Source organism: Apodemus sylvaticus, chromosome 14, assembly GCF_947179515.1.
Source record: "Apodemus sylvaticus chromosome 14, mApoSyl1.1, whole genome shotgun sequence".
Lineage (NCBI taxonomy): Eukaryota > Metazoa > Chordata > Mammalia > Rodentia > Muridae > Apodemus > Apodemus sylvaticus.
In genome coordinates, this window is record NC_067485.1 from 40613874 (window position 1) to 40758052 (window position 144179).

Genomic DNA, 144179 nt, shown 5'->3' on the forward strand with positions numbered 1-144179 from the left:
CATTGTGAGTTTTTTTATTAATAAATAAATAAATTTATTTATTTATTTTTACACTCCATATTTTATTCCCCTCCACACACCCTAGTCCACCTTCTTACTGTTCTACATCCTATACCTCCTCCAAACCCCCTGTCTCCATGTGGATGTCCCCACCCCCCACATCCTCCTGACCTCTAAACTCCCAGGGGCCTCCAGTCTCTTGAATGTTAGGTGAATCATCTCTGAGTTTTTAATGGTAAGATATTTCATGAAATAGAAACTTGATTGCGCTTCCATTTTACCATACTTTATTCTTAAAATAAGTTTCTACTCAGCTCTCTGCTCTTCCCTGTTCCAAAGACAGCCACATCTTCTTGTGCAGTGCCAGCCTCTTCCTATAGACAAAACGGTGAAGGTTGGTGTGAATGGATTTGGCCATATTGCATGCCTGCTTACCAGGGCTGCCTTCAGCTCTGCATCTGGCAAAGTGGAGATTGTTGCCATCAACAACCCTTTCATTGATCTCAACTACATGGTCTACATGTTCCAGTATGACTCTACCCATGGCAAATTCAACGGCACAGTCAAGGCTGAGAATGAGAAACTTGTCATCAATGGGAAACCCATGACCATCTTCCAGAAGAAAGATCCTGAAAACATCAAATGGGGTGATGCTGGTGCTGAGTATGTTGTGGAGTCTACTGTAGTCTTCACCACCATGGAGAAGTCTGGGGCCAAAAGGGTCATCATCTCCATCCCTTCTGCTGATGCCCCAACGTTTGTGATGGGTGTGAAGCATGAGAAATATGACAACTCACTCAAGATTAACAGCCATGCATCCTGTACCACAAACTGCTTAGTTCCCCTGGTCAAGGTCATTCATGAAAACTTTGGCATCTTGGAAAGGATCATGCCCACTGTCCATGCTATCACTGCCACTCAGAAGATTGTGGATGGCCCCTCTGGGAAGCTGTGGCGTGATGGTCATGGGTCTGCCTAAAACATCATTCACTGGTGCTACCAAGACCGTGAGCAAGGTCATTCCAGAGCTGAACAGGAAGCTCACTGGCATGGCCTTCTGTGTTCCTACCCACAGTGTATCCATTGTGGATCTGATGAGCAGCCTGGGGAAACCTGCATATTATGACGGCATAAAAAATGTGGTGAAGCAGGCATCTGAAGGCCCACTAATGGGCATCCTGGGCTACATTGAGGACCAGGTTGTCTCCTGTGATTTCAACAGCAACTCTCACTCTTCCACCTTTATTGCTGGGGCTGGCATTGCTCTCAATGACAACTTTGTAATGCTCATTTCCTGGTATGACAATGAATATGACTTCAGCAACAGGGTCGTGGACCTCATGTCCTCCATGACCCCCAAGGAGTAAGAAGCCCTGGACCACTCACCCCAGCAAGCACACTGAGAGCAAGAGAGAGTCCCTCAATTGCTGAGGAGATCCTTTCCCAACCTGACCCTCAATACTGAGCATCTCCCTCATAATTTCCATCCCAGATCCCCATAATAACAGGAGGAGCCTAGTGATCCCTCCCTACTGTCTTGAATACCATTAATAAGGTTCACTGAACCCCACCCAAAATATTTTTACTCAAATTTTACATCATTTATGCATTGTTTGACATCTGCTATCTTTTCAGAATAAAGTCAACTTGCTTATTCATGATTTCTGCTGGGTAAGCCCCTATTTTCTTATTTAAATATGTTATTTTTATTACCAATAATTCACACAGGCTCTGAGGATGATGAACAAAGTACCAATCTCTAAATTGTAACTGCATTGAATCAGAGACCCTAGTAATTTCAGTTACACAAATGATATAGGGTTGATTGAACACTTAATTTTTTCAGGATGAAAAAAAAGACTGAATACCCTTTTAAACTTTTGCTTTTCATATATCTTTTCTTCCAAGTTTCTTTCATAAATTCATTACATTAATATATTAGTTACTTTTCTTGTATCTGTAACCAAGTATTGCACAAGAAGCAATTTAAGAAGAAAGGTTTGGATTCAGTTTGAGCAAACAATGTTTTTTGTAGGGCAATTCTGACAAAGCAAGAGTATAAAGCAAGTGACTGTTAGTGTCAAGGCAGAGAGAGAGAGAGAGAGAGAGAGAGAGAGAGAGAGAGAGAGAGAGAGAGAGAGAGATCTCATATCTCAGTAGCAGGATCATTCTATAGACCTTAAGGCTCACTCCCCATTGACACTGTTTATTTAGTCAGGACTCACTTCTCAGAGGTTGCATAGCTCTCAAAAGAGCTGCTAAGCATATGAACATTTGGCAGAGAGTTCACATGCAAACTTCTTCATTTTATCTTTCTGAGAATTTTTGTACTTTTGTATTTTTGGTTTCACTACGCTTTCTCACATGGTATTACTACCCTCACTAACTCACTAGCTATATCTGCTTCTTTACCTTTTGTTGCCAATGTCTGTCAATCCCCCATTAATGCTGACAGATTCACAGGTTAGATCATAATTTGGACATACAATACAGGCTAGCCAAATTCTTGTGAATTTTCAGTAGTCTTTAGTACTGGTGATGTGTTCATAGTCATTTATTTTACTCAGCATGACATTTTTATTTTTATATTTTTGTCTTATTGAAAAATCAGAAGGTCCCAAGTATAAATTCTCTACCTATTATTTTTTTTAATATTCTTGGAAATAAATTCAGTTCTTCTATCTAGTCTTTTATGTTTTCCCTTTCAGACATCAAACTATTTGTGTCAGTTACAAATACTCAATTAATTTATTTTTAAAATATATTCATTTATGTCTAAAACATTTGCATATATAACTGAGGGTATTTCATATGAAATTAAAGATCATTAAAAATAAATGAAAATTAAAAATATTAACTCATTCCTCAGCTACCTTACATTATCTCCTTTCAATGGCATCTCAACCAAGAATTGGAGAAACTAATCCAGAGTTTAAAGAGAAGGGTGGATGTGGTTAATGATCCTGCAACATGAATGAAAAATATTGGAGAACTAAGAACAATAGGAGAAGATCTAAAGGAATCAGGAGGTCTTTGCATTGCTTGGGCCACTAAAGTGAAGTTTGAAGATACCCAGAATAAATGTCCTGTTTAAGTCAAGAGGAAAGATGTGCTTGGGTTTGCAAGTTTTCTGTCCCTTTGACAAAATGCTGAGGGAAAAAAATCAACTTAAAAATAAAAAGGTTCATTTGTGCTTACAATCTGAGAAGTTTCAGTATGAAGTTGGCTGGCTCTGTTGCTATGAGGGCTGAGGTAAGGCAGAAACATCATGGTAGAAGGACATGAAGGAAGAAAGGTATTCATATCATAGGAGCCAAGAGAGGGTGAAAAGGAGAGAGGATGGACAAGGAGGTGGTTAAGATGTGCCCTTCAATATTGTGTTTCCAGTGATCAACTTCAATTAACCAGGAATTACTGTCTGCTAGTCCACACATTGGACAACTCATCAATGACTTGTTCTATATTTGATTGTAGCTCCCTCAGGATCCAGGCATCTACTTATTACAATAGCACCACCAGCTACGAAACAAGACTGACTTCATATTCAAACAAGAACAATGATCATGACTAAAATATCAGTGAATGAATGATAGTGACAGGAAAGCCCACAAATAATCCTAAAATGAATGTATAAGTCTGCAGTCTGTTCCTAGCTTCCTTTGGATAAAGATGTAGAACCCTCAGCTCCTGGATGCTCCCATGCTTCTGCCTTGATGACAATGGACTGAACCTCTGAACCTGTAAGCCAGCCCCAATTAAATGTTGTCTTTTGTAACTTGCATTGGTCATGATGTCTGTTCACAGCAGAAAAACCCTAAGACAGGTTCTCAACGGTTAAGGAATTGGCTGCTTATAACAGAGGAACTGAGTTTCATTCACAGTACCTATGTAGTGCTTTACAAGCCTGTAACTCCAGCAGCACTTTCACTTCTGAGCCCAGAGATGAGATCTCCACCTTCTCTCTGAAGGGGAACAGCTAGGACCACACAGGACATAAGATCAGTGGAGCAGCTGGGACAGAAGTCTTCCTGCCACCATTTGCACCAGGGAGCCAGGAAACCCCACAGCCTTCTGTGCATAGCCTGTCAAGAGAGAAAGATCTTCCAGCAGTGCTTTCACTTCTGAGCTCAGAGGAATAAGGACACAGGCTTAGAGGCCCACAGGAGGAATAAACTTGAGCTAGAGACAACAATACTAACTAGCACCAGAGATAACCAGATGGCAAAGGGCAAGCACAAGAACTCTACCCACAGAAATGAAGACCACATGACAACATCAGAACCTAGTTCTCCCACCACAGCAAGTTCTCGATACCCCAACACACTAGAAAAGCAAGAATCAGATTTAAAATTTTATCTCATGATGCTGATAGAGAGCTTCAATAAAGACTTAAAATAACTTCCTTGAAGAAATACAGGAGAATATTGGTCAACAAGCAAAATCACTTAAACAGGAAACACAAAAATCCCTTAAAGAAATACAGGAGCTCATGGGTCAACAGGCAGAAGCCCTTGAAGAAGAAACACAAAAATCCATTAAAGAATTACAGAAAAACACAAACAATCAAGTGAAGGAAATGACCAAAACCATCCAGGATCTAAAAGTGGAAGTAAAAACAATAAAAAAAAAATCACAAAGTGAGTCGTCTCTGGAGATAGAAAACCTTGGAAAGAATTCAGGATTCATAGATGCAAGCATGAACAACAGAATACAAGAGATAAAAGAAAGAACCTCAGGTGTGAAGATATCATAGAAAACATTGGCTCAACAGTCAAAGAAAATGCAAAATGCATAAAGTCAGTAACCCAAAACATCCAGGAACTCCAGGACCCAATGAGGAGACCAAACCTAAGGATTATAGGTATAGACAAAAGTGAAGATTTTCAACTTAAAGGGCCAGTAAATAAATATCTTCAAAAAATTTATAGAAGAAAACTTCCCTAACTTAGAGAAAGAGATGCCCAGGAACATACCAGAAGCCTTCAGAACTCCAAACAGACTGGACCAGAATAGAAAGTCCTCCAGGCACATAATAATCAAAACACCAAATTCACTAAACAAAGAAAGAATATTAAAAGCAGTAAGGGAAAAAGGGTAAGTAACTTATAAAGGCAGACCAATCAGAATTACACCAGACTTCTCACCAGAGATGATGAAAGCTAGAAGATCCTGGGCAGACCTCATACAGACTCTAAGAGAAGACAAATGCCAGGGTACTATACCCAGCAAAACTATCAGTCATCATAGATGGATAAAGCAAGTATTCCATGATAAAACCAAATTTACACAATATCTGTCCAGAAATCCAGCCCTACAAAGGATAATTGATGGAAAATGCCAACACAAGGAGGAAAGCTACACCCTAGAAAAAGCAAGAAAGTAATCTTCTTCCAACAAACCCAAAAGAAGATACCCACACAAAAATAAAAATAACATCAAAAATAACAGGACGAAACAATCACTATTCCTTAATATCTCTTAACAACAATAGACTCAACTCCCCAATAAAAAGACATAGTCTAACAGAAATATTCCTCATGCAAATCTTCAATTTTATTAGAAAATGTTTGCAATTCCCCTTTTAATTAATTTAGTAATTTTTTATGTCTACCATTTTTTTCTGAATTATTTTTCATGATAATCTTCAATTCTATTATGTCTTTCTATACATTACCTCTATTTTATCAGAAATGTTTTCAATGTAAATCCGATTTTATCACAAATATTTCTAATTCTCCCTTCAATTAATTTAGAAAGAGTTTTTATATCTACCATTGCTTATGTAAAAATTTCCATTAAATAGTCAACTTTAACATGTTTGTTTATATATTTCTTGAATTTTATCAGAAATGCTTTCCATGTAAATCTTTAATTTTATCTGAAAATGTTTATAATTTCACCTTTAATCAACTTAGAATTATCTTTATGCCTATCATTTTATAGTATAATTTCCATGATATTCTTTAATTTTAACATGTTTTACTATATATTTCTTGAATTTGATCAGAAATATTTTCCATATAAATATTCAAGTTTATCAGAAAATGTTTATAATTCTTTAATCAACTTAGGAATACTTTTATGCCTACCATTATTATATCTATATAAAATTTTCCATGATAATCTTCAATTCTAACATATTTTTCTACAGTTTTATCAGAAATATTTTCCATGTTATCTTCAAGTCTGTCATAAAAGATTTCTATTTCATATTTCAATTAATTTAGCAATGTTTTTCATGTGTACCACTTTACTCTTGAATTTTCCATGAAAATTGTCAATTTTAATATGTTTTTCTATATATCTCTTCTATTTTATCTAAAGTATTTTCCACGTAAATTTTAATTTTATCATAAAGTGTTTTTACTTCCCTTTTCATAAAACCAAAGAAAAGAAAAATGTATAAACCTGTGGAGAGCAGGATTTTTTTATATTCTTTGTTTTTACTTATTAAATTATTTTGTATATTTTCATTTCAAAAATTGCCCCTCTTCCTGATCCCTCTCCTTGAATTCCTCACCCCACCCCCCTCTGAGAGAGCGCTCCACCCTGCCCACCACTCCCACCTCACACAGACCAGCATCACTCTTTCCTGTGGCATGAAGTTTCTACAGGTTCAAACACATCCTCTCACACTGAGGCCATACAAGGCAGTCACTGCTATACATGTGTCCCAGGTCGTGAACCAGCCCACTTATGCTCCTTGGTTTTTAGCTTAGCCTCTGGGATCTCAAAGGGATTCGTGTCAGTTGACATTGTTGTTTTTCCTGTGGGGTTGCAATGCTCTTCAGATCCTTCATTCCTTCCCTTAACTCTTCCATATCAGACCTGACCTCAATTGAATGATTGGCTGTAAGTATCTGCATTTCTCTCAGGCAGTTGCAGGTAGAGTCTTTGAGAGGACAGTCATTCCAGACTCCTGTCTGCATGCAAAATATGGCCTCAGTAATAGTGTCAGGATTTGGTGTTCACACAAGGGAAGAGTTCCAAATTCCCCAGTCACTGAGTGGCTTTACTTTCTGTCTCTGCTCCATTTTTGTCCCTGCATTTCCTTTAAACAGGAACAATTCTGGGTTAAAATTTTTGAAGATGGATGGGTGATCCCCTACCTCAACTGGGGGTTATGGCTATCTAATGGAGGTGTTCTCTTCAGGTTCCATCTCCCCACTACCAGGCATTTTGGCTAAGGACATCCTCATTAAGTCCTAATAGCCTCTCAATCCCAGCTCTCTGGCCCATAGCACCAACTGCTACATATTTCCATTCATTTTCCAGGCCCTGTGAGCATCTCGCCTGTCTCTTCCCATGCCTGATCCTGCCCTCCATTTCCCCTTCCCCTCCTCTCTGTCACCCAGTTTCCTCCCTCTGTCTCCCATGGTTATTTTGTTCTCCTTCTAAGTGGGTTTCAGGTATTCACATTTGAGCCTTCCTTCTTGTTAAGCTTCCTATGGTCTGTGAATTGTATGATGGGTATTCTGAAAGTTTTGGCTAATATCCACTTTTCAGTGAGTATATATCATGCATGTCCTTTTGGGTTACCACACTCAGGATATTTTCTACTTCAAGCCACTTGCCTGCAAAATTCATGATGTGTAGCTGGCCAGCAGCTACTAACAGCAGGTTCTCTGGAAGGAGAGATGGGATAGGAGGAACAGGGTGGCAAGAGAAAACACATGGAGACAGGCATGACTTCTTGCACAGGTCTCAACTTTTAATGCATCTCTCCAAAGATAAAAAGTCAGGTCAAGCCCCTTGCCTGAAGGCTGGAAACTAGTTCTGCTTGTTCTGCAGGAGACTGGTGGTCAGGTTGCTGGCTGCTATTCTTTGAGAACAATAGGCTGGAGGAGGTCACAATGATGTCCTTGCTTTTAATAGCTAAATAGTATTTCATTGTGTAAATGAATCATATTTTCTGTATCCATTCTTCAGTTGAGGGACATCTGGGTTGTTTTGAGTTTCTGGCTCTTACAAATAAGGTTGCTATACCATAGTTGAGCATGAGTTTTTGGAATATGGTGGGACATATTCCCAGGAGTGTACATCTGGGTCTAGAGTAGAACTAGTTCCAATTTTCTGAGGAACCTCCAGATTGATTTCCAAATTGGTTGTGCCAGTTTTCCCAATCTGTTGATTGCTGTTTTGTTCTATTGGTAGTGTCCTTTGCCTTATAGAAGATTTTTCAGTTTTGTGGGATACCATTTGTCAATTGTTGATCTTATAACCTGAGCGTTGGTGATCTGTTCATGAAATTTTTGCCTGTGCCAATGTGTTCAAGTCTCTTTCAAACTTTCTCTTCAATTAGATTCAGTATATCTGGTTTTATGTGGAGGTCCTTGATCTCCTTGAACTTGAGCTTTGTATAAGGAGAAAAATATGGATTAATTTCACTCTTCTACATGCAAACTGCCAGTTAGACTAATACCAAATTTTTGAAGATGTTTCTTTTTTCCACTGTATGGTTTTAGCATCATTGTTAAAGATCAAGTGTCCAGAGGTGTGTGGGATTATTTCTGGGTCTTAAATTCTATTTCATTGGTCAACATTTCTGTCTCTGTAGCAATATCATGCAACTTTTCTTTATTATATTGCTCTGTAGGACAACTTGAGCACAGGCATGGTGATTCTCCCACAAGTTCTTTTATTGTTGAGAATTGTTTTCACCAGCCTGAACATTTTGTTTTTCTACAGGCAATTGAGAATTGTTCTTTCCATATCTGGGAAGAATTGTGTTAGATTCCCCATTTGTTAGATTCCCATTTTGCATGAATCTGTAGATTGCTTTTGGTAGGATGGACATTTTTACTATGTCCTTCCTACCAATCCATGAACATGGAAGATCTTTCCATTTTCTGAGTTCTTCTTTCATTTCTTTCTTAAAAGTTCTCATCATACAGATCTTTCATTTGTTTTGCTAATGATTCACAAAGATATTTTATACTGTTTATGACTATTGTGAAGGATGCTATTTCCCTATTTTCTTTCAAAATCTTTTATATACTGGAAGGCTACTGAATTGTTTGAGTTTATTTTATATTTAGCCACTTTGCTGAACTGGTTTATGATCTGTAGGAGTTCTCTGGTAGAATTTTGGGGCTTACTTATATATACTATTTTATCATCTATAAATAGTGATACCTTGACTTCTTCCTTTCCAATTTGTATCATTTTGACCTCTTTTTCATGTCTAATTGATCTAGCCAGAACTTGATCAGAGTATGATATTGAATATATATGGGGAGAGTGGACATCCTTTTCTAGTCCCTGATTTTAGTGAGACTGCTTCAAGAATCTCTCCGTTTAATTTGATATTAACTGCCGGTTTGCTGTATGTTGCTTTTATTATGTTTATATATGGGCCTAAATTCCTGAGCTCTCCAATAATTTCAGCATGAAGGAGTGTTGTATTTTGTCAAATGCTTTTTTAATATCTAATGAGAGGATCATGTGTTTTTCCCCTTTGAGTTTGTTTATATAGTGGATTATTTTAATGAATTTCATATATTGAACCAACCTTGCAACCCTTGAATGAAGCCTACTTATCTAGGTGAATGATCATTTTGATGTGTTCTTGTATTCTGCTTCCTAGAAATTTATTGAGTATTTTTGCATCAATATTCATAAGTTAATTTGGTCTGAAGTTCTGTTTGTATCTTGGGTCTTTATGTGGTTTGGGTATCAGAGTACTTGTGGCTTAATAGAAAAAATTAGGTAGGGTTCCTTCTATTTCTGTTTTATGGAATAATTTGAAGGGTGTTGGCTTGAATGTGATTTATCCTTCATGGGATTGTATGTGTGGATACTTGATCTTCAGCTTCTGGAGCTTGGAGATATTTTTGAAGATTGTAGAACTTCAGAAGATGGAAACTCACAGAAGAATTTGAGTATTAGGGATGGGATTTGGGTATGATAGACGGTTCTACTTCCTGTCTGATCTCTGCCTCTTAAATCCAGATACAATGTAACCAACTATCTCATACTCCTGATGCCGTACCTTCTTCACCATGATGAATTTTATTTCTTCATAAACTACAAACCAAAATAAGCCCTTCCTTTCTTTGAATTGCATCTATAAAATATTTTGCCACCTAACAGAAAATGTAGCTGTTATAGTAATACGGTTCAGAATATTTCAAAGGCACATAGACGTCTGTATTGGGGCTTGGGGTAATACTGAGCCATGCTGTTAAGCCAAAAGAGGATTCTGCCACCATGGAAAAGAACCTGTAGTACAAGTGATTAGAGAATTACAAATACAGAAAATGAAGAAAATAATAAACTTAGGCAGGAGAGTTGACTCAACAGTCAATAGCCTGTGCTCTTACAGAGGAACAAGGTATGGTTCCCAGCATTCATATAGTGGCTCACAGGTCTCTATAACTCCAGTTCCAGAGAATTTGACTCCATCTTTTGTTCGCCACAAGCACTATAGACATGTGGTATACATACCTACAGGTTAACATGCAGAAAAATACACTACATATAAATATGAAAAAGATAACTGAGCTGAGTAACAGTAAATTAAATTGTTCACAAACATAAATTTTGTTGTAATACTTGCTATTTATTTTAGAAAAGCTGTCTGCATATTGGGGAATTACCTAGTTCTGAATGATAATGTACTTTGTCGATTTCATTGTCTGATTTCATTGTCTTTTGTCGGGAGCCATCTTCAGAATTCAGTGCCAAGAACTCTCCATACCAGGAGCCATCCCCACCTGGCTCTCAATGCCAGGAGACTTCGATACCAGGAGTCATTCTCACTTAGATCTCCATGCCAGGAACTGTTCCTACATAAATCTCAAAACCCCCTCCCTTTGAAATTCATCTGTAGATGCCAAGAACTGTTCCTACATAAATCTCAAAACCCCTCCCTTTGAAGTCCATCTGTAGGTACATTACTATAGCAACCCCTTTCCACTTCACCGCTTCATGACCCCCCTTTTATCATGCCAACATTCCAATAGCAATAACTAGCTTTACCAGAAATTATGAGAAACTGTTTCTTAGAAATGATGCCAACCCCCTGAGATTGTTCCCCCCTTTACCCCTCCCAAACCTTGTATGCTTCCCTTTATATTGACTTGTCTGGAAAATAAAGTTTGACAGCTTGATCAGAACTAGACAGGCTGTCCGGCCTCTCTCTCTTGTGTCTTGTCGCCCCATCGCCTTTCCTCTAGGTGGCTTAAAGGAACCCTGTTGATTGTCCTGCGGGTCGGGACACTTTGGCGCCCAACAGTGTGGTACCTGTGGAGCTATCTAGAGAAAGGAGGTCGTGGATCAAGGAGGAGGGCCCTCCGCGTTCGGCTCCTGGAGAGGAGCAGCTCCTTGGGAGAACTGGATTTGGTCGAAGCACGGTTGACCCGCCGGCGCGCTCGGCCAGGGGAAAATCTCCACGACAACTTCGTCTCTTGGAAGGTGAGACCCCATGGGGCAAGCTTTTACTTAACAATCCCTGCTCATTTCAGGGATTCAGGAATCTCGCAAGACACGGGGCTGGGTTAAGAAAAGGAGATCGGACAAATTGTCCCTGGTTCCCAGAGAAAGGAACCATAGGTAAGAAAACATGGGCTAGAGTACGAGATTACTATGCAACTTTTGGTCAAGAAAAGGAAAAAAAAGTTCCGGTTACTGCCTTTAACTACTGGTCTCTGATTAATGACATTATTCAGAATTCTTCCTGCTTCCAGGATCTACTTCTCTGAAAAAGCTCTCGTCCGGACACTTTCTCTGTGCTCTCTTATCCCTCGCGCCTCTGATAAATATGGAGGAGGGACATTTAAAATGGTTTCTGTCTATGTCTGCTCTTTTCCCTAATTTCTCAAAAAGACCAAAAGCCTATCTTTCTTTACAAACTCTGAAATCTAGTCATAGTCCAGGTGCTGACACTATCTCCCGGGGAGGAAGACAACTTGGAAGAGAAGCTGCCAGCAGGAGAGCCTCTGAAAAAATTTCTTCTCTCCACCAAATGGTAGCCACAAGGAGCAAGTAGCCCTCTTAAAGGAGCTACGAGACTCAGAGGGACAAATGGTCACTCTAACTTCAAGATTTATTTCAAAGACAAATAGCTAGAAAAAGCCAGAGCCAAAACAAGCCCCTTGACTTTAAAATTTTAGAAAAATTAAGGTCTGCAGTCACAGCCTATGGGCGGACTGCTCCCTTCACTCTGGCACGGAGGACTGGCTCACACCTGAGGAATTTATCCAGCTTGCCTGAGCTGAGTTCTCTGGGGGAGAATTTATTCTTTGGAAGTCAGAAGCAGCTAAAACTGCCAGAGAAATCGAAAGTAAAAACTACTCACGGGGCAGAATGTAAGTCCTAGACTGTAAAGAAATTCCTGGGGTCTCCTCCCCTCCTACCTCTTGCCACATGGTCATGGCCAGTCTGTACTTATCTACACACTCTCTCTGCCTTTCTCTGTCTCCACTACCCCATTAACTCTCATCCTCCATCCTGAATAAACTTTATTCTATACCATGTCTGTGTGTTTGCCTAGGCACCGCCCTTCTCTACCCTGAGGTATATCACATTCTCTAAACCTCTTTCTCTTTTTATGAACGCAATAGGGGTTACAAAAGCAGGGCCACTGTGTCTCCCCGCCCTTCTCTGGCAGAATTCCCAGAAGAAAAAGAAGATAAGGAGTTAACTCTTAAACAAGAGAAAAAGCAGGTTTTAGAAAAGCAGTTTTTCCATGTGCAGGATGTGGTATCAAAAAAAATGGTTAAAAACTATTTCAAAACTCTCCTGGAAAAAAAAAATAGGAGACATCCTATTTCCTCTCTGAATCCTACTAGAGATATCCTTAGTTCTGGTTAAGATATTTGGATCTCTTTGGGACATCAAGTTCCATCTTTGTCTGTTGTCTGTCTTTGGTGCACCAAAACCTGTCCATATGTGTGTCAATTTGTTTGTCTATTGTTTTGATTGGCTGAATGATTGTTGTGTTTATGTTATATGTTGAAAAGAAAAAAAATGGTAAAAAAAAAAAATGCGTTATCTACTGGTAGTCCTGCCAGTCTGCAATTTACACAGAGGAAGATGATTAAAGGTGCCTCACATTCTTAACTACGAGTTAAACACAGCTGGAGAAAAAGCTACTTCTTAAGGGGCCAGCAGCCTCAACCTCAATGGTTAATTCTCCTAGAAAAATTTCTACCATGGTGATGACTGGGTTCAAAGTGCTTTATTCCCCTGAAATTACACCTGGAAAAAAAAAATGTTTGGTTTAAATTAATGAGATTTGTGTAATTGCTTCATCTTTATTTCTAATTGGTCTTAAAGGTATAAATGTTTTACATGTCTTGACTATAGAGTATTGGCTCATAAGTTATTGGACATGATTTAAAAAAAAAAAATATAATGATGGTAACAAAAGGTAAGTTTAAAACTGATAATTTAGGGTTAAAGCTATCTTAAGCAACACGAGGCATGACAGAAGCCAAGAAAAACAGGCCTCTAAGATATTTCTAAATTGACATAATGTTTTATGTGATTCTTATCCTAGAACTCAGACTTATAAAAAATAAAATTTAAAATAATGTCTCTTCAATAAGTTACACTGTCATACACTCAAACACACAAGCTGATAGACAAACTTTGCAATATGAAAGTAATGTGTTTGCCATTATTTTTAAGGAGAAAAGATTGCGTAAAACTGGGTTTTGCTTTCAAAAAATTGTAGTTATGCTTTGATATTACAGGTTCTTTTGTTATTTGACCTTCATACAATGGGGTCTGGTTACAGGCTCCTTGCAAGACTGATGGGTGTAGGTCTAGCCTTATCTTACAGGCCTCACCTAGAGAGTTCTGTCCAAAAGAACATTTTTAACAGATTCATATAGATGTGGTTCAAAATAAAGTTCAAACTTACATCTGTGAAAGGTTAAACATAAGCTAACTTAAAAAAAAAACAATAAAAAAATAATTTCATTAGAAAGTTCTTCCTCAAGAAATGGCTTGCTCTTAACAATGGACTTTTAAATTTTTTAAGTAAATAATTTTAAAAAATGTTAAGATAAATTATTTGGCTAAGACACTGCTTTAAGTTTGTCATAAGAGGATTTAAGCCTCTGATGTTCTCAAGGTAAATGCAAAATAAATATTGACAGACATAACTTGGAGAAAGCTACCGTAAGTATTTGTTAACAATTTATGATATATGTTTACTTCCATTCCTTGACAAAGAGAACATTAATGTAAAATCTCTCCAAATAAGGTTTTGACATCCTCCAATGAAGATTTGTTGTAATAATAAAGTGTTACAAAATAAAATCATAGAAATATTTCTTAAAAAGAATGTTTTAAGAGCATGATGAAATGTTTGTTCCTTATTTTAAACAGCAATCAAATTAATTATTAGTGATAGTTAATGTATGACATGGCAAGCCTTTTTTGACAAAATTAATAATTGTTATTCAAAAGATAAATTATTAAAAAATTTGCCTCCATACATGTTTTTATATTTTTATAGATTTATACATACATCCTATAGAAATGCATCTACTGTGGGAGTAAAGCTCATATAATTAAATCACATGTTTATTCTTTTGAGTGTCCCCTTGTTTCAGCACAGATAATTGAATTGGGTGCTGTAGCTCCTCCTTTTAAAATGTTAAAAATTAAACTTTTAATTTTTATATTAATAATATATATATGGCTCATGCCTTACAATTGCTTAAAATTGTTTCTTCTTTAATGCTACCAATGCTTAACTTTTACAATTATCTATACAAATACAATTCAAAAGAATTCATTAAAAATATGCATATGATTATTAACAGCTTCTCAAGCTTTCTAGTTATAAATGTTTTAACAGAAGAAACAACAGCAACAACAACAACAAATAAAATTAGTCATTACATGTTATTTTTCTATATTGGATGTTCCAAATCAGATTAAGACAAATATTAAACTGATTATTATAGCCAGTTACTTGAGATGTTTTAACAATTTGATGTTGGTCATATTACTGAGATTCCTCATAATTCTCAAAGACAAGATATTATGAAACAGGCCCATAGAACTTTAAAACAATATTTTTATAAACAAAAGAGGGGAAAAATCACATCTCTATATACCAGGGAACTCTCTGAGTGTAGAGAGAGGGCATGTTTGTGTTTTTTCTGCAGGATGCCGAAGGAACTTGCTAGCTGCCAAAGTATGCTAATGCTGAGACAAAGAATGATGCTGATTATAATCATTGAAAATGGCCACAGTCCTCAACACCTTTGGATGCCTCTTGCTAGTGCTGACACCACGGACATCTACGGACTCAACATCCCTCTTTGCATGGCAAATTTATTTAGCTAAAAATTGGACAAATTATAAACAGATTAAAGGGGAGATATTGGCTACTGCTGATTGCCCCCCTTTAGGGTGTCAAAAGGCCATATATTTAAATTTTACAGATTTCAAGTGCAGACCAAATAGAACGTGGCCTGCCATTTATTTTAAGACATCTTCAAGATTTACTTTGGTTGTTTGGGGCCTTTGGGAGAGCCTCTGGACTTCTCCTGTGGGATTACATCTAAGTAAAACACAATGTTACACCCTCAGCTAGTTTTCTAACAGATGATGAGTCCACAAGGCTTCTAATCCTCCTACAAAGGGATGGTACACACTTTTACAAATTAAGTTTACCACCCATGCAAAATCTCCCAATCCACATTGGCAAATAGGCTATGAATGGGATCTTCGCCTCTATGTACTTGGGTTTGATGCAGGTATTATTTTCTCCATTAAGCTCCTTAAAGAGCCTTTATATCATGCTCAGCCAGTACCAATGGGACCTAATTCTGTGTTGGTACCTCATCCTGTTCCTCCTAAAGGAATTGATCAGGACAGCACCCGTGCTCCTTCTATTAAAGACACTTCCCTACCTTCTGTATTTCCCCTCCGACCACCAGCTAACCCATCAGCTACTACACTGCCTGTACAGCCAGCTCCCACTAAAAATCTTGTACTTTCTTTAGTTAATCAGACTTTTCTCACCTTAAATGAAACTTCCCCTGAACTTGTTGAAGATTGCTGGCTATGCTACCATTCCCAACCACCCTTTTATGAAGGAATTGCTGTTCTTGGTGATCCCCCCCATGCTGACGATCCACGACGCTGCCGTTGGCAAAAGGGTGCTTGGCCAGGTCTTTCATTAACCCAGATATCTGGCCTGGGACTTTGTGTGATCCCTAGTGGAACAAATGTCCCCTCACTTTATGCTCACTTGTGCAATGAAACCTATTTTCCCCCTCCTGGCAATTATTTTATTCTCCCCCCAGAGGGAACTTGGTGGGTGTGCCTTGATGGCCTTACACCTTGCCTCTCTGCCTCAGTTTTTCAAAATCGAAAGAAAGGGGAGAAACCTGAGTTTTGCATTCTTATTAAGATGTTCCCTCGTTTAGTTTATTATCGCTCTGAAGAATTTTTTCACTTGTGGGATCAATCCACATCTACTGGAGGCTCCACTTCTTTGAGCCGCCCTCGCAGAGAACCTATCTCTGCTGTTACTCTCTCTGTCCTACTTGGCCTTGGAGCTGAGGGAGCAGGGACCGGTATTTCTTCCCTTGTTCTTTCCAACTCTAGGTACACGGAGCTAAGTGCTACCATCGATCAAGACATCCAATGCCTTCAACAGAAGATTATTGATCTCTCCAACTCCATTGACTCCCTAGATGAGATTGTCCTCCAAAATAGAAGACTTGATCTCCTGTTCCTCCAACAGGGTGGACTTTGTGCAGCTTTAAAAGAAGAGTGTTGTTTTTATGTTAGTAAGACAGGAGTTGTAAAAGACAGCATGAAAATGGTCAGACAAGGCCTAGAAAAACGTAAGAGAGGAAGATGGCATGAAAATTGGTTTTCCACCTCTCCATGGCTCACCACACTTTTACCCAGTGTCCTAGGACCCTTTGTAGGTCTGTTATTGTTATTTTCTTTTGGACCATGGGCTTTTAAACGCCTTACAGCCCTAATTAAGAAGCGGATAGATGACCTGGCAGCCAAACCTATTCAGGTACATTACCATCGTTTGGCTATGGAGGACTGAGAGATGGCTACCTAAACCCCCCAGGGCAAAACGGCCCAAACAGCACACTCTAGTGCCTTAACAGAAAGAGCATCCTTGCCACAGCCATTCCAGCCGGGACTCCAGAAGGAGCCCCACAAGCTAAAGGCATCAATAACAATTAAACTTGCTGGGCAGTTAGCCAATGACGGGCAACTTCCCAGGGCCACTCCCACCTAAGACAGGTATCTCTGGAGGCTGGCAGGGATGACCAAACGGGAACGGGATGTTGGATGACCGGGTCGATTCCTAAGACAGGCGCTGTCCCATTATTTTGATGCCTTATCTGCTTGCCATCAATGGCTGTCTGACCTCTGCTCTCTATACAAAGAAGGGGGAATTGTCGGGAGCCATCTTCAGAATTCAGTGCCAAGAACTCTCCATACCAGGAGCCATCCCCACCTGGCTCTCAATGCCAGGAGACTTCGATACCAGGAGTCATTCTCACTTAGATCTCCATGCCAGGAACTGTTCCTACATAAATCTCAAAACCCCCTCCCTTTGAAATTCATCTGTAGATGCCAAGAACTGTTCCTACATAAATCTCAAAACCCCTCCCTTTGAAGTCCATCTGTAGGTACATTACTATAGCAACCCCTTTCCACTTCACCGCTTCATGACCCCCCTTTTATCATGCCAACATTCCAATAGCAATAACTAGCTTTACCAGAAATTATGAGAAACTGTTTCTTAGAAATGATGCCAACCCCCTGAGATTGTTCCCCCCTTTACCCCTCCCAAACCTTGTATGCTTCCCTTTATATTGACTTGTCTGGAAAATAAAGTTTGACAGCTTGATCAGAACTAGACAGGCTGTCCGGCCTCTCTCTCTTGTGTCTTGTCGCCCCATCGCCTTTCCTCTAGGTGGCTTAAAGGAACCCTGTTGATTGTCCTGCGGGTCGGGACAGTCTTTGGTGACAGATTGTGGGTGTGGCTTTCACATCCACTGCCATTTCCCTTTACTTTAATGTAAGTGTTTAAGAGAGAACACAGAGATCTTCTGGCCCACCTGCTCATTGAATGTGACAAAAATAATTGTCAATTTAAGTTTCACAATCAATGAAACTAGCCATGTTTACCACTGATTGCAATCCAAATATTTCCCAAATCAACTCTTTCTGCATTGGGTTGTACTCAATGTTCTATCCATAACAATCGAAAGTTATGGCTGCTAGCCAAAGCATCCCAGAATGATAGTCACCCTATCTCTCCACTGCTAAGCCTAGGAGATATATAGTTCTGTTTAAAATACAGCCATCCATGACCTTATTTCATCCAGTTCCTGTTGTACTTACTGATAGAAAATAAAATTATGCCAATTTTGTTTCTGGCTTAAAATGCTTTTGCAGACTTCTTAAGTTTAGCTGTAAATAATCTCACTTCCTTTAGTATGGCATGTTTTATAAGTTCTTGGCTGCAGACATAGATCAAGCTTTCACCATAGATAATGAAAAATGAGCAAAGGGGCAGTTTTATAAAGTTAAGAAGATATGGTATATAAACAAAAGACTTTGCTTTGCTAACTTAGATATAGAACTACAAAAGTGGAATGAAGTTTCAGGATTGTAGCAGCCAAGTTGCTTCTATTTTTCATGCAAAGAGTTTGCCTCAGATAGATCCACTGAGAGCATCAGGCTTTTAGTAAAGTATCATATATTTATTTTCATCTGAAACTTATGTTCATGCAGTTGTTATGTATCTTATGATGGAGAGTCTTCCAAAGAGGGAAAGTAGGTTTTTTTTTTTGTGTCAGCTGTAATAAACTCAAAGCAGGTAAGGCAGCCTTGAAGCCTGAAATCCCATTTGCTTACATTAGGTTGACTTTCTCATATATCTTTCAGCACGAAAAACAGACTGTATATCCATTTGGTGATGGAGAAGTGGAACATTTTTCCAGTGTATGATCACATGGGAACTTCCACCAGATTCTTTTAATATGCTTTTCCTCCTGTTTTATTCCTGCTGTGATTTTGGAAGACTGTAGTCTTCTCCTGCTAAAATGATTAATCCTTTAAGTGAATGAGATCACTTACTGAAATAAAAATTTAGCCAAGCCATATTCTCATACTGTGATCTCATACAGGCTCAGCTTCATAAGAGGCCCCTTGAGAGATGTTCCAAAATTGGTCATCCAATTGTATGCAGTCTCAGCACAGAAAGGAAACATGTCTGACAATATCTAGTAGTTTTTTTTTTTTTTTTTAAGGTTAGGAGGCAGATGCCAAAAACAATATAAACCCACATGTGCCTTAATATAGGATGCTATCATCTTCCAAAATAATCTGTCTCTGTTGTCCATGTAAAACTTACAGGGCATGAAATAAACACCAGAAAACTTATGTAATCCTCACGTTCTTTATCAAGAGAGATGTAAGATGCTTAGACTGGACTCTGGTTCTGTGCCAGGACTTATGGGGCATCTGGGGAAAGTGACTTCCTCTCAGCTTCATTTGGCCTGGGAGCCTTTGGATTGTTGTTCATCTGACATTCATGAATTTTAGTTGCCCAATCAGAAAATCCTACTAGGAACAGTACTACTGAGCATGACTTCAATTAGAACTGGTTCCAAAATAATCTTTACAATAAGCGATAAAATAATTATGTTTGGCTTTTCTGCAGAGTCACTGTAGAGACCCTGCTCACTGTTTTTGTTCTTTTCAGTGGTCCTCTCTTCTTTCCTTGTCAGTTTTAATTTTCATTCATTTCTCTCTCTACAATTTTCCTGTGTTCTCACTCTCCCATTGTACAAATCCCTTCCCCTGAAAAACAACATACTTCTTAAAATAATTTGAAATTCTTTCTTTGAGTATGCATGCCCATGTGCTATGTGTGTGTGGATGCACATGTGTGTGCATTTCTAGGAAGAACAGAGGACAATGTGAGCTGTCATTCTTATGTTGTCTACGTGTTCTTCTTGAGACAGGGTCTCACTTCACTCTAGGCATCACTGAGTGAGCTGGGCTGGCTTGCCACCAAGTTCCTTAAATTGTCACCTTCTCATAAACTAGGATACAAGCATGCATTCCACACCCATTTTTTAATTTTATAGGTGACCTGAAGGTATAACTTAAGTCCTGGTACTTGCAAATAAGCAATTTATGTCTCTGGGAAAAGATAAAATGCATAAATCTTAAATGTGAAATTTAATTAAAGCTGTTTTTTAAAAGGCCCTGGTTATTACTGTCTTGTGATACAATATCCCTAGCACTTACAAAAATTACTCAGTGTCCTCTTGTTACCAACTTTCCCTACTGTAGGCAAGCACTGATTTTATTTTATTGGCAGAGGTTAGGTTTGTTTACTTTCAAAGTTCTTGAAGAATAGTGCTAAACAGAAATGGAAATGTAGCTTAGTGGTAGAACAATTGCATAGTAAGTATACACAAAGTCCTACAATAAGTCTCCATTACAGCAGTAAACAGTACTACATACACTGTACATATATTTCCAGTTCCGTTTAATTAATTCAATGTCTTTCAGATTCTCTCGTGCCCTTATATGCATTGGCTTTCAACATATAAACAATGTAGGTAGTATTACAACGTATATCTAACATGTAATGTATGGATTTTCTCTCTTCTTTTTTTTAATATTTGAATTGATTCTAGGGTGTTTTTGTTGTTTTTTTGGAGGGGGTTGTTTTTTGTTTTTTGCTTTTTTTTAAAGACAAAAGGAGCTATGTACAAAGTCCTATACACTTCTTTGAGATATATGTTTTCATTCCTTTTGGAAAAAGAGGAAAAAAATAATTGGTAAGTTTAACTTTATTAAGGAAAAAGAAAAGACCTGCCAAAAATGCCTTCCAAAACTGCTGCCTTATTGGACAATGTCCCTAGAAATGTGTGACAGTTCTGATTTTTATCACATCCTGAATATTATCACCATATTTAATCTTGGTATCATAGTGCTGTCAAATTCTTGTAACTTTGCTAATAATTAATGATACTGACAACTTTTATATATTCCCTCGGACAGTTATAGCCTTTTTATGTATGAAAGAATGGTTTTGTTCATGTTTTAGAAGAGAGGTTGAAATTGCTTTCTCATTGACTTCTTGGAGTTCATTTATAACCTGCATACAAATCCCTTGTTTGGAGACATACATTTCAAATGTTCTGTCTCGTTTTAAGGACAATAATAACTTTTCATGATATCATTTAATAAATAAACATTTTTCAACAATGTAATTCTTTTTATATTTACTTTATAAATTTTTATATTTACTTTAAGATGATCTTGCCTACTTGAGGGTTATTGACTGATCAGCAAATACAATTATATTAAAAATACAAACACTTATTTCTATGTTGTCTATGGCTGCATGGTAATGGATGCTACTGAGTTTAATACTCTATCGTATCTTTTTTCCTTATTTGTTTTGTTCTTTTCCCTTTCTGTTTCCAATATCCCTTGTTCTTGAGTCAATAATATCACTCAGCTCTTCTTTGCTATTTTATTAGCTATCAGCTTTGTTGGCTTCATCTTTGTGTCTGCTATAAGCTTCAGAATATGTGTCCCTTCAGTGGTTCTAAAGCACCCTAATGCTATAACCCTTGATTTAATGCAGTTTGTCTGTTTGTGGTGATCCTGAACCACAAAACTATTTCATTGCTAGTTCATAACTGTGATTTTGTTGCTGTTATGAACTGGAATATAAATTCCTAATATACAAAATATCTCATATGTGATCCCCACAAAAGGGTTGTTTGACTACCAAAAGTATCATGGCCCACCAAATTAGACACTCCTCACCCAAAGGAAAGATGTAAAATAGTCAATAACAACGTGAAAATGATCCAAGTGGTGGTGGTGCACGCCTGTAATCCCAGCACTCTGGAAGGTAGAGGCAGGCGGATTTCTGAGTTCGAGGCCAGCCTGCTCTACAGAGAGAGTTCCAGGACAGCCAGGGCTATGCAGAGAAACCCTATCTAAAAAAAACAAAAACAAAAACAAACAAACAAAAAACAAACAAACAAACAAAAACAAATCCAAAAAGCTGAAAAAAAAACCATGAAAATGTACAATAGCACCTGTCACTTGGAAAATACAAATGAAAATCACAATAAGAAGGTGGTATATGTTTCTCAGGATGAGTAAACTCAAATACATAAGGAATGGTAAAGCAATTTAAACAAATGTACTGTGTGTAGTTTTTAGGAACACAAAGACACACAGTTACTTCGGAAAACACTCTGATAGCTTCTATTGAGTTATCAATAATTAGACCATAGCTTAGCATACATGTGTGTAGCTAACTAAAGGTAAGGATAGCAGTGAAATGGTGGTCTAGGAGCACAGATTTCTTTGAGGGTGATGGAAACTATGCATGTTTTAATTGTGGTTCTGGTTACTTGATTAATACTTTGATCAAATTCATTGAATTGTATCCTTTATAATAAATGGATTTTATTATATGCATAATGCCGACTTCAAAATATAGTTTTAATATTGTAGACTAGGTGAACTAAGGTACTGATAGAGTCGCAAAACAAGCATACTAACAATAAAGACAGAAGACTATCTGAAAATGAGACTTGATCTGCACTTGCTTCTCCAGGATCAGCCTCAGTGCAGTCATGTGGATTTAACAGGATGTGGGTAAAATGGGTACAGGAGTAAGTGTTGGAGGTTTGCATGTGTCTGCGGTATGGAGGCCTGCAGATGAAATATCAGAAATATCAGGGAATCCATGAAGAGATTCAAAGCTACAGTTGGCCTAGAAGAGACATTAACATTGGGTCACCACATGCCTGGTCAGAGAGTTGTACTTTCATTATTACTGTGGAACTTCTTGTTTAATGTGTTAATCTACCACCCAGTATTAACATATGTGAGCAACTTAACACAGGAGAGGGTGGGGTGCAGATTTTTGACTATGTAAAAGTATTTAATAATGTTTTCAGGAGGCATGCATTTGCAGTTCTCATAGTCTGAGATCATATTATAGATATAGATATATAGATATAGACTATTTATAAATAGACCATATTTATAAAATGTCTGGTAATGGTCAGTGTTTTCAGTAAATACTATCAAATTGCAAACAAATGACTTATGATTGCACACTAGGTCAGCTGCACATTTGAACCCCTAGCATTTGTCATTGATGTACAAGACCCGTGTAATAAAAAGCTAGATGAAATTGGGAAATAGAGGATGTCGGAATTAACTTTAAATCATGTCTGAAAAGCTATTGGCTATTAAAATCTACTTGGAAAGGGGAATCAGCTTTCTTTAACCCTTATGGCCCCAGAATATTAATCACAAAATGGACTCGCTGTGTTTTTATTAAAAAAAAAAAAGTTGGTGGATAAGAAGAGGAGACGGATGTGAGAAGGGAGTATGGTAATAAACAGGATCGAAATGCAATGTATGAAATTCTGAAGGAATTGAAAGAGGGGGAGAAAATACTTTCATTATATAGATTGCATCAAGATCAATTCATATTCCAGAAAGCTGAGACAGGAAGAACGTGAATGAGTTTGCCTTTGAATTTGCAGGTCATGCTAGAGGTGAGGTGAAAGTCTCCAGTTTTTCAAACCTTAGAATAGTTAGTGCTTATCTTAATTTACCAAAAATATGGATGTTCAATCACAAAAGCACTGTAGTGATCTGAAGTGTTTCGTTGTTGCAGATGTACTTTACAGCACTCTGCAGCATACTAGCTAGTTTGGTACAGTTTATATCATAGTATTAAAGGAGGATTATGAAAAGAAATCTGCTTCCAACAGGGACACTGAAAGCAAAGTAAAACGTGGCTGACTCTTTCTCCCTATATTTTATGAAGTGCATTGTGGTCTAACTCAATCCTACAGTCACAAAGTGACAACTGGTCAGATAACTAATTTTTCTCCTCACTCTGAACCCTCTGTTAGGGTTTAGTGAGGCACTTCTACCACACTAAATCTACCTACATTCTTTTTTATTACAGGCCATGGACTGTGACAGAATTATAATATGAAAGTCACTGGAACTGGCTCTCTGAAATGTCTGAGATAGATTTTTTAAGTAGCTATTAAAATAAAATTATATATTCTTTTTAGCTTAGAGCAAATATAAGAGTCAGGTAACATTGCTCTTAATATAACCTTATTCTCCAAGTTGATGCAGTCAACTTAAGAACTTTAAGCAATCAACATTATAAAGGGAGAGAGAGGAAAGACTATGGATCCAAACATATTATACACTACACAGACACAGATAAAGTCCTTGAAAATATAGTATAGAAACCTGTGCTCTGGGCCAGGGTCAAAAATGTTAGGAAATTACTATCTGATAGTAACCTTCACATACATGCTGTACCATGCCCCACCATTTCCTGAACTTAGCAATTAAAATCCCAAACTCACCACTGAATTGTAACAGATTCAGGACAATCTCCCATACAAACAGTAGTGTAAAGATACTACAGTTGTCGAGGGTAATAGTTTATGAATTACTAGAGCTATTTCTCAGCAAAACATTAAGATGATTATCCAATCGCTATGCTAACACACAAATATCTTTACCACAAAAAAACAGAAAAACAGAAAAAAGTGTTTTAGGACCTGTATATGAGAAGTTGTAGGTCGTAATGCATGTTGTGATGATATAGCTGATCTCCAAGCTCTTCAAGACCTCCCTCCGTTCGTGCAGCTCCAGTCCCCTCACTGGGACTGTTAGAATAGTGATTCTATTCTGATCTCATGATTTAAGTCAGAACAACTCTCTATTATCTTTCCCATATTCCTTATTTATTTATTTTTAATTTTTGCTTCCTAATGAAATTCATTTGTCCGCTTTGTCCTGGAAGCTTCAAATTCTGGTAAAGAGTAGGTGATCAAAGTATATTTGTTGAATGCATGAGCAATGGACTGACAGACAGGGCTGGCAGATGCATGGGGCACAGGTTAAGATACACAGATGAATTATTGCTTAGTTGACTGTGTTTTCTCCCTCAGAAATAGAAAACATGGAAGTATATTAATCCTTCAATCATGAACATTTGGCATGTGTCATATTCTGTATTGTTGGTAAAGCATGTTTAGAAAAATGAATTTTTTTCAAGAAAGATTTCAATTTGCACACTTGCGGAGTTTAGCACTGAGAGATAAGGCAGTAGACCTAATTTTTCTGGCGGTGGATTATTTTCTAAAAGGATGAAACAAAGACTTGGGCTGCTGCAGTCTGACAGTCCCAGCGGCAAGTCTATGAAATTTGCAGACATATTTGCCTTCCTTTCCACTCTAACTATGGCAGGTAAGTTAATCACAACCAGAGACTTTGATCTTAGTGTAAGTACTTTAAATTATACTGTCTCAAAATTGAGCTCAATCTTCTTCTCATTCACCTTCAAAATTATTCAACCCAATTCTTTTGGTATAAGGAAATTAAACTATTGTCCAATCTAAAAAAAAAAAAAGTTAAATAAAACATACATCTCGTGCTGTTATCATATGGAAAAAAAGCAGGAGAAGACTTACAGGGAAGTAATGATTTCTGAAAAAGAAAAATCAGCCAAGCAAACAAACAAAAACAATATCCTGAAAGCCCTGAAATATCCTTTGCCAAATGGTAAACACATCTATTTGTCTATTCTGACAAAATCATTAGAAGCACCATTTTTATTCTCAAAACAATTCTCCTTTGAACAGTAACTTAGAAATTGCCCCACTTATGATGTATAAATAATTGTTGCTCTTTAAATTCAGATACTTCAAAATATAACTAATGACAAAAGTATATTCCTTCAGGCTAATTATGGTTTTGTTATTTTTCAATATTTCCTGGAAAAAATTACTGTTCTGAAAATTCAAGTTAAAAACCCAGTCTCTCCCTTATATATTTCATAACAAGCTTTACCTATCAACATGACATAAACTTAGAGTCACATGGGAAGACTGAACCTCAGCTGAAGAATTGCCCAAACCAAATTTGCATTTGGCCAAGTCTGTGGCTGATACTATCCCTTGGCAGATAGTTGAATGTAGACTGGAAACAAACCAGAAATGTTACTCATTCCTCCTTTCTGTCTTTGGTCTCAAATTTCTGAACTGCTGGAGTTCTTTCCTTGACTTCTCTCAAAGATGACTTTTGACCTAAGAGTTCTACATAAAGTAAACACATTCCTTCCTGAATTTTCTTTGGTCATAGTGTTGATCACAGCAAAAGAAAGCAAAATAGAACTGATATGGTTTCTCCATAGGTAACCTAAGCTGGCCTCAAATTCATTTTCCAGATGAGAAAACTGGGGCTTAGAGGCAAACTTTCAGAAAAAAAAAAATGGAATTGAAGTTTTAGTCTTGTCTGGCATTGAGATTGAAGAACATCAAACCCCTTTCTGCAATGCTGCCTGCCACTAAAACAAATTTCATGACTTATACAATGTAGTCACAGTCTTATAGTTTAGAAGTCTGAAGTCAGACCTGAATTTTGCTTGTTCTAAGAAGATAGTGGCAGGACTGGATCCTCCTAGACTCCTGGACCAAGAGAAGTAGGGTGTTACTGAAATGATCATGACCATGTTGGCTAAGTTTGAAACTGCCATAGAAAAACCACTGAATTCTCAGGCTTAAATACCTGTTCTGTGGGAGCTTAAAAGAATACACACAGTAATGTGAGCAAAATACTGAGAAATTCAAACAATGAGAGCATGACTTGTGAAGCTTCCAGGGAAGGTTGAGAATCTTCCAGAGACTATTCCAAATTAAAAAAAAAAATCTGTGGAAGTATATCCATTTTTGATTCCCTGGGAATGTGGATGTTGGTCAGCTGAGGCTGAAAATTCAGCTGCCATTCATAAGAGATAAGCATCATTAAAGCAAAATATTTCTAGGAAATATTTTATTAGGATCAGGATACAGATGCTATCTATGGTCAGGGTAGCCAAGGCTACATCTCAAGTTTCAGTCACACTTGGCAATATGTTAAGAGTCTTTTACGTGGTGCTGGATTTTAAAGCATGGGCAATGTAAGAATGTCAGAATTCATAGAGAACAACTGAAGTCTGGCTCCCTGTGGCAGACAAGGAAAGGCCAGTGGTGAAGCTATAGAAGTAGAGACCTCAAGATATTAGAGATGCCAGAACTGTGGAACATCAGCCAAGGACAGCAGCAAACATGAAGTAGAGCTGGAATTTTTCTCCAAGATGTGTGTTCTCCCAGATGGCAGAACGAGAGAACTTGGAGAGCCTTTGGACCCCAGAAGATCATGACTAAGTCCCATGTGTCAGATATTTGTGCTGTAAGATTTGGACCAACACAGGTAGGAGTTGCTTTTAATTAAGTGTGATTTTTTATTTTCTTTGGTTTTGTTTATTTGGTTTATTGAATAAGAGAACATGTAACTTATTTTTGATTTCACAGGAATCCACAGTTAAGAGACTTTGAAGTTGGGCGGCAGCAGCGGCGGCGGCGGCGGCAGTGCAGCAGTGGCTGGTCCAGCTGAAGGGCCATCAGCAGTGGAACCAAGGCGACACAGGGTCCAGTTAGGCCCTGCGCCCACGACCACTGACCTTCGCTGACCAGCCGGGCGGCAAGCAGCTGCAGTCGTGCGGCGCCTTTCCTGCACAGAAGCCACTTCAGAACTCGGCCTCCCACCAGTCAGGAGAGGTGCATCCATCTTTGGTTCGGACTCCAGGGATCGGACAGACTGAGGTACACAAACATAATCCGAGGCCAACACTGCGGTGGTCTGAGCCCGACGGGCGTTGGGCTACACCCAGGCCCTGGGCTGGTCGGGGGGCCATCGGGGTGCCAACCCAGCCAGGAGGATTTTGCCCAGGCCTCCGCGCGCGCCGCCATTTTGCCTGCAGGACGACAGAGAGCTCTGGCGGGCAGACCTGTAACAGGCATAGCCTGAGGCTAACAAAGCGGGGGGTCTAGGCCCCAAAAGGCACAGGACTGACCCCAAGAACTGGGCGGCTTGGTGGGCCATCTGTGAGTCAACCCGCCCAGGAGGTTGTTAGCACAGCAGACTCTCCCGGCGCTTTCAGGGAGCGCGGGCGCGCACGCCCGCCTTCCTGGTCACCTGGCGGACCCAATTAACAGTCATAGCCCTCAACATAATCCACACATGAAATGAGGTACAAGAAGAAAGGAGGAGTGGCCCCTGGTTCTGGAAAGACTCAGTGAAACAGTATTCGGCAAAACCAGAACGGGGAAGTGGGAACGGGTGTGTGGGAGGACAGGGGAAGAGAAGGGGGCTTACGGGACTTTCGGGCAGTGGGGGGGCTAGAAAAGGGAAATCATTTGAAATGTAAATAAATTATATCGAATAAAAAAAAAAAACAGTCATAGACCTAGGGGAACTTTGCTCGGACCTTGGCATCCCAGGCTATTGCCTGGACTCAGGGCCTGGGCAGCCAGGCTAACCTTGTGTGTGCCAGCCCGGTTGGCGGATCGGCTGCCCAGCAGAGTGAGTGGAACACAGGGGAGGTCACAGCAGCATACACCGTAGGCACTCCCTGGGGATGCACACGGGCTCCATCTGGTCCACAGACATAATCTGGGGCAAGGCCTCAGGTGGAAGCCCTCAGCTCTACTCTCTCTGCATCCGGATCCAGATCAGCCTGGGCGGCAGCACCACATCTCCAAGTCCTGCAAGAGGCTAGCTGGGCTTCCGGGCGGCCAGCTGGGAGAAGTCAGTGTGCTCCCGTGAGTCCAGCGGGCTCCAGCGGGAGCCTTCGGGTGCCTGCTTTGGGATCTGAACAGCCTGGGCAGCAGCACTCTGTCTACAAGCAGTGCAGGAGGTAAGCTGTGCACCAGAGGCCAACTGGGAAGGGGCAGCTTGCACTGGTGAGTCCAGCACTGACAAGACAAACTAACACCAGTGAGAATTAGATGGCAAAAGGCAAACGCAGGAACATCACTAACAGAAATCAAGGCAATATGGCAACATCTGAACCCAATTCTCCTCTACCAACATGTCCTGGATACCCTATCACACCAGTAAAACAAGATTTGGATTTAAAATCACTGGTCATGATGCTGGTACAGGAACACATGAAGGACATACTTAAAGAAATTCAGGAGAAAATGGATCAAAAGTTAGAAGCCCTTGCAAGGGAAACACAAAAATCGTTGAAAGAAATCCAGGAGAATACAAAAGCCAACAAGGAGGAAATGCAAAAAACACTTAAAGAAATACAGGAGAACTTTGGTCAACAGGCTGAGGTCATGAAAGACGAAACACAAAAATCTCTTAAAGAAATACAGGAGAACTTTGGTCAACAGGCTGAGGTCATGAAAGAGGAAACACAAAAATCTCTTAAAGAATTACAGGAAATCACAAACAAGCAAGTGAAGGAGCTAAGCAAAACCATCCAGGATCTAAAATCAGAAGTAGAAACAACTAAGAAAACTCAAAGGGAGACAACTTTGGAGATAGAAAGCCTTGGGAAGAAATCAGGGGACAGAGATGCAAATATCAACAACAGAATACAAGAGATTGAAGAAAGAATCTCAGATGCTGAAGATTCCATAGAAACCATGGACTCAACAGTTAAAGAAAATGCAAAATGCAAAAAGCTTGTAACCCAAAATATCGAGGAAATCCAGGACACAATGAGAAGACCAAACGTAAGGATTATAGGCATAGATGAGAGTGAAGATTTACAACTTAAAGGGCCAGCAAATATCTTCAATAAAATTATGGAAGAAAACTTCCCTAACCTAAAGAGAGAGATGCCCATGAATATACAAGAAGCCTACAGAACTCCAAACAGACTGGACCAGAACAGAAATACTTCCCGTCACATAATAATCAAAACACCAAATGTTCTAAACAAAGAAAGAATACTAAAGGCAGTAAGAGAAAAAGGCCAAGTAACATATAAAGGAAGACCTATCAGAATCACAGCAGACTTCTCACCTGAGACTATGAAGGCTAGAAGGTCCTGGGCAGATCTCATGCAGACTCTAAGAGAACACAAATGCCAACCAAAACTACTATATCCAGCAAAACACTCAATCACCATAGATGGAGAAACTAAGATATTTCATGACAAAACCAAGTTTACCCAATATCTATCCACAAACCCAGCCCCAAAAAGGATAATAGGAGGACAACACCAATACAAGGAGGGAAACTTCACCCTGGAAAAAGCAAGATAGTAACCTTTCATCAAACCCAAAAGAAGTTAAGCATTCAAATTTAAAAAATAACGTCAAAAATGATAGGAAGTAACAATCACTATTCCTTAATATCTCTTAACATCAATGGACTTAATGCCCCAATAAAAAGACACAGACTAACTGAATGGATATGTAAACAGGACCCTACATTTTGCTGCTTACAGGAAACACACCTCAGGGTCAAAGACAAACACTAACTTAGAGTAAAAGGCTGGAAGACAATTTTACAAGCAAATGGTCTCAGGAAACAAGTTGGAGTAGCCATTTTAATATCAGATAAAATTGACTTTCAACCCAAAGTCATCAAAAGAGACCCTGAGGGACACTTCTTGCTGGTCAAAGGAAAAATACAAAAAGAAAACTGTCAATCCTGAACATCTATGCCCCAAATGCAAGGGCACCCTCTTTCGTAAAAGAAACTTTATTAAAACTAAAAGCACACATTGCACCTAACACAATAATTGTGGGTGACTTCAACACTGCACTTTCCTCAATGGACCGATCAGGAAAACAGAAACTAAACAGGGACACAATGAAACTAATTGAAGCTTTGGACCAATTAGATTTAACAGATATATATAGAACATTCTATCCTAAAACAAAAGAATATACCTTTTTCTCAGCACCTCATGGTACCTTCTCCAAAATCGACCATATAATTGGTCACAAGACAGACCTCAACAAATATGAGAAGATAGAACTAATTCCATGCCTCCTATCTGATCACTATGGAGTAAAAGTGGTCTTCAATAGCAACAGAAACAACAGAAAACCCACATACACGTGGAAACTGAACAATACTCTACTCAGTGATACCTTGGTCAAGGAAGAAATAAAGAAAGAAATTAAAGACTTTTTAGAACACAATGAAAATGAAAACACAACATACCCAAATCTATGGGACACAATGAAAGCAGTGCTAAGAGGAAAACTCATAGCCCTGAGTGCCTCCAAAAAGAAAATGGAGAGAGCATACATTACCAGCTTAATGACACACCTGAAAGCCCTAGAACAAAAAGAAGCTATTTCGCCCAGGAGGAGTAGAAGGCAGGAAATCATCAAACTCAGGGCCGAAATCAATCAAGTAGAAACAAAGAGAACCATACAAAAAATCAACAAAACCAGGAGCTGGTTCTTTGAGAAAATCAACAAGATAGATAAACCCTTAGCCAGACTGACCAAAGGGCACAGAGAAAGTATCCAAATTAACAAACTTAGAAATGAAAAGGGAGATATAACAACGGAAACTGAGGAAATCCAAAAAATCATCAGATCCTACTACAAGAGCCTATACTCAACACAACTGGAGAATCTGGAGGAAATGGACAATTTCCTTGACAGATACCAAATACCAAAATTAAATCAGGACCAACTAGACCATCTAAACAGTCCCATAATGCCTAAAGAAATAGAAGGAGTCATAGAAAGTCTTTCAACCAAAAAAAGCACAGGACCAGATGGCTTCAGTGCAGAATTCTACCAGACCTTCAAAGAAGAGTTAACACCAATACTCTTCAAACTATTCCACAAAATAGAAACAGAAGGAACACTACCCAATTCCTTCTACGAAGCCACAATTACGCTGATACCAAAGCCACAAAAAGATCCAACAAAGAAAGAGAACTTCAGACCAATTTCCCTTATGAACATCGATGCAAAAATACTCAATAAAATTCTTGCCAACCGAATCCAAGAACACATCAAAATGATCATCCACCATGATCAAGTAGGCTTTATCCCGGGAATGCAGGGTTGGTTCAATATACGGAAATCCATCCATACAATCCACTACATAAACAAACTCAAAGAACAAAACCACATGGTCATTTCATTGGATGCTGAAAAAGCATTTGACAAAATTCAGCATCCTTTCATGCTTAAAGTCTTGGAGAGAACAGGAATTCAAGGCCCATACCTAAACATAGTAAAAGCAATATACAGCAAACCGGTAGCCAGCATCAAACTAAATGGAGAGAAACTTGAAGCAATCCTACTGAAATCAGGGACCAGACAAGGCTGCCCCCTTTCTCCTTATCTTTTCAATATTGTACTTGAGGTACTAGCTCGGGCAATTCGACAACATAAGGAGGTCAAAGGGATACAAATTGGAAAGGAAGAAGTCAAACTATCATTATTTGCAGACGACATGATCGTCTACCTAAGTGACCTAAAGAACTCCACTAGAGAGCTCCTCCAGCTGATAAACAACTTCAGCAAAGTGGCAGGTTATAAAATCAACTCAAGCAAATCAGTGGACTTCCTATACTCAAAGGATAAGCAGGCTGAGAAAGAAATTAGGGAAATGACCCCCTTCACAATAGCCACAAACAGTATAAAGTATCTTGGGGTGACTCTTACCAAACATGTGAAAGATCTGTATGACAAGAACTTTAAGACTCTGAAGAAGGAAATGGAAGAAGACCTCAAAAAATGGGAAAACCTCCCATGTTCATGGATCGGTAGAATCAATATAGTTAAAATGGCCATTTTGCCTAAAGCACTATACAGATTCAATGCAATACCCATCAAAATCCCAACTCAATTATTCACAGAGTTAGAAAGAGCAATTATCAAATTCATCTGGAACAACAAAAAACCCAGGATAGCTAAAACTATTCTCATCAACAAAAGAAATTCTGGGGGAATCAGTATCCCTGACCTCAAGCAATACTACAGAGCTATAGTGTTAAAAACTGCATGGTATTGGTACAGTGACAGGCAGGATGATCAATGGAACAGGATTGAAGATCCAGAAATGAAGCCACACACCTATGGCCACTTGATCCTCGACAAAGAGGCTGAAAACATCCAATGGAAAAAAGATAGCCTTTTCAACCAATGGTGCTGGTTCAACTGGAGGTCAGCATGCAGAAGAATGCAAATTGATCCATCCTTGTCTCCTTGTACTAAGCTCAAATCCAAATGGATCAAGGACCTCCACATAAAGCCAGACACTCTGAAGCTAATAGAAAAGAAACTGGGGAAGACCCTTGAGGACATCGGTACAGGGAGAAAGTTTCTGAACAGAACACCAATAGCGTATGCTCTAAGAGCAAGAATTGACAAATGGGACCTCATAAAATTGCAAAGTTTCTGTAAGGCAAAGGACATCATCAAGAGGACAAATCGGCAACCAACAAATTGGGAAAAGACCTTCACCAATCCTACATCAGATAGAGGGCTAATATCCAATATATATAAAGAACTCAAGAAGTTAGACTCCAGAAAACCAAACAACCCTATTAAAAATGGGGTACAGAGTTAAACAAAGAATTCTCACCTGAAGAACTTCGGATGGCGGAGAAGCATCTTAAAAAATGCTCAACTTCATTAGTCATTAGGGAAATGCAAATCAAAACAACCCTAAGATTTCATCTTACACCAGTCAGAATGGCTAAGATTAAAAATTCAGGAGACAGCAGGTGTTGGAGAGGGTGTGGAGAAAGAGGAACACTCCTCCACTGCTGGTGGGGTTGCAAATTGGTACAACCACTCTGGAAATCAGTCTGGCGGTTCCTCCGAAAACTGGGCACCTTACTTCCAGAAGATCCTGCTATACCACTCCTGGGCATATACCCAGAAGACTCCCCACCATGTAATAAGGATACATGTTCTACTATGTTCATAGCAGCCCTATTTATAATTGCCAGATGGTGGAAAGAACACAGGTATCCCTCAACAGAAGAGTGGATGCAAAAAATGTGGTATATCTACACAATGGAGTACTATTCAGCCATTAGAAACAATGAATTCATGAAATTCTTAGGCAAATGGATGGAGCTAGAGAATATCATACTAAGTGAGGTAACCCAGACTCAAAAGGTGAATCATGGTATGCACTCACTAATAAGTGGATATTAACCTAGAAACCTGGAATACCCAAAACATAATCCACACATCAAATGAGGTACAAGAAGAAAGGAGGGGTGGCCCCTGGTTCTGGAAAGACTCAGTGAAACAGTATCCGGCAAAACCAAAACGGGGAAGTGGGAAGGGGTGGGTGGGAGGACAGGGGAAGAGAAGGGGGCTTACGGGACTTTCGGGGAGTGGGGGGGCTAGAAAAGGGAAATCATTTGAAATGTAAATAAATTATATCGAAGAAAAAAAAAGAGACTTTGAAGTTTTAAAGAATTTTGTTTGGAAAGAGCAATCAAATTTACTGTTTATTGAATGCCTGCTATGTGCTAAATATTTTTGCGGGCACTTGGGACACAGAGAATAAAACAAAGAACCTTGCACCTATGAAACATACAGTCTATCATATATTACCATTTCACTATGTACTTCTTCTGACTTTTGCAAGTCACTGTATATCTCTCTCCTATGGACACTGTGCCTTATCTACTGTGGATGTTCAGCAGGAGGATGCCCTGACCCACCACCTAGATAGCAGAGAAGTCCAGAGATTGGCTTTTAGTAATAGCATGTTGTAATAAGTTTTATACATAATATATATTGTATTATTCCAAATGCCATATATAATTGTGATTTGGTACATATTGTAGCCTAGAACAACCAGGAAATTATACAAATAAATATTCTAACGAACATACAAGTAAATAAGATGTAGTGTACTGTCTGTTAGGACAGCAACAGCATATTCCAAATGAATCTGCTTTCTAAGATCCATGAAATTATGAGCATATTTTGCATCTTTGCACAATCAAACAAGTTAGTGAACTTGCTCTGGCTAGAGAAGCTAGATTCTGGATCCTTCTTAGTGCTATTAAAGCACTGGGAGTCTAAGGAGGCACTGTGACTATTCCTGGAGCAAACAGGAATTAATTTACAGGCATATTCTCACACTGTGCTCATAGGCTCAGTGGCCTCTCTAAGGGAAAGATGCTTGTTCTTCTGCACTGAAACGGAAGCCCTGAGAAAACACTTAGAACTCTGCAGCATCTGCTCCAGTATGTGTGGGGAAAATAAATAATGCCAAGCACAGAAGATGAAGTCTGTAAGAATGAGAGATTGACTATGAGGAGCTATATGTGCCTATAGCACACAAACTGGATATATAATTCTGGGTCAAGAGCAAAGAAGAGGCTCCAGTCTTTATTTCCTCAGAACAATGATTTTAAGATAGTGATGTAAATTTCCTCAAGAACAGTGTGACATTATTGTGTTTCAATGAATAAAAGAACTGTTCCCTTAAAAACAATTATCAAATACACTGAGAAGACAGGAGATCAATTGAGATAATCTAGCTGCTGCAGCTTGGTGGCATCCTTGGTGGCCAGGACCTTGACTTTCTCTGCCATCTCCTTTGCTTTCTTTTTGGCCTCTTTTGCTGTATCAACAAGTGTTTTCCTCACCTTGTAGCCTGGCCTTAGGGGTATGTAAATCCCTTCATTGTTTTGGTCACATTGCTTTTAAACTGGGCAAGACCAAATTCCTTGACAGCTCTAGAGGCCAAAGAAGTTAGAGAGATGAGATGTAGGCTTCCTTACAAATTTTGGCCCAGCTGTTATTGTCAGAGTTCACGCAGTAAACACAAAACACATCTTACATGTTTACTCTACTTCTTCCACCATCATCAGACAAGTGTGGTTGATGGTCTGAGTGAAGATGGTCATGGTCTGATTCTGTGGGTTCACGATAGAATCCTCCTAGGTTGTACACTGAATAAGCAACTTTGGCAGGAAATGTGTGCTCTGCCCAGCATGGCTTCTGTTGGTATTGGTCCGGAGTCTCTGGGACAGAAGCTTCCGGTTACTAGTCACCTCCTGATTCACTTAACATTGGTTAAAACATATTTGCTATAATAAACCTGGTAACATTGCCAGAAGGCAGCAAACACTTAGCCCCAGAAAGTTCTGTCTCAGGAAATACTTCATTATCTTCCTGACCTGGGTAGGGTCAACACCCATGCAGCAGCAGGGTGAAGAGCCTGGGGGTTGCAGGAACATGGCTAGGTGCCCACCCACTGGGCTCCCAACTCAATCACCACCGTGCTCAGGTGCTGCTGTGAGAGGCTAATGGACAAAATACGGTTGTTTGGTTTTGCTGTTTGATTGCCTTTTGTTTTTGTTTGTGTTGGTTTTCCTTATGCTAGTGTAGCAATACTCACAATTCAGAGAACCAAGCTCAGATGGTAGCTTATACCTATAATCCCTGCCAGAAGAAAAGCAGATTTAAGGTCATCCTTGTATACATGATGAGATATGGTGTAGCCTGAACCATGTGAGACTGCCCCCAAAACTAAATTTTACCCTGAAACTTAAAGACCAGGGAACTTCTAACGTTTGGAATATTTCATTATGATGCTCATATGAACTTATTGGGACAAACAAGGAAGGTATCAGTATAGTTTCAAGTGATGTCCCCTTGACAAAAGGTAGGATACCATAGCTTTACTGGTCAAATTGCAAACAAAAATAAAAGCACATGGGAAGACAGACTTCCATTTGATCATCTCACCCAATGTCTATCTGTGAGGATGGTTTTTTTAAATTACTAATTAATATAGGAACATACTGTGTATCAAACTAGTGTGGGTAGTAACATAGATAGGCAGGTGGGCCTGAGCTGTTTAGGAAATGTATCTGGATGATGATGAGAGCAAGCCAGGAAGTGGTATTCCTTGTTCTTCCTCCATTGGTTTCTGCTTCAAGCTCTAGCCTTGAGTCCCTGCCATGGCTTCCCTTGCTGATAGACTGCAAATCAGAAGTTAAAATAATTCCTTTCCTCTCAGAATTGACTTTGGTCATGGCAGTTTTCATAGCAATAGAAGAATGAAGAACAACAGATCAATGATGATTATAAATGAGATATTAAAAATTATTTGTCCTATGGGACATTAGAAAGAAACTGATAATGGTACATTTCCAGGAAAGCAAATGAAAATGCTAAACAATAATCATAAATCAAGTGGCACTGTCAGAACATAATCAGTCACAAAACAGTTCCAAGACATTTTCCTTTAGTTCTCTATATTGTTTATTATTTTTTACCTTTGTCTTGATGGTCTCATGTATTTCAGGCTACTATTTAGCTGTATATGACCTTGAGCCTGCTTCCTTTAAGACAGAATTGCAGACCTAAGCAACAAAACCCAGCACAATTCTCTATGTTGTGGATCCTCAGTCAACACACAAGCCTACAGCCTGGTTTCTGAAGGATTTATTTTCATTTTCCTTATTTTTCATTATTATATTTCATTCATTATAGAATAAGTCTCTACAATGTAAGTGGAATTTTATGCTAAAGTATTTGAATAGAAACATAGTAAATCCCTTGACCCAGAAATATTTAAGCAAGCTCATTCTCAAGAAACATATTTCATGTCTGTAATATCTCAGGGCGAATCTAAGATACATTTCTGCAGGGAATTCTACTCTTTTCCACCCATGATTTTAACTTTAAAATTTAGAAAAACAAATTAAGTCAGAAAGTCATAAGTAATGAGCCTGTAATGCCTGGATATGTGCTTTACAATTCCAATGAACACTTAGGTATATTTAGCATACAAGATGGCTTTATGCATATTTGTGTACACTAGTTTGTCATTTGTGAAAAAAAGGTGAATTGGTGAGTTAAGGTTGCTATGACCATACTTATCAGGTCAAATGCAAAAAGAAGTTCATTATTTACACCCAGTGGATTACCCTCACTATTCACACTCAGTATTTGTACGTAGTCTTTACACTCAGTATTTACATTTAGTATCCACACTCAGTATTCACACTTAGTATTCACACTCAGTATTTGTACTTATTATCCACACTTGGTATTTGTTTTCTGGTGGCCTTCTGTATTCTGATCTCAGCACTCCGTTAAACTACTTTTGAGATGCTGGGATATTGTTTACCCTCTGTAAAATAAGTGTTTACATTTCTATCTATGTAAATAGTAACAATATATACAGATCCAATGCGTCTTTCACAAAACTAGGAGAATAACATAAGAAAACAGGTGCATACTATCACTCCCATATCCACTTGAAGTCCATGTAGATGATGCTTTATTTAAGGAAACAGGGAGTTGCAGGTCACAAAACCTTCCCAATTTAATGACAACAATCCTGGCTTCCCATTTGTTTTATTTTGGGCACATAATTGCACCAATTTAATGCTTAACTCTGTACAGAACATTTTGTTAAATTCACTTGTAAGGAAGGCAAGGCAAAACATCTCACATATAAATCAACTTTAGCACTTCAAAGCAAGATGTCTATTTTAAAAAGTTATCTTGAAATATAAAATAACCAGTGATGTTTTCCGTTCTTCTATGTATGATTTGCACATCTATACACATCTGAACAAGATGTTAGGGAAGACAAAGCAAAGTTTTAAATAATTAGTGGAAACAGAAACAAAAAATAAGAAACAGCAGACTGAATAAAACTTTTACAGAAGAGGCTACCTGAATGGAAAGAGAGAGACAATATAAGTAATGAAGGACAACAAATACAAGTATATATATATGACAGAGTTAAGGAGAAATCCATTGTGTGCATGCTTATCTAAAAATTAATTTTTAAAAATAGGAAAGGAAATTGTTATTGATTACTGAAGAAATCCACTGAATAGATTGAAGTCAGCTGAAGGACTCTGAGATAAGACCTTCTGCTGTGCCATGTAATCCAGCAGAAAAATCAAACAGCAATTGGTTTCTAGCAACATGCTCTAAGAAACTGGTTCTATAATAGTGGTTAAAAAGCATGGTTCAAAATCCTAAGAAAACCCATCACAAATTGTCACGATTGGCTTCTTTATTACCTTAGACAATTATAATTACCTTAGATAATCATTTCTCATATACAAGAAGTGATCTTGCATATGATTTGTAAACATTTCAGATAAGGCTAGTTGGGGAACCAAACATGAAGTGATAAATAAAATACTCAACCTTGTTTCTCTAGCAAATTTTATTCTCAAAAATATATTCGTTTTTACTTCTTATTTTCAAAAACATTTTTTGTAATTTTCCCATTAATTATAATACATCTAAATGGGTTTTTATAAGGCATGTTAAGTGTGGGATGAAGATAATTTAAATTTAGGACTAAGGAATGATGAGTAGAGTAATTTATTAATGAAGTGATATGTTTTCATTTTCTGAACTGAGAAAGATTCTGAGCCTATTGCTAAATTGAGAATTTGTTTATCAATTTTGACTATATTTTTTTAGATGAAGTCTTATTATATAGTTCAGGATACCTCAACTTTTCAAGAGAATACTCCTGTCTCAAAAAGTATCACTCTCAGAATGTAAGTGCATGTTCCCTCTAGTACTCTCTTAGTGTTTTGCCTTTGCAAATTAGTTACGACAGTCATCTCTTTTAAGTTAGACATACAAATAAAATGAATATTTATCTAACAGAAAAAAATAAACTAAGAAAAGAGTAAGCCCCAAGTGTAAGACATTATAAACTATGAAAGAATGACTAGTAATCAAAGTTCTTGGCTTTCTCCTTATGCAAATATTCTTGAAAAACATGAATATGTAAATGAAGATCCTTATTTATGTCATGAAGCAAAGACACACGATATAATGATTATCATTCTTTGTATATATTTAGCTATAGCAAGACCAATATGCAAGCAAAATGAATCTCAATCAGGAATGGTACTCTTACCATTCACAATAAAAGCGGGCAAGCAATATTTATGGGCATGAGTGAATAAGGGAGCCTTGTCACAACAGACAGAGAGATTTCTATCTAGGAGAATGCTTTGAATATAACAAAAACTCTATAGGCAATGAACAAAACAAAACAAACTAAAAATGCTATACTGGCATTATTTAAGATAATGTTTTGTTTTGTTTACATTTTCACACCTTGAGAAATATAGAACTATCAAAGAGTTACTGAAGAGGTTTGGTAAGCTATTCTGAAAGACTTTTTTTACTGAACGCAAAACTGACTAAATCTGTCTCATTTTCAAGAAGCTACTATACCCAAATATGTTTGGAATTAGCTAGGGAACCTCCTTTTTCCTTAAAAAATGATTAAAAAAAAAACCATTATGTCTACTAAGAAGCATTGATTCAAAAGTATCAGTCACAAAATTCACATAAAACATGCTCATGTGTGGTCTTTTCAAACACTGTAGCAGTATTGAAATAAAAATAACCTAAAATATTCATGTAAAAGTGATTTACTCGAAGTTTGGGAAATTTCCATTGATATTTGGTGTTTATAGGGTCATTTAATTAGAGAGTATGTCTCTACTGTCTAGTGTGTGAAAGTTTAAATGAAAACCATTCACTATGAACCCTGGTACTAGAAGACTTGGTCCCCAAGTGTTGATTGTACTCTTGAGCAGACACATACAACTTCCAGTTTCCTCTCTTCTTCTTGAATGCATTTAAAAATCAGAGAACTTGGCTTTTTTACATGTACTCAAGCCATATTGTCTCTGTCCCTGGCTTCCATGTTCCCATCATGATAAACTCTTACACCTCTGACACCAAAAACCAAAATAGGCTGCCTTAAGTCACTTTGGTTATATTATTTTATCACAACAACCTAAAGTAACTAATCCAGATGTTGGTACAGGAAAGGGATGCTTCTGTGACAACCTGGCCATATTAGTTTTTATGAGGAAAATTGAAATAGTTGAAACGTTATACTGGAGAAGTGGTTAAGTGCTATGAGCAGAGCTTGAGGCACTGGAGTAGAAATGGAGTCGGAATGACATTAGTGCTGAGAGCCATGCAGACTGGGAGCCTGTCTCAAGAGCTTCACAAAGGAAAATAATATTTTAAATAACTGACTTAAAGCTGTTTTGTGTGACATTTTTGGTCAAAAGACCCATTTGCTTTCTTCCCATATCCCAAGAACTTGACTGAGTCTAAATTAAAAAGTAATGGAATACTTTTTTTTTGTCAAAGGAAATTCAATAATGTTGAATGTAGCATGGTTGTTACTGGTAATTATTTTGCAGGTGCTTAATGAAAAAAAAGCAAGTGGGTAGGAAAAAATACAAAATGTAGAAGTTGGAGAGAAAAATGAACACTATGTAGCTTAATATCACATCCAAAGCATGGAGTGGAAGAAAGGCTATCCTAAGAATGCAGGATTCTACTGTGTGACAGTCTGAAAATGAAACCTGATTTGTGTTGGAGACCCGAAAATGTTCTAGCAGCTATAGCTGTGAAGCATCTTCAAAAGAGAGCTGCGCATAAGAAGTAGATCCTGCCCAGAAGAGACATGCTTATTGAAGGCAGCAAAGCTGAGGGGGCATAGCCATCTGCGTTCTTCAATACCAGACACAGAGATTTGGTGTTTCTCTGCTGGGATCAGGTTGTGCTTTGGTCTGGTATTTCCTCACTGTGCTCCACTTCTTTCTTTTGGAATAATAACATGTATTCTCTGCCAATATATATGGGGAGTGTGTAATTTCATTTTTTATTTTAAAAGGAGATACAAATAAGATTTGCCTTGGAGTCTCAAATGAGACATTGAAAGACAATGAAACTTGACATTTAACTCAATACATTTTTCCTTATAGCATAGCCATGAGCTCATGGATCCCAGTGTGTATAATGTAGAGGTTTACATGCAGAATGTGTCCTTCCCCTCAGGTATTTGAATGTTTGTTCCCTAGATGGTGGTGCTATTTAGGGAGGGATAGGATGAGTGGCCTTGCTGGAGGAAGTATGTCACTGGAGGGGAAATCTGAGAGCTTAGTCTCATCCTAAGACTTGTTTGCTTCGAGTCCTTTGTACTCGAAGTTGTGGGGCAAGCTCCTGATTCTTCCACCATGCCTGCTGTTTGTTCCCATGCCCCCATTCTGTGGTGGATCTCTAACCCCCTGCTATGAAAAGCCAAAATTAACCATTCCAATAAATTGCTTTTGGCTGTAGTAATTTCTCCCAACAATAGAAAAACAACCAACACAAGTAAGGTCTTTACCTAGCTTTTATCTTACATTGCTCTTTTTTATTTTCTCCAACTAGCTCCTTCCTTAACCAAGTATCTAAGGTCTTCTGAGATAGCAACAAAGTTCATAGTGCATTTAGAAAATATAACTAAATTTTCAATAACACCTATGATGTTCTATGGAAATTTGGAGGTAAAAAGACTCCAAATGTGTGAGTAGCCAGATTTCCAATTATCATAACAAATGCTTGAGATATACAGGAAAACCATTATTTATTTTTCTCTCATCTCTGGAATTTTCCACTATGAACTCTTTGCTTATTTAGACTATGATGCATCTTGATAGGAAGCACACAGTAAAATAAAACTACTCACATTGTGACAAGGGAATAAAAAGAGAGAAGAAGGCTGCTTGGGTTGCACACTTCTGGGAGCCCCTGTTAACATCCAAGAATTAATGCTTTCCTGGTCACTTGGTACTTTCCTTTTGTGTATTTGACTTGAAGCCTGATGCTAAATATGAACATGTCATAAGATAAGTAAATTCCAGTTCTAAAACATAATTATTGGTTTAATGATCTATTTCAAAATAGATAAGAAATATAATTATAAATTCCACCAATTTGAAGTTCTATTAGAAAAATGCAGGGTGTTGATACCTACACAGTTTTATCAGAAAGCATGTGTAAAAATTATAGAATATGACATAAAGCCTTAACTGACTACAGAATATTATTCCATGGAAATATTCACAGACATATGATTTTACCTATTTAGATATTCTTGGAACTATATGTCTATAAAAGAATTGTTATCTTCATAACTCTATATGTAAATGCTCATTCTGTTTATCATTTTTGATTACACTAGTAACATCATCAATACTTTAGAAATTGTGATTGGTAAAAGAATAGCATAAAAAGGACCCCAAAGTAAGGTCCAACTTATTTCACATCTTAGAATTATATTTTAACAAATATTAATAGCAATAACTATATTTTTAAAAATTCTTTGTTTCTTCCCTGATCCAGTGATCATTGAGTAGAGAGTTGGTCAGTTTCTATGAGTTTGTAGACTCTCTGTTGTTTCTGTTGTTGAAGTCCACCTTTAATCCATGGTGATCTGATAAGATACAAGGTGTTAATTCAATTGTTTTGTTTCTGTTGAGGTATGCATTGTAACTGACCATATAGTCAATTTTGGAGAAGGTTCCATGAGTTGATGAGAAGAAGGTATATTCTTTTGTGCTTGGGTGAAATTGTGGTAGTCTAACTGGAGGTATATTTTAGGCCCATTTGTTTCATAACTTCCATTTGTTTCACTGTTTCTTAGTTTAGTTTTGGTCTCAATGAACAGTGTCTTGAAGTCTCCCACTATTTTTTATTGAATATTTTATTTATTTACATTTCAAATATTATATCCTTTCCTGATTTCCCCTCCACAACCTCCCATCTCATCCTCCTCCCCCTGCTTCTGTGAGGGTGCTCCCCTACCCACACACTTACTCATACCTCACAGTCCTGACATTCCTTCACATTGGGGAATCAAGCCTTCACAGGACCAAGGGCCTCTCTTCCCATTGATGCCAGATAATGACATCCTCTGCTATATATACAGCTGGAGCCATGGGTCCTTCCATGTGAACCCTTTGGTTGGTAGTTTAGTCCCTGGGAGCTCTGTGGGGTCTGGTTAGTTGATATTGTTGTTCTTCCTATGGGGTTTTAAACCCCTTCAGTTCCTTCAGTCCTTTCTCTAGTTCATCCACTGGGGGGGGTGTCCCAGGAAGTCTTCCAATATTAATATGTTGGGTTCAACATATGATTTAAGCTTTAGTAATGTTTCTTTTATAAATGAGAGTGTCCTTGCATTTGAGATATTTATGTTTAGAATTGAGAGGTCATTTTGGAAGATATTTTTTATTTGATGAGTATGAACTGTCCTTTCTCATGTCTTTTGATTGATTCTGGTTGAAAGTCTATTTTAGTTGATATTAGAATGGCTGTTTCAGCTTGCTTCTTAGCGCCCTTTACTCTGAGGTAATGTCTATTTTGGCATTTCAACACTATTTTTTTACAGATCTTGAAAGATCAATTTTCAGCTTCATGTGGAAAAAAAATACAGGGTAGCTCAAACAACCTTGTACAATAAAAGAATTTCTTGAGCTATCACCATCCCTGATTTCAAGCTATACTACAGAGAAATAATGATAAAACACACGTGGTATTGGCATAAAAAACAAACAGGTAGATCAATGAACTAGACTAAAAGAGTTGTAAATAAACCTACCCACCTATGGACACATGATATTTGACAAAGAAGTCAAAACTATACAATGGAAAAATGAAAGCATCTTCAAAAATTGTGGTAGTCTAACTGGATGTCTGCATGTAAAAGAATGAAAATAAGACCATTTATCACCCTACACAAGGAAGGATGTGTGAATCTCACTCCAAAAGGGAAACAAAATAATTATTACATGAGATAGAGATAGGGAACTGTGTAAAAGAGGGAAGGGCTGAAGAGATGAAACAGGGTTATCAGGTAAGGAGGGAGGGTGGGAGAAGTTTGGGTGTGTGAATCGAAACCAATGGGGAACCTCTCTGGAACCAGCTGGAGGCCTGGGACTTGGAAGATTATGGGGCATCTATATAGGTGACTCTAGCTGAGATTCCTACTAGCAGCGGATATAGAGATTGAAGTAGCTATCTCCTGAAGCCAGATAGTGCTTCCAGAGGAGGAAGACTTACATCAATCCACCCTCAAAACTTGCAACCCCAAATTTTCCCTGTCTACAAGATACACCAGGATAAAGATGGAACAGAGACTGAGGTAACAGCCAACCAATGATTTCTCCAACTTGAGCTCCATCCCATGTGAGAGAACTAACCTCTGACACTAATGATGATACAATATTAAGCTTGCACAGGAGCCTAGAAAAATTGTCTCCTGAGAGACATTCAGTACCAGATGGAAACAGTTGTAGCGAACCACAGTTAAATATCAGATAGTGGGGGGAATCTTGTGGAAGAGTGGAAAATATAAGTGAGAGAACTTGGGGAAGGACTCAAGAACACCACAAGAAGATCTACACAATCAACTAACCTGAGCACATGGAGGCTCACAGAGACTGAGCCTTTAACCAAAGATAATGCAGGGATGGACCTAGGTCCCCTACAGATTTTTAGCAGACATACACCTTAGTCTTTATATGTGTCTCCTAACAATCAGAGATAGAGTGGTGGCTGTCTCTGACTCTGTTGCTAGCCATTGGATCCCCTTCCCCTACCTGAATTATCTGTCTGGAACTCAATGAGAAAGGATGTGCCTAGTCCTGCTGGGACTAGATTTTCAAGAATAGAGTGGTACCCAAGGGAAACTTCCCCTTCTCCTTAGATAAAAGGAATGGGATAATGGGGCAGGAACTTTTAAGAGCAGAATTGAGAGGGGAGGTGAGAGGGGGCTATGAGCCAGATGTAAATTGTATTTTAAAATTATTGAAAAAATTCTTCTAATGTGAAGTGTATTATAAAGCTATTGTATATTTCAGATTTTTACTTTGACTCTCAAAAATTAAACAACAAAGCATAGATGCATGAGAAAACAGACATGCTATACTGGCTAGTGTTCATGATGTTTTTACTTAGGAATCTTGAGACGGAATCGCAATGTGGTTTGGAGTTTTAAATGATAATTGTATGAGAGATAAAAAAATAACAAAATGTCTTTGACATTCCTGTTTATATTTGTTTCTCTATTTTCATTTTAATTTATCACAATGAGTCCAGTATACATGGATAAGCTATTCCTCTAGTACAAGATAACCACAGAATTATGAACTTGTTTAATTAAGAGAAAACAAGAAGGATCCATTTTATATTCAGCCTGTTTTAAAGGGCTAAGAGAATCTCTTTTACTAGTCTTCCTTTCTATCAATATTTTGTATCTGTAGAAGATGGGAAATTATATATATATAATATATAATATTATATATATTATATATATAGTTACATTGCAAATGGTATATTTAATTGTTTTACTATATCTTATCTCTGTTTTTTTAAACCTGTTTTTGCACTAAAACATAAAAGAAAGAAAATAATTGGCTGATGTAGACTGGCTGATGTAGACATTGTAACCCTAGAAAAGAAAATGTGATTACCTGAAGAAAATAGGAAGTAAAACTAGCAAACCACTCTGTGTGCACTGATGGTACTGAGTGAGCCAGCTACTTAGACTTGTGCCTGGAGAGCTGGTCACATGAAGCCACATGACTAAGAGCTATGTTAATCATCAACCAAAATGTTCCTTCCTAAAGACACATTTTTGTGGTTACTTGGTTGTTCATTGTTTTTTGAGGTTTCACACCTTAACTCACCTTGATTTCTAGTAAATTGTCTATTAATATATTTTGTTGATTTGATATGTTTCTTTCCAGAATTTTTTCAACACTTAGAATTGTCTCAAATATTTGAATATAGTATTCAAGCAAATCATCACTAATAATAGCCAGTAATATATAGGAGTCAAGGAGAGGCAACTGGAAGAACTACTGACCTTTATTCTGATGGAACTACCTCACTTCATTCTTGTAAAATGTTTGGTAGCAGTAAGACCATAAAAAAGTGTAGTGATTTCAAATAGTGCATGCTTGACCTTAGACTCTGAATATGTGTACATTATAGCACATTATAAAGTGTGGTCCCAAAACAGCCTGGTAATGCATAAAAAATTTAAGCATTTCTATTGTTCTTCAAAGGATTAATGTGTTTTTAAAATTCCATACAACCTGAAGGAATTTTGTGGGACCTAAAAGAATAAATATAACTGAGTAGAGACCTATGAAGGCCCATTTTGCACTGAGGGTAAGATTCTTGTGATTATCGGGTATATCACTTTTACAAGTATATTTTCAGTTACTTGTATTTTGTAGCTTTATCTCTAAAATTTATTGAAGTAAATTATTATTTTAATAGCTCTGCAAAGAGAGAAATAAAGTAGAGTTTTATGACTGAAAAGCAATTTTTTCCTTAACAGCTTTTTATCCATAAGAAAATAATGTTTCTATAACTCATGAATAAAATTGGATACTCTTGGGTTAATATATAGAAGATCTACATGTACAGATACAAAATTAAAAAAAACCATTGTCTGGGTTTTCCTCAGGGTGGATTGGATGCTGTCTTCATACTCACATTCTATCTAGAATGTGCTAAAGATTAATTGATGTTTTAAATCAGAGTAGTTAAAATCATGAGATATTGGATTGCAAGAGAGATGGACTCAGTATTATAAAATGAAAATGTATTGCTTGGCCACTTATAGTAGGACATCAGCTGGGCATCATTTTTTCTGATAATTACTACAATGGTTGGCTTGTGAAATACAGCTTCAGTACCTAAGAAAGAAATACAAACTTTGTGGTGAATTAATTCTCCTTAAAACAGTATTCCTTAATATTAATAAGGAATTGTCTTAAGTCCATTAGTTTAATTTACTAGTTGATTAATAGAAACTTAGAAAATTCTCATATCTAACTTCAACTTTGAGTACTGAATGCAATTTTTTTTTATTTTTTAAAAATTTTATTCGATATATTTTTTATTTACATTTCAAATGATTTCCTCTTTCTGGTCCCCCACTCCCCGAAAGTCACATAAGCCCCCTTCCCTCCCTCTGTTCTCCCACCCATCCTTTCCCACTTCCCCGTTCTGGTTTTGCCCCATACTGTTACACTGAGTCTTTCCAGAACTAGGGGCCATGGTGGGGAGTCTTCTGGGTATATGCCCAGGAGTGGTATAGCAGGATCTTCTGGAAGTGAGGTGCCCAGTTTTCGGAGGAACCGCCAGACTGATTTCCAGAGTGGTTGTACCAATTTGCAACCCCACCAGCAGTGGAGGAGTGTTCCTCTTTCTCCACACCCTCTCCAACACCTGCTGTTTCCTGAATTTTTAATCTTAGCCATTCTGACTGGTGTAAGATGAAATCTTAGGGTTGTTTTGATTTGCATTTCCCTGATGACTAGTGAAGTTGCGCATTTTTTAAGATGTTTCTCTGCCATCTGAAGTTCTTCGGGTAAGAATTCTTTGTTTAACTCTGTACCCCATTTTTGATAGGGTTATTTGGTTTTCTAGGGTTTAACTTCTTGAGTTCTTTGTATATATTAGCTATTAGCCCTCTATCTGATGTAGGGTTGGTGAAGATGTTTTCCCAATTTGTTGGTTGCTGATTTGTCCTTTTGATGGTGTCCTTTGCTAAACTTTGTAATTTTATGAGGTACCATTTGTCAATTCTTAATCTTAGAGCATAAGCTATTGGTATTATGTTCAGGAACTTTCCCCCTGTACCGATGTCCTCAAGGGTCTTCCCCAGTTTCTTTTCTATTAGCTTCAGAGTGTCTGGCTTTATGTGGAGGTCCTTGATCCATTTGGAGTTGAGCTTAGTACAAGGAGGCAAGGTTGGATCAATTCGCATTCTTCTGCATGCTGACCTCCAGTTGAACCAGCACCATTTGTTGAAAAGGCTATTTTTTTCCATTGGATGTTTTCAGCCCCTTTGTTGAGGATCAAGTGGCCATATGTGTGTGGGTTCATTTCTGGATCTTCAATCCTGTTCCATTTATCTGCCTGCCTATCACTGTACCAATAATATGCAGTTTTTAACACTATTGCTCGGTAATATTGCTTGAGGTCAGGGATACTGATTCCCCCAGAATTTCTTTTGTTGTTGAGAATAGTTTTAGCTATCCTGGGTTTTTTGTTATTCCAGATGAATTTGAGAATTGCTCTTTCTAACTATGAAGAATTGAGTTGGGATTTTGATGGGTATTGCTTTGAATCTGTAGATTGCTTTTGGCAAAATGGCCATTTTAACTATATTAATCCTGCCGATCCATGAGCATGGGAGGTTTTTCCATTTTTTGAGGTCTTCCTCTATTTCCTTCTTCAGAGTCTTGAAGTTCTTGTCATACAGATCTTTTACATGTTTGGTAAGAGTCACTCCAAGGTACTTTATACTGCTTGTGGCTGTTGTGAAGGGGGTCATTTCCCTAATTTCTTTCTCAGTCTGCTTATCCTTTGAGTATGGGAAGGCTACTGATTTGCTTGAGTTGATTTTATAACCTGCCACTTTGCTGAAGTTGTTTATCAGCTGTAGGAGTTCTCTAGTGGAGTTTTTTGGGTCACTTAAGTAGACTATCATATCATCTGCAAATAATGATAATTTGACTTCTCCCTTTCCAATTTGTATCCCTTTGACCTCCTTATGTTGTCTAATTGCCTGAGCTAGTACCTCAAGTAATGCAATTATTAGAATGAGTCATTAGTATTCCATGCCTTTATTTATGAAAAATTAATTTCTGTGATAGACAGATTCAAAGTCACTTTCTGTACACAGCCATACAAATTAATAAATTGTGCTGGCTACATTAGTTTCAGTTACATAAACTTGCCACATAGCAAGCAAATAGCCTGAAGCTACTTAAAATCCTGATTTGTTTCTATTATATTCTGGTCATTCATCTTGTACATATTAGTATTAGCATGTGTCGTTTCAGATTAGCTTTTATGTGAAGTCACAAACTGATCTTGAGGAAAAGGAAAAAGTGTCCAGTGATAATTTTTAGACTTTGTTTGGGAAGTGTGTTTTTGTGAACTAAAATAGTATATCATAAGCAGAACTATCTATGAAGCTCACTTTCCCTTCTTTCTGTATGTCTGTATGTCTTCAGTAAAGATCATGAAGTAAATCATATAGGTAAATATGCTGCTATATGACAGAAAAAATGGAGATATGAAAAGGATTAAAAATAAAAATAATTTAAAAGACTCCCTTGAAAATAAGTCCTAGGCTGAATATTGAAAGTGACAGAATACTCTATGCAATGAATAATATTTTAAATGAGCTATGTTTATGCCTGGAAGAATTCAGCATAGACTCAAAGAAGCTCTAGAAGGTCTTAGGCAAATAAACTTCAGAGAAATTATGTGATTAAGGAGACACAGAATACAAGCCCCAACTCAAACAGGAAAAGAAACAAAATTCAGCAAGTGGCTTGAAAATTAATTAAAATAAGATAATGTTTAAAATGGTCCTAATTACAAATGAGGGGATGCTATGCAAATAGGAATTTAAGACAGTACACTAGAAATAATTTAAGCTAAAAAAAAATCCTTAATCTAATGAGAAATACTATATGCACTGGAGATTGTTGTGCTAGCTGGAAGACCTTTAGTAAGTATACTAATTTATTTCATCAAACTTTGTATACTGAGGGCTATAGAAAATTTCATTCTTTGGAATAAACTATGTGAGGATACCATATTGATGCTTAAGTTATTACTCTTTAATGACTAGGCTACAGATTCATGACAAGTCAATAATCTAACCTTAAATGTAAGTCTCTCATTGTCAGTGAAGCTAATTGATTCACTTGTTAGCTATAGTCTTCTGTGCCATTCAGAAAGGATGCCTGTGTGTAATTTTCTCTCACAACTACTAGAGGCAGGAGAACACTGCAGAGTGGCTCCTGAAGCAACTTACAAACAATTTATGCACTGACTGTTCATTTATCAGTGACTATTACCTCCCAAATGTTGGGTAAGTAGTTAGCATGCAAGAACAAAAACATACAAAAATATTGGAATTAAACAATGAAAGATAAACTACAATGTAGAAAAATATTCCCTATCTTGATGTTTAATATAGCATACAGTTTGTGTTTTCTCATCAGTGTGATGAAATGCTTGAAAGATAGCTTGTTAGAAGAAAAGTTTGTTTGGGCTCATGATTTCAGAAGATTCTATTAGTCATGTTAAGGAATGCATCATCAGTTGAGGGAATAGTGTAGACTTTGTTATGCTGACAGCTCTGTACCTGGTGGAAAACAGGAAACAAAGAAGTAGATTGGAAGGGTAGGTTGGTACCACCTTCAGAGCTCTGTAGTTAGTGATGGACATTCTTCAGTCAAGTATGACTTCCCAAAGGTTCCTCAGTCTGACAAATCATGCAAAAAAAAAAAAAAAAAAAAAAAAAACAAACTAGGGACAAAGAATTAGAATGTGAGCCTATGGCAGGCACTTCAGAATCAGAATATAACATATATCTATCAAAACAAAAGTGATGCTTAACTAGATTGGAAATTGTCCTAAAATGGTAATATAAGTTACTTAATAGATTTCAGACATGTACACACACACACACACACACACACACACACACACATTATCTATGATATTAAGATATACATGTGTGTGTGTGCAGGCACATGCATGTGTGTGTGTTTGTGTGTGCGCGCGCATGTGCGTGCACATGCATGTGTGTTCTAAACAGGTCAAGCTACATACTTCTAGTGGTCCTGGAATTGACTATGTAGACAAAGTTGCCCTCTAATTAAATGAGGTCTGCCTGGTTCTGCCTCTCCAGTGCTGGGATTAAAGGTGTGCAATAGTATTCCCTGCTCAGTCAGTTATTTAGATAGGAAGATTAAGATACAAAAAGTGCATTAGAATTTAGCTCTAGCTTGGATCAAATTCAACATGGTATTTTAGTGCTTCAAATTTCATTTAAGAAGTTATTTTAATAAAGTCTTACTATTTTTCATTGAAAATGAAGGCATTATTCTAAGTTCTAGTTGAACATGCTATTTCAGTCAACCTTTAGACAGCTTTATATCATCTATAAGACTTCTACCAAGGAGATCCTGTGATGAGATGACTGTGGTAAATGGAGTTAATTAATAAAAGGAAAGACTGCTATGACCTTAAAATTGCTTCCAAGGTCAAATAGCCAAGGAAAGGCCCATTATCAGACTACTAAAGTTTGCAAAGTGTAAGTCTTCATATAAAAGCCTTCTACTTTAGCCAATATCTCACAGTCTGCCCATAGACTTCACCTCAGGCTATTTATGCTGCATTTCTAATTCCAGTCTGAAATGGTGGGGCTGGTTCTACTGATGGTAAGAAAGACAAGTACTCAGTTTTCATGTACTGTGTAGTATCATCATACAGAATTTCAGGCTAAAGATTAGCTCCTGATTATTTTCCACTATCCATTCCAAACCTCCTTAGTTGTTATATAAGTTACCTTCGTATTCCATTATGTTCATAGATATAATGGCATATCACTAACTTAGGTTGTTCATCTTAGTAGAATTCTAGCATTCAATAACAATGATTTGAATTATCAATAAATAGTGAGAAAAGCTGATAAGCATCAGAGTTGATAACCAATATTAAGTCTCTGAGTTGTGTTTAATTTTTGTAAACATTTTTCTCATTTGTTGACTATTTACACTGTATAACTTACCTTTTGAAAAGTGATACTCATTGTTAATTTTTTCAATGACTTAATAGAAACCTAAATAGCTTTCAGTGCTACTAATATTGTAGTTTCACTTGCTGAATGTGAAGTGATCAAATGTGGCCATCTAGTTCTACTCAAATGTCAGCTGTATCTAAGAGGATACACATAGGAAAATATTACAAGTATAGATGGAGTTCAAATGTGATACATATTGTGACAACACTTTAAAAGTTGGAAGTATATTCTCATAAAGAATACCACATGAAATCTGGGTGTAGAGAAAGTCACCTGCAGTCCAAGACTTTGCCTGGTGGAGGTAAGAGGATTAGAAAGTCAAGATTATCCTGAGCAGCATGGCCTCCCTGAGACCCTGCCTCAGTAAAACCGAAAGCACAACCAAGGAGATGGCACAGTGAGTATAATAAATGTTGTAATCCCTCAAGGACCTGAATTGATTTCTGAAACTTACATAAAAGTAGGCAACTTTATCTGTAATCCCAACCACTCCTAAGGTAGAGACAGGAGAGAAGCTTCTGGAAACTCTTGGTCTAGCTAGCCTGGAAGATGAAACACATGGCAGCAGAAACAGCAAGAGGGACCTCACCTTAACATGGTGGAAATCAAGTAGGGATACCAAAAGGTTGTTCTTTGACTTGCTTATATGCTCTGTAGCTAACATGTTCCTGTACAGTCATACACATTCATTCCTACATGCAAAGAAAATAAACTGAAGAGTGAGAATGCTCAGAAAAACAGGAAGATGAGAGAAAAAGTATACTCATAGTCATAACATCTATTTAGGATGAAAATAGTTGTCTTTGTGTGTTTCTCCTGTTGTGTGATTTCCCAAGCTCTTTTTTGGGGTACTGAGTGTCATCTCTTACTAGTTCTGTCCTAGAAAGCATGTGCTATGGACATAGTTCACTCCACAAAATATTCCAATGAAGAATTTAAATAAATTGTTATTTCCAGTCAATAAAAATGCATTATAATTGAAGATAATTTTATGGTTCAGATAACCTAGCATGTCTTCCCTAAAATCTGAAAATGTAGCTCTGTGTGTAAAATCTAAACAAATAACTAGTTGTATAAAGCCCCAATGTCTCTTTCCAGTCTACGATAAGATTATATGATGTACACCCTTTGATTTTCCTTCTTCTCCCTGTCTACTCTCCACATTGCTGACTGCGGCCCTATATTTGAATCTTATTAATTCCCTGCTTCTTTGTTAACTTTAATTATATAGCCATCAATCTCAGAACCCATAAAAAAGGGAAATTTGAAAACATTCTGGATTTGTATTGTATTATTGAATGCACTGTAGAATTTTTTTTTCATGTAGCCAAAGGAAGACAGCTCCAAATGAACTTCTCACAAGGGAAAAAATAGGTGACTGTTTTAGAGCGGGAAAGGAATTGACAGATATGTAATTATTTCAGGGTCTACATTTTGCTTTTTCTTCTTCTTTGTAGTCTTCCTTCTCTCTTGGGTCTTCAGCATATTCCCTAGTGTCCCATAAAATGACTCCCGTTAATGTTCCTTTATTTCTTGATCAAGACACAGGGTATGTTTTTTTTCACCAGATAAAACCTTGAGCTTCAGAACATAACAAATTCAAATCTTCAGAAAACCCAGGGATTTGCTCCATAGCAAGATAATACATGATGACGACTCATTAAACTCATCAGACAAGTAGACACAAGTTGAAAGACTATATATATATATATAATTCTAGAAACAACTGGCACTGCTCTTGGGAGCCTAATAACATCTGTAAAGATCATGATTCCAACAAAGGTAAAAACAAGATGGCAAAAGTAATACACCAAAGCCATTTTACAAAATGAAAAGGAGAAGATAAGTACAGAATTCACATAGAGAATGTGATGAATGCCAGCCTCCTGTCTCTATGTACAACAGCTGTGTTTATAGTTGGAGGTTACCTAGAAGTGCAGGAGAAGTCCAAGACATTATATACTACTCTATGTTTTAAGGCCATGAATATAAATATATTTTCATGTGTGTGTGTGTGTAATATTATGATTATATATAATCATAATACTATTTTATGTATACCTCTAGAAATATAACACAGTATATAAATCACATTATACAATGCCATCATTTTGGGAACATTTTATAAAAATGGAAAAATGGTAGAATAGGGCATGAACTAGGGATATCACCACCTTTACATAAAAATTTCCACCTGGTTTTCCTCTTTGACATTTTACACATTTTCTATAATCAGGCCTGACACAAGTCAAGATGGATTATGTCTATAAGTTCCACCTGGCTAACTATTGGATGATATTTAGTGATGCAGTGGTTAGATTAAGGGGAAATACCTCATTAGGAGGATATATAAAATAGCAGAGCTTGACATATTATCTAATTCTCTATAATCACCGAAACTATGACAATTTTATCGAAAGTAAAATAGAGATGACCTGATTCTCTCAGAATATGGATTTCAGCAAGATCGGTTACTATTGGATTTCACATAATTTAAGAAACAGACTTCCCTTCATAGAAATCTATTTTATCAAATCTCATTTTGAAAAACTGCTAAGGTAACACATTTTTATACATTTATTTGTATTCTTAAAGGTTTATTTGATTCATTTGTAAATTATATTTACCTGTGTGTCTGCATTATACATTTGCATATGCAAGTGTGATTTCACCTGCCTGTGATATCTAGAAGAAAGGTTTGGATTCTGTAAAGTTACTAATAGCTCTGAACCTCCAAATGTGAACTGGGAAGCAAACTCCGATCCTTTGAATGAACAATATATACTCAAAATTGCAGTGCCATCTCCTTAGCCTCCTTAGTTATTTTTAATGTATGTAAACTGAACATCAAAATTAAGTATTGATTGATTCTTATTACTCATATAATCTTGTATTTCTTTCACAGGATGTACAGAAATATTAGTACATATGAAATAACATCTTATGTCACATGGAAAGAGGATGAATATAAAATGCAAAATGTTAGTGTGATAACTAAGAAATTATATGAATCTTTTCCTTTCAAATGACAAATTAGAGGTGGATAACATTCCATGAATATGAGCAGCACCTTGGTCTAAATACTTGGAAAATTAAAAAAGAAAACAAGGAATCTGCATTACAAACACTGTTTGTTGTATATGTAACAGTAGTTGCTGTTATCATTTTTGTGTACAAGCTCCAATATTTGAATATGAATATGAATTTTTACTAGTGACTAGACATGAGAATTGTAGGCTTAAGCCTCAGGCTGAGGTTATACAGCTGTCTTTGGTTAGGTCTTTCATGCTTTAGAACTAAGAGCTACCAGTTTCCCAGGTTCTCATTCCTATAGGCATCTATGTTGAGACTACCCAGCCTCTGGTCACAACTAGGTGTGATGTCTAAAATTCGTTGATCCTATTCTTCTGTCAGCCTTGTTCAACAATACATTAGACAACAGCTCTCTTTCTTCCCATGCTTTTATTTATCTTAAACTCTTAGAATTTGAGAAAGTCTTTATCATCTGAAATAAAGAGCATTCTGTTTCTCTAAAAAAATTTCTTGGAATGATCAACTAATAAGAAAACAACAGCAACAGCAACAATGGATTTCATAGACTCAGTTCTGAAAGTTTCAAATTATAACCAGGTTGGTCTCATTATTTTTGAGTTGGTGGTGGGGATGATATGGTAAAGTAAAGCTGCTCACTTCCTCACTTGAAGAGGAAGGAGAAATAGGGATGAGAAAGCTCCCACAACCCCATCAAATACAGGCCCTAGGTACACAAAAACAGCCTTTGAATTTTACATTCTAAAGGTGTGACAACCTCCTGCTTCAACCCATGGACCTCTAAGGAACACTTTCGAATCAAAAATTTGCTGAATCTAATCTTACCCTCCTCTTTTTATCATTATTATTATTTTTAAAACATTCTCATACTGTATGTATCTGTAGTTGTGTGTTTCCGCCTCACCACTGGAGCATCAGGATGCTGATTGGGGAGGCAAAATATAGAGATGCTAGGTTACATTTCTTTCTTCCATTGAGATACTAGGCTCATGTGACACCCACATGATCCTCACGGGAGATAAAACATAGCCTAAGTAAGGGGTCCCAGACCATGTTTCTCTTGTTTATCTTGGTGCAGAATGGCAGAGGGTGGGTCCTTAAGGAAGGAAACAGTCTTTGCTTGTCCTGTTTATTCATGGTGCAAAAGGATGCATTTGACTTACACTGGATCAGATAATAAATACCTTGTGCAGGAGGAGAATGCCCAAGAAGGAAAACTTATTGGCTAAACCCTCTATCTAGACACCATATTAGCATGGAGAGCTCTGGGTTTCTATGTTACATGACCAGTTGTCATGGACCTCTTAGTGATGTTTCATGCTCATGTGCTGCATGACAGCAACCTTGTCAGGAGTAGATTTAAGCACCTACCATTCTCAATTATGAGAATTGCTGGGTTCCTTAATCTGCTCAACCTTACCAGTTTTTCTGTCTGGTGACATGGTTTCACTTGCTCCACATGTATCATAGACTTTGATCCTATCTAAACCTCTTCCAAATCCTAAATACCTTCCTTGCTCCTCATCAGTCTTTCCTTGATGCCATAATATTCCCTCTGCCTAGCATCTGGGAGTCCTGTTCACCTCGTTGTGCTGCTTCTCTACTGGCTCAGCTTCATTGACAAGAAGACCTAGTATACTTCACCCTAGTGATTTCACTCTATCAAGGGTGAAATGTATGTGATCTCTTGGAAAACCAGAATTGACCACTTACATCGGAAGTGTTCTTCATTGGACACTGTCTTTGACTTTAATTAATTAATAAGTTATCAGTGAAAATTTTTATGAAGAAAAGAAAGTGAATAGCAATACCACCACATACACACACTGCAGTAGCCTAAATGTGATATTCTCTGTTGTGGGAAATTGAATTCTTGGTCCTTGGTTGATAGAACTCTTTTGATAGGTTTAGAGATATATTTGGCCTTGCTGAAGGAAGTATATCACTGGGGGCATATTTGATGTCTCAAAGTCATTCACCATTCACACATGGCTCTCTCTGACTTGTGGTTTCTGTATAAGATGTAAGTTCTCATTTTAATGTTCTAGTCTATAGGTCTGCCTGCTTTGCCATAGGGATGGTGATGATACCAAGTAAGACCATATTTCTCTAAATCTATCTCATGATGTCTTTGTGACTTTTTATTGATAAGTTGAATTTAACATCTCTAAATCTATCGCATGATGTCTTTGTGGCTTTTTATTGATAAGTTGAATTTAACATCATTCAACCACAATCCCACTCATTTCTCCATTCCTTTGTATCTGCGCTTCACCTTTGCAACAGCCCTCCTTAAAATAAAGATAGAATGTTAGAAAAGATCTTGTCATGGAAGTTGTAGTGTGTCATACAGTATATACATTTGTCCACACATCTTTTCTTGCAAATGTTCTTTGCAATCTGCCATTGTTCTCTTTTGAGCTCTCTGGCTTCTCCTACATTATCTGTACTGGATCCTCACAGAAACTCCTCTCGAGATCCTGCTGTTGCTCTAAGTCATAGATCCTGCATCTTTGGATCTGTAGTGCCATCCCCTTCACACATTCTTGGGAGTTCACAGATGAGGTAGATGTTGCGGTGGGCCAACTCACAATGCTGGACCTTGACCAGGGTAGTAGCCGAGTTGGTCAGATAAGAAGCTCTTTCACACCTACATGGCAAGCTCCCCATTCCTGCATTGGCTAGTTCCTTCATTTCTTCAGCTGGTCAAGTGGTAGGGCCAGCTTTCCCATTCTCAGGCTGTCCTGGCAGCTTACCTGCACTCCCCACCCTAACTGTACCTGTGCTGTCTAGGCAAGGTTCAAGTTCTGTACAGCCCTTGAATATCAACATGGTCCCGTGTGGCAGGATAGACCAGGAATGTTCATATTGTCCTTGGTAGTAATATGAGCCACAGGCATCACCACAGAATCCTACTGCTGCATGATCACTGACTCAGACATGGCACTGTCCAGAACGTCATCATGACCTCAGGTGGCAGTGTACTCTGTTTACATCAGACATTTCTTCTCTGCCCTCATGTCTTCAGTTCTGACTTTTTAATAATCATCAAATCATTCTGCTTCTTTTTCTATTCCACCTCCCCACTACATCTTGCACATCATAATGGCTTACACTGCAAGTGGACCAAGTATCTGGCAGGCCTCTAGGTATCTTCTGCTTGCCCCTTCATGTGCTGTAGAGGCCAACTGGCTTCTGAGTGTCTTCAACTCACCTGTTCATTGTGGTGAGAGGTTGGCTTTTTAGCTCTTGGTGGTGTTTTATAACAGCAATATAAAGCAATCTAATGCTTGCACACACATGCACACACACATGCACACACACATGCACACACACACACACACACAGAGAGAGAGAGAGAGAGAGAGAGAGAGAGAGAGAGAGAGAGAGAGAGAGAGAGACTCTTCATGAAAAGATAGATAACTAATCTACATTGAGCAGACATTATAAAGCATCCTCTCCAATACTTGCTTTAACAGTTCTTCTGGATGTTCACATCAGAGTGAACTCAATAATGCTTAGAGAACAGGAGTCATACATAATCCTGAATTAAGAACTGCTTTCCTGAAATTTTATGTGAATCAAGGTTGATGTTCACATTACACTTGTGATTCATTTAAATGGAGATTAACACTAAACTTGGGTGGGGTGTATCTTAACTAATTTGCACATGATTTTTATATGGATCTTAAAATTGTCATAGTTAAGAAAATCATCATGAAGTATTTATAAAACATCTTTGGGAAAGTGCTAATTGGAATTTATTTCAACAAGGAGGCTCACCTATATGAATGATGGGATGTAAAAAAAATGTTTTGTTTCCTACAGCTTTAGGATAAATGGTAATAAATTAAACTGAATGTACCTATAGTTAAGGTTTGCCTTTGGTAAGCTCTTAAAATCAAGTGTAAAATAATGCTAAGTTTACATATGGGGAGAGATAAGCTTATTCTTATCCATTTTTTGAAAAGATAAATCATCATAAATAAATTGGTTTTACTTAGTTCTGCTTATTAATGTTCTGTACATAGCAACATTAAATAAAAACTGCTCTTACAAAAATAGAAAAACAGAAGCATCCAGAAGAAACTTCAGCAATCACAAGTGTCCTGAAGGATGAGTACACCAATATTGTTCCTGCAAAATTCAGAAATACAGACAAGAACAGTTCAGGGACCCTTTTCAGTGTAAGCCTTTTCCTTCTGAATTGGCTTACCAAGTGGATTGTGTTTTCTTTTGTCTTTTCTCCACCTGCCTGGAACTTCTGCTGTGCTGCTGTTTGGTGTGAAATATACCACATAAATTCATGTGCGTGAATACGTGGTCTCAACTAGTGCTGCTTTGGAAAGGTTGGAAACGTTTAGGAAGTAAAGTGTAAACAGAGAAAGTTTACCATTAAAGGGAAATGTTGGAGTTTCTACTCCTGCCCTGGCTCCATATTTCCGTGATGGAATGAGGACTATAAGACTGTCCCAACAATATATCCTCCTGGTCCTAAGTTGATTTAGCCATATATTTTCTCACAGTGATGTAGAAAATAATTAATACAGCCTTTTCCCTGCATCTCAGGCCAACTTCCTGGTAGCTGGCTACATTCCTATTCTATAAGGACATCATAAACTGACAGCTGTGAGTTCTTGCTATAAACAGAGAAATTATTTTTGTAGTTTCATTTGCTCTTTTCTGAAATATGCTTATTTCTTGGCTGGCATTTGTGCTCTCTTAGAGTCTGCATGAGCTCCGCCCAGGATCTTCTAGCTTTCATGGTCTCTGGTGAGAAATCTGGTGTAATTCGGATAGGTCTTCCTTTATATGTTACTTGCCCTTTTACTCTTACTGCCCTAAGTATTCTTTCTTTGTTTAGTACATTTGGGGTTTTGATTATTATGTGACAGGAGGTATTTCTGTTCTGGTTCAGTCTGTTTGAAGTTCTGTAGGCTTCTTGTATATTCATGGGCATCTCTCTCTTTAGGTTAGGAAAGTTTTCTTCCATAATTTTGTTGAAGATATTTGCTGGCCCTTTAAGTTGTAAATCTTCACTCTCATCAATACCTATGATCCTTAGATTTGGCTTTCTCATTGTGTCCTGGATTTCCTGAATATTTTGGGTTACAAGCTTTTTGCATTTTGCATTTTCTTTAACTGTTGAGTCCATGGTTTCTATGGTATCTTTAGCATCTGAGATTCTTTCTTCTATCTCTTGTATTCTGTTGTTGATATTTGCATCTATGGTCCCTGATTTCTTCCCAAGGTTTTCTATCTCCAAAGTTGTCTCCCTTTGTGCTTTCTTATTTGTTTCTACTTCTGTTTTTAGATCCTGAAAATTTTTGCTCAGTTATGTCATTTGCTTGTTTGTGTTTTCCTCTAATTCTTTAAGCGATTTTTGTGTTTCCTCTTTTATGATTTCTGCCTGTTGATCAAGGTTCTCCTGTATTTCTTTAAGTGATTTTTGCATTTCCTCCTTATTGGCTTTTGTATTCTCCTGAATTTCTTTCAATGATTTTTGTGTTTCCCTTGTAAGGGCTTCTAATTTTTGATCCATTTTCTCCTGAATTTCTTTAAGTATGTCCTTCATGTGTTCCTGTACTAGCATCATGACCAGTGATTTTAAATCCAAATCTTGTTTTTCTGGTGTGTTGGGGTATCCAGGACTTGCTAAGGTTGGAGAATTGGGTTCAAATGCTGCCATAATGCCTTGGTTTCTGTTAGTAACGTTCCTATGTTTGCCTTTAGCCATCTGGTTCTCCCAGGAGTTAGATGGTCTTATTGTCACTGGCTGGTGCTTCAACCTACTGTGGATCTTTAAGGTTATTTCTGCAAGACTGGATGACTGGGTTTCTTCTAGCACAGATTACTGATATGCTGGCTTCCTCTTGCCTCAAGCAATGCTATAGTTAGGTTGTCAAGGTCAACCAGGTGTTCTCTGTCTGCTCTATTATGGAGGGAAGAAGTTGTGGTGGGGGTCACTCCCTCTGTTGATTCTCACATAGGACACAGGTCCTACGATGGACTGGCCTGCAGATGAACCGCCTATGTGCTCAGTTCCTGAGTACAGGCAGACCCCTGGTGGTTTGCACCACCAGAAATCTAAAGCTCAGGGTGATACAGTACCTAGAGATCCTTTTGTGTCCCTGCAGACAGCGAGTTTGGCCGCGGGGCTTCTCTCCTTCTACAGCTTCCTGGGCTGGACACAGGCCCTGAGCCCGGCGGGCTGGCAGACAAAAGCCGCCTAGGTGCTCAGTTCCTGAGTGCAGGCAGACCCCTTGCAGTTTGCACCACCAGAAATCTAAGGCTCAGGGTCTTACAATACCTAGAGATCCTTTTGTGTTCCTGCAGACAGCAAATATGGCTGCGGAGCTTCTCTCCTTCCACAGTTTCCCCATGCTTATTTCTCAAATGCCACTTTAGTGTTGTCATTATCACTTTAATTTTAATTCAAATATATATATATATATATATATATATATATATATATATATATATATATATATCACTTTTCCCTTCCCTTTCCTCCCTCCAAATCTATACCCCTCTCTCACTCACATTGTTAGCCCTTTTACTTTGATTCTTATTGTCATACACACACCTACACACACACACACATACACACACACATACATGCTGAGTCCATTTTTGTAAATTTTGTATATATGACTCCAGGATTCATCACTTTCTATTATATAACCAATTAGTGGATGAATCCATTGAAAAGGCTAATGTTTTCATCTATCATCTATCTATCTATCTATCTATCTATCGATCGTCTATCTATCTATCTATCTATCTATCTATCTATCTATCTATCGATCTATCTATCTATCATCTATTCCTCAGCAGCCATTAGGTTTTTGTAGTAGGAATGGGACTCTTGTCAGATATTTCTTTTCTCATCTATATATCCATTAATATTGTCACTGGTTAGGTTATTTCGGCAGCCCCGATGTTGGGTATCCTGGTATCACCCTGTATCATGGTTAAAGATTTCCCTGTCATTTCTACAAAGCACAATATCACAGCAAACTTTTCTACCTTGTATATATAATATTTACACTCCATCTCCATGCTGTTCTCTAAGTCTGAGGTTTAGGAATTGTATATATATATATATATGTGTGTGTGTGTGTGTGTGTATGTATATATATGTGTGTATGTATACATGTGTGTGTATGTATATATGTGTGTGTATGTATATATGTGTGTGTGTATGTATGTATGTGTATATATATATATATATATATATATATATATATATATATATATATATATGTTTGTGTGTGTGTGTGTGTGTTGTGAATAGAATCCCCATAATCCATGTATCTATGCATCATGTTCACTTGTAGTTTTCTAGAATAGTCTTCACTGTTAAGGAAATCTATTTGATGAGCTGTAAGAATCAAATTCCCACTTTAAAATCATATATAGGCTTCCATCTAGAGAGCAATTGATTCCTGGCTTTGCAATCACTTGTCTGCTGATATTTTACATAATTTTTTGGTAGAGATAACACTGATTCTACTTTTAAAATGTTGAATGCATGAATAAAATGTACAGACACTTCCATGGGTGCTGACAGATGCAATCCTGAATTCTGGGCTTCTTTAGTTCATGGGAAGCTGGTAGACTAATCACCTTATATTTCCTTATAAAACAAAGGATCTATAAGCACATGTAATCCTGACTATTGTAGCTTTGAGGTTCTTGGATTATTTTGAGGATTCAGTAGTTTATTACAACATGACTAAATATAATAATAGGTGGCTCTTTATTTTAAGTAAGATTTAAAACTGGTTGCTACATGGCAACTCAAGATTCAGACATTGGCATGGCATGGTGCTACTCTCATAGAACAACAAACTCCAGTGTGTCTGTCTTTTGGTAACTGTAAAGGAAGAGAAACAACTTTAGATTATCACATTGTTAAGATAGAAAGATAGAGTAAGTGATTTACTTGAAAAAAATTATCCATGTGAAACCCAATGTAGTATGCAGTAAATATATATGAAGAAAAGATAGGAAGTTTTAGAACATGATCCAATTCAAACTACTGAATTTTATTTAGGAGAAAACTTAGCCAAAGTCTTCAAGTATATATGGTGTCAGTGTTACCTCATGGTCATCTATTGAGCTAATTTCTGATGTTTTCATTTGGCAGATGTCAATGGGATCAAGAGGTGCTCTATATTATTTTAAGAAACAATTATAAGGCATTTGTCTCTTGCTTTATATTCATTACTTATATATTTTAATAAATATTAGACATAGGTATATATGATCATATTTTCATATTTTGGTACACACAATACATAGAGAATGAATCATCACAGTCTTTCTAATTAAGACCTCTATCTCCTCATATAATTACATTCATGAGTGTGTGTGTATGTGTTTGTGTATGAGAGAAACATAATAACTATGCTGAGTAAAGTTTATATATTGATATGGCATACACTGGTTTTCTCTTATTCTATATGAGAAAAGCTTTATAAACTTTGGTTAACATCAGTGTACACTGCCTCATGCCTGAAAACTACCATTCAGTAATTCATGAATTAGATGTTTTTGGTAAATGTAAGCCATAAAGTATTTTACTTTGTGTGTCTGCCTCACTTCACTCAATATCTTCTACAACTTCATCCATACCAGTATACATATATAACTTCCTCTTCTAAAGTGAATAACATTATAGTCATTTACTAATTATAGACATGCTTTAGTTTCAATCTAAAATATTCCCCAAAAGTCTATGTAGTAAAGCTTTGCTCCCTAGTGTCTTGGCCCAAAGATGGATGTGCTCTTGAAGCTAATGTTGGAGCTATAGCTTTTTCCTTGGTGCTTATGAACTACTGAGTGGTTTTTCTTCAACACACACACAAACATATACACACACACAGAGAGAGACACACACACACACCAGTACTCTCTCTATGTTTTGCTATTGTGGGTAGTTCTGCAATATATAAGCATGAGACTTAAGCCTTACCCTTCATTTTATTGAAATGTATACATTATCTCTTTCTTCAAATAGTAAGTAATTTAGGGTATTGTAATGCCATCATTATGAGTGAATTACAAGGAGATTCAATAAGCATAACAGTCAAACATGAAAGATGCAGAGGTCATAGATTTGAAATATATGACAAAAATAGTGTGCAAACTTTACATTGATATAGAGCCATGCATGCTCCAGTACATTCCCATGATTCTGAACATTGCTACTAAATATAGACAAGGTTATGAACAATGTCATGAATTCATTCTAAACTACTGATAGTACAAGTCCTGGTTTATGCAAATTAATGTTTGGGTTTTTTACATTAAGCATCTGAAAATTCAATATATTTTCTTGGATGCCTCTAAGTGTACATATTTCATTGGTCCACTATCAGACTTAGACTTGTGGACAACCTTACTGCAGACAGGTATAAGAATATTACACTCTTTTCCGTTATTTTGAAATATCTCTTATTTTTCCCTGCTTTAAGAGCATTATAGTATTTTAAAGTCTGACTAAATATCTAAATTTGTAATTTCATCTTCTTGTGTTGATTTTATCATATTTAATTTTTTGCACTTTATGATCATAGCATTCTTTACACAATGTTTCCTGTTACCTATTATTTGGCATTCATCTGTTATTTATATACCAGTAATCTATTTCTAAATTATCTGTGTCTATCATCCAACACATATCAACTTTTTATTATCTTTCACCTTCAACATACATTTATCTATTTTCTGTATGTCATCACCTCTCAATTTCATCCTTGTGCTTTCAGATTCCAGAAAGTATCTTTTTTTTTAGTTTCATTTAATATTTTTTTTCACGCTACAGATTTTATCTTCTTCCCAGTCCACGCTCTGAGCATTCCACATCCCATACCTCCTCTCTCAACCCTGTCTCCACAAGGATGTCCCCAACCCTGACTCACCCATCCCACTAGACCTCCCCACTGCCTGGAGCCTTCAGTCTCTTGAGGGTTAGGTGCATCTTCTCTGACTGAAACCAGATCCTACAGTCCTCAGCTGTATATATGTTGGGGGCTTCATATCAGCTGGTGTATGCTGCCTGGTTGGAGGTCTTGTTTCTGAGAGATCTCGGGGGTTCATGTTAATTGAGACTACTGGTCCCACTACAGGGTCGCCGTCCTCTGTTTCTTTCATATATTTTCCCTAATTCAATCACAGGGGTCAGCAATTTCTTTCCATTGGTAGGGTGTGAATATCTGCATCTGACTCTTACAGCTGCTTGTGGGGTCATTCAGAGGCAGTCATAGGCCCCTTTTTGTGAGCACTAAATAGGCTCAATAATACTGTCAGGCCCTAGGGCTGCCCCTTGAGCCTGATGTCAATTTGGGCCTGTCAGTGGACCTCCTTTTCCTCAAGTTTTCTCCATTTTTGTCCCTGAAGTTCTCTCAGACATGAAATATTATGGGTCAGGATTTTTGGCTGTAGGATGACAACCCCATCACTCACTTGATTCCCTGCTGGGGGTGGGTTCTACAAGTTCCCTCTCCCCACTTTATCACATTTCATCTAAGATCCCTCCTTTTTACTACTTACAGTTTCTCACCTCCAAGGTCTCTGGTACATTCTAGAGAGTCCCCCCTCCACCTCCTATCTCCATAGGTTGCCCTCAGGGCTGGCCGTTGGGGCTTCAGTTTCTCCCCCACCCCAAACCAGCTCTTGTTTCCCTCCCTCTCTTCCCCTCCTGTGATTGCTTTCTTCTGCCTCCCAAGTGGGACTGAGGTGTCTCCTCTTGTATCCTTCAACTTGTTAACCTTTTTGAGTTCTGTGGACTGTGTTTTGGATAGTCTGTACTTATTTTTTTTTTTTTTTTTGGCTAAAATCCACTTACTAGTGAGTATATACTGTGCATGTCCTTTTGGGTCTGAGTTACCTCACTCAGGATGGTATTTTCTAGTTCCATCTGTTTGTTTGCAAAACTCAGGATGTCCTCATTCTTAATAGCTGTAGTATTTCATTGTGTAATTGAACCACATTTTCTATATCCATTCTTCTGTTGTGGGACATCTGTGTTGTTTCCAGCTTCTGGCTATCACACACAAGTCTGCTGCGAGGAACGTAGTGGAGGAACATAGTCTCTATGGCATGGTGAGTAACCTTTTATGTATTGCCAAAGAGTGGTATAGCTGGATCTTCAGGTAGATCTATTTCCAATTTTCTGAGGAATCCCCAGATTGATTTTACAGAGTACCAGTTTGCAATCCCACCTGCAATGCAGGATTGTTCTTCTTTAACCACATCCTCAACAACATATGCTATTACCTGAGGTTTTGATCTCAGTCATTCTGATTGATGTAATGTGGAATCTCAGGGTCATTTTGATTTGCATTTCTCTGATCACTAAGGACTTTAAACATTTCTTTAAATGCTTCTTGGCCATTCGAGATTCCTCTGTTGTGAATTCTCTGTTGTGAATCCATTTTGTGATTGCATTGTTTGATATTTTGGTTGTTAGCTTCTTTATGTATTTTGGATATTAGCCCTCTATTGGATGTGGGGTTAGTGAATTGTTTTTTTTTTTTTCAATCTGTGGGTTGCTGATTTGTCCTTTTGATTATTTCCTTTGCCTTACAGAAGCTTTCCAGTTTCATGAGTTTCTTTTATCATCTTATACAGATAATACTTGTAGTAAATAATAGAAAGACAACAAACATTTAACCATTGCCATAAATATAAATTTTATTTAAAAGCATGACTTCCAACTAACAATCTTGCATGTTAATCACAAATTAGATTATGCACTCTCTAATACCCTAAACTGTAGTTCATGAGAATAAAGGCTCTAGCTAGGCACCAGCTCAGATTCTTCATGTTTAGTTGACTACGTAGGTGTTGTCTTCTATAGGGTCTTGCCATCAGCTTTTTAGAAAATAAACAATACCAGTATAAACATCAGGAATTGTTTTAGAATTCTGTGTTCACTCTTTGTCAAACAAATCAATTTTATGCTAACCTGGCACCAAAGGTACTCTGCATTCTATCAAAAAAAAAAGAGTAGACACCATTCCAGTTACAAACCCTTTGATCTTCAAAGGTGACTGGCCAGCTTACAAGATATGCTAGTACACTAATGACATAAATGTTGTAAGAATAACCAACTAGTATCTGATTAGATTTAAGACCCACTCCATGAGTCAGAACTCTCCCAAACACTGCTAGGGTGGCCAAAAATCTGAGACTAGACAGGCTCAGCACCTAGAGTAAAACCAAACACTACTGTTCAGTTAAAGAAACATAGCAATGATGATATTTTTCTAGACTTATAGGTCAGTGTCTTGCTCAGCCATCATAAGAGAAGTTTCCTGCTCCAATAGATGAGAACAAACACAGTTACCAACAAGGGGACAATGTGCAGAAAGAGAGAGATCTTGGGACACTCAGTTCTAAATGGTATGTTTTCATCAAATTCTTTCACTCAGTGCCAAGCGACCACTGCAAAAGAGGATATAGAAAGAATTTAAGAGCCATTGTGGATGGAAGACACCGAGGTAATAGGTGCTCTAGACACAACCACATTGATACACACATGGAATCACAGAGACTGTGGCAGTATACACAGGGCCTGCATAAGTCTAAACTAGATGATGTCTCAAAACATAGATGTGAAATGAATACAAGCTCCCATCACTAAGCCAATTAAAAATTTCTTTTAAAAGAAAATGTAGTTTTTCCAATGGATTCTCACTAGGTATGCAAACCACACTGAAGAGCAGGCACTGTACCACCAGAAATGGTCAATGTAAAATTACTCAATAATATTTTGGGAGGTTTGGGGGGATTGTTCAGTTTGTTTTGATCTTATGCTTTGTGTGGGCATTTGTTTTGACATCATAAGCCTTTGCTTACATGGAATTTCTGTGGTTTTGAATGTGTGTCTCTGCATCTGTATGTGTTTCTTGTGCTTTTTATTTAGCTCTTTTGCTTGCATATTTGTTTGTTATGCTCTACTATGCATTGTTTAGTTTTTATTTTCTTTTAAATGTCTACTTGTTTTCTATTCAAAGAGAGAAAGAAAGAGTATGGATCCAGATGGGTAGGGATGTGTGAAAAATCAAGGAGTTGAAGGAAAACCATAATCAGAATATATTGTACAAAAAATATATTTTTATATTTTTTTAAAAAAAGTGGGAAATAATACAAGGTTAACTCCCAGATTGTCTTAGGTTGAGTTCCAATTTCATTACTAAGAACTATTGGATGATCCTTATTGCACTTTGTGCTTTCCATGAAGACTGTAGTGACAAAATTGCTTTCTAAGGTAACTGCATACATCAAATAGAGGATATTTAAGGTCTGTTTATGTGGATTAAAGGCTGCTAAAATAGGTGTGGTAATTTTGGTAGGTTGCTGAAGACAGATTTACTATGATACATTTCAGGGAACTGGAGTCTTGGGAGGGCCTTCCTTTTATATGAGCTTTATGTGATGGACAGTCTTCAACTTGATGAGATCTAGAATTACTTAACCAATGGGCTTCAGAATATGCCTGTAGAGGATTATATTAATTGAACTCACTTGGGTGATTTGGAAGATTTGCTTACTGTGAATGGCACAATTCTCTACGTAGGGCATACAGGATTTTACAAAAGCTAAAAATACAAAAGTGAGCACTGGAATAGAGGAATTATTTCTCTACTTTCTACTCTTTACTATGGTACTACTGTGACCAGCTTTCTCAAGTGCCTCTATTCTGATTTTTCTAACATGTGGAAACTTGAAACTGAATCACAAAAATTCTTGATCAGTTAAAGGACTTTTGCTGATTTGCACCAGGGAGCTGAGAGACTCCACAGCCTTCTATACAGAGCCCGCCAGGAGAGAGTGATCTCTCAGCAGCACTTTCACTTCTGAGCACAGAGGTAAGATCTGCACCTTCTCTCTAGAGGGGACCAGCTAGGAGCACATATGGCATAAGATCAGTGGAGCAGCGGGGACTGAAGTCTTCCCATCAACATTTGTACCAGGGAGCCAGGAAACTCCACAGCCTTCTGTGCATAGCCCACAAGGAGAGAAAGATCTCCCAGCAGTACTTTCACTTGGCTCAGAGGAGTAAGGAAACAAGCTTACAGACCCACAAGAAGAATAAACTCCAGGCAGAGACAACAATACCAACTAGCACCAGATTGCAAAAGGTAAGTACAAGAACCCTATTAAGAACCCTACCAACAGAAACCAAGGCTACATGGCAACATCAGAACCCAGTTCTCCCACGACAGCAAGTCCCAAATACCCCAAGACACCAGAAAAGCAAGAGTTGAATTTAAAATCATATCTCATGATGCTGATAGAGGGTTTTAAGAAAGACTTAAATAATGCCCTTAAAGAAATACAGAAGAACATCAGTCAACAGGTAAATGCCCTTAATGAGGAAACACAAAAATACCTTAAAGAGTTATAGGAAAACACAATCAAGTGAAGGAACTGAACAAAACCATCCAGGATCTAAAAATGGAAGTAGAAACAATAAAGAAATCACAAAGTGAGATATCTCTGGAGATAGAAAACCTTGGAAAGAATTCAGGAGTCATAGATGCAAGCATCAACAACATAATACAAGAGGTAGAAGAAAGAACCTCAGGTGCTAAAGATACCATAGAAAATATTGACTCAACAGTCAAAGAAAATGCAAAATGCATAAAGCTGGTAACCCAAAATATCCAGGAACTCCAGAACACAATGAGAATACCAAACCTAAGGATTATAGGTATAGAGGAGAGCAAGGATTTACATCTTAAAGGCCCAGTAAATATCTTCAACAAAATTGTAGAAGAAAACTTCCCTAACTTAAAGAAAGAGATGCCCATGAACATATAAGAAGCCTTCAGAACTCCAAACAGACTGGACCAGAAAAGAAACTCCTCTGGGCACATAATAATCAAAACACCAAATTCACTAAACAAAGAAAGAATATTAAAAGCAGTAAGGGAAAATAGGCAAGTAACTTATAAAGGCAGACCTATCAAAATTACACAAGACTTCTCACCAGAGACATTGAAAGCTTGAAGATCCTGGGAAGACCTAATATAGACCCTAAAAGAACACAAATGCCAGCCCAAGTGTCTACACTCAGCAAAACTCTCAATCATCATAGATGGAGAAACCAAGATATTCCATAATAAAACCAAATTTACACAATATCTGTCCACAAATCCAGCCCTACAAAGGATAATTGATGGAAAATGCCAACACAAGTAGGGAAACTACACCCTAGAAAAAGCAAAAAAGTAATCTTCCAAAGTGGTTGCACCATCTTGCAATCCCACCAGCAGTGAAGGAGTGTTCCTCTTTCTCCACATCCTCGCCAACACCTGCTGTCTCCTGAGTTTTTGATCTTAGCCATTCTGACTGGTGTGAGGTGAAATCTCAGGGTCTGGCGGTTCCTCAGAAAACTGGGCATGTCACTTCCTGAGGACCCTGTTATACCACTACTGGGCATATATCCAGAGGATTCTTCAGCATGCAATAAGGACACATGCTCCACTATGTTCATAGCAGCCCTATTTGTAGTAGCCAGAAGCTGGAAAGAACCTAGATGTCCTTCAACGGAGGAATGGATACAAAAAATGTGGTATATTTACACAATGGAGTACTATTCAGCCATAAGAAACAATGAATTCATGAAATTCTTAGACAAATGGATGGAGCTGGAGAACATCATACTAAGAGAGGTAACCCAGTCTCAAAAGATCAATCATGGTATGCACTCACTGATAAGTGGATATTAGCCTAGAAACTTTGAATACCCAGGACATAATCCACAAATTAAATGATGTCCAAAAAGAATGGAGGAGTGAGCCCTGGTTCTGGAAAGACTCAGTGCAAGAGTATAGGGGAATTCCAGAACAGGGAAGTGGGAAGGGGTAGATTGAAGAATAGGGGAATAGAAGAGGGCTTATGGGACTTGCGGGGAGTGGGGACCCAGAAAAGGGGAAATCATTTGCAATGTAAATAAAAGAAATAAATAAAAATAAAAATGAAAAAAAAAGTAATCTTCATTCAAAAAACTGAAAAGAAGAAACCCACACAAACATAAAAACAACATCAAAACTAACAGGAAGCAACAATCACTATTCCTTAATATCTCTTAACAAAAATGAACTCAATTCCCCAATAAAAAGACATAGACTAATGAAATATTTCTCATGTAAATCTTCAATTTTATCAGAAATTGTTTGTAATTCCCCTTTAAATTTATTTGGTAATTTTTTATGTCTACCAATTTATCTGCATTATTTTTTTGTAATAATCTTCAGTTTTAATGTCTTTCTATATACTTCCTCTATTTTATCAGAAATGCTTTCAATGTAAATCTTTGTTTTTATCACCAATGTTTCTAATTCCAGCTACAATTAAATTAGAAAGTTTTTAATTCTACCATTTTATATGTAAGATTTTGCATGAAATAGTCAATTCTAATGTGTTTGTCTATATATTTCTAGAATTTTACCAGAAATATTTTCCATGTAAATCTTCAATGTTATCTAAAAATTTTTATAATCCCACCTTCAATCAGCATAGAATTATATTTAGGCCTATAATTTTATCTATACAATTTCCATGATAATCTTTAATTTTAGCATGTTTTTATGTACTTTTTCAATTTTATCAGAAATATTTTCTATGTAAATCTTCAAGTTTATCAGAAAATGTTTATAATTCCAATTTCAATCAACGTAGGAATAGTTTTATGCCTGCCATTACTGTATTTATATAAAATATTCCATGATAATATTCCATGCTCAAGGATTAGCAGGATTAATATAGTTAAAATGGCCATTTTGCAAAAGCAATATAAAGATTTTATGCAATACCCATCAAAATCCCAACTCAATTTTTCATAGAGTTAGAAAGAGTAATTATCATATTCATCTGGAATAACAAAAAACCCAGGATAGCTAAAACTATTCTCAACAACAAAAGAAATTCTGGGGGAGTCAGTATCCCTGACTTCAGGCAATACTACCAAGCAATAGTGTTTAAATCTGCATGGTATTGGTACAGTGACAGGCAGGTGGATCAATGGAACAGGATTGAAGATCCAGAAATGAACCTACACAACTATGGCCACTTGATCCTTGACAAAGGGGCTGAAAACATACAATGGAAAAAAGACAGCCTTTTCAACAAATGGTGCTGGTTCAACTGAAGGTCAGCATGCAGAAGAATGTGAATTGATCCATCCTTGTCTCCTTGTACTAAGCTCAACTCCAAATGGATCGAGGACCTCCACATAAAGCCAGACACTCTGAAGCTAATAGAAAAGAAACTGGGGAAGACCCTTGAGGACATCAGTACAGGGGGAAATTTCCTGAACAGAACAGTAATAGCGTATGCTCTAAGATCAAGAATTGACAAATGGGACCTCATAAAATTACAAAGTTTCTGTAAAGCAAAGGACACCATCAAAAGGACAAATTGGCAACCAACAAATTGGGAAAAGATCTTCACCAACCCTACATCAGATAGAGGGCTAATATCCAATATATACAAAGAAATCAAGAAGTTAGACCCCAGAAAACCAAATAACCCTATTAAAAATGGGGTACAGAGTTAAACAAAGATTTCTTACCTGAAGAACTTCGGTTGGTGGAGAAACATCTTAAAAAATGCTCAACTTCATTAGTCATCAGGGAAATGCAAATCAAAACAACACTAAGATTTCACCTTACACCAGTCAGAATGGCTAAGATTAAAAACTCAGGAGACAGCAGGTAGTGGTGAGGATGTGGAGAAAGAGGAACACTCCTCCACTGCTGGTGGGGTTGCAAATTGGTACAACCACTCTGGAAATCAGTCTGGGGGGTTCCTCAGAAAACTGGGCACCTCACTTCCAGAAGATCCTGCTATACCACTACTGGGCATATACACAGAGGATTCCCCAGCATGTAATAAGGATATATGCTCCACAATGTTCATAGCAGCCCTATTTATACTAGCCAGAAGCTGGAAAGAACCCAGGTATCCCTCAACAGAAGAATGAATGCAAAAAATGTGGTATATCTACACAATGGAGTACTATTCAGCCATTAGAAACAATGAATCCATGAAATTCTTGGGCAAATGGATGGAGCTGGAGAACATCATAAGTGAGGTAACCCAGTCTCAAAAGATCAATCATGGTATGCACTCACTAATAAGTGGATATTAGCCTGGAAAACTGGAATAGCCAAAACATAATCCACACATCAAATGAGGTACAAGAAGAATGGAGGAGTGGCCCCTGGTTCTGGAAAGACTCAGTGTAGCAGTATAGGACAAAACCAGAACAGGGAAGTGGGAAGGGGTGGGTGGGAGAACAGGGGGAGGGAAGGGGGCTTATGTGACTTTTGGGGAGTGGGGGGCCAGAAAAGGGGAAATCATTTTAAATGTAAATAAAAAATATATCAAATAAAAAAATTGGTGGCAGGGAGTAGGGTCTTTATTTTCACTTTTTTTCACTAATAAAAAATACTTCAATTCTAACATGTTTTTCTATATTTTTCCACAATTAGATCAGAAATGTTTTCCACATAAATCTTCAATTCTATCATAAAATGTTTCTATCCCATATTTCAATTAATTTAGCAATGTTTTACATTTCTACCACTTCACTCTTTAATTTTCCATGAAAATTGTCAATTTTAACGTGTTTATCTGAAATATTTTCCATGTAAATCTTTAATTTTATCATGAATTGTTTTTACGTCTCTTTTCAATAAATAAAAAAAAGTATTTTGCTTTGGTGCCTTTATTTCTTTTTAATTCCAAGATTCTTCAATTTTGTTATAAGAATGTTTCTTTTGTGCTAGGGCAGATAGGCAGGAGTAGGTGAAGCAAGGGAAGGGGGGATGGGATTGGGGCTTTCTGGAAACCAGGAAAGGGGATAACATTTGAAGTGTAAATAAAGAAAATATCCAATAATAAAGCCATTAGCTATTAGAAGTTAGCTAGTTTTGTTTTCTTCATCTCTGGAAAGATTCATAGAAAACACCTGTGATTCTGGTAGAGGGAAAGGGGAGTAACTATAAAATATACTCAGACCGTTTTCCATAATACAACCTACTCCGAGAGAAAGGATATTGCCAAAACTTCCCCTACTGGTAGAAGAAAAAATTTCAATTCAAGACCCTTGTAGAATTATGGCTTGACTAAGGGGCAAATAAACAACTAAAGAAACAAAAACCTCAAGTAAGGATTCAACTAGCTGGGAAAGAAATAAAATTATCATTTTTTTCAGTTAAGGTGTACAAAGAAGCATGCGAGCTTAAACACTGGTCAAGGCCACGTGCCTGAGTGGTAATTCAATGGGAAGAAAGGGAATAAGTGGTAGGGTTATGGAAGAGCCCCTTCCTCCTTATACTACCACCAAACAGCACACTTTAATGTAAGCAAAATGGCTATACTTTGAAGAGTTCTGAGTTCTGGTGTGTGCACATTCTCTGAGCAAGAGGACAGAGGAAAGTATAAAGAAAGAAGAGATGAAGATCTTTATGATGATAAATAGATAACAGATATTGTTGACTCTAACTCTTATGCTACAGCAAACATAAACAAATCCTCCCTCATTATCACATGAACACATATTTTTAAATGAATATTTATTTATGTTATATTGCTTGAGCCATGTCAGCTGTTGACATGGAATTTTAAGATGAGAAAAGGAGAATCCAAACAGGGAATGTAATGACCACACTTAACTATAACATATATGCTGAAATAATCGGATAGCCAATTTAAATATCTGATTCATATGTCCAAAGTTATGATTGAGATAATGATCAACATCCAAACACAGGTAGAATATGCAAGTAAAGGCATAGAAACTCTGGTTCTAAAAATTCCAAAATGGGGAAAAAAAGGAAAATCAGGAAACATGGAATTCCTAGAGGGAGTTTTGCAACCTTAAACATATATACCATTGCAGCACACATGAAATAAAGTGTAAAGCATCACAATTGCTCAGGACAATGATCAAAAAACTTTCCAAAATTAATTACCATCATAAAAATGGAGATCTGGAAAGCTAAAAAACTGAAAATGGTACAAAAATTATATACCAAGAACAAAGTATACTCCTATGTAAACCAAAAGTACAAAAATCAAACTCCAAGACGATTTGCAGAAGAAATATGCTCTGTGTAGAAGTTTCTTGTCAGTAGCATCATCATATCATGGGCAACCTGATTCTAAATAGTCCTATTGCTATGAGTTGTGGATCAAGGCTATTTCTCTCCCATGTAATGTTCACCAGGAAAGAACAGACAGGTAGGGTCTGTGCATTTCTTTAGTGCGTCAGTACATTCTGAAAGAACTCCCTTCTAATCATAACAACTTCTGCAGAAAAATGTGTAGCACCACCCTGCGAAGTTCGAGGTGGAAAAAATGTGCAGGGGACATATTGATAAATGACCACTGCTGCCTTAGTCACCACTGATCCACTGTGACTTAACTTTACATCACAAAAATAGTTATGAATTGGAAGATTGGCAGCAATTCTTGGCAGTCTTGGCATGCATATTTCTCAAATATCAAAGGGTCTATAGCAGAAACAGGAGGTGACTGGGATGGTTGGAGTATACAATAGAGTTACTTAAAAAAAAGTCCTTTCTCACAAAACACATTCTGCTCTCTTCTATTTTGACAGTTCTAGAATAAAATTTTTGTTTTTGTTTTTGCATCTCTAAGTTAATGGCGCTCTGGCTGATCTCGCCATTGTAACAAAATGATTTATCTTAAAGATAACTACAGCTGCAACATTGTATTAGACAAGGCAATTAAAATTACAGCTGGGCAGTAGAAAGAGACTTTCAGGAAGACCTTAACCATACCTGAGGTCACACCTGAATCTGAATCCTTGTGTGTGGTAATTGTGAAAAGTAAAGTAGAAAAAAAGTCTTAATTGTGGTTCTTACTCATGAGACCATGGTGAGATTTCAGACATGTCATCAAAACAGCTGCCATAAATAAAACACCCCACTTAGTTGCAAGCACTACTAGCTGAGTGGCTTTCATTAGTATCTGCCTGCTATCCTTTGAAAGTCCTTATTTTAAACAGCATTATTGATCATTTCTCTCATTCTATAATAAACACAAATAGGATTAGTGTCAAAGACAAGCACTGTTATAGCTACCAAGGTAATGTCAGTAGATTGTATCTGATGACTCACCTGACAATAGTCGGCTCTGCTACAGATTAGACAGTGTGCCTTTTGTCAAGTGCTTTCATTGTGTGTTGCTTCTGGGCTATGGTTGGGTTTCATAAGAGCCCTGTGTCTCAACATTTCTTCTACTCCTTATAAGACACAAGTGTTCTGTGTACACATAACAAACAGCCATTGTCTTTGTTGTAGCAAGTTACCTTGACTATTAATATGGAACCTCCTTCTTGGTTTCTACTGACTATAATTTAGATTGTTCATGATGACAAGTCCTAGGAAGGACCTGAGACTCTCCATCTCTTTAGCCCCATCTTTTTTCTGCTAAGTGATGGGAAAATGGATCTAGAGAGAGGAAGTGGCTTAATCATGACCTGTTATTTGTAACTTAACCAACCTTCACTAGACTCCATTACATGGTGAAAATTAGCATCCTTTCCTAGCCTACCTCTAAAGTGCCATGAGAAATAAGTTAGCTAATGATGCTGCTTAAGAGATTGGTGAAAATTGGTAAAAAGAGTGGAATTGATAGTGATCAAGAGATAAGATTTAGAGAATGTGATTTATTTAGCCAAAACTCACCGTGCATACCATACTACCTGGGAGAGGCATTTATTGGGGTTTGCAGTGCCATAGGAGGAACAACAATTTGAACCATCCAGTACCCTCCCCCCAGAGCTCCCAGGGACTAAACCACCAACCAAAGAGTACACATGGAGGGACCCATAGCTCCAGATGCACATGCAGCAGAGGATGGCTTTGTTGAACATCAAAAGGAGGAGAAGTCCTGGTCCTGAGAAGGCTAAATGCCTCAGTGTAGGGGAATGCCAGGACAGGGCAGTGAAAGTGGGTGGATTGGTGAGCAGGGGAGGAGGGATGGGTTAGGGAATTTTCGCAGGGGGTGCCAGGAAAGGGGACAACATTTGAAATGTAAATAAAGAATACATCTAATTAAAAAATACAGAAATAAAAAGAAGAATAAGAAGCTGATGCCTGATGTATACTATAATACTGTGGGATAAAGCAGGGAGTTTACCCATGGAATTCAACAGAGAAATGTCAACATAGGGATGCTATTTGAGATAGTTTTTGTTGGATCACAATTTTCTTATTCACAATAGAGTGTAGTTTCAGTATGAATTCATTGTAAATGGCTCTTTTGGAGAGAGGACAAATAGAAACTGCCCGTCCCTTCCTAGTTTTCATTTTGATGCTCTTCTTCCATTAATGTGGTTTCAAGTAAGGACTGGAAAAAAAGATATCTTCAGATAGCTCAGAGATGCTTTTAACCAGCCTCTTGGTTCACCACTGGTACCATGATTCAATGTCACAACCACAGTATCCCATGGGATTCTATCTAAATAGGTCTTTTGGCACCTTGTGTTGTCCTTTCTTGCTTCTACAAGCATGAGACTGGAAACTCTCAGGAATGTAGACAATGACCCAAGGAACCTGGCCATGTCATTCCTGCCTGTGAGGTAGTGTTAAGCTACTGCCACCTTCTGTTTAGCCCATGCACTGCCAATGTAAGCCATTCCTGCAGTTGCCCTGAATATCCTGACAATTTACACTCATCCTGACTTGCAGAATTGCAATACAAAATATGTCAAGTCAAATGTGAACCCTGCGCAAAATTCTCCACAGGCTCACCTTTTGTAAGACAGCATTTGAGGAGACAGCTACTTCCATTCCCCTAAAGTGTGCTCAGTGGTTTTGGCACTGAATTATCTAAGTAGCAGTTTAGGTATTCATGGGATATGAATGTTTTAACTACAGACTTAGGAAAGGGCAAATAAACAAGGTAGAGAAAAGAAAAACTTTACATTGTACAAGCAGTAGAGGATTTCTCTGTGACGTTTCTCTGGTGTACCATGGGATCAGGCCTGTTTCCAGGGCCATTTTTAAAAAGGATTTATTCTTATTTTGAGAGAGAGAGAGAGAGAGAGAGAGAGAGAGAGAGAGAGAGAGAGAAAGAGAAACAGAGAGACAGAGACAGAGAGATAGAGAGACAAACAGAAAAACAGAAAGACAGAAAGGGAGGGAGAGATACACAGAGATTGAGGCAGACACACACAGAGAAAGAGAGATAAAGACAGAGAGACAGAGAGACAGAGACAGAAAGAGGAGTGTAGATGTGTAGATTCCCATGGAGGACAAAGGAGTGGCATTCACTGGAGCTGGATTTACAAGTGATTGTGAAACACCTGATATTGGTGCTAGGAATTCAGGTTGGATCTTCCAAAAGATCAGTGAGTCACAGGTTTAGACCCTACATATACTCAACAGACGCATTCACGGGACAAAAGACAGTCTAAAATAAGATCTGCATTCATACCAAGGAAGAATTGAGCCCCTACCTTGCTCTTGGCTCTGGGAATATCCTGATGTGTTAGCTCAGGTCTCACTAGGAAGTTGAGGCAATCACCCTACAAGGCAGGAATCCTATAGTAAGTAGTCTTTGGACCCTTAGAAGGATTCCAGCAATGTACAGCTTGCCAGCCTGAGATGCTACTCCTCCCTTTTCCATACAAAAGACTTCATCTTAATGCAGCCACACAGCTCCCCAGAATGAAGCTCACCTAGGACCTTTGAAATGTTCAGTATATGCTCACCTCATCCACATGGAGAAACATGGGTCCAAGTGTGCTGGGTTGCCTCAGACCAGCTCCAGACCACAATTGTTTAGTAAATCAGTGTAGTTGGTATGTGAAACAGTCCCAAGACTGTTTCATCCTGGTCCACTAAATTCCTTGGTAATTCTTTGTCTTAAGTACCTATAAAAACCCACAAATCTTTTCAGTCTCAAGCTGCAAAAATTTGATTTTATGATTTATAATAAGACACAAGAAATTAACAGAAATATAAATATTCACCCTAATTTGAAATCTATAGAAAGTAGCTCACTCATCTACCAATTGTCCTCGCTAGCACAGATAGTAGCACCCTAGGGTGTCCTCACATGCTCTGTTTCCCATCAGCAGGACTGCTCTGGAAACACTTCTCCATTTTCTAATAGTGGAGAACAGGATATGTCTAATGTTACTTGGAATTCATCTTAATGACTTTGGAGAGTTTACATTCCTCAATTAATTATTTATTATTGGCTAATTTTCAATACAAATGAATAAGTCAGACTTTCATGGGTTCATGGGGGAAGCATGCTCAGGGACAATGACTGAGAATTGTAACTCTGAGTCTGAGATTCCTGTACAGAGTGCAAGCCCTTCCCCAGCTCTGATCAAAATAATGTCATCAGAGGTCTCTTCAGGACAGAGTCTCTGCCGTTTTCATGGGTTCATGTCCCAAAGTCAGACAGCTGAATTTTCTAGACAGAGAAAGTGATCTTGGCTTTGAAAACCTCAACTAGGTCTAATTCTATAGCTGTGTCCTTGAATATAGTTCCCCACAGTTTGCTGCTAAGATCCCATGCCTTTTGGTAGCAGTTTGCATGTTCAGGTTTTTCATGTCAAGCATAAGCAAATACAACTTCCTACTGCATATGCATTTTAATGGTAATTTCTCTCTTCTAATAATCTCCAATCAACTGTGTAACCTGACTTAAAATGCAATCCATATAACTAGCTGTTCTCAGACACAGTCACACACATGAGAACTTCAGAGCCTCTTTTGAAATCCCCTAATTTTTGGACATGGGGTTTCACTCCATAGACTTTCAGCCTTGTCCAACCTGAGACTCACTATGTAGAATAGACTGGCCTTAAATCACAGAAATATTCCTGCTTCTGTCTCCTATGAATGAGACATAAGGTTCTTACCACCACATCCTGCTCTGCTTTGAAATCTTACACTGAACCTTTAATTAAATGATCTGAAGGAATTGGGTGATGGCAGTATTAATTGGAGCTCAAGGAACAAATGCAAAAATAAGTCATATCCAGGAGAAACGGCAGACCCCAAAATTAGCTTGGGCAAGGCAAATCTCTGCTACTAAAGAAAAAGTGATGCCCACACTGAATTGCCTTTTAGGACATAGCTAGCTCATGCAGTTAAGAAGAAACCTTCAGTGAGGCTCAGTGTATGCTTTCTCTTCCCTCATTCACTATCAGCAGCAGGTGTAGGATGTCAGAATACATAAAGATTATTCTCAAATATGGTGACAAGGAAGACACACAGGGTCATATCCCAGAGGAAAGGTTTGGAGTCCCAGGAAGAATCTGGATTGTATTTCCTCTGAGTTCTCTTGGTCCTGGTGGTGCTGGAGGCTTATTCAGTGAACCTAACACAAACCTGAATTTCTATCCAGTTACTTCCTAGGAAAACTTTCTGGGATCTGAGCTGAGAAGTTCCTCTAATACTTCAGCAATGGCCCACAAAGGTGGACACTTTCAAGTCTCCTATTATATTCTGTCTTGCTCTTTTAGAAGCAGACTGGCAGCCTTTTCTGTTAGGGAGACAGAGCCAATAAACACCAGTCCATCTTCTCATAACAGTCCTGGCCTCCATAGGCACTAACAGCCTCCTCTTCCCTAAAGGCAGAGATGTGACCAAAGGTCTCTCTTCCCTGAATGTCCTCTGAGACTTTCAAAACCAAGCTAAACAGTGTGAGGAATGACTTTGCCACACATGTGATACAAGCACTACAATGTAGACTGATCAGTAAGTTCTAGGAATGGGTTTGAGAGAATCTTAATTGAAAAGTTTCCCCCTCCACAAGCTATGCCACTGTCCTGTGGCATCATTATGACTGCTGTAAGCTACCCCAAATGGTGCCATAAAAATCTATTAATCATCAGCCACGGACATGCCTTCTTTTACAACACTATCTCACTGATATCTACTAGTGTCCCACACAGTGCTTTAACTACAAAGTCCCCTTCTTCTACCTCAGCAAGATGAGGCCTCCAAAGAACAATGAACTAAACTTAAAATGGAAGTGTTTCTTCTTCCATCCAGCTAAGGATCTGGAGATGCCTTTTCTGAGCCTTGGAAGGAAATGTGGACTCAGTCTGCTACATGCATGCGACTTCCCCTCCACAGTCTGCAGTTAGTCCCTGCCAGATTGATTCAGGCCTTGGACTCTTTACAGAAGAGAGAAAGGGTGTGCTCGAGGCCTATTGAGTTGGAGCGTGGCATCTGCTGCACACTGAGGGAAGAAGTCAAAGGTCATCACTCGATTTTGATAAAGCGAGCCAGATTAATTGTCTCTGGTAATCCTGTTTGTCACGGTAGATATGCAAGGACGTCTTTGTGGCACAGGCTGACATATGGGCTGGCCTGCTGCTTGCCTATTCAGGGGCCCAGCACATGTTCTCCCCAGTTGGACAAGTTCCCAGAGCCTTGTTTGCCAAAGGAGTAGGGCCTCCAGCTCCTATTCAGCCATTCCCCATCTCCACCAACAGGCTTTCTTCTTAAAACCTGCCTAGGCTATTGAGAGAAGCCACATTATGGGGAGCAGGAAGGGCAGAGGATGGGAGGGGAAGAGAGAGAGAGAGAGGAAGAGAAGGGAGAAGGGGGCTGCTAAGGAAAGAAAGGGGGTTGGAGGGGAGAAAGCCAGACAGCTATCAGAGGCAGGAATGAAAGACTCTTACAGATGGGGGTGTGGGACAGGGGCAGAGAAATATAATTACAAAAAATAGCAGCCGTGTCCTTCAGGCAGAAGCCTTCAGAGCTGATTATAGCTGCTCTCCAAATCTGAATCTATCACCAAATTATACCCTGCCTCTTTTGTAAAATAAATGTTAATAAGAGGTAATTTTGGCCCTCCTGATTGTTAAGCTCAATGGAGATAGATTTTTTTCTTTCTCTGTGTGTGTTTATTGTAATATCTGGAGGGGTTTTTCTTCTTTTTTTTTTTTTGTTCCAACCAGAATTTATATTGAAACACACACACACAAACACACACACACACACAGACACACACAAAGAGTAAATAGCTTGAGCATTATAATAATGAAGGAAGGGGTAGATGGACAATTGGCCACTAATGGTCTTCCATAGAATTTTCTAGAAGTATGGTCCCTAGAATTTAGAAGACAATAAGAGTGGAGAGATGGAGAAAAGGAACGTGGCTCTTTCTTAGTGGAAGAAGAGGAGTCCTTGTTCTAAATAGCTTTGCCTTTTTTTAGTTTAAAAGCAAGACCCCCTTTCATTTACATAATCATTAGTTTGACTTGCTGCCAATTCTTTTGGGGGCTTTTATGTTTAAAAGCACAAAACCTAGAGACAATCCTGTGATGGATCTTTTGAAAGTGTTCTGATGATGTGTATTTATGAACAGATACAGAAATGGAGCAATTAGAAACAATGAATAATAATCTTTGGAGCAGACAAAGCAGAGATAAATTCAGATATGAATGTCTGATAAGAAAAGCCCTGAGATTTTTACAGTGTGTGCTGTATGAACACAGAACAGAGACAGGGGTCTAGATGAGACAATAGCTGGCCTGCCTAGGCCAGGGATTTCAGATCATGGAGGCTGGTTGGGGATGTTTCTCAATCAGCACTCTGGCTACTACTATTGTGATACTCGTCTGACATGAGATGAAATGATTGTCATTGATTTTCAAAGGGAATTCACATTCAAAATTTAAGACACTTAAGTAAGATATCCCTAATTTGTTATCTTATTCTAGGTAATAAGAAAATATTTTGTTTAGTTCTATCCAAATCACTGGCAACAATACACATCTTATTTTCACCACTAAAAGTATAATACCACGATTTGTGCATTGATTCATTGCAGAAAACAAATTAAAATGGAAATCTATGAAGATCTATAAATTATTTACATTGTATTGTGACATGGTGTTTTAAAGGTGAGGTGAAGTAATTTGAATGGGAGCTTGGATAGAGGACAAATATAAGTTATATTCAAATCAGGACACTGTGAAATAAGAGATATCATGCTGTGCACAGAGGCCTGAAACTTGCATAAAAGAAATTTAGAAACAACTAGGCCACCTATCCTGCTTTCTGTACATACTTGACTACTGTGGAGTTTATTTCAGGGTCTTCCCGACTTTTAAGAGACCAGCAACAGGAAAAGTCTGAGAACAGAACGTGGCCAACCTGTATCTACCACTCCCTCTATCACTGTAGAATATACTTAGTCTAATCCCTTATGTCCATATGATCAGAGCCAAGTATTTTTGGCTTACCAGGAGAACAAAGACAATACCTGTTACCTTCAGCTCCTGCTTTGCAAAATTATTACAACACCATCTTTCTTTAATTTGACTCTTTTATGTTGTGTGTATGTATGCATGTGTGCATATGACTGCGGAGGCCAGATATTGGCATCAGGTTTCTTTCCAAGTGTTTCTCCAATTTATTCATTTAATCAAAGTGTCTCACTAACCCTGAAGCTTACTTTCTCAACAAGACTAGCTGTTTGGTGAGTTCCTGGAATTCATCTGTGCCTTCATGGAGCTGAAATTATAGGTGGATGCTGGGAATCTGGACGCAGGTCCTCAGACTTGCATGTCAAGTATTGCCTCAACTGATCAAACTGTCCCGCCCCTATTTATTTTTATTGATTATATTTATTTGTCTAATGTTTCAATCTCTTTTCCTAAGTTATCCAAAATGCCTCTTCAAATCCTTTTCCAGGAGTCAGGTCAGCTTCAGAAGATGTCTTACACACACTGAGAGAAGATAGAAAGCAGTCTTCTATTCCATCCATTCTCTGTCAAGCTCATGTCATAGTTTACTTCTTTGCTGCTGTAATTAAACACTGACCAAATATATATGCAGAAAAAATATTTTCTCTGGTATTCATAGTTTATAGATGATTATCAAGGAAACCAGAAGAGGAACTCAATGCCAGAAAGGAGGTAGGAACAGACGCAAAACCATAGGCCATGCAGTTTGCTGGCTTGCTTCCTTTGCCTGCTCAGACACATTTTCTTGGACATTCCAGGTGCAATTGCTTAAAGATGGCACTGAACTCAGTAGTTCATTCTCTCCTGCATTAGTTAACATTTATGAAAATGTCACATAGACAAGTTCCCAGGCCAGACCGGTGGAGGAAATGCCTCAGTGGAAGTTCTCTCTTATTAGGTGACTACTTTGAGCCAACTTTACAAAACCTAACCAGCACGTTGACCCCTTATCAGCTTCACACACCACCACATAACTATTCAGTTACAACCTTTTCTTTCTTATTTATGCCCCATGTTCTCATATTAATGTTATAATATACAAACTAATGCAACTTTAAAGTGTCACAGTCTGAAAAAGCTAATGTTTCTGTAAAAATCCAAAGTGTCTCGACTGTGTATGCTAGTAAAATAAAAATAAAGTTATATGCTTCTTGTTCTAAGAAGAATGAATCAAGTTACTGTTACAATTGAACTGAAGAAAACCAACATCCAGAAGTATGAGTCAAACAATGTAGTTCAATGTCAGACATCTGAAACTCACTCATAGTCTTCACGGTTCTATATGCTTGGACATTTCTAAATCATTGTCTGTGCTACATGTAGGGCAGAGCTTCCCTGGTAGGCTGAGACCAATTCTACTGCACACCCACTTCTGTCAGTCTGGTCATACCATGGTCCTGACATCTTCAGCATAATGAGCTCTCTCTAGATACTGAGAATTCAACTTCACCAATGAACTCTCCTGGTTTTTCACAGTGTCAAGACTCACTGATTTCCATGACTCCTTTAATTCTACAGCTTACTTGCATCCAAACAAATATGCATTACAAAGTTTTTCTACCAACTAGAGACTCAGTCTTGAACCCTCTGGAGCACTTTTATCTGAAACTTCACAAGCCTGACTTCTGTCATCTGTGTTTCTCTCACCATTATCTTCAAGTTTTTCATAACAACTCATTAAACTCTGAGCACTCAATGGCTCTTCCTACTCAAACCTTCAAATTAATCATCACTCTTCATACAAAGCAGTCTAAAAGAACATTTTGGACCATAATTACATCTCCTTACCTTACCAGTAGCAATTTCTATCCTTATCATAATTTGCTTACTACTGATGTGATAAAACACTAACCAAAAGCAGCTTGAGAAAGTAAAGAATAATTTGGCTTCTTGTTATTGTCTATTATCAAAGAAATCCAGGGAAAGAGTTCAAGGCAAGAACCTGGAGGCATCAACTGAGGCAGAATCATGGATTAGTGATGCTGGTTGACTTGGCTCCTCTGCTACAGAATGGCATTGCCCACAGCAGTCTAGATCCTCCTACATAAATTAGCAATTAAGAAAATGCCCACAGACAGGTCCTCAAGACCACCCTGATGGAAATTATTTTCTAGTTGAGGTTCTGTAACCAGCATGAGTTAGAAACAGCTTCTCACACTATTTTAGTTCTGCTACAGAAATAGTCTGGCTTACAATGCTCTTGCCAAAATTTACGACATTGAAAGTTAGGTGATGAGTGATGCTCTCCCAGATAGCATGCAAAGAATGAAGTGTTTTATGCAAAAGCTTGCTTCCTCAGAGTTAAGAGGGATTTCTTTTAGGAATGCATGTAATGCCAAAGCTGAGAGTGAGAACTTTGCTCCTCAATTTTAGCTCTCCCCAGTGGGCTAAGGACTCTTACACTAGTGCTCAAGCTTCTGTCAATTTAACAACACTCCAGCTGCTAATGGATACTCATGCTTAGGTCAGGATGGCAGAGAATTCTGCACTGCAGCTGCTTCTGCAAGATCCAGTGCAATGAGTTATCCAGAGAAGGTGCTGATGAATAATCACTTCCCACACGAGCAAAAAAATTAGCACAAATAGGCTGCTTTCAAGTTTGCCTTCCACACTCAGGACTAATGAAAAGTTCTTCTGTCTGTACTCCTTATCTTTCTTCAGGAAAAATATAATTAGTTAATCTCAGTCTCTTACAATGTCTTGATCGTTAGCCTACACACAAGCAGTTTCTTCTGGTGCTTTTTGTCAATGAGCTAGCATTTTGGAAAAGACTGCAAAGATAGAAAGTCATGGATTGCCGTAGCTAGGTGAACAACTATTTTTCATATTTTCTCTCTCCCTCCCTCCCTCCCTCTACCCATCCTCCCCTTCTCTCCCTGTGTATGCATTTGTATGTTATATGTATTATATGCATGTGAAGCAGTGTGTGTCTTTGTGTATGTGCATGTGCATGTGCATGTATATGTGTGTGTGTGTGTGTGTGTGTGTGTGTACAAGCTCATGTACATGAGACTAAAGTTTGCATCAGGTGGCCTCCACTATAACTTTCCATTTTAGCTTGTAGACAGGACTATTACTGAACCCAGAGCTCACTGACTACCTCAACTGGCTGGCCCATAAGCTCCAAGAGTCCTCTCGTTTCTATCTGACCACAGTAATAGATAAGTACAAGCACAAGTGGATATTCTGTGAGTGCTAGCGTTCTGATCCCAAGTTCTCATGCATTCATGGGATATATTTTACCAATAGAATCACAAGAAACTACTTTAAGTCATCATAATTTCACATATTTCTGAGTTACTTATTTCCTAAACCCATCTTTTATGGGAAAGCTTATCCAAAGAACCCTCAGTACTTCCATCAATAGCAATTGGTCTACCAGGAGTGGATATTCATGTTCAGTTGGTTGTTTACATCACTTTATATCAACTGTAGATAACCAAGGTAAATATAACTCCTCCACCACTGCACAAGAAGAGGTTGACTGCCAAGTACTGTCTGCCTTTGGTCAAGCTGCCACTAATTATAACATGGCAATTTGATTATAAATCGGTTTTTATCTGTTATGCTACAAAGAAAGAAATTTGAGAAATGTGTGAAAGGCTATGATATGGTAAAGATTTGTAGCTGTAATTCAAAAATTATACTATCTTCCTTCTGGTCCCTGTTAGACTCAGGATGCAGAGAGGACAGAAAGCAAGCCAAATAAGAATCACAGCATTAATCAAGAGCTCCATGTGCTGATAGAAGCTTGCATCCCAGTAGCTGAAACAAGAGGAGATTGAGCTTGCAGTCAACCTAGGAGTATAGTGTTTATATATATATATATATGTATATATATATATATATTTACACATTATACGTGTGTGTGTGTATGTGTGTGTGTGTGTGTGTGTGTGTGTGTGTGTATTCCTTAATCAGGAAGTCTATCTGCTTAAGTCAGATGATCTAGGTTCTAAGTACAGACAACAGAAACAATGGAAGTCTTGTATTCTTGTGTGGTCGGATGGAAGGATTCATATTACTCTGGCCTTCTACTCACAGGCCTATCTAAATATGTTTTGACATCTTTAATTTGACCTATGTGTAAACAACTCCCTGAAACTTGAAGATCTCAGATACTAAGTTAGTGTTGGCCAATTATAACTTGCAATGATTCGATCAATAATTTGTTCTCCTGAATTTCAACCAATTTTCTAGTATGTCCATAAAAATGCAAGGTTTCAGACTTGATTATGAGAGAAAGAATACAGAGCTTGCCTTTCTATATGCCTAGGAAATTTCAGTCAAAATGACGTTTCTAGCTCCATTAATTTGTTTGCCCATTTTCTAATTTTCATTTTCTTTACAGCTGAATAATATTCCATTGTATAAATGAACTACATTTTCATATCTCTTTGTTAGTTTATGGAGATCCATGCTATTTACAATTTCTAAATATTATAAATACAAATAAATGAATATTGATGACCAAGTATCTATAGTAAGATGGAGAATGTTTTCGATATATGCCAAAAATTGATTTAACTGGATCTTGAGGTAGATAAATTCTCACCTTCCTAAGGAATTGACATACTACTTTTCACAGTGGCTGTAGTTGTTTACATTTCAGCCAGAAATCAATAAATATTCCTATTTCCCCATACTCTCAACAGCACCATCCATCACTTCTTTTATTAATCTGAATGATCCTTACTGGATGAAGTAAAATATGAAATTAGTTTTAAATTACATTTCCTGATAACTAAGAAAGTAGAACATTTTAAAAATGTATTCTTCATCGGCGGCGGCGGCAGCGGCGGCAGCAGCGGCAGCAGTGGCTGCTCCAGCTGAAGGGCCATCAGCAGTGGAACCAAGGCGTCACAGGGACCAGTTAGGCCCTGCGCCCACGACCACTGACCTTCGCTGACCAGCCGGACAGCAAGCAGCTGCAGTTGTGCGGCACCTTTCCTGCACGGAGGCCACTTCAGAACTCAGCCTCCCACCAGTCAGGAGAGGAGGATCCATCTTGGTTCCGTACTCCAGGAATCGGACAGACTGAGGTACATAAACATAATCCGAGGCCAACACCGCGGTGGTCTGAGCCCGACTGGCGTTGGCCTGCACCCAGGCCCTGGGCGGGTCGGGGGGCCATCGGGGTGCCAACCCAACCAGGAGGTTTTTTGCCCAGGCCTGCGAGCGCGCCGCCGCCATTTTGCCTGCAGGACGACAGAGAGCTCAGGCGGGCAGACCTGTAACAGGCATAGCCTAAGGCTAACAAAGCGGGGGTCCAGGCCCCAAAAGGCACAGGACTGACCCCAAGAACTGGGCGGCTTGGTGGGCCATCTGTGAGTCAACCCGCCCAGGTGATTGTTAGCAAAGCAGACTCTCCCGGCGCTATCAGGGAGCGCGGGCGCACACGCCCGCCATCCTAGTCACCTGGCAAACCCAATTAACAGTCAAAGCCGTAGGGGAACTTTGCTCGGACCTTGGCCTCCCAGGCTTTTGCCTGGACTCAGGGACTGGGCGGCCAGGCTAACCTTGTGTGCGATAGCCCGGTTGGCAGATCAGCTGCCCAGCGGAGTGAGCGGAACTCAGGGGAGGTCACAGTAGCATACACCGTCGGCACTCCCTGGGAGTGCACACGGGCTCCATCTGCTCCACAGACACAATCTGGGGCAAGGCCTCAGGCAGAAGCCCTTAGCTCTACTCTCTCCGCTTCCGGATCCAGATCAGTCTGGGCGGCAGCATTACATCTCCAAGTCCTGCAAGTGGCTAGCTGGGCTTCCGGGCGGCCAGCTGGGAGAAGTCAGTGTGCTCCAGTGAATCCAGCGGGCCCCAGCGGGAGCCTTCGGGTGCCTGCTTTGGGATCTGAACAGCCTGGGCAGCAGCACACTGTCTACAAGCAGTGCAGGAGGTAAGCTGTGCACCAGAGGCCAACTGGGAAGGGGCAGCTTGCACTGGTGAGTCCAGCACTGACAAGATAAACTAACACCAGTGAGATCTAGATGGCAAAAGGCAAACGCAGGAACGTCACTAACAGAAATCAAGGCAATATGGCAACATCTGAACCCAATTCTCCTCTACCAACATGTCCTGGATACCCCATCACACCAGTAAAACAAGATTTGGATTTAAAATCACTGGTCATGATGCTGGTACAGGAACACATGAAGGTCATACATAAAGAAATTCAGGAGACAATGGATCAAAAGGTAGAAGCCCTTGCAAGGGAAACACAAAAATCATTGAAAGAAATCCAGGAGAATACAAAAGCCAACAAGGAGGAAATGCAAAAAACACTTAAAGAAATACAGGAGAACTTTGCTCAACAGGCTGAGGTCATGAAAGACGAAACACAAAAATCTCTTAAAGAAATACAGGAGAACTTTGGTCAACAGGCTGAGCTCATGAAAGAGAAAACATAAAAATCTCTTAAAGAATTACAGGAAAACACAAACATGCAAGTGAAGGAGCTAAGCAAAACCATCCAGGATCTAAAATCAGAAGTAGAAACAACTAAGAAAACTCAAAGGGAGACAACTTTGGAGATAGAAAGCCTTGGGAAGAAATCAGGGGACAGAGATACAAATATCAACAACAGAATACAAGAGATAGAAGAAAGAATCTCAGATGCTGAAGATTCCATAGAAACCATGGACTCAACAGTTAAAGAAAATGCAAAATGCAAAAAGCTTGTAACCCAAAATATCGAGGAAATCCAGGACACAATGAGAAGACCAAACGTAAGGATTATAGGCATAGATGAGAGTGAAGATTTACAACTTAAAGGGCCAGCAAATATCTTCAATAAAATTATGGAAGAAAACTTCCCTAACCTAAAGAGAGAGATGCCCATGAATATACAAGAAGCCTACAGAACTCCAAACAGACTGGACCAGAACAGAAATTCTTCCCGTCACATAATAATCAAAACACCAAATGTTCTAAACAAAGAAAGAATACTAAAGGCAGTAAGAGAAAAAGGCCAAGTAACATATAAAGGAAGACCTATCAGAATCACAGCAGACTTTTCACCTGAGACTATGAAGGCTAGAAGGTCCTGGGCAGATCTCATGCAGACTCTAAGAGAACACAAATGCCAACCAAAACTACTATATCCAGCAAAACTCTCAATCACCATAGATGGAGAAACTAAGATATTTCATGACAAAACCAAGTTTACCCAATATCTATCCACAAACCCGGCCCTAAAAAGGATAATAGGAGGACAACACCAATACAAGGAGGGAAACTTCACCCTGGAAAAAGCAAGATAGTAACCTTTCATCAAACCCAAAAGAAGTTAAGCATTCAAATTTAAAAAATAACGTCAAAAATGATAGGAAGTAACAATCACTATTCCTTAATATCTCTTAACATCAATGGACTCAATGCCCCAATAAAAAGACACAGACTAACTGAATGGATACGTAAACAGGACCCTACATTTTGCTGCTTACAGGAAACACACCTCAGGGTCAAAGACAAACACTACCTTAGAGTAAAAGGCTGGAAGACAATTTTACAAGCAAATGGTCTCAGGAAACAAGCTGGAGTAGCCATTTTAATATCAGATAAAATTGACTTTCAACCCAAAGTCATCAAAAGAGACCCTGAGGGACACTTCTTGCTGGTCAAAGGAAAAATACAAAAAGAAGAACTGACAATCCTGAACATCTATGCCCCAAATGTAAGGGCACCCTCTTTTGTAAAAGAAACTTTATTAAAACTAAAAGCACACATTGCACCTAACACAATAATTGTGGGCCGATCAGGAAAACAGAAACTAAACAGGGACACAATGAAACTAATTGAAGCTTTGGACCAATTAGATTTAACAGATATATATAGAACATTCTATCCTAAAACAAAAGAATATACCTTTTTCTCAGCACCTCATGGTACCTTCTCCAAAATCGACCATATAATTGGTCACAAGACAGACCTCAACAAATATAAGAAGATCGAACTAATCCCATGCCTCCTATCTGATCACTATGGAGTAAAAGTGGTCTTCAATAGCAACAGAAACAACAGAAAGCCCACATACACGTGGAAACTGAACAATACTCTACTCAATGATACCTTGGTCAAGGAAGAAATAAAGAAAGAAATTAAAGACTTTTTAGAACACAATGAAAATGAAAACACAACATACCCAAATCTATGGGACACAATGAAAGCAGTGCTAAGAGGAAAACTCATAGCCCTGAGTGCCTCCAAAAAGAAAATGGAGAGAGCATACATTACCAGCTTAATGACACACCTGAAAGCCCTGGAACAAAAAGAAGCTATTTCGCCCAGGAGGAGTAGAAGGCAGGAAATCATCAAACTCAGGGCCGAAATCAATCAAGTAGAAACAAAGAGAACCATACAAAAAATCAACAATACCAGGAGCAGGTTCTTTGAGAAAATCAACAAGATAGATAAACCCTTAGCCAGAATGACCAAAGGGCACAGAGAAAGTATCCAAATTAACAAACTTAGAAATGAAAAGGGAGATATAACAACGGAAACTGAGGAAATCCAAAAAATCATCAGATCCTACTACAAGAGCCTATACTCAACACAACTGGAGAATCTGGAGGAAATGGACAATTTCCTTGACAGATACCAAATACCAAAATTAAATCAGGACCAACTAGACCATCTAAACAGTCCCATAATGCCTAAAGAAATAGAAGGAGTCATAGAAAGTCTTCCAACCAAAAAAAGCACAGGACCAGATGGCTTCAGTGCAGAATTCTACCAGACCTTCAAAGAAGAGTTAACACCAATACTCTTCAAACTATTCCACAAAATAGAAACAGAAGGAACACTACCCAATTCCTTCTACGAAGCCACAATTACGCTGATACCAAAGCCACACAAAGATCCAACAAAGAAAGAGAACTTCAGACCAATTTCCCTTATGAACATCGATGCAAAAATACTCAATAAAATTCTTGCCAACCGAATCCAAGAACACATCAAAACGATCATCCACCATGATCAAGTAGGCTTTATCCCAGGAATGCAGGGTTGGTTCAATATACGGAAATCCATCAATACAATCCACTACATAAACAAACTCAAAGAACAAAACCACATGGTCATTTCATTGGATGCTGAAAAAGCATTTGACAAAATTCAGCATCCCTTCATGCTTAAAGTCTTGGAGAAAACAGGAATTCAAGGCCCATACCTAAACATAGTAAAAGCAATATACAGCAAACCGGTAGCCAGCATCAAACTAAATGGAGAGAAACTTGAAGCAATCCCACTGAAATCAGGGACCAGACAAGGCTGCCCCCTTTCTCCTTATCTTTTCAATATTGTACTTGAGGTACTAGCTCGGGCAATTCGACAACATAAGGAGGTCAAAGGGATACAAATTGGAAAGGAAGAAGTCAAACTATCATTATTTGCAGACGACATGATCGTCTACCTAAGTGACCCAAAGAACTCCACTAGAGAGCTCCTACAGCTGATAAACAACTTCAGCAAAGTGGCAGGTTATAAAGTCAACTCAAGCAAATCAGTGGCCTTCCTATACTCAAAGGATAAGCAGGCTGAGAAAGAAATTAGGGAAATGACCCCCTTCACAATAGCCACAAACAGTATAAAGTATCTTGGGGTGACTCTTACCAAACATGTGAAAGATCTGTATGACAAGAACTTCAAGACTCTGAAGAAGGAAATGGAAGAAGACCTCAAAAAATGGGAAAACCTCCCATGCTCATGGATCGGCAGAATCAATATAGTTAAAATGGCCATTTTGCCTAAAGCACTATACAGATTCAATGCAATACCCATCAAAATCCCAACTCAATTCTTCACAGAGCTAGAAAGAGCAATTATCAAATTCATCTGGAACAACAAAAAACCCAGGATAGCTAAAACTATTCTCAGCAACAAAAGGAAATCTGGGGGAATCAGTATCCCTGACCTCAAGCAATACTACAGAGCAATAGTGTTAAAAACTGCATGGTATTGGTACAGTGACAGACAGGAGGATCAATGGAACAGGATTGAAGATCCAGAAATGAACCCACACACCTATGGCCACTTGATCCTCGACAAAGAGGCTGAAAACATCCAATGGAAAAAAGATAGCCTTTTCAACAAATGGTGCTGGTTCAACTGGAGGTCAGCATGCAGAAGAATGCGAATTGATCCATCCTTGTCTCCTTGTACTAAGCTCAAATCCAAATGGATCAAGGACCTCCACATAAAGCCAGACACTCTGAAGCTAATAGAAAAGAAACTGGGGAAGACCCTTGAGGACATCGGTACAGGGAGAAAATTTCTGAACAGAACACCAATAGCGTATGCTCTAAGAGCAAGAATTGACAAATGGGACCTCATAAAATTACAAAGTTTCTGTAAGGCAAAGGACACCATCAAGAGGACAAATCGGCAACCAACAAATTGGGAAAAGATCTTCACCAATCCTACATCAGATAGAGGGCTAATATCCAATATATATAAAGAACTCAAGAAGTTAGACTCCAGAAAACCAAACAACCCTATTAAAAAATGGGGTACAGAGTTAAACAAAGAATTCTCACCTGAAGAACTTCGGATGGCGGAGAAGCATCTTAAAAAATGCTCAACTTCATTAGTCATTAGGGAAATGCAAATCAAAACAACCCTAAGATTTCATCTTACACCAGTCAGAATGGCTAAGATTAAAAATTCAGGAGACAGCAGGTGTTGGAGAGGGTGTGGAGAAAGAGGAACACTCCTCCACTGCTGGTGGGGTTGCAAATTGGTACAACCACTCTGGAAATCAGTCTGGCGGTTCCTCCGAAAACTGGGCACCTCACTTCCAGAAGATCCTGCTATACCACTCCTGGGCATATACCCAGAAGACTCCCCACCATGTAATAAGGATACATGTTCTACTATGTTCATAGCAGCCCTATTTGTAATTGCCAGATGCTGGAAAGAACCCAGGTATCCCTCAACAGAAGAGTGGATGCAAAAAATGTGGTATATCTACACAATGGAGTACTATTCAGCCATTAGAAACAATGAATTCATGAAATTCTTAGGCAAATGGATGGAGCTAGAGAATATCATACTAAGTGAGGTAACCCAGACTCAAAAGGTGAATCATGGTATGCACTCACTAATAAGTGGATATTAACCTAGAAAACTGGAATACCCAAAACATAATCCACACATCAAATGAGGTACAAGAAGAAAGGAGGAGGGGCCCCTGGTTCTGGAAAGACTCAGTGAAACAGTATTCAGCAAAACCAGAACGGGGAAGTGGGAAGGGGTGGGTGGGAGGACAGGGGAAGAGAAGGGGGCTTGCGGGACTTTCGGGGAGTGGGGGGGCTAGAAAAGGGGAAATCATTTGAAATGTAAATAAATTATATCGAATAATAAAAAAAAATGTATTCTTCAGCAATTTGTATTTTATCTTTTAAGAACACTCTACTTACTTCTATACCCCATATATTTTGTTTGTTTTTTTTTCAAGTAAGTGTTTCCATATAAAACCCTTGCTGTTTTGAAATTGCTCTGTAGAACAGTCAGGCCTTGAATTCAGAGATCTGCCAGGTTCTGCCTGGAAGTACTGAGATTAAAGATGTGTTCTACCACTGCCTGGCCAGTCTATGCACCCCATTTTTTATTACTTATTTTTGGTGTCTAGTTGTTGCCCCCCTCCTTGTCTACCCTCCCACAGTTCCTCATCACATTCTTCTTGCCTCCTGTCTTGAAGAAGATATCCCTGCCACCAGGCCTCTCCACTCCCTGAGGCATCAAGTCTCTCCAGGGTTAGGCACACCTTCTACTGAGGTCAGACCTCTGCTGTATATGTGTTTGGGGCCTCATGCAAGCTCTTGTATGGTGACTTGTTGGTGGATCAGTATCTGAGATATCTTAGAGCTCTGGATTTGTTGAGACCACTGGTCTTCCTGTGGGGGTTGCTCTTTTCCTCAGCTTTTTACAGCCTTTCTCTAACTCAACCACAGAGGTCCCCAACTTCAGTCCAATGGTTGGGTATAAATATCTGAGTCTATCTCAGTCAGCTGCTTGTTGAGCCTCTCAGATGCTAGGCTCTTCTCTGTAAGCATATCATAGCAACAGTAATAGTGGCAGGCCTTGGAGCCTCCCCTTGAGATGGATCCCAATTTGGGCCAGTCACTGGACCATCTTTCCCTCAGTCTCTTCTCCATTTTGTCCATAAAGTTCTTTTAGACAGGAACATTTCTGGGTCAGAATTTTTGACTGTAGGGTGGCAACTCATCCCTGAACTTGATGCCCTTTCTACTTGAGGTGAAGTTTGTATGAGTTCCCTTTCACCATTGTTGGGCATTTCATCTAAGGATCCTCCATTTGAGTCCTGAAATTATCTCACCTCCCAGATCTTAGGTAATGCCACAACTCACCCCTGAGGTTGTATATTTCTATTCATTCTATTGGCCCTGTCTTCCCCCCATACCTGATCATGTTTCCCTTTCTCTTCCCCTCCCCCTCCTACCCATGTATGCCTCCTGTGATTGTTTTCTTTTTCCATCCAAGTGAGATTGAAGCATTGGGTATTTGGCTTATTAACCTTCTTGAGTTCTATGGATTGTATCCTAGGTATTCTGTATTTGTTTTGATAACACACACTTATTAGTGAGTACATGCCATGCATGTCTATTTGGGTCTGAGGTACCTCATTCAGAACAATATTTTCCAGTTCCATCCATTTGCAGGTCAGGAAATAGGAGCTGATGCAGAGGCCATGGAGGGATGTTTCTTACTGGCTTGCTTCCCCTGGCTTGCTCAGCCTGCTCTCTTATAAAACCCAAGAGCATCAGCCCAAAGGTGGTACTACCCACAAGGGGCCCTCCCCCACTTGATCACTAATTGAGAAAATGTCCCACAACTGGATCTCATGAAGGCACTTCCCCAACTGAAACTCCTTTCTCTGTGATAACTCCAACCTGTATCAAGTTGGCACATGAAACTAGCCAGAACACCATCCTTCCTGGGATATTCATGGGTTTCAGAAGAAACAAGAAATAATGTTTTATTTTGATAAGCCATTGAAACATTGATATTTATCTTTCATGACAGTAAGCTTACTTTAAGATAAACAAATTATTATTTTTATATTTAGTAGATAAGAAAATGAGACTCAAAGATGATATAATTTATAAGAACCACAAACTCCACTGTCCAAATAAAAACTTTCTTAAGCTAAGCAGCAACTTAATTAGTACCAGGAATTCGTTTTTTAATTTCATATCAGTTATACTTCTGGATAAAACTAACAGTACTAATGCTGAGTAAAAAGTATTCACCACTTTACTTTAGTTTCTCTTAAATAAAAACCAAATCACTTGAGGCAAGTGAGACATGAAGTAGTAATTACAAGCTACAAAGAGGACATTCCAATTTCTGTTCACTTCCTAGGCTTCTGTGGAGCGTGTCCTTAGTGCTTTGTGTCAGCTTTGTCCTAAGAGTCAATCTTAATGCACATAAAAGTTAGCATCCCCAAGACATTCACAAAGCTGTTCATTAGGCTCTGTATACTGTGAGTCGGGACAGGAAGAGCTAATGAACCAACCACTTAGCAACCACTAGAGGAAGAGTACAACAAAACTTCCACAAGGAAGTTGTTTTCTCTCCCTTTTCAATTTTTCCCATTATTTCTTTCTTTCTGTCCATGGTGTTTTTGAGTATGTGTGAGCATGTATATATGTCATGTTATAAACATGGATGTCTGATTACAGCTTGGCATAGTTGGTTCCCCTTCCATCATGTAGGTCATGAGGTTTAGTGGACGTACCTTTACCCACTGATTCATCTCAAAGTGGGTGGCTTAGACTCTTGTAAATTTATAAGATAAAATTAACAGAGACGGTATGGTACTCTGAGAATAGAGTGCCAGAGATAACTTGAGTAAAAGTAATTTATAAGATGTACATTTCAAGCTTCTTAGTCCTTTATGGAGAAGATTATTCTAAGCCAGATTCTCCACAGCCAAAAATATAGTTTGCTCATGAATCTTTGTCATCAAGTACATTTCTTATTTCCCTATTATTTGTATTATATTTTATTTAACTTTCCATAGACCAGCTTCTGCTTCCATATTCCTAAAGGCTCTCAGTGACTGTGGGATTGTGCATGTTCTCATCCTTTAGATTGTCCTAGTGTGGTATTTGTTCAAAATAAGCTGTTCAGAAAACCACTGCTAAGTTAAACAGTAACTTAGTGTTCTTCCCCACGGTTTTGGAGCTAGTTAACTATTCTGGTCAATCAGCATATAAGAGCACAAAAGAATTATGGTATTCTAAAACTTGACTTTGTTAAGATGAGTATTAGCCACGGATTTACAAAAATCCAGTTCTATCGCTAGAAACTCACATTTTGGTCTATAACACATTGATCACTTATTTCAAAAAAAAGAAAAGCTAACGTTTAACATTTGTATTTAATTCTGGTAAGTGGAAAGTTTGGCACACAGAAAGAAAAGGTATCACAAGAAACATACAAAAGTTAGTTTTATTCAAAAGCTGGTAGAACCCAGAAATTCTGGAGACCAGTTAACAGCTGTGAGCTGCTCATAATGCACCCTAGTCATGAATGTCTCTTCAAGAGAAAACTGGGTAACATACATAAAATACTGCTCTGAAAAAAGGATGCAACTTCTTGTAAGTCATAACTTTTAAAATAGAAAGTTAAATTATTACCATTAATCTGTATTAGTGATCTAAGAGACCACAGAATATTCACTTGTTTTTCAAATATGCAGTGTTCCTTTAGGGTTTAATGAAAGGCAGGTAGGCATTTTTGCCTTGATAACCACAATTTCTAAGAAATGTATATCAGAAATGTTAAGAAAGTATATTTGGTAATAAATCTTATTTGGTTTTGAACACAAGTGTGTTATCCCTATAAAAACATTATATATCTTGGTTTTATGATTCTGCTACATGTTCTGCATTAGATTTTGAGTCATCTGATTTTGCAGATTTATATCTTAAATGAATACTTGATGATGAGCACTGGATTATTTTATCATCCCTGTGCTGATATCATTTTATGTCTATGATATGATTCATTGAAAGTATGTTACATGAAGAGGCTGAATTAATGAAGTCAAATCTAGTACACAGGGCACTCACTGAGAACACACACACACACACACACACACACACACACACATAGCAGGCACATGATATGCCTTGACCTTAGATGTATCCTATCAGTAAAAATAGCATTATTTTAAACTTGCTACTATCATTAGAACTGTTTCTTTAGTCTCTTTTGCTACCCGCTAAGCTGAACCTGAGCTTAATCTCTTGATACTGGAGCCCTTGATATCATGTAGTGTGTTCTACAATCTGTCTGGTTTATAGTCAGGAAAGAGATGTCCTGGTTGGTTTTAGTTAGTTAGTTAGTTTGTTTGTTGTTGTTGTTTGTATTTTTTGTCAGTTTGATACAAGATAGGTTCATCTCAGAAGAAGGAACTTAATTGAAAAACTGCCTTTATCAGATTAATCTGTGAACAAGTCTGTAATTTTTTTGTTTGTTTTTGTTTTTTGTTTCAACAGTGATTGGTATGTGTTACAGAATTTTCCCTGTCCAACTACATTAGTGCAGAGGAGGCCTGTGATTGGACAAGGAAAGGGGAGGTGGAGCTAAGGGTTGCTTAGGTTCTCAGGAGAGAAGAGCATAAGGAAAGACGGCAGCAGAGGTGAACTAGCGTGGCTTGAACCAGTCACAGGTAGTTATGATAGCATAAGGTTAGAATAATTAGGGTAAAGATTTTATCATTATCAATTAGCTATGAAATTATTGTATTGGCATCATATAAATTGTGATTTTATTGATACATAAATCTGATTGGTTAACTATAAGCTTTAAGAGTTTTTACAGGAATTCTGGGTATTGTGATATCTACCAGTGAGGTTGGTGGTTCAATTTGGTTACTAGAATGTGGACAGAGCCAGTGGGACCCTGCTGAGGCATAGTGTTGTGGCTCACCAGTGTAAGCACTAGACAGGGAATAGGCTGGCTCCTTTTAAATATTTCCCACTACAGATGTGGTGATGATGCTGCTTCTGGGCAGGTGGTCCTAGGGTATATGCAAAAGTGAAGTGAGAAAATCACAGAGGACAATACACAAAATCCCTCAGTGGTGCTATTTTAGTGCCTGCATCTAGGGGTTTCAACCTTAATTGTCCTCCTTGGCATGTTGTGACCTGAGCTAAATACACCCTCTTTCCCTGTGTTTCTTGTCAGTGTTTGTTTCAGCAACAGAAATCTAACTGAAATGGGTGATTGGGGGTAAGAAACTTTCTTTGCTGAAAGTCAAAATCATGACAAAATGTTATCCTGGGTCTTTCTCTGAGTATGATTTAAGATACTAATCCCAATAGCTTAAAGAGATCTGGGTGTTTCTGGGACCTCTCTGTTTTCCTATGTGTGCCCTTGCAAAGAGATAGTTTCATTCTTTCTTGATTCTCTCTATGGCAACTACTTCCTTATTCTTCCATTTGAATCAGCACTAGCAAAAGACACCATAGAATTTTGTTTATTCTCTCATATATTTTGCCATATTTCCTGGCTAGACTGTGAAAGAATCATTTTTGTCAATTTCTAGAAATCATTGTTTTAGGTAAATATAGATCCTCTTTCCTCTGGTGGTTGTTACACTTGTGCTAATATAAGGCATAAAGTTTGTTTTTGTTGTAGTAGTAAGGTCTTGAGATATCATTACCTGGGTGAGGAATTAAAGTAATTTTTCAGTCTTCATTACAACCCCCAGCAACTCATATACAATGTATTAAAATGGAAATGAGTGAATGTTTGCCAAGTAGATGTAGGGGAAGAAGCATATTATCTTGGTGGAAGAATTGTCCTGTTGCTATATAGAAAGTTGCTTTGATGCCTCTAAATCAACCACTAGGGAAAAAATAATCCAATCAAGGTTCCTAGAGAAAAACTGAAAGAGGTAACTCATGCAACATTATGCCATGTACTGTGCAATGTGAGAAGCACCAGGAAAACCTGAGGAACCTTACTTCCTGAATTATGAGTCATACACTGTCCCTCTATTTTCTCCCTCTCTACTGCTCTTCTCCTATACATCTTCCACAAGCACTCCAACAAAAGATTTGCACCTAGGCATGTAAAAGATACACATTCATTCCCCCCAGAAAGACTCAGAAGTCAGTGTATTTTGTGAAGCATGGTTAGCACTTCTCATCCAAATATCTGCATGGATGGTACGAAGCCACACCCCCAGTGTATAACTGGTTTTAGGATATCTTCCTCACAGATTAAGTTTGGTGACAGTCTGGGTTATAGAAGATTTTGTCAAATTAAAAAAAAAGAAAGAAAAAAAAGGAGGAAGAAAGAAAAAAGAAAAGATCTTAGATAGTATTTAGAGAATGCTCTAATGCATGAATCACTAGAAATGGCCATAATGTAAATGGGAAGGTTGGCTTCTTTTGAATTACCTGCTGGTGTCTGTCCTCACTTGAATGAATTCAGAAGCATTATTTTTAGGACAACATGCTGACTTTTACTTGTGATTTAGCCTGCTATCAATTTTTAAGCACTAGAACATGTCATATGAACTCATGATTTTCCATTTATAGATGATTCCTATGAAGTCACTGTTAGTTAAGTACTCTAATAAAACCCTCATTTTTTCATCTGTACATGTTGCAACTCCAGTCCTTTTCTGCTCTGTTGACTCCCAGCATCAGTGATGCATCTTCATCCCATGAAAGTCACTTGACCATATGCATTCTCTTTGCAGTGCTGCAGGCTCTGTATTCTTTCTGATATGACATTCTCCCATATTCTTCCATTCCATGAAATTTCAGCTGTGTATTAGTTACACTGCGTGTATGGGAAGGACAGTCAAGGTTTGACTTCATTCCAGTGCAGACTTGTATGCACTGTATTTTAAGTTCTGTATCAAACTGTGTCTATGACTCTAGAGCACTACCAAAAACTGTCAGTTATTCTGTGTTTACACAGATGATCATGAAGTTAACTAATACTTAAAATTCAGTATCCATTGCAATTTTCCCTAATCAGGCAAGCATTGTAATTGTTCAAGTAATAGATCAATGATAGTTTTGAGTGACAGTAGTTCATTTAGATAAATTAAAACAAAATGATAATAACCAACCATTGAAAGTTAATGCATGCTCATCAACCTATTATTTTACTGCTAGAATGAAGCCATGTACCTTTATTTATAGCTGACAACAGAATGTAGGAATTTTATTTTATTTTCATATTCTTTAAAACACTCTTATCTATGCTAATCTGTCTACATGGGGAAAGATGACCTTGAACTTCTGATCCTCTTACCAGCACACCCAGTTTAACCAGTGCTGAAGTCTGAACTCCGGGCTTCAGTAATAGTAAGCAAACATTCTACTAAATAAGCAATGTCCATAGCTTTATGAATAATTTTAAAGCCATAAAAATGCCATTTGCTGACTAGTCATAAATAACTTTGGTATCAAAAAAGATCTACCTTTCCTGAAACAATACATGCAAAGGTTGAAACATCAATTGTTTACACTTGATTTTGAAAGGTAGTGCCTAATAACATGTGATCCTACAGTGATCCTGAGATATAAAACAAGAAAATAGGACTCATGGTCTCCATGTAACTAAATCCTGTTTAAGTCAAGTGTCCTGGAATTATTTAAATAGGCCATAAAATCTCCACATGTAGATAGAGTAAGCTCCTAGATGCTATAAAATGCAAATCTTCTCTTAAGAAAACAAGCAAGTTGAAGTGCTTTTGTAGCTGTGGATCATGCTGTCAGGATTTTAATGTTCTAATAACCCAATTCTAATGAGTTCTTATGATTTATTCAGTAAGGACTAAATGCTTTTTTAATCATGACTTTGATAGCTAATACAGCTAAATATGTGTCTCAGTAATTATACAATTCTACAGAGAGATGCCATTTAGCTCTCATCATTAGATAACCAAAAAATAATTTTTAAATACAATTACTTCTTTTAAAAATTCATCATTATAAAAATTATTTTATTTTTAAACTGAGCAGTCTTTTAAATTTTTTCCAGAATAGTCTGTAATGCACTCTTTCTCTTCTGGCAGATGGAAATCATTTTAGTTGTAAAAGTGATCATGCTGATGAAGTCCTGGTTACAGATTCCATTTCTGTGCATGGAATAATGATAATGGATGAAGATGGAGAATTTAACACTAAATCCTTCATTATCGGTGTCAGACTTCCATATTTTCTGGGCATATCTATGTTTGTATAATCTTATTTCCCCTGTATGCTAGTGTGGTTTTATGAGTGCCTAAGTAATTTACATAGCAGTCTTCTCTTTAATGCTTATTTTAACCATATCTACTCTAATAAATAAAGATTATAATTACTCTAACTGACTCTTAAGATGGGCATGAACTAGTTGCAGAGAAATATAATTACTGTGAGATGGACTATTGGGCTATGAGCCAATGAGCTATAGCAGTTACATTGTATATAAGAGAGCATGAATTCCTCAAATAAAAATTGAAGTACTTGTGAAATTTCTGAAGGTGAGTTGATGTAGGTGTTAAATTTACTGAGTTCTTCTTTTGTTAGAATCATAGTCAAACATGGGACTGGATCACTTTTATTCATCTTCTCTTCCAAGGATTTTAATAGGCACTTAAAATGTTGATATATGGGCTTTTAAAAGATGTTTGGCAATTGACTATGGAACTGCAGATGTGATTCCTGATGTCGAGTCTAGAAGGCAATGGAAAGCATTGTTAAATTGTTAAAGCATTCTATCTGGATTTTCTTTCACTTAACTCTATAATGCCTACATTGTCCTCTAGGGGAATTTTAATATAGGTTGTATAGTTTGTATTTTTGGTGACAACCCCCCCCACACACACATATTTGTGTTTGTGTGTGTGCATGTGTGTGTGTGTTACATGTATATGAACTCTGTCACCTAATGAGATAGTACATACGATATCTGAGAAATATTTACAAACTTGCAGAGGGTTTATAATCAGAGCACCATTTGAATGAAAAGCTGTTGCTAATACATGTTTCTTCTGATCTACCAAGGTTTGCTCAGTGCCTCACTGAAACTTTTCATGATATGTTATTTCACTTTGTTGAACATTGCTCATTCCTTTAGCATTATTTTCATGATTGGGTTGGAAAGATTGCCCAGCAGGTTTAGAATCCACATGCCATGACACAGCAATTTGTAACTCCAATTTAAGGGGATCCATCTCCCTTTCTGATGTCTAAAAACTTGTGCATGCATGTAGGAGCATCAGAACATGTGTGCATGCATCTATTTGTACATGCATGTGCATGTACACACACAATTATTTTACATTTTGTATTGAAAATAGAATTTTTCTCATATATTACACATTCTAGTTACAATTTCCTCTCCTTCAACTCTTTGCAGTGCCTCCCTGCCTTCTTCCAATCCCAATGTACTCCCCCTTCTGTTTCTCAAAATAGGTTTCTAAGTGGTGATGATAAAACAAAATAAGATTCAAAAAAAATCTAATACACCATACACATCTAACACACAAAACAAACAAAAGGAAAAGAACACAAGAAAAGGCATGAGAAACAAATATTGACACAAAAAACCACTTGTTTCCATACTGGGGAATCCGGTAAAATAACTAAACCAGAAGCCATCATATATGTGCAAAGGATCTGTAGGGTAAAAACGGAAAGAAAGAATATAACTAAGATAAAAAATTTTAATTAGGTTTTAAAAGAAAAACCTTGATGATATTATGAGACAGGAACCCACAAGGAATCAAATGAATTCATATGTCTGACAATTTTGTTGATTTAATGGGCTTCCTTTCTTTGGTATCTCCCTCCCCTCTGGTTTTTATACTGTTTCTACCTCATCTTCTTTAGGGTGACTCTGAGCTCTGAGAATTAGAATGTGATAATCTTCCCATTTAGGGAATGTTCCAGGATCTCTAACTTGCTACGTGTTATTGTCATGGAGGGAAACCTGGTGCATATGATGCTGGAAAAGGATTCCACAGTTCTACATCTGGGTCCACATGCATCAGGAACAGAACATGACACTGGGTCACGTGTAAGTTTCTAAAACATCAAAGGCTACCTCAGAGTGGTAAACTTTCTCCAAAAAGGCCACCCAATTCTCTAACAAGGCCATACCTCTAATAATGTTCCTTCCCTACAACCGTATGGAGGCTCACACCATCATAATAGGGGAATGTCATTATGAGTCATTTTACTGCTATTTTTAGTAAAGAATAAAGAATTTAATTTGAGGCTGGTATTTGAGATATGTAGAATTTCACCACTTATTAAACAGAAAGCAAATTTACAAATCAATGAGATGGCATTCTTGTTTACTTTTACATAAAGAACTAAATCTTGGCTTGATACTGAGGCAAAGTTCTATAAAGGATCTTAGGATTTGTTCAGTTTTTGCTAAATTTGCTGCATTTTTTTCAGAACTGTATTTATTTTCCTCAAGGACCCTGGCTATCTAGTTTAAGGTTCTAGGTCACTGTGCTGGGTATGGAGTCCATACGCTGGAGAGGTCCTTAAAATCTTTATGTTACTTCCTTGATGAAATGGTTGTAATGGTATTATAGTAAGATATTAATAAAATCTCTAAGAAAGAAAACATGAGAAATAAAGTAACAGCATCAAGTCAGGGTTTAATTTTCCAAATACTTGTCAATGTAAAACCCATGACTAAATGAGAAAAAAAAAAGTTCAAATGTCCCACTAAGTGGTAGAGTTTTAAATGTGTACTATGATTTTATAAACTATAGCTACATTTTGAAATTATACTTAAGTACTGGTGCTTTCTCCTGTGTAAAATACTTTGTCATTAGTCAAATACAATTAGTCGGTTCAATTTCTATTAATACATTTGCACATTATGTATTACTTTTATTTCATTCCCTCTTCTTTGGACTTTTTTATTCTTATTACATTATTTTCTTTTAAAGTAAGTTAATAAAGTTAATTTGCTGATCAGGTATGAGTTGGGACTCATTTCTATTTTATTTTATTTCACATTTTTTATTAGATATATTCTTTATTTGCATTTCAAATGTTGTCCCCTTTCCTGGTTCCCCTCCCACCACCCGAAAACCCCCTAACCCCTCCTCCCTCCCCCTGCTCACCAATCTAGCACTCTTGCTTCCCTGTCCTAGATTTCACCTATACTGGAGCTTCTAGCCTTCCCAGGACCAAGGGCATCTCCTCCCTTTGATAGCCATCAAGGCCATCCTCTGATGCATATGCATCTGGAGCCATGGGTCCCTCCATGTGTACTCTTTGGTTGGTGGTTTAGTCCCTGGGAGATCTGGGGGTACTTGGTGGTTCAAATTGTTTTTGGACTAATTTTAAAATATCTTTATTTTACCATTTACTCAGAATGGCTTAAAATGATTCATTATTATTTGTACACACACACACACACACACACACACACATATTTGCAAAACCTTCTGTGTGAAATTTAGAAGTCTGTTTCTTATTAATGAAGTAGCTGCAGGGTTTTTGATTTTTTAATAATATCTATGTTAACTTGCACATATTTTTGAATGATAGTGTTCAGGAAATCATTTGTTTGCTGTGTAATATATCACCGTTCACATAATATCTACTTGGTAATTCTGATAGTTAATCATGGCGACAAAGTCTCATTTTTAAAACCTTAAAATAGTGTATGTGTGTGTGTATGTGGTGTGTGTGTGTGTGTGTATGTGTGTGTGTGCGCGCGTGTGTGTGTGTGTGTGTGTGTGTGTGTGTGTGTGTGGTGAGGTGTGTCCTTAAAGGCCAGAATAATGTACTATTTTCTCTGGAGCTAGCATTTCAGGCAATTATGTGCAGTACAGCACAGGTACTGGGAGCCAAACCGGGATCCTTTTCAAGAAAGAACAAAGGTGCTGTTAACCACTGGACATTTTTCCAGCCCCATTAAGTCTCTTTTTAATACATCATAAATGTTAGATTCTATGGCAGTCAATAATAGTATAAAGATAATATAATCCATTCATGAGCTCTGTAAGGTTTTATTATATGTAAGTCCATTGCACACAAATAACTGGCCAAATAACACACAATGTGATGATTTCTCTTGGGGAGGAATCCGGTGCCAATCATGTTCTCCTCCATAATGTCTGAATTAATAATCAGGCCACACATAGTTTTGTACATTTCTTTTCCATAATACCATGAACACTTTTAACAGTTTACCATAATGAATTGAACCAGTTTTTGAAATTAAAATAAACAATACAAATGATAGTGCCAGGTGTCTGCTTGGGAGAGTCAATGTGCCATTCTGCCCTTATAGTTTCAGAACCAGTTTTAAAAGAAAAGATGAATCCCCAGGTAGGGCTGTCTCTGGGTGGCCTTTACTTCAGTCTCTGCTCCACACTTTGCCTCCCTTATTGCTCCTGTGAGTATTATGTTCCCTTTCTCAGAGGAACCATAGCACCCTCACTTAAGCCCTCCTTCTTCTTGAGCTTCCTGTGCTGGGTGAATTGTAAATTGCTTATTTTGAGCTTTTGGACTAGGATCCGCTTATTATTGACTGCATACCATGTGCGTTCTTTTGTGACTGGGTTACCTCGCTCACTACCCTACCTGGGGATTCATCCTGTAAACAGTCACCAAACACCAACACTAGGACAAGAAGCATGTACCAAAAGGAGCATGCCTTGGCTGTCTCCAGAGGGGCCTTGCCAGAGTCCTACTAAAACAGAGGCAGAAACTAGCAACCAACTATTGGACTTGGGGTCCCCAATGGATGATCAGGAGGGTGGTCCGGAGGAGCTGAAGGGGTTTACAGCCCCATGGGAAAAACAATGACTTTGGACACCCAGATACCCCAAGACCCCCAGGGACTGAACCATCAACCAAGGGCTACAAATGGTTCCAGCCAAAAATGTGGCAGAGGAATGCCTTGTTGGGCATCAGTGGAGGAGTGGTCTTTGGTCAGGTCAATAGAAGCCCCAACAACAGGAAATGGACAGGATGGGGGGAGGTGGGAGTGTGTTAGGTAGAAGGGCCTATACATGGAGGCAGGGGTGGGAGAAGGGGTTGGGAATCTTTGGGGAAGGGGCCTTTTGGGGGGGGATTTGGAAAGGTTTTACCATTGGCAATGTAAATGAAGACGATACTCAATTAAAAAAAAGAAAAAAGAAAAAAGAAAAGATATTTTATGAATACTTGCTATTGTCTGGCATAATATGGATAACTGATCATGAACAATATCACTATGAATTCACTGTTAGAAATTTAATGCCGAGTTTTCCAAGCCATGATACTCAGACAGACTCAATCAAAATATAACCAGGAAAACATTGACTCAAATGAACAGTTTCAGTCTTTGGTTTTTTTTTTTTTTGTTTGTTTGTTTGTTTTTTTAACATTAGGAAAAATAAGCATTTTAATAGTAAAAAATAGAGCTTATGAATACATACATTTATCCTGATCAAATTCACTGAACTTTTCATTTTCAGTCTCTTATACATTTTTTCTGTAATATAAAGAGATCCTCCACCCAGGAGAGACTAGATATTATGTCTCCACTTCTCAGGCTTCAGAGAGGACAGTGGCACCCATAGTGGCTGAATGAGAGAGTGAGAGGCAGGACAGCCTACTAACTTGGGAGTTGAAGACTGGAAACTCATTGGCCATCACATACCTCTCATTCATTCTTCAGAAAATAAAAGTCTTAATTTTCTAGTGCGTGAAGAATATTAACATATGTCATTTTAGTAAGTTAGTTCTTGGGAAGCATCAGTCCCAACATCCACAGACTGAAAACCTATGGACATCCACAACCAGTCTGTAAAATAGAAAAGCATTTTAGTATAATTTTTTTTAAATTAGATATATTCTTTATTTACATTTCAAATAATTTCCCCTTTCCCGGTTCTCCCCTCCCCAAAAGTCCCATAGGCCCTCTTCCCTCCCCCTCTTCCCAAATCAACCCCTTCCCACTTCCCTGTCCTGGTATTCCCCTAGACTGCTGCATCAAGCCTTTCCAAGAGCAGGGGCCTCTCCTTCTTTCTTCTTGTACATCATTTGATATGTGAATTGTGTCTTGGGTATTCCAAGCTTCTGGGCTAATATCCACTTATCAATGACTGCATTCCATGTGTGTTCTTTTGTAATTGGGTTACTTCACTTAGTATGATATTTTCCAGTTCCAAACATTTCCCTAAGTATTTCATGAATTCATTGTTTTTAATACCTGAGTAGTATTCCATAGTGTAAATATGCCACATTTTCTGTATCCATTCCTTTGTTGAGGGACATCTGGGTTCTTTCCAGCTTCTGGATATTATAAATAGGGCTGCTATGAACATAGTAGAACATGTGTTCTTATTACATGCTGGGGAATCCTCTGGGTATATGCCAAGGGGTGGTATAATACGGTCCTTCAGTAGAATCATGCCCAGTTTGCTGAGGAGCTGCCAGATTGATTTTCAGAGTGGTTTCACCAGCTTGCAATCCCACCAGGAGTGGAGGAGTGTGCCTCTTTCTCCACATCCTCGCCAGCACCTGCTGTCTCCTGAGTTTTTATACATCTATAAGTATAATATTTATTACATGTATATAATATATAATGTATATCATGTGTGTGTGCCCTTTGTACATATTGCTATGTGCATAGGTGTGAATGTACCTGTGTGTACAGGTGTTCATGTCAGTAGAGGCCCGAAGTTTATATCAGGATGCTTCCTCTGTGGTTTTTTTCGCCTTATTTTATTGTATTTATTCTGAGGCAGAGTCTCTCCATGAACCTGTAACTAATAGATTCAAGTAGACTGGTTGGCTTGTTGATCTGAGCTTAGAGCTTCATGCTTGCTTGATCAAGTTTTACTCACTGAGCCAACTCTATAGCCCCTTGTGCGTTTTGTTGGGGGTTTTTTGTTTAATTTTGTTTTTAACTTAAAGCTTTTAGTTGTTGATTTTTAAAGAATTTTATTATTGTTTCATTAAAACATAGAGACAATTATTTGATAACTTCAGTTTGCTTAAATCTTTTCTGTTGTTCCTAAAAGAAAATATAGTCTTATAAAGAAGGCAATTGCAAGGAGTCTAGAAAATTATTCCTAAATCTCATTAGGAATATAATTATTTCCACTTCCTAACTACTAAAATAAGTGTAACTAAAATCCACATATCATATGAATAAAAACTATTTAGAATACGCTTGAAAACGTCCTTTTCTTACAGTGTAGATGAAGTTATCACCTAATAAATAAAAACTTCATTATTGCCGCTTAGACAGCTAGTTTAAGTTAACATATTTTGTGAGTGTTTCATAAGTGTTTCAGGAGATTTATGGAAATATGAAACAGGAAGTTTAAGAAAACATCAGTTATAACTATTTTCACAAAGTGGACTTTTTCTCATAGAGATGAACATCTGCTTTAAAGCAGGGCCTCAGTTTCCACTCTGAAGCCACTGTATTCTCATGCTGCTCATACATATGTAGGTAGAGTTGAGTTATTGACATCTACAGTGGATGATCCCCAACTGGTTTCACTTGTTTCTTCACTTATTCACTCAATATATTTTGACACTTTACTTAGTTCACTATAAATTCAAGAAAATAAAATGAATATGAAAGGTATTGTCTACCTTCTTAAAAACTGCTGGCCAGGAAGTTCAACCCAAGAATAGGTGCAATGGTGGACTGTGAAGGGGCCGCAGGCCTTACTACAGCACATAGAAAGGGTGATGTACTCTTTGGCTGGTGGTTTAGTCCCTGCTTGCTTTGCAGGATCTGCTTGGTTGATATTGTTGTTCTTCCTGTGGAGTTGCAAACCCCTTCAGCTCCTCTACTCCTTTCTCTAACTCCTCCTTTGGGGTCCCAGTGGCCAGTCCAATGGCTGGCTGTGAGCATCTGCTTCTGTATTTGACAGGCTCTGGCAGAGTCTCTCAGGAGACTATACCAGCTTCCTGTCAGCAAGTACTTCTTGGCATCAGTAATAGTGTCTGGGTTTGGTGTCTGTATCCTGGATAGATCCCCAAGTGGGCAGTATCTGAATGGCCTTTCCTTTAGTCTCTGCTACACACTTTGTCCCCATATTTCCTTTAGACAGGAGCCATTCTAGATTAAAAATTCGGAGATGAGTAGATAGCCCCATCCCCTAACTGGGGGCCTTGCCTAACCTCTGGATATTTTCTCTACATGATATCCCTCCCCTTTGTTGGGCATTTCAGCTAATCTCATACCTGTTGGGTCCTGGGAGCCTCTTGCTTTCCTGGCATCTGGAACTTGCTGGTGGCTACACCCAGTTCCCCATCCCCCATTGTTACACACCTCTGTTCAAATTCCTGACCCTCTGAATATCATTCCCATCTCCTCCCATACCAAGGGACCCGTGTCTCCAGCCACATATCTAGCAGAGGATGGCATTGTCAGGCATCAATAGGAAGAGAGGCCCTTGGTCCTGTGAAGGCTTGATTCCCTAGTCCCTGGAATGCCAGTGTAGCAAGGGTAAGGTAGAATTGGGTAGGTGGGAGGGAGAGCACCCTCATAGAAACCAGGAAAGGGGATAGCATTTGAAATGTAAATACATAAAATATTCAAAAAAATAAACAATCTGAAATCAATATTTAAAAGATATATCTACACTTCTGTATTAATGCAGCATAGATCACAATGGCCAGAATGTAAAATCACCATAAATTTCAATAAAAAAAATGGGTCTCTTGGTATGGGAAGAGATATACAGAGGGTCAGGAATTTGAACAGAGGTGTGGAGCAATTGGGGATAGAGAACTGGGGGTAGCCACCAGCAAGTTCCAGATGCCAGGAAAACAAGAGGCTCCCAGGACCCAAGAGGTATGAGATTTGAGATTAGCGGAAATGCCCAAAAATAATATATAATTTTATATATATATATAATATATTATATATATAATTTTTAATATATACACATTATATATTATATATGCATACATTATATATTAATATATATTACATATATTTGATGTGTACACACACACACACACACACACATATATATATATATATATATATATATATCACTTTTTTTATATAGAAAGAAAGGGCAAAGTGTCTGGAGTGACAAAAAGCTTTCCTGTGTGAATACCTCCCCCCATTAAAGAGTTACATAAGAACAGCAGTGGGTGTTCCAGACATTAAAATGTGATAAAGTGGAACTTAAACTACACACCTCAAAATAAGACACTAAACAGAGCTCAGAGTCCTTAAAATTCAGATATTTACGCAGTTTCTGGAGTGTGCAAAAGGAGACCAGCTGTCTTCAACCCAGGACAACACTAGTACAAAAGTACACAACAGCACTGTACCTTTCACTACAGTCTCCAAGAACAAATTGTACAGAACAAAATCAAACCAAAACAACACAGCTTCTTCTCCCATTCTACTTCTAAGGATATACTCGCCCGCCTCTCTTTCCTTGGACTGTGCTAGCTCGCTAGGCCTTGAGGTGCCACCTCCCAGGTTTTCATCTGAAATTCTGCTCATGTTGTGCAACTCAGCATAAATATTTAGTCTTTAATTTTTCCTACAAATTTAATTCTTTGAGAGTCCTTCTGGATACTTCCATTAGCTCTTCTGACATCATGAAGAACCCAGTGTGAGTTGCACCCCCTGAGAGTAGGACAACATAGTTAATACCCAGAACTATGTGCAGAAAGCAGCTGGAATTAATCTAAAATGAGAGAGCAAAGGTACAGGTCATATGCTAACAGGCACCAATCCTTACTCCTCGCTCCTTTAGCCTGTAGCACATCATTTACCTTGAGGTTTATGCCTGAACTCAGAAAACATAATATTTGAGTGAGGCCGAGGAGGACTGAAACAGTGATTGATACAATTCAAATTGCTTATTCATCTGTCCCATGTATTCTATCTAGGAACTAGACTATAACAGGTATAAGTATGTATTAAAGAAAACACTTACATGCACTTGTTAGGGATGCATAAAGGTCGACAGTAGAGGATAGCATTATAATGTACACTCAGAAAACTGAATGTAACAAAGAAAAGTGGCTCAGATTCATTATTTGCAGAAACACAAATACCCAACCCTTGTGTGTAGAATAGTGGAGAAGTTTTCTTCAATGATTGTGTATTAGTTTAATTCCCAGAAAGATAGTGTTACCCTTTAAAGACTTTATTTCATCTTCAAACACATTTATTCCATTTGTATTAGAGTTCAAGGGATATTTGGGGAAGAAGTCTACTTGTAATCTAATCTCAGTTCTTTGTATTATTCCACTGAATTGATTTGATAAGCTTAGGGAAAGCTCCTGAAGTGATGGGTATATAGAGAGAATGAGAGAGGAACAGCCCAGACCAACCAATCAAAGCCTCGTTGTATTGAATATATCCTCTTAGAAAGAACAATTTATAACTATTATCTTGTTTAATCCCTCACCCAGTCAACATCAGCTACACTAATGAAACGATGCATGTCCTCCCTTTTCATTGAACAAGCTCAAGTTCAGAGATGTCAAGTGACTCTTTCAAGGCAAAAATGCATGCGGGTTGTAGTATCTGAACCTGAGGTGCAGATATGAATATCTATAAGCTGAACAACATGGAGACTGTGTTGCCACCCACCTCAATTACAAGCTGAATATCTTAATCAGGAAGCTGAGCAGCGACCATGCAGTGATCAGGCCTCGTCTATCTTCTACTGAAGCAGCTGCTTGTTTTCAGAGCTGTGTTGTCTGGTATTGAAGCCTGAGGGTCCATCCTGCCCCAACCCAATACTACATTCTCTGCTTAGGGTGAACCATCCTTCCAGATGCTAGCAAGAGTACAGTGTAGTGCAAATGCCACAAGGAAGATGGATACTCATGCTTTTCCCTCTAATTTTTTAATGGTATATACACACATTGAGGGTGTTTACCATTCTTCAGAGCACTGTTTGCTTTGAAAGAGATTATAATCCTTAAATCTATCCTTATATAAGTCCACATTGACTTCCTGAATGCTGGATTGGCATCTTTGCATTATAAGGTAGTACCATCTTGTCTCTAAGGCTTCCTTACCTACCCATATTCTAGCCAAATGCCAGCAATTTTGACATATGTGTAATTAAGACGATTTTATAAGAAATAAGTTAAATTAAACTTTAGATTGCTTAGTTTTGATTAAACATTGTGTCACTCTATAGCTCTGGCTAGCCTACAACTACTAAGTAGACCAGGTTAATCTTCAAATTGCTATCATTCAATTCCTCTGCCTTCCAAGTACTGAGACTACTGGTATGTTGCACTCTGCCCAGAAAGGCAAAGTAAATTTTTCAATGAATTAAAAAAAAAAAAAACTAACAGAGAAACCTCAAGAGCATCTTGCCAGGTAATTGGAAATAAAGCAACAGCAGCTGTAACAACAGTATGACCTGTCAAGTTCCCAATTATATTCTCCCCAAGTTTACCTGGGAAACAGCACATGCAGACAGAAAGGTGACACCAGCACACGGTGTCCAACAAATAGAAACAGCAAGCTTCCTCTGTCTTTGTTGATACAGGAGCATTAACAACTCTGTCACTGCTAAGCTCGGGCTAGTCCTTGCTCAGCCTCTATTAGTGTTGGGTATGATAACTGAGTCTCACAACAGCTGGCTAGAAATAATTCCACACCGATTGCTAGAAATAATTCCACAAAATGTGCTAGGGCAACTGGCTTAGGCAACCTAAACATTGAACATCATCATAATAATTGTGATTTATGTTGGCAGAAAGCCCCTCCTCATGAGGCATTTATAAGAACTGACTGTTTATTCCCATCAAATTTGTCCTGTTTCAATGATAGCCACGACTGCTGTTTAACTCTGGCAGAAAATGAGAAAATAAAACGTATAATTTTGTATTTGTGTAAGAGAAGTTCAATGAACTCCTTAGAAAAGTAAACTGATTTTATAGAACTTTAAGGAAATGACTTGCAAATATTTCAGAGAGCTGGGGCTTGTGCTAGGCATGAGTCATGGTTTGAGTGTGACATGTCCCTGTACAGTCATGTGTTTGAACACTGGCTCTCCAGCCAGCAGTACTGTTTGGGAAATATGAGGAACTTGCACAAAATAGAACCTTGCTGGAGGATATGGGTCACTGAGGTTGGTCCTTGAAGTCTCATAGCCCCACCCCATTACTATGTGTTCTCTAACTGCAGTTGCAGTGGGACCAACTGCCTTCTGCTCCAGCAGTCACTCCTTCTTTGGTGATATCCCTTGAACTGTGAGCTAAAACTTAAACTCTTCTACCCTTGAGTTGCTTCATGTGAAGTAAAAATATTTTGTCATAACAATAGAGAAATATAGTAAACAACAAAATATTTTCATTTTCATGTTCAAGTATGCATAGTTATTATTCTCTTAGAAGAGGACTATGTTTGTCTGTGATTTGAAGATTAATTTTATTTATAAATATCATACTATGCTATTGCATCCAATTTGTTTCTTCATATGATTCTATTTCTTAGACTTACCTCAAAATTTGAAATTCAATTTTACTACAAAATAATTGACTGCAAAGATGTCTTTCTATAGATTTTTACATGGAGGGTTTCTGCTTGTTCACCATATAAATACCTTCCCTTTCTCTAGTGGATTGGTCAAGTCAATATTTAAACAGATTGCTGTATTTCTCATTAAAATAAAAACAAATTAACCAAATATGACTCTGGAGTTCTGCTCTCAAACCTCAATTCTTCCTTTATAGAAAAGTTTCAAATGAATGTACATACATTTCAGTTTCTCTTCCATATTATTCAGCATCTTTTTTTCCTCTCCATTTTGCCAGTATCTTTCAATAGAGACCAAGGATGTTCATAGTTAACAAAGAAAGCTCATGGTTTATTATACTGGTTACATGTGGTCTTTTAATAGCCTTGGCCATAATGGAGAATTCTGCCAAAGTAGCACACAGCTCTCTTCATCTTCTATAATCACATTCTTTCTGAATTTTCATTCTCTTGAGCACTCCTTTTTATTCTCCTAAATTAATGTGTTCTAGAACTACTTCTTGAGAGGAGGGCTCTTGTGTATGCCATCTCTTGCCTAAGAGGACACTGACACAAATTTGTTATCACATGGTTTGAACACCATGTGAGCAGTCTTCTGTCTTCTAAATATTTGCTTTATCTCTGTTCTCTGAGTTTCAGATTACTTCTTCCACCATCAAATACTCCCTTCGTGTCCTGTAAACACAATGGAGTTACCATCTTCCTAAATCTTTTATAAATAATTTCAGCAAACAGAAACACGACTAAATTCTTTCAAGCCAAAATTCTCCAAATAAATCCACATCCATCAAGTCTGTAGTCTACTTTCTCTGCTTATCTATTCTTACCATTCAGGTCCAAAATATCCTTTCATGTAAATGTGAGAATTTTATATTATTGGTAATTGTTATATGACTTTTTCAGGGGATATTTAAATAAAATTCTATATTAACCTATATTTTACAGCCCAAACAGACCAAGAAAATGACTCTACCAGTGTCTAGTTCAATGAAATGGAAAGTCAGATCAATTATAGAAACATAGGAGATAAGTTACTCAAGAATACTGATAGGTTGGTAAAGGGCTGCTGCACCATCACAATCCCGTCCAAATATGAGTCATGTTTTACAAAACCTGTATCCATGGAGGCCTATGACTAACTTCTACCATTCCACTGCAGTTGTTTACCATCCTCCAACAATTGATTACAGATCATATAATTTTCAGAGTGGCCTTGTTAATCTAGTATCTTTGGGAATTTACTAAGCCTTTAAAGTTTCCTGAACTTCCTGTGCCTCAGAAGCTTTTTGAGCTTCTATGGTCCCACTAAGGCAGAAATGTTTCAGTTCAAAGGAAATAATCATACACGAATTTTCTTTAACAAATCTAACTTCCTGTGACTTATTATTGCTATGAGATTTGAAAATATAATGTGCAGACTAAAGCTACCCAGAAAAATCTCCTTTCACCATTTTTTTTCAGGATTAAAGAAAAAAGTCCCCCACATGGTACACAAGCTGACCCCTGTCATGTTCTTGCTGTATATTGCTTCCCACTAATTTGGCTATTTTAATCAGTATGGTAAGCACTTTTGTACTGAGGAGTCTGTTCCCTAGAAAGCTATTCCTAACATAGTTTCTTATCTCACTTCAAAGGAACCGCCTTAGCAGATACTCAGTTGTCAGATATGCCTGCCCCAACTCTGCTCCAGTGTGTAATAAACAAGTGTCCTAAACACCTAACTCTAGCTTTGTTACAAATATAACTTAGGAGAAAACATTGGTAGAAATAATATTATATGTTGCTAATTTGCAACCTGTATATAAACTCTGACTCATAGCCTCTTCACATACAGTATTCAGGGCACAGAAATCTTTTGATTGACTCAAGTGAGTTTTGGCTTTTGTGTAACTTCCAAGTTTAAGTTAATTTTCCCAGCTCTTCTTTATCTCTGTACTCTCTTAGTATTGGAATTTCTCATGTCTTTTCTTTTAGGAATTTGAGAGCACTGTATTTGGGAGAAGTTAAGAAATATAAGGAATGAACAAAGCAGTTACAAGTTGAACTTAGAGTTATTGTAGATGCTAATAATGCACTTCATCTTTCAGATTTAATTTGTTTTCTGGGCCTTGTAGATATTCAGTAAACCCCTTAGATCTGTGTAATAATTTAATTGTACAATCCTCATTTGTTCCTTTAAAGCCTACACTAGTCTGTCTGCCTTTTAAACTTGCTGCAATAATGTTGCTGAAATATTAACACATTAGTAAAACTTTTCTTAAACAAAAAGAAATCAATTCACTAATTATAATACCTAAAATATGCACTCATCACTGCACTGTATATGATTCCCAATTTACCATGGTTCAACTTACAATTCTGCCATCCTACCAAGGTACAAGAAGAACAAGTAGAAATTGTATTTTGAATTCGATTTTTCCCCAAAGCAGCATGAGACTGTCTTTGTGACACCCCTAGTAAAATTCAAGACCATAGGCATGAATAGTAGGTGTTGCAGTGTATTTTGTGATTATACTGTGAAGCTCTGTAGATTAAGCTTAATAAATCTGTTTTTAACTTAGTGTTTTGAACTTTTTATGGATTTTTCTATGTAGTTTAATTATGATTAAAGTTTAATTATGTGCATCTCAAACAGGTTGTTCTATTGATTTCTTCCACATCACTTTTTTGTCCTACTGTGGAATTATTTTGGTGTGTCTTTAATCTGCATATTGATGTTCCTATAGTGTAATATATTACGACCTTTCCGAGAATAGAAAACATTTCACCCATTTTTGAGCTGTTATTTTATTAAAGTTCTTTTCAGACAGTATATTTTGATTTCTTATCTGTCTTAGTTAGCATTCCAAACAACAGATTCCTCAAGCCTATCAGCAATATGCCACACCTTGGTACCAACACTGTCTTAGTTACTGTTACATTGCTGTGAAGTGACAACAACCAAGGCAACTGAGAAACCATTTAGCTCAGGTTTCCTTATAGATTCAGAAGGCTAGTACTTATCACCATGGCAAGGACAGACTGGCATGGCATTGGACAATAGGTCTGACAGCTTTACATTCTGATTCACAGAAATCAGGCACAGAAGGGGGCATGGGATGAGATTTCAAAACCTCAAAGTCTCCGGTGGAGATAGACCTCCTCCAACAAGGATACTCCTTCAACAAGACCACAGCCCCCAATCCTTCCAAACTATTCATTCACTAAGAACAAATGTATGATACTGTTGGTGGCCTGAGATTTTTACCTAAACTCTCACATCATCTATATTTCAAAGATTTATTAGTACCCTAAACCTAGAAAAGTGTCTGACAGCAAGAGGTTTTCAACAGATAATCACTGAATATTGAGATTAATATTGTATTGTCACTTAGCTTAAATATGTTCCTGTACAAACAAACATTGAAGAACTCAGTGTGTGTACCAGCCCATAAGAAACAAAAAGCAAGCTAATCTACAGCTTCTAAAATGATCAATAATCTCAAGCCAATACGTGGTATTCTCCATCTTGCCTGTTATTTATTGAAATAAAATATCGTTAAAACATAATCAAACCCACACATCAATACATAATTTTTAAGTATTTTATGCATGTATGTGTGTGTGTGCATGTGTGCATGAGTGCATGCATGCATGCTACAAATTTGGTTTTACCTTGTTGTAACAGAGGGTACCTTTTGTTGCCTGTGAAAGCTGAAATTGTTCGAAATTGTCATTTTTTCCTTTACTGAAGACAACTTAGTGACCCCATTAGAATATCCTGTTTGATAACTGTCTCAAAAGAAAATCCTCTCTAATTGAGTTTATAGACCGAACAGTTACAAAATAATGTAAAGACTGTTGAACAGATCTCACCCATGACAAAGCCAATGTTTGCTTCACCTTGATCCCTCCATGTGCACTCAGAGACTTGGATTCAGTAGAGATTCAACCATTAACATTTTAACCCTCATGGAGTCCTTAATACTTTTCTATTTCAATTCCACTATCTGTGAGATGAGAAGAGTAATATTTGGTTTGATTAACTGACTAAGTTCGTGCAATCAGAGTGTGAAGTATCACGTGCCTTGAACTTCTTTGTGTTTTAGACTGTAAAACAAAAATTCCTGCTTAATACCCTTTTCTATCTTATCTCCTACACTTCTATTCTGTGTTTCTCTTCTGGGAAGGCACTGGAGCAGAGAGATTATTAGCATAGTTTTAGAATCTGAATGTGAGGATTTAAATTCTAACTCTAGCATATAAAAGTTTTGACCTTGATAAATCAGGCGACCTCTTCAAATCTCAGGTCCATATTAATGAAATGAATAAAACTCACTAACTTATTTCACAATTTCTGTAATGTTAGACACACTGCCTTGGTGTTCTTGACAATGCAATGAAGCACACGTTAGTACTGGACTGTACCTTCCTACTTTCTGTATACGGAAACGGGCACAGATATGTAAGTAAACCATCCCAAACAAGCATTTGTGTCCTCATGATTATGTATTATGAAATTAGGGAATCCAGACAGGTCAGCGGAGGGTCATGTGCCTGAGTTCCACAGTGTCTTGGCCTCTGAAATTCTGTGTCTTACCATGTACATTTTCATCTAGAGACTTGATATAACTTTCTGGTTCCTGGTGGGATTGAGTTGAATTCTTAGTTCATTTGACTTGTGGTTCAGACTATGTATAAGCAAAGCTAAAACTCTAAACCACTGAAAGATGATTCAATAATTCAATATGTAGGAAAAATCATCATTGCAATAATAGTTTAGAATTTAAATATTATGTTTGTTTCTGAAACTACCCTAAAAGAATAAAATTTCACTAAGACACTTAAAGCAACGTGATCTAGAGAATAGCTGAGCCAAGGCAATTTACTTAAGCATAACATAACTTAGGCTTAAGTTAACAGGCCTATGTTAACTTTCATTATGAAATTAAATTCCATCATATTTACAATAAAGAATATTTCTATTCCTATTTAATGGAAATTTTAGGACAGTTGGCTCTTCAATCATTTTTATAGTCATGTCTTTAAAAAATAATACACTTATGTATATGTTACTTATATAACATCATTGAAAATCTCTTACTAAATAAAATGACATCAGAAACAAAAGAAATAGATATTCAGCAATAGAATATCACTATCTCATTTGAAGCAATGTATGTATCAGGAGGCTTGCACAGTACAATATTTAAGTAATACAGTGGCTAAAGCTGGAGAGTGATAAAATGATGTAACCCCCTTTTTTAAAAAAAAAGTTGTAAGAACAATTAATAGTACATATATGGACTTAATTTATTCTCTATGTATGAAGAAAAGTTACATTAGGAAAACAAGGAATTTACCTATGATTTTGTTGCTGAAAAACAGAATCTAGGGCATATCCCTGGTCCCTTTTTATTTTGCCTTTTGATCTTCTCAAGGAAAAATAATGCATTTTTTATCTTTCTGTCTAATGTCATATGGTTGATAGAAGAAAAAAATAATAAAAGATTGAATGAATGACTCTTTGATTTTTTGGCTGATTTCAGCATATTTGCTAACTTATGAAAACATCATCATTATCTAAAACTTCTAGATTTTTCTGTACCTTGAAACACCATTGCATTCTGTAATGTTCCACTGAGCACATTTCTGTACTACCAAATAATCTAAAGTATTAATTTTAATGATAAAATGACGAACAAAAATAAACCAAAAATAATCTTCCTTGTGGTTGTGAATAATATTGTGTTCAGGGAGAGAGAGAGAGAGAGAGAGAGAGAGAGAGAGAGAGAGAGAGAGAAGAGAAGAGAGGAGAGAGGAGAGAGGAAAGAGAGAGAATAAGACAACTCTAAATGCTAAATCAAATTACACATTATCCTGTTGGGATTTCTACATCTGCCTCCATGTAGATTTATTAGAATAAAGCAAGCCCTCAGAGGCCCTGTGTCTGTGTTGGAGTGGGTGAAGCAGCTGACAAGAGGCTATCAAATTCCCCACAGAGAGGCTTCTGTAAGCTGGGAGTTTGACAGCTGACTTCATTACAATTCCTCTGCTGCACACTGCACTGGATTTGTCCTTTAATTGAGCTGAGCCAGAAAACTGTCCAGAGAGGGAAAAATGGATGTGAATAGCACAAAGAAAAGGAGGCATGGTTATCCCACTCCATGAAGGAGTAGATAGAATCACGCAATCCTGTGAATTCTTCAATGAGGGCTCAATCATTTTCATTGAAATTGCTCTAAAACATGCAATCTGATTTTAGTATTCAGAGTCACCTTCTATTTCTACCAAAGATCTTTCTGAATTCAAATAGTTTGGAAAAGTTTGTTTATTAGTTAAGACTCTCCTGTCTTGTTATCAGGTTATATGCTGCTTAATAGACAGAATAAATATAGTTTGCCATTTACCCTTCAAGCTGCAACAGCAGCTTCTCTAAAAAAATATATGAGCAAGGGACATTTGACAGAGAAAAATGAAGGAGGGCTGGTGAGGTGGCTCAGTTTGTAAGGCTGTCTGCCACAAGGTCTAGAAACATGACTTCATAATGAGAACACGTGAAAATACGGAAGGAGAGAACTTACTGCACAAAACTGTTCTATGACTCCTACACATAGGCTATGGCGCAAGTGCCCCTCTTATGCATCATACATATACAAATAATTATATACATATAAGTATATGTATGTGTATATAACATATATAAATCAATTCCCTCTCTATATATATTTATTTACATAGATAGATAGATAGATAGATAGATAGATAGATAGATGCCATTTTGCAAGTCCCTGGTGCTCATACATACTATTATTTTTCATCTATGTTTATGTCTATCATCTATATTCATGCATACATATACATATAGTATATACAAATATACACATACACATAGATAGATAGATAGATAGATACATCGATAGATAGATAGATAATGGGCATAGACTCTCGAGACTTGCAAAATGGCAGAATGGATAAATTATCTAGAAGCCAAGATTGACATCTGAGTTTGAAGCCTAGACCCCAAAGTATAGAGAGTGGAATTTCTGAAAAATTTTCTCTGATCTTCACATGGGCACCTTGGGATGTGTATACCCACTCATACTTGTACATAATAAATAAATAAATAAATAAATAAATAAATAAATAAATAAATACAGAAATACAGAAATACAGAAATACAGAAATACAGAAATAAATACATAAACAAATTCTATGAGAAAATCATTTAAGAAAAGATAGGTGTGTTCTGTTAATAACATAAAATCCCTAAAATCCAGATGTTGGTAAGAGACTGTCCAGATCAATGGCTTTACTTGATTCCATGTGGATAGCTATATTCAAAATACATAATTGCATAGTGCCAAACATTACTGAATATAACCTTGCACACTGAAATGCAGAGAATGTCAAATTTAATAATAGATGTATTTCAAAATGGGTGCATGTCTTAATTTAAAGAAAGATAATCTCAAATTATGTGCACTGTGAAAAAACTATTGGTTTTGTTTGGCAAAATTGTTTATAATATAATAGAATTTTGCATTTATGTATGTCCTTTCAATAATCTATTTTTATTTTGGATAGAGCTTCCTGTCTTCATAAGAGGTAAATTGAAATAATCAGTAAGGATGAACACTGTTCATAAGTAAATCGGTGAGCACGGTTCAGTGTCATATTATAAACAGTGGGGTGTCTCCATTTGCATTATTATTCTATTTGTACTTTTTCTTTTATAACTAATTAAGGAAACTGACCTCTCTTGGTGTAGTCATTATTTTCATAGATATCTTCATCTTCCTTTTCCATGTAAATTTGCAGAAGTCATTCAAAGCAAACATGTTTTATGTTTTAGAATTACAGACAGAGTGAAATTCAAACATTTAATAAATAATTTTTAGGAAATAAAAATCAAAGTGGAGATGGGCCTTATTTGTGGACTGAGAATCTGTTAGCACAGATTTTTCTGATTAGAGAGACCTTAGGCTTTATTTGCTCAGGGCAGTAGTTGAATATTCTTACGAGGCTCTTTATGTAATGGTACTTAAGAACCCCAGCTTTCCTGTAGGGGTGCCATTCTTAAATCTTTGGGTCTCAGTTTCCTCACCAGAGTTTAATAGGCCAACTCTGAGGCTGATGTTATGTATTTTTAATAATTTAAAAAGTGCAAATAAGAGACAGACACACAGATGAGAGAGAGAGAGAGAGAGAGAGAGAGAGAGAGAGAGAGAGAGAGAGAGAGAGGAAAAAGTTTGCATGTTACACTTAGACTATATGTAGATACCTGATAGTAGGACCAGTAGTCAAGGCAAAGTTAACAACAGTTTTATCCCATTATAGTTTATGCAAATGTCTTAGGACATCAAGCAAAATATTAATAATTAAAATCCTCTTTAACATAAACAAAATTATGTGATACATTTTCCAAAATTATCTTCAGGTATTATTTGAACAAATAGGCATCATCAAATACTATTTCCATATGGAAGAGCCATCCTCACTCATTCTGATTTCATTTTTCTTGAGATACGGCTGCAAAGCTAGGCTCTTTCCATGTGACAGCTTCTTTTGTTACCGAATGCTTATATAACAAAAGAAAATAGAGAAAGGAATATTTAATAAAGTTAACCGACCTGATAAAAATATTGCTTGCGGCACCATAGCCAATATATTGTCACAGAAGCGGTGTGGCTCTAAATTTGGTATTTATTTGATTGGATTTTGTCATAGAATTCAGACACCTTAATTTTTTTATCTCAATCAAATAGTATTTTTAAATAACCCTATTTTCTTCCGTCCATTCCAAAGTTCTTAATCAAATATAATTTGCCAGAATGAAAGGAAAAGTTAATAGTGTTTCTTTGAACATTTGTCATAATTAATTCATCTAACCCCAAGGAATAATTTGCCCCTTTTCCTCAGACAAGAATGATCACATGAAAGGCTCACTATAACTGGTCATAGAATAATAATACAGACAATCTCTTGGAATAATTAGCATGGTATATTTAATGTAAAAACAATAGTATATTTTCCTATAAACTCCAAATCAATAATAGCACCTTTACAAAATAAATATATCTATTGTACAGTGATGTTAAAATATATTCCACAAATGCTATGTATCACAGTATTTTTCCCAGTAGAATAATGGAGGAGAATGTGGGCATAAGTATTAATTGTCCTTGTACATTGCATCCATAGCTCTAGAATACAGCATTAGTTATTTCCATAATTTTGTTCATACAACAAAAGCAGAAAGAGCTTAAAACTAATAGCTTGTCTACAGTAGGCCCCACACTTATTGTGTGCAATATTTATTTCTAACCTTAGGTAAATACACCATCAAAATGTTTGCATACATTGTGTAAAAACTACAAACATTGATGAGACTTGTGCCCATAGTTAGGAAAGGATGAAGGTTTATAGTGTTTCTCTATAGTCAGACATGATCAGTGGATATAAAGTCCATGTGAGGTCTTTGTTGTATCCTGAATTAAACAAATCTGGACAATTTAATCAGTAGGTTAAAAGATTAAATTTGAGCAAATATCTGTAAATGCGATGAACTTCATTGTTAGCTTTATTTGAAAATCCCGAACATTCTGTGAATCAGAAACACATTTTCACAGCTTCTCCTGAAGGTAAGTCACACTCAAAGTAAAGATGGGCTACAAAGAAAGCTCTTTTTTCTCTTTTGGTTATATTGATATGAGAGCTATACATATCAGAATAGCAATGTTACTGAATATAACTGAGGAGGTTTTATACTTAAGTATTTAGTGACTTCTATGCTTGGTAGAAAAATCAGAAAAACTAATGAAATGTAATTCACTGAAATGCAACATTGGACCTATTCTGGAACTGACAAAAGGATCATTACAATAAGGAGAGGAGAGAAGCCTGAGGAAAATAAGGTCCAGTGACAGGCCCAAACTGGTAACCAGCTCAAGGGAGGTCCCAAGGCCTGACACTATTACTGAAGCTCTGGATAACTTACAAAAAAAGACCAATCATCACTGCCCTCTGAAAGAGCCAACCTTTCCAGCAAAGGAAAGTGTCAGATTCAGATATATTTGCACCCACCGGTGGACAGAAGGTGCTGACCCTTGTGGCTGAATTAAGGAAAAGCTGGAAGAAGTTGAGGTGAAGGGTGACCCTGTAGGAAGACCAGCAATCTCAATTAACCAGGACCCTCAAGATCTCTCAGACACTGAACCACCAATCAGTCAGCATACACCAGCTGATATGAGGCCCCCAATGCATATACAGCTGAGGATTTCCAGGTCTGGGTTCATTCAGAAAGATGCACCTAACCCTCAAGAGACTGGAGGCCCCAGAGAGTTTAGAGGTTTGGTGGTGTGTGGGGGGGTACATATTTGTGGAGAAGGAGAAGGGGAAGAAGGAAGAAGAAGAAGAAGAAGAAGAAGAAGAAGAAGAAGAAGAAGAAGAAGAAGAAGAAGAAGAAGAGGAGGAGGAGGAGGAGGAGGAGGAGGAGGAGGAGGAGGAGGAGGAGGAGGAGGAGGAGGAGGAGGAGGAGGAGGAGGAGGAGGAGGAGGAGGAGGAGGAGGAGGAGGAGGAGGAGGAGGAGGAGGAGGAGGAGGAGGAGGAGGACGAGGACGAGGAGGACGAGGAGGACGAGGAGGAGGACGAGGAGGATGAGGAGGAGGACAACGACAAGGAGGAGAAGGAGGAGGAGGAGGAAGAGGAGAAGGAGGAGGAGGAGGAGGAGAAGAAGAAGAAGAAGAAGAAGAAGAAGAAGAAGAAGAAGAAGAAGAAGAAGAAGAAGAAGAAGAAGAAGATCCTAAAAACAAAGAAGATCTAAATTATTAAAAAAAATAGTTGTTTATTCTCAAAACTATAAGATTACCTTTTATGGTCAATCTGGTTTAAAATTCTTGTCAATTGGTTGTAGTTTTCCTTTATGTGTAACCTGGATTGTCTTCATCCACTTTGGGTTAATCTAACAAAATGTCTAATGCTAAATAATATCAAAAAATAAAAGCGATTTGTTTGACTCAATACTGGTGACTAGAAAGTGTGTTTGGTGACAGTGACTACCTGTGTCACAACCTGGCTGATGACATCATATGTAGAAGAACATACATGCAAGAATTCACATTGGGGGAGGGGAATTAAGCGTAAGATGGGACTGTGCTTTCCTTTCATTAAAACTTGCCCTCAGAGAAAAAAGTCCCCTGAGATCAGACCAGCATCATTCCCTTCAAAAAGGGTCATGGCCCAGTCATGTAATCACCTTCCAAGAGGCTGTAAATATTTGACTGCCTCCTAAAATTATTGCACTGGAGACCAAGCTTCTAGAGTATGAAGCTTTAAGATACTAACTATATTCAAACACTAGTATTGATCATCCTTTCATTTCAAACTTGAATACATATCCAAATTTTTCAGTTCATCTTACTATGGGTGAAGTGGTGGTCCACAAATTTTAACAAACTGAGAGAAACCTCATTAAATTTATACTATAGAGTTCTTTTTTAAAATCTGGATTATTGAGAGTACCCTATTAAACTAGAAAGCTGTGATTATCTTAGGTATCCTTTGAATTTTTTTAATTTAAACTCATGTGGGGAAAATGTGCTTTAGGTAATTTAGTATTTTAATTTATTGGGATTTAATTCATAACACTACAGATGGACCATCTGTGTAAACAATCGTGAGAATAATGCAGTTTCCATGTAATTGTTGCATGTGTTGTTCTACAAATACCCCTTCTGTCAAGGTGATTGACAAGTTTGTTGATGTAATCTCTCTAGCAATCTTTTAGACCAGGTGTTCCATCAGCCAACAAGACAGTGGTGTTAAAATCTCTAACTGAAATTGTGAAATTCCTGCCACCCTTGCTATTTGGCATAGAAATATCCTGATTGTATTTATCCTTCATGAACTGAACATTTTATGAGTAGAAATCTTCCTTGTCTTGAGGTATAACTTAGTGGTAGAGTATTCAAAGTTAGACCAAAATTTTGTGAAAGTATACTACTGAGTTTTTCAACATACCCATGCCCTTACTGTAGAAAGTCCAAATGAGAGAAGTCCTGGTTGAATATGTGCTCTTCATAGGTACACAATGACGTTAAAGAGCAAGCTTAATGCCTCAGACACATGGGGAAACAGACATACCTTCCCCACAGGCTGGAGTTCAGTGGAATGGTAACGTCATCCTTGGTGGGTCAAATACAGATGTTGACAGTATTTGCAGAGAACCACCACCATCACTTTTGCTTCCTAGAGTGTTTACAACGTGACTCCTCTCCTAAGCATATTTCTCCTGAGAGATTAACTAAACCATCCTGCCTCCTTGTTCAACTGTATGCAATAACCAGAACTTATGGATAACTGTATGTGGGCCTACGGGGAGGAGGCCGGGCCAGGTGCGAGAGCTCTGGCAGAGGGGAGAGGGGGTGAGCAGGCAGGGAAGTGACTTCCACCTCCACCACAGCCTCTGCTTGTACCTCAGTCTTTGCAGTGCAACCATCTTGGTTAACTACTTCACCCTGCGCTGAGTCAGATCTGGTGGGAAAGGAAGGGAGGATTGCCTCAGAGCTACTGGTGGGATTTAGGGAGAGCAGACCTCTTCCCTCATGCTGGAGCTCTTATAACAGAAGCTCTCAGAAGACAAGAGTAGTTCTCGCACAAGTTTAATTCCCTGAATAGGATTTATATACAATTTTGGTGGTGATTCAAGGTTTGACAGCAGGTACTTCTCATTGGCTTGGATTTAGAGTTTGGGGAAACCTTATTTACATGTGGGACTGCTTGGTGCTCTCCTAGGGGTGCGGGGGTGGGGGCTGCAACTGTGACAGGGCCAGGGGGAAACCAGGGACCAGAGATCTAACTATTTCTGTTCCTGTTCCAGTAGGTAGAAGTTCCTCGCACTAGATCGCTGGGGTTCAAAGTCATTGCTCCACCTGGGACCAGGCTGCCTGTGCACAGCTCACCTCCCAACAACTGTATATAACAAATAACAATGGGTGTGCTGTGACTTTTTCCACAGGAGAGAGCCCAGTCCACCGAACACCAGCTTTGTGTGTCTTTTCTTCCTTCCCTTCTTGCTCCACTTTCTTCTGATCCTGGAGCGAGGTTGTACTTTATGGAAATCCCATGTAAAAAGGCAAATATTCAAGTCTTTGTGTCTTTATGTGGGCTTTTAGCCATACTAGTAGTCATTATTAGTTGCCTTCCTTATACATTAGTATTGATGTATTCCCGGCATGGTTGTGACCTAAGTCTAGCCCTTTGCTACTTCTTTCTATCCCTGTCCCGTTTTTTCTGTGATTTCCTATATTCTTTCAGATGATTTCATTATGTTTATGATTCTATCGCAATGGTCTGGAATACTTTTTTAGTGTTTTTTAAGTCATGGAAACACATGATTTTAATTCATGATTTATTAGTATGCCATTTCACAAAGACTATATGATACTCTGTGCATATATTATGGAGATGGTGCATATGTACATGTCATCGCTATGTGTAATTATAATTCCCATAGGATAATATAGTGATGCTTATTTAAAGCCAGTCTACACAATTTTTATAAAAATAAGAAAAAATTAAAATGTTTTGTAATTACCTAGAAATTCATACAATGTTCCTGACAGTTTCTTCCAGCCTTGAACACCATTTCATTAGACCAAAGAGTGTCCTTAATACTCTTTGTATTACATATCCACTGGCAGCAAGCCATCTGAAGTTTTTCTGTTTGCAAATGCTCAATCTGACCTTTCTTTTTAGGAGAAAAGAGAAACAGATCTCATGCAGCTCATCCAGGCCCCCTTTGCAGCAGTAAAGTTCATCCCTGAACCTCTAATCCTTCAGCCCCCACTTTCTGAATGCTGGCATTATAGGTAAACACTACCACATCTGCTTTGTTTTCATTTTAGAAGGATAATGTTACCATCCAGAATTTCTAAATTTACTTTAAAGATATAAATTCACTATTCTTTCCTTACAGCTTTTCTGATAAGAACTGAGAGTTAGGTTAAGTTGTTACAATGTGCTTTGATTAATTGATTGATTGATTGATCCCCTTTAAAATTCTTCCCCTGTATTTTAGCATTTATAGTTTTCTGGGTAATATCATAAAAATGGGTTTCTTTACATTGCTTGATGTTTGCAATTGTAATGACTGTTAAATTTTAATGTTGTACAGTGTTACAAAATAGTTGGACACTATTTCTTCAAGTATTGATTTTTTCCATCATGTTTCCTTTTTTTTCCCTGGTACTTCTGTAACATGGATATTAGATAATTTAATGTAATTCTTTAACGTATTTCTACACATTATTTATTTTTGCATTTATTTCTTTGCTTATTTATTGTGATTATATAGGCTAGGAACAGTGTGCAGGTTCCCTCTTTCCCTGTGGGTTCAAGGAATTGAACTCCAATTGTCAAGCTCAGTGTCAGGGACACATCCATGATGAGTTGTCTCCTTGGCTAGTTACACTCATGCTTTAGATTTGTTGTTTAACATAACTTTTGTTTCTTTTCAGTATTTTCATCATATCCAAGTTCACTTACTGACCAATAGTTTTGAGGGAGGTATGGTACCAAGGATTTTTGTTAGTTCACCTATGGCTCTTGAGGGACTGGAAACTTAGCCTCAGATTCTGAGTCTAGTGCCTTTAACTTGGATTGTCTGTGAAGTCTAAGAACACAGAAATGTGCCATTCCAAAATGAGGAACAAAAAATAGTTCCTGGTTTTAATTTAGTAATCTAATAAATGCCTTAGGAGGATGACTAATGATGTATGGGCTGTTATATTTTAGGATATTTTGCAGGTGAATTTCTTCTCTCCATCTTCTAAAATTACCTGGTAAATATCATAAGGCTCTATGCCAAAGAAGATGTAGTATAGGCTTCCTCATGGAAATGCTAGGCTTCCTATAAAGAAAATCATCAGAGACATGTTTTCGAATAAAATTATGCTTTCAGCCAAATATCCACAGCACCGCAGTTATCCATTTCAGTGATATTACACTTTTTAGAATGGATTACAACAACTAAAACATTAAAATATGATCATTATAAATATAAATTATAACTAGGGTAAAAAAAATTGAAGCTAATAGAAAAGAAACTGGGGAAGACCCTTGAGGACATCGGTACAGGGAGAAAGTTTCTGAACAGAACACCAATAGCGTATGCTCTAAGAGCAAGAATTGACAAATGGGACCTCATAAAATTACAAAGTTTCTGTAAGGCAAAGGACACCATCAAGAGGACAAATCGGCAACCAACAAATTGGGAAAAGATCTTCACCAATCCTACATCAGATAGAGGGCTAATATCCAATATATATAAAGAACTCAAGAAGTTAGACTCCAGAAAACCAAACAACCCTATTAAAAATGGGGTACAGAGTTAAACAAAGAATTCTCACTTGAAGAACTTCAGATGGTGGAGACACATCTTAAAAAATGCTCAACTTCATTAGTCATTAGGGAAATGCAAATCAAAACAACCCTGAGATTTCACCTTACACCAGTCAGAATGGCTAAGATTAAAAATTCAGGAGACAGCAGGTGTTGGCGAGGATGTGGAGAAAGAGGAACACTCCTCCACTGCTGGTGGGGTTGCAAATTGGTACAACCACTCTGGAAATCAGTCTGGCGGTTCCTCAGAAAACTGGGCACCTCACTTCCAGAAGATCCTGCTATACCACTCCTGGGCATATACCCAGAAGATTCCCCACCATGTAATAAGGATACATGTTCCACTATGTTCATAGCAGCCCTATTTATAATTTCCAGAAGTTGGAAAGAACTCAGGTATCCCTCAACAGAAGAGTGGATGCATAATATGTGGTATATATACACAATGGAGTACTATTCAGCCATTAGAAACAATGAATTCATGAAATTCTTAGGCAAATGGATGGAGCTGGAGAACATCATACTAAGTGAGGTAACCCGACTCAAAAGATGAATCACGGTATGCACTCACAAATATGTGGATATTAACCTAGAAAACTGGAATACCCAAAACATAATCCAAAAATCAAATGAGGTACATGAAGAACGGAGGAGTGACCCCTTGTTCTGGAAAGACTCAGTGAAGCAGTATAGAGCAAAATCAGAACAGGGAAGTGGGAAGGGTTGGGTGGGAAAACGGGGAGGGAAGGGGACTGATGGGACTTTCGGGAAGTGGGGGTCCAGAAAAGGGAAAATCATTTGAAATGTAAATAAATATATCAATAAATAAAAAAAAGTAAACTCCACTAACTACATGAGAGTATAAATTGTTTTGAGGATATGTAAGACTTATACAAACCTTTATACAAAACCTTTATCAAGTATATGAACTATTTATATCTTAGACTTTGATTTTTAAAAGTCAGAGGCATGAATAATAAATGCAAGTCTAATGACCACAATATATGTGATTTTATGGAATATGTGCCTGTGTGCGTGTGTGTGTCACATTGCATACTGACCCTAGAGTTTTAAACAAGCTAGTTGATCAACCACTGAACTATGAACAGCCTTTTCTTTTAGTCTACTATTTTTCAACTGAAATTTCTAGTAAAAACAGTCTTATAAATCCCATTAGTTTTGTTACACTCCATTACTCATGTCATTATGATCTACCAATCATGTAGAAAAGTTTAAGGAATAAGATTTGGTTTCTTGCTATCAGTTTTAATTTTATTATTTAATCAAATGTCATTTTGAATTAGAATTGAGCACCCTAACACCAGTATCTCTGTCTGTCTTAATGCACTTTCATCAGTGTGGAGCAATGAGCTGCTATCAGATTAGACAGTGCAGCACATGCTAGTTACTAAATGATTATTCTAGTTTGCTTTCAATTACTGTGATAAACACCGCAAGTGAATGCAACTTGTGAAGGAAAGAGTTTAATTCCCCTTCTAGCTTGTATTCTTCCAAGAAATAACTCACAACCTGAATCTGGAGGCAAGAATTAAAGCACAGAGTGAAAGAACATTGCTGTATTGGCTAGTTTCGTGTGTCAACTTGATACAGGCTGGAGTTATCACAGAGAGAGGAGTTTCAGTTGGGGAAGTGCCTCCATGAGATCCAGTTGTGGGGCATTTTCTCAATTAGTGATCAAGTGGGGAGGGCCCCTTGTGGGTGGTACCACCTTTGAGCTGGTGCTCTTGGGTTCTATAAGAGAGCAAGCTGAGCAAGCCTGGTGAAGCAAGCTAGTAAGAAACATCCCTCCATGGTCTCTGCATCAGCTCCTACTTCCTGTCCTGCTTGAGTTCCAGTCTTGACTTCCTTTAGTGATGAACTGAAACGTGGAACTTTAAGCTTAATAAACCCTTTCCTCCCCAACTTGCTTCTTGGTCATGTTTGTGCAGGAACAGAAATCCTGACTAAGACAATTGGTTAGTGCATTGGTCTCTACGGCATGCTCAGCTATATTTCTTTTTTTTTCTTTATTCGATATATTTTTTATTTACATTTCAAATGATTTCCCCTTTTCTAGCCCCCCACTCCCCGAAAGTCCCGCAAGCCCCCTTCTCTCCCCCTGTCCTCCTACCCACCCCTTCCCACTTCCCAGTTCTGGTTTTGCCAAATACTGCTTCACTGAGGCAAATTCTTTTTAAGCATCCAATGAAATGACCATGTGGTTTTTTTCTTTGAGTTTGTTTATGTAGTGGATTGCATTGATGTATTTCCGTATATTGAACCAACCCTGCATCCCTGGGATAAAGCCTACTTGATCATGATGGATGATCGTTTTAATGTGTTCTTGGATTCAGTTGGAAAGTATTTTATTGAGTATTTTTGCATCGATGTTCATAAGGGAAATTGGTCTGAAGTTTTCTTTCTTTGTTGGATCTTGGCGTGGTTTTGGTATCAGCATAATTGTGGCTTAGTAGAAGGAATTGGGTAGTGTTCCATCTGTTTCTATTTTGTGGAATAGTTTGAAGAGTATTGGTGTTAGATCTTCTTTGAAGGTCTGATAGAATTCTACACTGAAGCCATCTGGTCCTGTGCTTTTTTTGGTTGGAAGGCTTTCTATGACCCACTTCTATTTCTTTAGGGGTTATGGGAATGTTTAGATGATATATTTGGTCCTGATTTAATTTTGATATTTGGTATCTGTCTAGGAAATTGTTCATTTCCTCCAGATTCTCCAGTTGTGCTGAGTATAGGCTTTTGTAGTAGGATCTGATGATTTTTTGCATTTCCTCAGTTTCTGTTGTTATATCCCCCTTTTCATTTCTAATTTTGTTAATTTGGATACTTTCTCTGTGCCCTTTGGTCAGTCTGGCTAAGGATTTGTCTATCTTGTTGATACGTCTTCTTAGAATTCAATGAAATTGAGTAAAAAACATATCCCAACCTTATTCAAACCAATGAAAGCAATGCGAAGTGGAAAATTCATACCATTAAGTGCTTTCATAATGAATTTAGGGATATGACTATAATCAACACATACTTTCCCATAACTTTAATATTAGTAGGTTCATTCTTCCTGCCACAAAAACACAGGTTAGGAGAATGGATTAAGAAAGGAAATTTGTTTTCTATAAGATATACATCTTAGTTTTAAAGATAGGGACCAACTTAAAGTAAAATGATGAAAAAAATCAAATAAAATGGAACATGGAAGCAAATAAGTATGACTATCCTAATATTTGAAAAATAACTGACTTCAAACTAAAGAGAGATTAAGAGGGACATTTCATTCTAATAAAAAAAAAAAACAATTAATCAACAAGTTAATGCTATTTTCAAATATATGAACCAAATTTCATTTAAAAAAATGTACAACTGGAATTGAAAACTGATCTAAATCAACCCATACAAAGTGGGTGATTTCAAGATACTACTTTTTCCATAAAACGGGCTAGCTGGACAAAAAAATTAAAGAGAAAAAACATCAGAATTAAATAACATCATAAATCAAATGTACTTAACAGATATTTATGGGCAATTCCACCCAAACACTAAACAAAAATATCTCACTAAATACAATTATATATTCTACTCAGAAGCATATAGAAATTATTCTAAAATAGACCAGACAGAACAAATTTTAATAGATTCAGAAAAATTAAAATTTCCTTGCAGTCATAGGTCTATTTAAATTGTTTATCTTTTCCTGAGTTAACTTTGGTAAGTGCTCTCTATCAAGAAAATTGTCCATTTCTTTTACATTTTCCAGATACACAGAATATTAAAAGAGAGAGAGAGGTCAATATCTCTGGTCAATATAGACACAAAAATTCTCAATAAAATACTGGCAAGCCAATAGAAACACATATCAAAAATGTTCAAAGTTTTTAGGCATTTGGGAAATACAAATCAAAACCACCCTGTGATTCCATCTTACACCAATCAGAATAGCTAAGATAAAGAACCCAGGTGACAGCACATGTTGGTGAGGATTTGGAGAAAGAGGACCACTCTTCCATTGCTGGCAGCAATGCAAACTGGTACAACCACCCTGGAAATCAATTTGGAGGTTCCTTAGAAAATTGGAAATAGATCTACCTGAAGACCCAGCTATTCCACTCTTGGCCATGTACGTAAAAGATGCCCCGCCATGCCACAGAGGCACATGCTCCACTATGTTCATAGCAACTTTATTTGTGATAGTCAGAAGCTAGAAGCAACTGAGATGTCCCTCAACAGAAGAATGGATACAGAAAATGTGGTTTATTTACATCATGGAATACTATTAAGCTATTAAAAAACAAAAATATAATAAATTTTGCTGGAAAATGGATGGAACCAGAAAATATAATCCTGATTGAGGTACCTCAGACCCAAAAGGACATGCATGGTTTGTACTCACTAATAACTAGATAATAGCCAATAAAAAAGTACAGAATACCCATCATACAATCCATAGATCTCAAGAAGTTTAACTAGCAGAAAGGCCCAAGTGAGGATGTTTTGATCTCATTTTGGCAGAAGAAACCAATCACAGAAGGCAGAGGGAGGCAGATACCTATGTGGGAAAGGGGACAGGGAATGAATAAGGGGAACATGATCAGGTATTTGGGGGCAGATGAGTGGAACCCTGAGGGCCAGAACAAAGAATGAAAACAGGCAACCTAAGGAATTAGGAGGCAAGGGGACCCTTTAGAATGTACCAGAAACCTGGTAAGTAAGAGAATCTTAGAACGACCTCAGATGAAATGCCCAATAGTGTGGAAAGGGAACTTGTAGAGTTGAGTCTATCTCCAGTAGAAAGACAGGGCATCAAGTGGAGGGATAAAGGTTGATATCCCACAATCAAAAACTCTGATCCAGAATTTTTCCTGTCTAAAAGAACTTCAGGGACAAAAATAGAAAGGAGGTCCAGTGATTAGTCCAAATTGGGATCCAGCTTAATGGGAAGCTCCAAGGCCTGACACTATTATTGATGCTACAGACAGGAGCCTAGCAAGATTGTTCTCTGAGACACCCAACAATCAGCTGAAAGAGTAAGATGCAGATACTTACATCCAACCAATGGAAAAGCCAGGTACCCCTGTGGTTGAATTAGGGAAAGGCAGGAAGAAGGTGAGGAGAAGAGCAATCTAATAGGGAGACCAGAAGTCTTAACCTAGACCCCCAAGATCTTTCAGAAACTGAGCCACTAACCAGGTGGCCCCGAACATATATAAAGCAGAGGACAGCCTGGACTGTCTTCAGTGAGGGAAGATATACCAAACCCTTGAGGCACTTGAGGCCCCAGGGAGTCCGGAGGCCTTAAGGGTGAGGTTGGTGGGGGTCATTCTCTTGAAAATAGAGAAGGAATGGGATGAGGAATTGAGGAACTATCAGAGGGAGGATGGGGGTCAGATAATGACTGGACTGTAAAAATAAAATTAAAGAAAATTAAAAAAAAAATGATTGTCCATCCATGGCTGAGTTTCTTTACATAATAGATTCAGTAATGTTTCTTTACACAATAGATTCAGTAAAGTCAATAAATATTAAAAAATACCTTATGAATGGACTTCAAAATAAAATTTATATGATCATCTCAATAGATGTGGAAAAATTCTTTAAAAATTTCAACATTCTCTTTTGATATATTTTTAGATAGACTTGGACTGTAAAGAATAAATTTCCACATAATAAAAACTGTATATGAGAAGCCCACCGCCAGCATCCTTCTAAACAGAGAAAACCTTCAAGCAATCCTTCTAAAGTCAGAAATGAGATAGGACTCTCTTTGAATCCCACTTCTTTTCAATATTGCACCAAATAAGGTAATAAGATATAGCAATAAGGTAAGAGGGGAAAAATTACAATACTAAAAGGAAAAAAAACAGAATCAAACTATCCCTATTTGCATATTATATGACACTTCACAGAAGGGGTCCCCAAAGTTCTACTAAAAAATCTAGAAACAAGAAACAATCTCAGTAATCTGGGAGGATACAGAATCAACTTGCACCCATCAGTGACTTTGTGACCTCAGCTGTTACAATGCAGGTAAAATTTATACGAACCATAAAAATCCAGGATAGCAAAAGTAATTCTGAGGAAAAAAACCAAACAAACAAAGAAACAAACAAAAAGGAACAAACAAAACAAAACAAGATCTACTAAGAAATCAGTGTACAGTGTGGAAAGCACTGCAAAAACTAAAACTAAATCTAACATATGATACCGGTGCTACCTCTTGGCATGTAACTGAAGGAATTGACATTCTACTTTACACATGCTTGCTGACCCAAGTTCACTGCTGCTCTATTTGTGATAGGAAATGTCCTTCAACTTATGAATAGACAATGAAAATGTAGTACCTACCTCTAAACTATGGGAGGTATTCAGGTGTAAAGAAAAACAAAATCATGAACTTTATAGGCAAATGGATTGAACCCAAAAAGATCATATTGAGTGGTAATGTAACCCAGGACCAAAAGACAATCATGTTCTCTTTCATTATTGGCTCATACCTGTGAAGTTTTGGATGTCAGTACAAATACTGGAATATCTGTAAAATTCAAGAAATTAAAATGAGAAATTATGTAACAATATTATAATCTCAAAAGAAGATCAAGACACATTATAATACAACTTATATAAAAACAACACTATAATGTTTTTTTAAAAGTTTTAAACTAATTAGTCAGGGTTTCTATTCCTGCCCAAACATCATGATCAAGAAGCAAGTTGGGGAGGAAAGGGTTTATTGAGCTTACACTTCCACATTGCAGTTCATCACTAAAGGAAGTCAGGACTGGAACTCAAGCAGGTCAGGAAGCAGGAGCTGATGCAGAGGCCATGGAGGGATGTTTCTTACTGGCTTGCTTCTCCTGGCTTGCTCAGACTGCTCTTTTATAGAACCCAAGAATACCAGCCCAGGGATGGCACCACCCACACGGGGCCCTCTGCCCTTGATCCCTAATTGAGAAAATGCCACACAACTGGATCTCATGGAGGCACTTCCCCAACTGAAGCTCCTTTCTCTGTGATAACTGTAGCCTGTGTCACATTGACACATACACACACACACACACACACACACAAACAGCCAGCACACCATAATGTTCTAGTATTATAACATATTCACATATAAAATTCAATTCAATTTTTAAATTAGCTTCTTATAGAAAGTTGAGGTTATAATGTTAAGGAATAAAAAGTAAGTTGGTACAGAGAAAGCTGTTAAATTATCTTGTAAGAGTTAAGAATTTCTGTTATATTTGCTATGTATAAATACTTAGTTTAATATTAAAATGCAAGTCAATTGGAGAGGTTTCAAGAAAATAGTAGAAATCAACTGCATGGCTAAACTACCTGATAAATTCTCAAAATTTTATTTTGTAGAAGCAAAAGAAGGTGGAACAGAAAAGCCTCTCCTGCAGTAGATGGACTATCAACAGAGAGACCTATAGCTCAACAGTATGCAGAGAGCTAGAGACTCAGCCTTAAATGGGATGTCTCTAGCAAATCCCTCCCCTCAGCGCTTGGGGATCTATATAGAATAGGATGGAGAAAGACCATAAGAGACAGAAGACAGAAGAGCAGGCTGAGCAAGTCAGGAGAAAGGCAGAGGAAACTTCCAAAAGACCAAGGAAAGACTGTCTTCCACATAGAACAGGACAGATTCATAGAACAGCGCATTAATTCAAGGACTGTCATGGCACACTTAAGACCTGGACACATTCAAGTCAGATGGAGTCCAGGGCTGAGAAGGGAAGGAAACATGAGGTCTCACCCTAACCTAAAAACTATTTGCAATTGACTTCTTCTGGAGAAGAAAGGCCCCATACCCAGAAACAGTTGGCCAACACAAAAAGAAGTCTGTGTTCAATTCTTTGGTTTCATTTGTGAGACTTTTGTTCTACACTACTTGTTTTGTTTGATTGCTTCTTTGTTTTACCAATTTCTTCTGTGTTGGTTTTAATTTTTATTTTTTTGTATTTGAGAGGGAGGGACATAAGGTTTGGTAAGTTAGATGGAGAGAGTCAGGTAGGAAATTGAGGAGAAGAAAAACCATGATTAAAATACATTGTCTAAAAAAATTAAAGATATTTTTGAAAAGAAAAGGGAGGTTCCGGGAGAACGTGGTAGGAGGAGGAGGGAGAGAGGAGATGAGAAAACTCATATAGAAGAGGCAGAGAAAGAGAGAAAGAGAAAATGAAGCGAACAGGTATACTCATTATCTTTCTTCCAAAATCCAAGCGTGACAGAACTATTGAACACTTTCTGCTAAATACTTTACCAAACCATGATTTAAGGTCTGTGACTAGCCTATATATTAGAAGAGAATAATTAATGGGGAAATAGTTGGCTCAAGTGTTTTACTGAAAGTGTGCTCAAAGTGAATATAATGTCTATAATTAACTAGAAAAACATCATTTGCATACATCTTTCTACATTTCAAAACACACACACACACACACACACACAGATACAGACAGACAAACAGACACACAGACACAGAAACACACTCGGTAAATACAAAGCTAAAATCTTTTCCTATGGTTCTAGGCAGAGACAACCTGTGTAGAGTAAATTGACAAATTTTATATCTGAATTACAAACTTTGCAGATCAGTGGTAAAATGTGCATCTTGCAACAGTTTATAGTGTGGCTTCTTTATTTGCTTTCTTCCTGTACTAGAGTTTTATTTTGTACTGAATGCAAAACCGTCATGAAATAAAAGAGCAAAGGCACTTCAAGTATCTCCTTGACGAACCTGGGGTGCACCTTCCTTTCTATACAAAACAAAACTGGAATTACAAGAGCACCTTCTATTTCAAGACATTTTAGAAGTTGATTTGGTTTTGCTGTAATTCACAACAACAAAACTTGTTTTGTAAGAGTATTAATGTAATTATTACCTTGGGAATACATGTGGAGGAAATCGGAGTAAATATTACCACCAATGTTTTAAGGCCTCAATCATATATTCTTCATGGCTTTGTTATTAAAAATATCAACAAACACCCACTTATACAACATTCAAAAGAACATTTAGGATCTTAACGAGAATACTGGAAGGATGTTGCAGCGGTTAAGAGTACTTGCTACTTTTTAGAAAGATCCTGGTACCATTTCAAGGATGCTTGTTGAGGGGCTCTGTACAACAGCAGTTCCTTCAGCTAATGGGGAACTAATGCTCTCTTCTGGTGTCTACAGATACTACAAATCATGTAACACACACACACACACACACACACAGGAACAAAGAGAGAGATACACAGAGACACAGAGACAGAGACATACAGAGACAGAGAGAAACAGAGAGACAGACTTTTCTTGCTTTTGAATTTAAGTAGCTTTATTGAATTACAATAAACATATATGTTTAAAGTATATAATTCAAATGTGTTATTTTATTTAGTTTATTAGTTTTTAAGTTGTGCATGAAATCATCAATGCAACATGATAAATGAACCTTTTAAAATGTGCTTCATATTCTAAGATATATTTCAATCTCTCCTTCTTCCTCTTTTTCTACCTTCTCCTCCTGTGGACTATCACTTATTTCTTTGGGGTCTTTATAGACAACTGTTCATTTTCTTGCATTTATGAAAAGGGAAACATGCCTTAAGACAGTATTGTTTTCCTTTACTTGAAAAAATGCTTTGGTCTTTCACCCAATGGTTTTGAATCCTTTTATTACTGGATATCCTTCTAGTATATAAATTGCAATTTTTTTCTATCACTTAATGGGAATTTGAGTCCTTATTAGTTTTCTCGTGCCACAGCTATCCCTTAACCACACATTTATGCCAAATGAACTGTATGCTCACAAGCTTTCTTTTTCCTGGAAATTTTTCAAGAGCAGAATATATAACTTGTGTGATGGATTTAAATTTTAAAAGAAGCATCCAAATTCTGTTCCCTAAGTGGACAATCATTTTCTGTAAGCTCCCGTGCTTACTTACTGGGTCATGAATACCTGATATGGCTCAGAAGAATTAAGTCAGGAAGGTTGAAGTGACCACAGCAAAACTGAGCCTGGGACAATATTGTTGAGAAAAATCAGACTCTTTATACCTTTATCAGAAAAAGAAGATAATGGCAATTTCCAGGATCAATATAGTTGTAGTTTTCAAGACACGATGATGTTTGCAAACTCTACAGGAAACACAATATGAATGGCCAAGACCAATTGTGGGGTTAAGCTTTCAGGCTTCCTTGACTACAGAGGGAAAATTGTGATTAAAAACAAAGCTGTTTCACTATCTTAACTATTTGAAGGTTTTTTTTTTTTTTTTTGCTTCAAATTACTTATTAAATTACCTCACTACTCCTCTAATATGATAGAATCTGTAGAAATAGTATTTTATTTCCTAATATTGGTCATTTTAAATGTTTCAAATAGATTATCTTCTTAGAACATTATTGACTATGTTCATTTTCTCAATGAACCTTTGTTTCTTGTCTGTTTCAACTTTTTATACTTTTGCTTTGATTACATTATATTTCTCTACTGTGTTTTCTTCATTTCTAAGGACACTTTGTTTAATTTACTTTTATTTATTCAAAGTTGAAATGTCAATGATTGTTTTGATACCTTTTCTAGTATACACAAAAGCAGCTTTTGCAAAGGCGGGTGTGTCTTTAGTACTTGGACATATGAAATCTTCATTTTCATTTGACACAAAACACTTTGTATTCCTTTGTCATTTAAATTTCCTATTGTCAAACTAGTAATTCATGTTCTTCAAGTACAAATTGTTTAAGGGACACTGACATGCCTTCCCGTTAATATTTATTGATAGTATTCTACTGGGAATGAGAAAATAAGTGTGGTATTGCAGGAATCCTGATAGACAAAAGATGATCTGCTATATGGCCAAAATATTACATTTTTGGTTAATAAATAGTTTCTATTTAAACACCATGAATAAAGAGAATATTTCTGTCTATAAATACTCTTTTGATTTAATCAATGATGTTTTCTCAATCTTTTAAATTCATATTAATTTTCTATCAACTTTCTCAATCACCTACTGAAAGATTGCATAATTAAATTTGATTAAAATATAAGAAGATACTCATGCTAGAAATGCAGAGCACTTCCCTTTCTCTGCGATCATGCTTGCTTTTACTTCATGTGTTTTGAAGAGCTTTTACTAGTTTTACTGACCTTTAAAAATATCTTCTTCATAAAGTAACCATTTGTTCATTGTGAAATAAATTTATGATTTACTCTAAAATGTATTTTGTCTAATAATATGTCTTTCTAGATATTGTAGATTAATATTAGGATGCAAGAAGTTTTTCCATTTGCAACTATTATTTTAAATACAGGCTTCTTGAAGGTACCCAGTAGAATGAGTGTCATTTGCAATGTAATTTTACTTGTATGACTTATGATTTTCATGTTAAATATAAGATTTTTTTGTTAACCACTTGAACCTGAAGGCAACTTTGTGTTTCCTCTAAAGGCTTTATAGTTTTATATTTTCTTCTTTGGCCCATTTTCAGTTCATTTTTCCCAAGGTAAAACTTAGCCTTGACAATATGGATTTCTTTTCTCTTCAGGATCATTCGATAAAAAGTACATTATTGTCTTTCAAACAGCATTTACATCTTTGTCATGAATAAATTGGACTGCACAATATTTGGCATAGGTACAGATTTATGGAGCAGTGAATCAGGGTAGGAATTCTGGAGTGAATTATACACATTTATAGTCAAAATGTGGAGCAAAGACCCTAAGAACAATCATTGAAAAATAACTGATTTTTAGTGAATTTTACATTTTATTCCATTTTATTGAAAAACCAAATGAGATTAACATAAACAGAAAATTCCTCTCTCTCTCTCTCTCTCTCTCTCTCTCTCTCTCTCTCATCTTCTAGATGAATACAGGCAAGAACTATTTTAGTAAAACAGAATTAACATCATAAAAAATGGCCATCCTACCAAAAGCAATCAAAAGATTCAATGCAATCCCCAATAAAATTCCAACACAATTTTTTAAAGACATGGAAAAAGCAATTCTCAGTTTCATATGTAAAATCAACAGACCAAGAATAGCAAAGACAATTCTTTACAATATAAAAACTTCCAGGGAAATGACCATCTCTGAACAGAGCAATAGTAATAAAAACTGCATGTTATTTATACAGAAACAGACATGTAGATCAATGAAGTAGAAATAAAGATCCACAAAGAAAGCCACACATTTATGGACACTTGATCTTTGACAAAGAAGCCAAAAATATACATTGGAATAAATGTATATTTATATAGATTTATTCTTCAATAAATGGTGCTAGTCAAACTGAAAGTCTGTATGTAGAAAAAGGAAATTAGATCTGGATTTGTCATCTTGCACAATGCCCAAGTCCAAGTGGATCAAGGACCTCACATAAAACCAGACTCATCTAATAGAAAAGAAGGTGGAAAAGAGCCTCTAACTCCTGGGCATGAGGGAATAATTCCTAAATAATATTCCAATGGCTCAGGCTCTAAGATCCAAGAATTGATAAATAGAACCTCATGAAAAGCCTGGAACCTGGAAAGCTTCTGTAACCAAAGGACATAGTCAGTAGGACAAATCATCAACCTACAGATTGGGGAAAAAAATCTTCACTAACACTACATTCAATAGAGTGCTAATATATAAAATATATAAAGAATTCAAGAAGTTAATCACCACAAAACCAAACAACCCAATCAAAAAATTGGGTATAGAACTAAACAGAGAATTCACAAAAGAGGAATCTTGAATGGATGAGAAGCATTGAAAGAAATGTTCAAAGTTCTTAGTCATCAGGGAAATGCAAATAAAAATGACCCTGAAATTCTACCTTACACCAATCAGAATGGCTTAGATCAAAAACTCAGGTGACCGCATATATAGTCAAGGATGTGGAGAAAGAGGAATACTCTTCTATTGTTGGTGGGATTGCAAACTGATACAAACACTGTGGAAACCAATCTGGACATTCCTTGTAAAATTGGAAATAAATCTACCAATCCACTAGAAGACCCAGCTTTACTACTCTTAGACACCTATCCAAAAGATGCCCCACCATGCCACAGGAGCACATGTTCCACTATGCTGATAGTAGTTTTATTTATGATAGACCGAAGCTGGAAACAATCCAGATGTCCCACAATGGGAGAAAATATAAAGAAAGATAAAGAAAATGTGGTTTGTTTATACAATGGAATACTATTCAGCTATTAAGAATGAGTACATCCTATTGGTGATCTGTTCAGGAACTTTTCCCCCGTGCCCATGTCCTCTAGGGTCTTCCCCAGTTTCTTTTCTATTAGTTTCAGTGTGTCTAGTTTTACATGGAGGTCCTTGATCCACTTGGAGTGAAGTTTAGTACATGGAGATAAGAATGGATCAATTCGCATTCTTCTGCATGCTGACCTCCAATTGATCCAGCACCATTTGTTGAAAAGGCTATCTTTTTTTTTTTCCACTGGATGTTTTTGGCTCCTTTGTCGAAGACCAAGTGACCATAGGTGTGTGGGTTCATTTCTGGATCTTCAATTCTATTCCATTGGTCCACTTGTCTGTCACTGTGCCAATACCAAGCTGTTTTTAACACTATTGCTCTGTAGTATTGCTTGAAGTCAGGGATACTGATTCCCCCAGAATTTCTTTTGTTGTTGAGAATAGATTTAGCTATCC

General features: G+C 37.6%; 1 pseudogene; it reads right to left on the minus strand.

Moving 5' to 3' along the window:
- Window positions 1–35353: 35353 nt before the first annotated feature.
- Window positions 35354–112126, minus strand: LOC127664548 (PRELI domain-containing protein 1, mitochondrial-like; annotated as a pseudogene).
- Between the last annotated feature and the right edge of the window lie 32053 nt (window positions 112127–144179).